This window comes from Lutjanus erythropterus, chromosome 4, assembly GCF_056507025.1.
Source record: "Lutjanus erythropterus isolate fLutEry1 chromosome 4, fLutEry1.hap2, whole genome shotgun sequence".
NCBI classification, from domain to species: Eukaryota; Metazoa; Chordata; class Actinopteri; order Lutjaniformes; family Lutjanidae; genus Lutjanus; species Lutjanus erythropterus.
Window position 1 is genome coordinate 25,677,308 of NC_139320.1, and position 116,455 is coordinate 25,793,762.

General features: G+C 38.2%; 2 protein-coding genes and 1 long non-coding RNA gene across 3 annotated transcripts; 2 read left to right on the forward strand and 1 right to left on the reverse strand.

The window, feature by feature from the left end:
• The first annotated feature begins 7,733 nt into the window (after positions 1 to 7,733).
• LOC146328419 (F-box only protein 40) lies at positions 7,734 to 16,339 on the forward strand. The gene is made up of 4 exons (XM_084717429.1): positions 7,734 to 7,763; positions 8,071 to 8,093; positions 9,292 to 11,175; positions 15,898 to 16,339. Exons 2-4 carry the CDS (start codon positions 8,091 to 8,093, stop codon positions 16,078 to 16,080), a joined length of 2,070 nt encoding a protein of 689 aa, XP_084573555.1. The 5' UTR covers positions 7,734 to 7,763; positions 8,071 to 8,090; the 3' UTR covers positions 16,081 to 16,339.
• Positions 16,340 to 17,479: 1,140 nt separating this feature from the next.
• Positions 17,480 to 21,775, reverse strand: ttc36 (tetratricopeptide repeat domain 36). The gene is made up of 3 exons (XM_084717431.1): positions 21,618 to 21,775; positions 21,196 to 21,384; positions 17,480 to 17,818 (listed from the first exon to the last, which is right to left on the reverse strand). Exons 1-3 carry the CDS (start codon positions 21,721 to 21,723, stop codon positions 17,553 to 17,555), a joined length of 561 nt encoding a protein of 186 aa, XP_084573557.1. The 5' UTR covers positions 21,724 to 21,775; the 3' UTR covers positions 17,480 to 17,552.
• Positions 21,776 to 22,886: 1,111 nt separating this feature from the next.
• Positions 22,887 to 93,838, forward strand: LOC146328421 (uncharacterized). The gene is made up of 3 exons (XR_014769942.1): positions 22,887 to 23,084; positions 25,223 to 25,330; positions 93,533 to 93,838. It is a non-coding gene; the product is annotated as an uncharacterized LOC146328421 (long non-coding RNA).
• The last annotated feature ends 22,617 nt before the right edge of the window (positions 93,839 to 116,455 follow it).

The window sequence follows — 116,455 nt, forward strand, 5'->3', positions numbered from 1 at the left end:
AGTGTCACATCTAATACATTCCCAAGCAGGCTTTGAGAAGGAATAAAATGTGGTTTTATTACACGTGAAACATTCTAGAAATTGTCATGAAATAAGTACATAGTTCAAAATGTGTTTCACATTTGCTTTTTGCCATGTGTGGAGCTCTTTTATCCAAAAAATAGGGTTCAGCTTTAATGTTTTTTTCTCTTGCCCTATCAAGCAATTGGATCAGAAATCTACTTGCCCAAATTTAACATTTACTTGCCCCTATAGACAGTTTTATTTGTCAGAGGTTATCAAATAACAACAAATATTGTCATGTTTCATCTAGGGCTGCAATGTCTGTAAAATATTGTAGTGGACTGTAGATAAGAATAACACAACAAAGTAGAATAGAGTAATAGAAATAAGAAGAAAGAATAATAATAGAGTATGATAAAACTCTTAGAAGCCAGCCATAGAAGGTCCAAGGTGTGTAAATTTTTAGGTGTAGTTTTGGACCCTAACCCTCACCGTTACCCAACTCAAATTTGATAAACACGTTAAAAAGATATGTAACACAATAAAGACGAATATGAACTTTTTTTTTAGAATGATGAGACTTCACATGCCCTTAAAGGTGGCTCAACTGTTTATGTGCACATTTTCACATAAATCTTCACGGTCAACTGCAAACCCTGTTATATCACTGTACAAACATGCTGAAAATAATGGATCAATAACAAATTAAATTGCACCAAAGGAAAAGGACCATCCACACTGTTACAACCGCAAAGTTTAAAACCCAGATGGTACAGAGATGTGTTAGTGCCCGTGGCATCATGGGTAACTGTCACATCCTGTGAAGGTCATATTCACGCTGAAAGATACATACAAGGATTTGGAGCAACATATGCCGCCATCCAGATGTCTTTTTCAGAAATATTGCTGCTTATTCCAGGAAGCCACTGTCAAGACTGCATGTGTTACAGAAGTGAGGCTTTGCAGTAAAGTTCAGGTACTAGACTTACCTGCCGGCAGTCCAGACCTGTCTCCCACTGAAAATGTGTGGTGTATTACGAAGCACAAAATACGACAACTGACACTCTGAACTGTTGAGCACCTGAAGTCATATATCAAACAAGAATGAGAAATAATTTCACTTTCAAAACTTCACCAATTAGCGTCCTCAGTTCTAAATCGCTTACTGAATAAAAAAGATGAAAAGGTGATGCAACACAGTGGTAAAAATTCTCCTGTTCAAACTTTTATGGAACGTGTTAAAGCATCAAATTCAGAATGAGAGTATTTTTACAAAAAAATAATAAAGCTTATCAGTTTGAATATTAAACATCTTGTCTGTGTATCTTATTCAGTTGAATATAGGTCCAAAAGGATTTGCAAGTCATTGTATTCCATTTATATGTACATTTTAACCAGCATCCAACTTTCTTGTACTCTGGGTTTTAGATCATGTATTCCTGATTCTGTGGTATCTGGTGGTGTCTGCTATCTTAAAATTTGTTGTAAAAGCAGGACATTACAGGATCAGTGTTATATGGGATGGCAAAACTGTGGATTACAAAATCTGGGTAATTCAGATCCAGATTAAAGGTTTTGAAATGCTGGTCCCCCCAGGGGTTATCAGCAAATGGCAACTACAGGTCAACACAGCACAAAACTAGTCAGTGGTGACGGAAGGAAGGAAGAAAGAAAGAAAGAAAGAAAGAAAGAAAGAAAGAAAGAAAGAAAGAAAGAAGCTGACTGGAGTAGACAAAGTGCTAAAAGATATTTTTAAAAGTATGTGTAGAATACTTGAGGTTGACAAGTTGGCAAACAATTGTGCTGAAGACAGTATAAAACAGTATGTGCAGTATGAAAAACAGTCAAAAAGAATCGAAAAAGACAAACAAGGTGTGCATATTGCTAAGGGTTCAGTTTCTTTATGTGGAGTAGGGGGTCTGTGCAAAATGACAAAATGGGTGTGCACAAATATTGTCCAGGAGTGTATCTACAGTCCATGTCTGTCCTCAGGTTGTAAGACTCCAAATTCATCCTCAGCACTCTACCACATTTTATTTTCATGATTTATTATTTTTATTTATTTACCCATTTTCGTTGTACATTTGTTTTTTGCTTTTGTGGGTAGGAAACTACAACAAACATCTCATTACGCAACCCTGTGTAGTAAAGTGATCCATAAATTGAACTGACCTTCAAATAAAATTAAAATAGGCTACACACAAAAGAAAACAGTTGGCTGGAACTAAGCTCCCGCCTCTCACAGGGCAGATAGCCAATCATACTTAACATACTGGCCAATCGGATTTCAGGAAATGCCCCTGCTTCGAATGTCTTCTTTTGCCTCACCAGCAGTTCCAAACTCAAAGATATCCAGTTGCTAGCAATATAAAACAGAGAACAGCAGCAAATTTCTTAAGGTAATTTTTTTTTTTGCTAAACTGACAATTATCAAAGTCACACGATTAACCGTCTAATTGTTGCTGTTCTAAGGTATTATTATATATATACAGTTATATAGTAATGCCCTCATATTAAGGACACACTAATAAATATTCTGATCTTTAAATGAACCTCAACTGATTGTCATAGGGGGCACTTGCAAAAAAAATAAAGTCTAATCATGTTTTAATTGAATTCATGTGTGTTTCATATGCGACAAAACATGTAGTCAGCTCTAATCGTGCAGTCTTTGCTTTCTCAGCCTAAAAGTTCAGACTCATGCAGAGTTTGAGCTCAGCATTCAGTTGGTACATTTTCATTATACATTTCCATAGCAGTCTGCAGCTTATTTATAGGCCCCTGCTGGGCCGAGGTCGGTAATAAACACAGTACCAACACACTTTCCCAGGTCTTTGGAAATTCAGCAGTGGCACATTTTTCTCTATGTCGTATCGTGCGGTTTGGCCTTATTAATATGTTTTGCCAGGTATTATAAACTAGATGGAAATCCCAAAATGGGGGCAATCTTTAAGAGGAATGGTAATAAGAGGGAATAAGAATTTACTGCAATTTATAGGAAGTTGTGCAGACCAAACAAGGATGCTCTGTAGTTGGCATGTCAATAGAAGCAGGACAAAACTTCACTGTGAAACTTGAAACCAGTGATGCTTTCATTAGTCCTGCTGTCTGCTGACAGCTTTTGAATGGCTTGAATATTAATCAAGTTTGACTTTTTTTTCCCTCTCTGCCATCTAAAGCTGTCCAGTCACATTTCAGAACATTAAATTAGAGTTAAATGACATGGTGCTTGCATGAATCATTAACCCATAGCCTCAGAATTGCTCAAATTCGTGCAGCAGAAAATGGACAAGCTGTAATTATCCTCTTTTTGAGCTGCCAGGTTGCATAAGAACTCAAGCTGAGCATCCAAAAAGAGTTTTATTACATGAGGCTTCTATGCTCTGTTAAACATCTTGTTACTTTGCAATCTGTTAGTAAAACTTGAAAAGGATTTTTTTTCCAGTGGAGAATTATCTTTGAAACTTTAAGAACCTGTCAGAATTTCACCTATGAAAAAATTAATATCAAAGTCTGCATACTGATGAATGTAATATCAATATTCTTCATTAATAACTGGTAAATTGACCATTAAACTTTAGCTAATAGTTAAAAATCATTACATAGAGGGATGGACCAGTTAGCCTTAGCTTAGCCAAAACTGGCACAGCTAGTCTGTCTAAATAGACCTACCAGTACTTCTAAAGGTCACTGACAGTTTTTATTTCATGTATTCAATTTGTAACAAAACCAAGGCGTAAAAATGACAGTCGTGTGCTGTGAGAGGTAAGTCTCCACCGGTTGCCAGGAAACTGTCTGTGCAGCACATGACCCCCATAAAACTGTGAAATGTTGTTTTCACTCTTTGGCTTTTGTTCCTAACAATCAAACAGGCATGAGATAATGTGTTAAGTAGTGAGGTGACAGATTGATAGGTAGATTTTGTTACCTTTGTACCTTGCCTTTTCCCTTCAATCTCCAGTCTTTATGTTAAGCTAAGTTAACTAGCTGCTGGCTGTAGCCTTATATAAAAGGGATGAGTTTTGCTGTGCTTCTTATCAAACTCTCAGAGAATATAGTTGCATATTTCCAAAAATGTCTAACTATTCTTTTAAAACTGGCATATTTTTTGTGTGGCTGCAACACTAGATTATGCCACTATACTAGCAATGTTTTGTTTTTTGTCTTTTTTTATGGCAGCCATATTGATATGAAAAGGTGTTAACAGTGATACTATATGGTCCCATTCCATTTAGTGTAGCAGAGCCCCTCCAGTGAGCCAGCTTGCACAACTAACCCTTCCTTTACGCTCTTGGTTCCAAAAACAGTTAGCTAGTTATCTAGCATTTTGGTCTGCAGCAAAATGCTTGCCTGTGATGTTGTTGCTGTTGTTGTCACTACTGCATTGCATTATGGGATATTTTTGCTGGTCTAGTGTCCAGTGCTTGCATGCTATAATATTTCCCTGGAATATGTGTGCACCTCACGCACTGCTGATTTCAGACACAGCCCCTGAATCTGTTTGAGCTGAATGGAATGGAACCTTAATTAGTACCATTAGTAACACCTGAGTTTATCCAACTATTTCATGACAAAATGGTTGCTGTGAAAAAGGTCTCTATTGAAACCTTCAAATCACAGTTTGTGACATTGTAGTCTGCTGAAGGCTAATCATTAACAGCAATGAAGTGAATCAGTGCAAAAGCCAAAAAGCCAAGCTTATTGTAAATGTGCCGTCACCATCAATGTGCATGAAAACAGTTGCAACTCTGGATCGAACCAGAGTTAATTGAAATTGAATATTGATAAATTTGGCAGCAATTATACAGCACTAATCCTTAATTCCTACACCTGCTTTAAAGCGCTTTTAACATTGTCTAAACTCAACAACAGAGCTCTCCAGTCTCAGCTGTGTTGTTGTTGTATAGCAACAAGACACTGAAATAGCAAGTATTTTTTCCCACACTAGTCTCTCTCTCTCTCTCTCTCTCTCTCTCTCTCTCTCTGTCTCTCTTCTGATGAAATGTATGCTGATTGCAGAGCCTATAGAGAGCGAACCAGCTGCCTCTGATAAACTGTTCATTGTAATCTGTGCCAGGTGAAAAAAAAAAAGTTGCAAGACGGCTCCCAGATGCAGATTGTGGGTCCAGCACATTTTACTCGGGGTGGAAAAATGAGTGTCAGGAGGTGTTTGCGGGGTGATGTGGGGGGAGTGAAGGGGATGATAGATCAGCCAGCTTTAATGTAAATGAGTGTAATTAGTTAAAGCTAGTTAGACTGGATCAATGCCCCATTATGTTGCTCCACACAACACAGTATTTCTGCAACAGAACGAAAGAGACAGTATGGATGACAAACAGCACAGAACGACAGGTTTATATAGAATTTGTGGTTTGAAATAGGGCTGCAACTAATGATTATTTTCATTCTTGATTAATCCGCCAAATGTTTTCCTGATTAATCATTTAGACTGGGTTGCACCAACAACAATTCATTTAATCTAAGATTTGCACCAATCAGAGTTTTGTACAACTAGGTTTAAAATGAGCTGATCTAGATTTGAAAGCAAGCAGAGCTCTGTTGCACAATTTAATGTTAATCCCTGTTTAGTAAAGTTTTAATCAATATGGAGATGCATGTTTACCTTTAACAAAACTGAGTGCTGTTTGAGTGCTGGGCCTAGTAAAGGGAAGCATTTTGGCTGCTTTATGTTCCTTACAAGCTTGAATTGCTTACTAGCTAGCTAAAAAGGAGCAGGGGAAAGAAGTGATATTGTTAGCTTGCTAGCTGAAAAGTTTAAAAACATTTGTTTGCTAGGGAAGAGTAAACAAAAGTTATATTGTTTGCTGGCTAGCTAAAAGGTTAAAAATATGCAATGTATTGTTTGCTAATTATCCAAAAAATAAAACTGTTATATTGTTTGCTAGCTAGCTAAAAGCTAAATATACATTAAATTGTTTGCTAGCTGTGTAAAATAAAAATTAATGAAACAAATTATATTGTTTGCTAGCTAGCTAAAAAGCTAACAAAACTAGGTAGTTAAACAGTTGGTCAGATAGTTCCCCTACTTAGGTAAGTAATGAAATATTGTTAATTAGTGAGCCAAAAGCTTAGCTAGTTTAAAAATATATATACAGGCCCTATTGTTTGCTAGCTAGCTAAAAGGTTAACAAAACATCACAGTGTCATAGCCAGCTGAACAGTCAGTTAGCCTAGTTATCCTACTCATGAAGGCTCAGCAGAGAATTGTCTTTCCAAAACCGTCTCAAAGTTTAAAGTTAACACTGGATCACATTTTAAGTCAAAGTGTAAGGTTTTGGTGGAACAGAATTAAATTTAATGTTTGTTTAGAGAAAACCAAAACTGAGGTTTAAAGAGAGGTTTAAATGTAATCTTTCTTCATTTAAAACTAGTTTAAAAGTTTGGTGCAGCATAATTTAAAGCATAACCACCATTAATCAGATCTTATTCTACCAAATGTCAAAAAAAAAAAAAAAAAAAAAGTGAAAAATGCTCATGACAATTTCCCAGAGCACAAAGTAACAGCTTGAAATTGCTTGTTTTGCTCAGCCAACAGTCCAAAACCTAAAGGCTCTCCACTTACCATCATAAATGATAATGAAAAGCAGAAAATCATCACATCCAAGAAGCTGGAGCCTGCAAATGTTTTACATTTTTTGCTTGAAAGAAATGATTGAAACAATTAATCATTGGCAATTCATTTCCTTTTGATTGACTAATCGCTGCAGCTCAAGTTTACGATCAAAACACTGCAGAAGTCGAGAAACTGAGCTTCTGTATTTGCACCATCAAACTCTTGTTGTTGTGGAGCAGCAGAAGTTTGCAAGCTATGTGTTCTGACACCAGTGAATGGTGATTTAATTCAAAGAGGCAGCTATTTGGTCCTGTTCCATAAATGATACAAGGTGTTGAGACAGAAATCAGCTTCTATATTGAATCAAACATCACTTGATGAAGATAAATTTCTCTCCAGCTAATTTCCTTCAAAAAATCACACATGGGTCCTAAAACTGCCTCAATTTTCAAGTTCAAACTGGGACAAAATCAACCGCACAGGCTTGAGATGAATTTAAATGAACCCATGTTAAAACCTTTTTTTCAAACATCATTAAAAGTACCTTTTTGATCTTACATTGTAACCCAAAAGAATTTAACTAATCCATGTCTGGAATTTTGTCTGACAGCAGGAACAGCTGCTGGAAAAATAGTTGCTGGAGTTTTTGAAAGTGTGTGACTGACATCTAGTGGAGGACATGGACGAGGTCAGACAAGCCTATATCCTGTATGTAACACCATACATTTTTTAAGAAATATTCACTTACAAGAGACAGTCACTCATAATTGATCAGTTCATATTTCTCCTCTAAAAACAGATTTGATAATCAGGGAAAAGATTCAAAAAGTGCTTTAAAATTTTCAAACGTTACCATAATTGTAAGGAAATATAATATAATCACTGTCAATAGAGTATAAAAGGTTGACATTATAGACATTGTATTGCACACATTTGTTATTGTTATTGTTTTTGAACATACGGTAGTTTAAACTGTTGAGAACTTGGATTATCACCCGCCTCTCACAGTGAAGCGGTGGAGGGGGCTGTAACTTGACCTTGCCTCTTAATGGCTGTGTGACAATGGTGCCCCGTCCCACTGGCCTGTCTGCCCCTCTGTTGTGTCCATTTATAATGTCCAGACACAGTGCAGAGGTTATTCAGAGGTGCTGGCAAACGCAAGGTGACAGGCTCAGAGGAACAAAGGGTGAGAAATGTTACTGTTATTGCTGCAGTTGTTCACTTTCACTACTGACTATTTGGTTTTTAGTCTTTTTGTTTAGCTGTTAATGTATTTATTTTCTTAATCTGCTGCATATTTTAATATTTGAAATAAAATTAACCTGTATAATTAAACACACCTTACCATTATCTTTATTTTTACATCCAAAATTAGTCAGACTCCTACATTAACAATAATTTTCTTGGAAGTAGCTTCTGTTTTCAGTATAAAAATGCAATCTTGAAATGTTTTATGTTCTCTAACAGTATTTCTGGCTCCAATCTCTTCTCAGATGATCATTCATCAGCCACAATGGTAAATGCATTTATTTTTGCATTTTGACAGCATTCAAGATTTGTAATAAAATATAATCCTCAATTTACTTGAAACTGAAAACTCCGCTGGGAAGCCGCGTAAAATGTAAATAAACACAGAATGCACTCGAAATTCAGAATGAGTGTATATTTACACTGTAAATATACACTGAAAAGCAAAATTTCATATCAACTTCTTCAACAGATTTGGGGTTTTTAGCCTAACTCTAAGTCTTAAGTTATAAATAAAAAGTTTTGCTAACTAAAGATGTGTTGTTGCGATAATTTACTTTTCTTATTCAACCTGAATCAAGTCAAATCCCCTAAAAAATTGTATTTGAAAAAACTGTTGAATAAACTGATTAAAGTGAAATTAAATGATGGTTAATAATTTAATGAGGAAAAAGTGATGAGTGCTGCACAGGGTCTTAAAGGTAGTTTTGGCAATGCAAAAGGTTAAAAAAAATCAGGTGTTTTTCAAGGAAATAAAAAAACAAATACTGACTGTCCAACTTCCTGATGATAAAAGTGTAAAGTAATGGATGGCAGCCTGGAATGACCCGAGGCACTCTGATAATAAATTAAAAATCCTTTAATGAATCACAGATACACCAACGCGTTCATCTCTGTTAAAGGATAATGGATTTTTAATGCATTAATAATTTAATATTTTAAATTGCAACCAAGTAATTTTCAAGCACCCAAATAATGACAAATCAGGTTCACAGCTCCCTGTGAACAATTTTTGAAATATTATTTGGGGGATTTCTAAAACTCAGAAATTATATCAAAGAAAACAAGTAAATTATCACAATAAAAAATATAGGTCAGCAAAACTTTGGCAAGTTTCTTTCAAAGCTTTAGAGTTTGAGCAAAACTCAAAAAGTCGAGAATGTGCAGGAGTCATTTTGCAACCTTCTGGTCTGCTCTCCTGTCTCCCACACTCCTGTCTCATCAAATGAATGTGCAAAGTGTTCTTTTGTTTTTATAGTGTACAAAAAAAACCCCAACATCTTGTCTCTCTTGTCTTTGTACCTTATTCACTTGAATATAGGTCTTAAGGCATTTTAAGTTACTGCATTCTGTTTTTATTTAATTTCTACACAGCGTCAGCTTTTTTGGAATCAGAATTGTATTGTAGCTTTTATGGATATTGAAATGTTGCCTACTCTTCTGTGTTATGTTGTTTCTCTTCTAAGGTGAAGAGCACAAAGATGCCTGTGGGCCAACATGAGCACTGTGACAAGTGCTACAACGTCCACTGTCATGTCCCGGTGCAGATTTCTGTCTCATGCATGGTCATTAAGTGTCGAAAAAACTGTGGTGCCGTCCTGCACATGTGCAAGCAAGAGGAGCACCAGCTCCTCTGTCCCAACGAGACAGTCCCCTGCCTCAATGTTGTCTACGGCTGTCCTCTTACCATGCTGCGCCACAGGCTGGCCAAACACCTGGAGGTCTGTCCTGCCAGCGTTGTCTGCTGCTCCCAGGAGTGGAACCGTTGGCCTGTTCCAGAAACTGATCTGACTTTCTACAAAAATGTCTCTGAAAACCTTAAGACTGAGGTAAACCTTGATGTTGCCGTGGCTTTCAGGGACCAAGAGCTGCTGTTTCGATCCATCAAGATGAAGAACATTTTTCCTGAGCTGATGAAGGAGGATCCTGGCCCTCAGGATATTTCTGCTGGGGTCCACAGTCCTGCAGAGGAAGCAACCTGTTCTTTAGTTTGCAGTGAATTTACAGAAAATGGCTGCACAAGGATAGAGGAAAAAGAACTGAGCCAGGAGGAGAGGGATGCCTTAGCAAAAAGCAGAGATGTAGATAGCATTCAAAGCTTCAGCTCCTGGGAAAAAATATTCAAGAAGGAGATGGATGGATGCAAGCAAACTGTCAAAAACCTGAATAAGAAGGAGGAAAACGGAACAGAAAAGAAAGAGCAAGAATCATCAAACTGTCAGAGGGAGACAAGAAACTCACATCTGAGCCAAGAGAATGCTGCTGCTCATGCTCCGAGCATGAATGGTGCAACTGGCCTCGCGCCATGGCAAGACGGGGTCCTCGAGAGGTTAGGGAAGGAAGTCAACATTGCTGAGTACAACATGTATCTGGTGCACAATGGGGCAATGTTGATTAACTTTGGCCAACTCGCTGCTTGCACCCCGAGAGAAAAGGATTTTGTTTATGGGAATCTGGAGCCCATTGAGGTTCAAACTGTCCGCACATTTAACGTTCCTACCAGCTATCGAGCAAAGCGCCATCACCTCAAGGACCCTGCGAACAAGGCCAAGACCATACACCAGAGTGTTGACACCGCAGATTTGAATGAGTCAGTTGAAGATCTTCCAGAGAGTGACGAGGTTAGCGCCACGCTCCTGTGCTCCCTGGAAAAGGAACTGAAAGGACATTTGATCTCAGAGAGCGCAGGGGTAGATGGTCTCTATGTGGATATAGGAACGCAAACGTACAACTTTGCCTCTGCTCCGTTCAAACCGGATGCATCGCTTGCTGATGTCATCGCAGACAAGCCTCATGGTCTCTATGTCCACATCGAAGCAGAGTCAGTCACCAGAAGACACAACAAGACAAGCTCAGCCTTCAGCTACATGTGTGGCCACTTCTTCCGCCGTGACGAATACCGCTCTCATTTCAGGAATGTGCACTCTGACATCCAGGCCTCTCTGAGCGGCTGGTTCCAACAACGCTGCCCCTTAGCATACCTCGGCTGCACTTTCACCCAGACGAGGTTTCACCCCGCAGGACACAGAGCCACACTCAAGTACTGCCAAGATGTCAGCGCCTTTGTCCTCCAGCCAGAAGTCCCTTCATCCCTCTGCGGAGGCATGAAAGCCCTCAGCCCTCAGAGAAACGGCCAACATAATCTGGATCCCCTGAGCAGCTTGCCCCTGGAGATCCTTCAGCACATTGCTGGTTACCTTGACAGTTTTACATTATCTCAGCTGTCCAAGGTCTCCAATCTGATGAGGGAGGTGTGCGCCACGTTGTTGCAGGAGAGGGGGATGGTTTCCCTCAAGTGGGAGAAAAAGACGTATTCCCACGGGGGAAGCTCTTGGAAATGTCGAAAGAAAGCAAGTACCCTTTCTTTCATTCATAAAATTATTATTTTAGTTCTCAAACACCCCAACATTTTTATTACTTTTTATCTTTTTTAATCAACCATTAAAACTTTTAAGAAGACCATCTGTAGCTATTTCTATATAGTTATTCTTAATGGCTGTCACTGGTAGGGATTCTTCATGAAATCAGATGAAAGCCAAATTTACAGTGAGCAGCATATTAAAAAAAACAGGTGGAGATTTTTATTGAGATAATTTTATTTTCAACATTATAGCATCAAAAAATATTAATTCAGCTTAGTTTCACTCAATATTTTCCCCCTGTTCTTGCACGCCCCAGCTGCAGTGGCTCTATGTCCCACTAGTGGGACCAGTGTTCTGTTGATTTATGCTGCCTTGTCAAAAAATGCTACCATAGCACAAATCAATAGCAGAGTAACCCTGATCCTAACCCTAAAGCCCTACCTAACCCAGAGAACCGACTAATTCTCTTCTTGCGCAGTGTAGTGTGATGTATATCTGCACTTCTGTTTACTTCCTGTCAACACTATGGTAACATTAGCTTTGCCAAGAATCATGGTGATTTTTCATCCCTGTGTTAGTTAAAGTTAAGTTGCATTTACCTCAACAGGCTACATACTATATTTACCGTTCCTTTTGTACACAGTGTTTTTGAGCATTTTGATGTCAGTGTCTTAGATAACCGTTAGCAATGTTAGCTAGCTAGCCAGCATCATCATATTCATTCAGAAGCAACAGAAACAAAGTAAAACTCACAAACAACACCTTGGCTTGTCTTTGCACTGATTCAACAATCACCAGTGATTTTGTTGAAATAAACCCTCAGTTGAGCCAGAATATTTTCATATTTTGTGCAGTTATTAAGGGGTTTATCTGAACCAAATCAGAGCTGGTGATTGTTGGAACTGTGGAAAGATGAGCCAAGACAGTTTTGGTGAGTTTTAATTTAAATTTGAATGAAGAAGAAGACTGCAGCCACCAAAACAGGCTGCAATGTAAAGTTGCAATGTCAGTGTCAAAGTTTGTGCACTAAAAGTGCTTTTTGTTTTGACACTGACAGACAGATTATTTTTCTAAGTGAAAGCACAAGATATGTTTTGGTTAATCAGACTTTATCATTGTAAAACACTCTTAATTCAAGCTCGACAAAAACAAAATAAAACTCACCAAAAACTTACCAACTTGTCTTCACACTGCTCCAACGATCACCAAATAAACCCTCATTTCACCACGTTAGATGTGGAAATATCTCAGGGAGAGGAGTGAGAGTAAGGGTTTATTTTGACCAAACCAGGGCTGGTGATTGCTGGAGCAGTGAAAAGCTGAACCAAAAAGTTTTTGGTGAGTTTTGCTTTGTTCTTTCAAGACAAAGATGAAGATGCTAACTGGCTTGCTAACGGTTACCTAAGACACTGAGGTCATCGTTAAAATGCTTTTAGTTTTCTCTGCTTTTTTTTTTTTTACAATGATAAAGCTACAATACAGAAACAAAACAGATGTGAAGATTTCACTGGCAGAGTGTGAGAGTGAGAGGGAGGTCGGAAATCAGGCAAATCAGATGGAAGAAGCTAGCTAATGTTGCTCATTGTTATCTAAGACACTGATTATCAAATTCTCAAAAACATTACATACAAAATGAACAGTAATATTAAAATTATTAGGTAACTAACTTAAGGATAAAAAATCAATTTGCTGCCAAAGATAATGTCATTACACAGAGTCTCTGCGGGTGGGAATGTGGATGATGAGGGAGAGTGACACAAAGTTGAAACAAAATGATTTATGTCGGGGGGAAAAAAGCAAGAGCTTGCTGATGCTATAATGCTGACCTTTATGGCACTAAAATTAAAATTGAATCATTTTTCATCAGTTGCTGCCCCAATTATTATTAACAACTGATTATAATTGAAGGGAGGCATGCCAGGGAAAGTTTTGGAGCCACGGCACTACAGTGTGTAAGCAGAGAATTGTTTGAGTAATCGCTCTATTTATTTGTGTTGACTGAACTGCGGAGGAAATTTTGTGTTATTTATTTATTTTACTGATTAAACGCTACCACTCTGTCTCATGTAGTCCCTTGATCTCAACCTTGTACACAGTTGAGGGAAAGTAAACACAAGGCCAGACCTCGATATCAGTTGCCCTTTAGTGTCTGACACCATTCTGTTTAGCTGTCATTAGAAAATGTCACTCATTCACGCAGCGTGACAGCTGCTGCATTGTAAACACTTTCCAGACTCTCCACTGTCCTCTCTGACAATATTACAAACTGAATCACAGCCGCGTTGGCAACAGTTTACTGAAGCAGCCACTGGAGATTTGCTAAATTTTTCCGTGTCCTTATCAAAAACCAGCTGCGTGATGGAGGTCAGGCACTGAGAGGAAGTTTTTGGGAAAAGGAAGTTGCTGTTGTATTTGCTGACTTTCCAACCAACGGTCTCGTGATGAGACAGTCAGGCTAAAAAATCATTTATACTTATAACATGCTTTGTTCTCCTGTATAAATTAAAAAAAAAATAAATCAACGTCAGCTCTATAGGAAGCCCAAATTTGCATCAAGATCCAGACCTGAAATAAAACACATACAGACAACCAGTGCTAACTGGGTGGTAGCTGCTTTGTTTTGTTTTCCTCAATAGTTGACAGTAGGGCATTTCGGAATAAATAAGAGTGACTGGGGTCACATGCAACAGCTGGATTCAAACCAGGGATGCTGTGTTTACTTTGGACCACTAAGCTAGACCTTAGACCCCATGGCTCAAACCACTAGGCCACAGGGACGCCCAGTGGTCTGCTGGTTTGAGCCTTGCGGAAGCCCCCAGCTGACTTGATTTTTGGAGATTATCTAAATCCTGTCTGGACTTATGAGTGCTGAAATTTCGAGTGATTCAGACTCATGACTGCTGAGCTATAGCCATTTAAATTCCCCCCATTGTTTCTGTAGCACAATATAAGCACAAAATAGCACCAATTGTAGAGGATTTCGTGAGGTTCATGATTGTGCATGACATCTACAATAATTCTGTTTGCAACTGCTGGATGTGTTTAAGAGTTAAAGCAGTTTATGTCAAATTAGCACATCTAGCAACCAGGCAGGCATAGGAAAAAAACAAATAAAAAGAAATTAAAATCTTTGATAGCTCATACAAATATTTTATGTACCAAATGTGGCAAAGATAGGATGAAATTAATATGAGAAAAAACAGTTGTGTAAAAACAGTAAAATGGCTGACTATCTGTTTAGGTTATAATGCATTCATGTGCTCCTTATTCCAACCTCGGTGTGTTCATGTGCTTTTACATGAAGCAAATTGGAAACAACATGGATACTAGGGTAGGGTAAGATAAAGTATTTTGCTAATGCTAAGTTTCTAACAATTCTAGGTCACTCTGTGTGGACAGCAACGGTTACAACCTAATACTGTATTGCAAATGATATGTGAGCAAAATCTGAATAGGCTATGCAGTACTTGAATGAACCAAAAAGTTATAGTATTTACTAGTATTTACTTTCATACGCCATGTTTCTGCATATACAACGTCAAAAGACATCAACTCAGCAAACAAATTTCAGGGTTGTTGTTCCAACTTGATATGCTATGTGCTAGGCTTGTCTGCATTTAGAAGACACAAAAGAAGGGAAATATGTGTAATGTCACACCTTAGCTAGCAACTAGCACAAGCTAACTGGCTAGCCAACAATTAATGTACATTAGCTAGTTAGCTATTTAGTTGCTCTGTAGCAAAACGCTCACAAATTAGCTAGCTAATGTTAGCTACTGTTAGTTAAATCTATCTATCTATCTATCTATCTATCTATCTATCTATCTATCTATCTATCTATCTAGTCCAAGTTAGCTTGCCAGTTAGATATCATTGCTAACATTTGCTAACTTAAGAAGCAATTATATAGCCTACTATATGTAACTTTCACAGGTCTACCAGCAACATCTTTTAATAATATTCAAAGTTTTGTTTTCTTTTCAACATAGATGAGCCTAGCATTTAGCATATCTGCTGGCTGCACACTACAGGACTTTTAGGGTGATGTTCCTCAGATTCAGCCCTCTGGAGAATTGGAGGGAAAATCTGGGTCGGACCTCAGTCGGTTTCAGATTATCTGGTAATGTGATGTGTTGAAAGATCCGACCCCCACTATGATATGATGCTAAACTAATCAGTTTCTCTTACACCAGTCATTTCTGTAGTAGTTGTTCAGATTTCCTGCAGACAAACAAATCAACCTACATATTAAAACCCAACCTATCTGTTGCAGGTAATAAAGGATAAATATAGTATAAATGCACATGAGTATTTTTACTTTGACTGTCTCTGTGCTGCAGAGATCATGGGACAAAGAGTGTGCCGATGAGATCAGTGATGTGGAATGGCCTGAGGCCTTTGCTGCCAGTAAACACAGTGCTACCATAACAAGCCAGCTATGTGATCATTCATGGAAACAAGTTGTTGATAAGGCTGTGTGGCTGACAGCTGGGTATTTGCTCCTCAATGAAGGGCATAATTTGTATAAATTTGTAATGGATAGACACAGAAATAACATCATGCCCTGACACGTGATAAAAATACTCCGTGATCCAGATTCCACAGACATTAAACATGGATCTATCCTCATGGCCATAGCTGCAGTACAGTTGATAGAAGCCGTGACAGCAGCCTCCTACACCTACTTCAGCTCCTGTCTGTGTTTTGCAGGTTTGGGAGTTCAGCTCTCTGTTTTCCTCGGTGGACAGATGGAGCTTCAGCAACACTCCTTCCATGTCAGATCACCTGAAAACCTGCTCCTTCTACCAGAGAGAGGAGCGCGCCGAGCCGGTGGCTTTAGCCTGCCTGGGAGAGGTCAGAGACAAATATGCAGAAGTAAAGCATAAAAGATAATGCTCACGGTCCCTGAGCTCAGTGGGCGGACCACAACACGAGCGATGCCATGTTTAGAATCACTCAGACGTGATATGTATGCACCCACTAAACTGTAAAGTGGATAAAGCCTCCGCATGTACAGCTACTGTACAGAAACAGGAGGGGAATTGTGTGCTGAAGCCCTGCAGACAGATACTGAACAATATGTGAAGAATTTACAGTTTATTTTACAGTGCATTCACAAGACATATTGAGCTGTACTTTGTGACAAAATATGTCAAAAAAAAAAAAAAAACTATGTTCTGTATTAGAGAGTATTCAACCCTTTATTAGACCATTATTAGGCTTTATTAGAGGATAATTAGGGCCACATTACAACAGAGCTGAACTGTATATTATTGCATGCTTTGTCCGCCACTATTAGACCCTTATTAGATTTTATTAGCAGGTAATTAGGGTCACATTACAAAACTGTAAACTAAAGCACTTTATTTTCTATTGTTAGTCCTGTTTGCCCCTTATTAGAGTTTATTAGAGGGTAATTACAAACACATTACCACAGAACTGTACTTATAACACTTTGTTAGTAGGTAATTGGGGATAAATTACACCATTACAACCTCTCAGTTAAAGTGAAATGTTTCGCTAAATTCTCTCTAATAAAGTCTAATAATGGTCTAATAAATGGCCTTATACTGCTTAAAAAATAACATATTATGTCTAGTTTTTGTCTAAATTAATACAAAGTACAGCTTTTTATATCTTATCATTACAACTACTATAACATAAAGTGTGACCAATTTACTTTGGCATAAATTGCAATTTCTGAAATTGTTGATGTAATTTAATTAGCCTCTATTTGTCTCCTCAAACCATTTTGCTCATAAGTAGGAAAAGTGCTTCAACATGGATCTATTTATGCAGTGTTTATTGACAGAAGATGATAAATAATCCCTCTGAGGACACAAATTTCACAAATTTATTGATATAGTGTTTGAGAGGGGTCTTTAGATTCTGTAATATCACTAATACTGAGCTGACTACTGCTGTTTGTTCCATCTTATTTCATCCTTGTTGTGAAAAACATTACTTCAACTCTGCTGTTGTTGACTCTTTTCAACATGACAAGAGTGCCATCTAGTGGAGAAGAGCTGCAGTGCCTCCTCTGTGTGCAACCAAAAAACAAGCTTGGTATTTGAATGCTGAACACGATGTCACATGTCGTATATGTCATATTTGATTAAACACAGCAGCGCATGCTTCATGATTCAACCTGACAACTTTGTTTCTAATTTAGACTGTCTTTGTGGGGGAAAATGAGAGGACTGTGATCTATGTGTGTCACTGGCATTATACTGTATAATAAATCTGACTTGCCTCATTTACAGCACCACAGTCAGTGAATAAAAAAAGGACATTAAAAGCTAAAAATAGTGTTTTATTAATCACATACACAAACAAAGAAAGGTGTGAAAGTAACTGTAAATTGTCTACTTCGTCTCAGGCACTGGGTTGCGCAATTTGTTGATCACCTCTGACAGCATTTTGTTGCACAGGGCTGCGTACGGATTAAGAGCCACAGCCTGTTGTCGAGCAAATTCACTTCCGAGTGCAGCTGCTTTCTCAAAATCTGCTCTGGCTTCATCATTCTGGCATGCTAATCTACGTAAAAGGCCTCTCTGCACCAGCCCCTGGCAGCCGGTCCGCCCGGTCCCTCCGCTCAGAGAGATGGCTCGGTCCAGGTCCTCCAGCGCTCCTGAGAAGAGACAAGAGCACTGTGAGACACACACGCTCTACAGGCAACTCAGTCTGGGCTTTAAGACAGTCTACTGCAGTGCTCAGTATTGTAGAGGAAGCAGTCAAATAAAAAGTGTATTTACAGTCATCTAAATGATATTATACAGATTATGAACTAGCAATCTGATGTTTTTTATGAACCCAAAAAGTAGAGCTGTCACAAATGCATCAGTAATCTCAATAAATGTCTCTTTTCCAGCAGTAAACAATGTCATTTTCAGATGAATACAGTACTGCAGCACTGATTCAGCCTCTGCTCAGTTCATTTCACATTTTCTGCATATTATTTTAAATAGATATGTAGGTGTTTTGTTGGGAATATCCAGAAGATCTTGTTAGTCAGCATGAACAACAACTGGCACCAGGTTACAGACAAATTGAAAAGCACCGCCTATAAATAGAAACTCCAATTTTAGGGGCAGACAATGCAAGTAAAGAGATGTTACAGTACTGAGTACATGCTGTTGTTGACAAAACGATCTCCTGCAGACTGTGAAATGCAATACTCACATATGCCAAAGAAATAAATGTATATAATAAACCTGTTACAGTAAACAGGGTTTGAAATACAGGGGAGCTCAGTTCCCCTAAAAGAAACATGAGCTCTAAAATATTGAAATTTTTGGTGCTATTTGTCTTTTGCTGTATGACTTTCTATTTTCCTATATTTGTATTTGTATTTGGGTTTGTGAAATAAATAATAGGCTAATTAGGGATAGACTAAACTGGGTCCATTGGCCATCAAGCCACTAATTTTGGTGGCCAAAGTAAAAAATGTAAATGTAGACTTATGTAAAAACAACAAAGAATAAGCAATTAAACACAGCCTTCCTTAACTGTGAGACTTGTGTTGTCCACTTTTCACTTGAATTGTGACGTGGTGTTTCCTGAAGGCATCGTTTCCAATGAAAAACCACAGTATATTAGGTCCTTAAATGTGCCTCTGGTCACTTTGACTCCTGCTTCCATTCACTCCTAAATTTTATTTGCTGTTTTGTTTTCTCATCATCCGTCTTGTTTCTTGTTCTTCAGTAAGGTGACCTGATGCACACACCATACATTGTCTTTCGAATGAACAGAGGTTGTTTTATTCTGGAAAAGTTATCTTGCAATATTTTTCGTTAAGACCAACATCTGAGGCTATGGGAAGCAACCTCCAGTAAGTCTGGTCCGTTTAATAAAACAAATCACTGCATGTCCACCATAGGTTGGTATTTTTACCAAGTTATTCGCCAGAGGTTGTTAAAAAAAACATTACAATAGTAAATAATTTTGCATCATGCATACCCTTCTACCCCCCACTGCTGCAAAGTAGGCCTCGGCTGAAATTCGAACACTGACAGTACAGGTGTCATTTTTGTTATGACATTGTTGCACTTTATCATACACTGAAGGTAAAGTAAAAATTAGTTTGAATGCATTAGATGAAATGATTTTGCAATTCTACTGCAGCTCTTCTTCTACTTTTTATTATTTATTCATTGTTGTTAATTAATATTTAAATAGACAGTCTTTCTCTTGTTCTTTTTTCAGTTTAGTTTTCATCTTTTTAATTAATGTTCTAATGAGTAATTTTTATGCAATAAGAAAAAAATCTTTTTCCGTCTGTCTTAATCGGTTGCATACATTTTACATTTTTACATACAGTTTATGTAGCCTTGATTTGGATGTTTACAGGGGCCATTTAGACTTATAAGAGTGGTAATTCTAGTTCTTCAAGTAGAACATCATAGTCAAATAAAACTTGTTTTCCTAACAACAAAATTGTGGCTTGTCAAAGTGCTCACTGGCAAGTAACTTTGGAAAACCACTAGCCACAGTGCCTCGTGAGCAAAAACTTTGTTGCCCTGCACTGAATGTGTAAAACACAAGGGACACTTGTTCATTTCATTAAAGCGCACAAGAAATTCTCCAACCTTTATATGCTTAAGATATGAATAAAACATCAACATCCCTGTATTTCTGTACATTCATTGTATACATGCATCTACGTTTGTGACAGACGGCAGGTAAGAACACCAAGAATCTGCAGGATTTCTTTAAGCATATACATGATTGCACATTATCTATGTTTGGTTGCAACTGTGCATGGTATTTGAGAGTGAAGGCAGTGGAGTTATCACATCTTGCAACTAGAAGAGAAACAAAACAAATAAAGAACAAAATAAAATCTTTTGTCAGTTCATAAATAATTAATGTACCAAATTTGGTGAAGATTAGATGAAATTAGTAGGAGCATTGTTGAAAAAACAGTAAAAAAAAAAAAACATCTTCACACAGCTCTATGATAGCATAAACTGCTTAAAATGACTTTGTCATCGAGTACTATATAGTATAAAATCAAATAAAAGATGTATTTACAGTTATTCTAATATTATCATACTCAGCATAAGCACAGGCTATAACTTGTTCCAGTACATCTGTCATTTTTGTAGTTTATAATATGCTGAATCTAGAAAATTTTATTGACACACAAGGGATTCTTAAAGGGCCAGTTCATCCCAAAACCAAAAATTCTTACTTTTGCCTGTAGTGCTGTTTATCCATCTAAGTTTTCCTTGGTGTGAGCTGCAGAGTTTTGACGATATCAGCTGCAGAGATGTCTGCCTTCTCTCCAACATAATGGGACTCAATAGTATTCTACCTGTGGTGCTCAGAGCACCAAAGAAAATACATGTGAAAAGCTCAGCAGCAATGTCTCTTTCCCAAAAACATAACCTGGTTACTCAAGATGACATATAATAATATAATAAGGAGTTTCCTGAAGGAACTACTTTCTTTCTAGTAGAAAATAAAGTAGTTCCAGCAGCTTCTTCTGCAGACAGAGAGAGTAGTTCCTATAGTAGTTCCTAAAGAAACTGGAAAGAGATTTTGAATTTTTTTTTAAAGTATGTTTTTTGGTGCTTTGAGCACAACAAGCCAAGCGCCATTTAGTCCCATTATATTGGAGCAAAGGCAGACATCTCTGCAGCTGATACCTGCAAACCTCTACAACTCACACCAAAAAATATAGATGGATAAATAGCACTACGGGCCAGGGGAATGTATTTTGGATTTTAGGGTGAACTGTCCCTTTAAAGATGTGACTAAAGCCCAACATCCCTGTGATTCAGTACATTCAGGGTATACAACCCGGCCACCCCTGTGACAGACAGCAGGTAAGAGTAGCAAACACCGGGCTAATTCAGAGCGTGTATTGTAACACTGCTGACAAAGTGCCTCACATAGACAAAGGTGTGATATGGTGTCACGCTGGCCTCAGACTCAACAGTCTGATGTGCAGACACACTGTGGTGTCTGCCTGGAAAGGGTTCTTATTGAATTTGTGGCATGTACCTGCTGTGTTCCCCTGCAGCCGCAGGGCCTGTGCCCGGTTGTTATAGGCTGAGGCTCGCCGAGGCAGGATCTGGATTGCCTGGCTGAACAGTTGAAGTGCAGCTTGCAAATCCCCAGCCTCTGCTGCCGAGACACCCCGCATCTCCAACTCTTTCACTTGCTTCAGCAACTCTGTGTCAAAGCCACTGTCTGGCAGGGGGAGATAAACAGGTTGAAAAAGCAGTCAAACTCAATTGACAGGTACCGTGGCAAGGAAAACACAGAAATGTCACCCAGAACTCAACTTGGATTAAAATGTCATGTTTTTTTTAGTCCAGGAATGGGGCGCGTTCAAATAAATTCAATATGCTGTGAAATGATAAACATAAAAAGCTGTGACATGTGATATGTAGAGACACATCAAGTCAGAAGCACACGCTCACCATCATCAATTAATTCCTCCTCTTGGTTCAGGCCAGGGATGTCTCCAAAGGGGGTGTTGGGGTTGAATATAGCTTGGAGTACAGCTCTGTCATGTGCCGAGGCCATCCTGCCAGTGTCTGTGAGGAAAGCGCGGAGAAATGGCAGAAAAAAGGGAAAATCATGACACCTAAATTACAGCTGGGTGGAGAATTCTTCCTCCCCAAACTTCTTCCATTTCCAGCAGCCAATCACATAAGGGGGCGGAAGCAGAGGTGGACTTTGTGCTGAGCACATCTGTATTTGGTTAACTCAAAAATGCAGGCCAGGCCTGTTGTTATAGAGGCGAAAGAAGACAGAGTGGAAATGTTCTGAGAGGTTTTCTGTCTGATGATTCCTGCTCAGTACAAATTAAAGAAAGTGTTCAGAGCAGGCTCTCCAGAACCCCATGGGATCTGTTGTTATAGAATTATAAATCTTTCCTTAGAATTAAGAGATGCCCAGATTTGGTACAGTAGACACATATTTACCAGAAAATGTTGACAAAAATGTTTAATTTGATCGTAAATATTGATTAAAAATAACCCTTTACAAGAAAACTTACCATACATTGCAGTAACCAGTGGAACACAGGCTAGGAAACATTTATTTATTTATTTATAATTCAATACAAAAGACTTCATCATTTAACAAATTATATTTTAATTTTAAAATCTAAAATAGTTAATGGATTAGGTTCAAATCATATCACGTCAAGTCCCAGGCTAGGCCTATTGTATATTTTAAATATTTTTATAAGGCCTATTTCATATTTTCTATTATTTATATTTTATTGTATATTATTTAAAATGAGTATTATTATTTGTTTTAAATATTTTAATTTGGCATTTTTCATATTTTCTATTATTTATTTTATTGTATAGTATTTAAAATCATCAGACTCTGCATTTATCTATTTGTTTAATCTATCTATCTATCTATCTATCTATCTATCTATCTATCTATCTATCTATCTTTTTTACAAATGACTTTGCAGTTCAGTCTATATTTTCCTTTTAAAAATCTAAAATAGTTAACTACTTTTATTGTATATTATTTAAAATAATCAGAATATGCAATTAATTTTATGTTTACATGGTGCAAATATTTTGAATTTGTCATATACATGACTTTGTTGTTGTTTTGTCACAGAACTAAATTGAAGTGTAAGCAAAGATTATTCCAAGGGACACATATGAAGGGGTCCTCGGTATATTTTCTATCCTGTAAGAGGCTCTTGGCTGAGAAAAAACCAAGAACCTCGAGACAAAACAACATTATTTTCCGATACAGTGTCTGCACTTAGCGCGGTGCTGTCGAGCCTCACTTTAATTAGTGAGGGAGACAGAAATTATCCACCATCTTGGATTTTAAACCGTTTTAATGGAATTTACCTGGACACACCGGTGGAAAACTGTGGAACCGTTGCTGACAAGTTCATGTTTGCTCTGGTAGGTTTGTCCGATAAAAAGCCTTTGTTAGCACCAAATGTCTGTTATGCTAATGTAGTTCTTTACTTAGAACTACTAGTCAGGTAGTATTATGGTTTTAAAGCAGGTGTAAGTGTAGTCACTTACGAAGCTAACATTAGTGTTAGCTTGACGGTGCTAGCTAACTGGAGCTAGCCAGTAGACATGTTTTATAGGCAGAGCAGTGGTGCTAACAGGTACTGTTGTACTGTACCCGTATTTGTGGGACTTAACGTGAATATTTCCGTGTCGTGATACTGTATCCTTGTACTTCACTACAATTAAGAGGAAAATACAGTACTTTAGCTGCATTTCAACGTACTGCAAGGAGCTTTGAACTAGCGACGAAACTGTCTCAGTTTAGCTGAATACAAAAGCCACCATAGATTAACTAGTTACATCAGTGATGTTCACAATAAGAGGTCCGTGTCATTTTGCTAGGGGGTTTGTGAAAAGTTTTAAGTTTAGTGCATTTAAATCATGTAATTAAAAAAATATTTATTTGTTTTTACAAAAGACTTAAAAGCTCAATGAATACTGTTTTGATTTATTACTCTAAAATATTTTTCATAGCTTGTGTTCTAATCTAACAAAATAAATAGCACACAAGGCTTTTCAGTTTTCTTCCAAGAACAAGAACTCTCAATCTCTTTCCCACCCTTGACCCAAAGACATTCTCAGTAGTGGACAACCTGATTGGCAGTACAGTTTACAATTGGGATAGTAGAAAACATATAAGAATGAAAAAAAAGAAAAAGAAAAGAATTGGAAAAGAAACAAGGGAAATGGGTTAAGGCTAATGGAGCACTGCAGTTTTTATTGTATTTTATTTTCTCTTATTTATATTATATATTTTTATTTTATATGATTTGCAATTATTATTTAAGATTTTGATCTTTATTTTGTGGTATGGTGGTGGAAACACCACTGCTTTTGTCCACAACACAATATGAAAGTTCCTTGTAGCCGCTTTCAAGTCTTACTTTGCAAAATTTATATTTTACATATTGTGCTCATCTATGTATTATGCATTATCATAGAGTAAAGCTACTCTATAGTGAAGAAGACTGTAAAGATTTGCCACATGTTGACCAACAACAACAACAAAATGCTACATTCTTTCCCAACTGATGATAATAAACTTATAATACAATTACTTTCACAGGGGTCATAATTTTGCATTGCATAATTTTGCTGTTGTCATTTCAAGTACATTTTGTATTCCACCACACTTTCAAGTCGCATTCATTGTACAGCTACTTGTAATGGAGTTTTTTACAGTGTGCTTTTGGTAATTTTTTCTTAAACTTTCTAATTGTGAGATTGTTAACATTAATAGCAGCAAACAACTGTATACTATGTAAATATATAGTGGAGTAATGGTTTCCTGAGCAGAGAATTAAGTCACACTCCCTCTGTGTGTGTTTTATTATTATTAAGTATTTCCCCTGTTCTTTGTTTTGGTAGCTGGGCCGGCTGTACATCTATGACTTTTCTTCTCTTTGATGAGTGAGTAGCTTGCTGGGTCCGTAATGATACATGTCTATTTTCATCAGTGATCAGCCTGAATAGGGATCATGGCTTACTAAAATTTGTTCTGCAAATGTTGCATCTGCTGGATGTTGCTGAATGTTGTATAGCATCTTCAAGGAAAAGATGAAAATACTTCTTCCACCACAGGGTCAAAGATAAAGTGAGAGAAAGCTTTTCTGGCCGTGACCCCAAGTCAGAGGAACGTGGCCAGCAGCAGTTTGCTGCAGATTGTTGTGGAGGGAAGCTTCAGTCAATGGAACATCTCCTCAGCCTGATTATCAGTGGCAGGATTTCAATATTGTTTCACATCCTAAACAATATGAACATATTGAGCAAGTCCAGGAAGCAGCTATTCATTGCAGCCTTTCAGGATAAGGCAAGCAGATCTGCGGGACACTGGTCTCAAAGGATAACTATGCTGTTTCACAACTGAGTTGTTGGGTTTCTGCCTCCAGAACAATCAAACTGTACCAAGAGAATTGCTCATGTAGTCACTATAACTAGGTCTGAGACACTGCTTTGCTTGTATATTGCTGGCAGCGGAATATAACATAACCTAACGATTTTATAACCTGGTTCTGCTATAGGAAACCTCCTGAGGAAATATCATGACTCAAATCCTGCCTTCTGCTGCCACTGCTGACCTGAAGGTTGATGTACTTTGATGACTTGATACAGAAGAAGCTCTTCTAAAGGTAAGTCTCGTTTCCCCTTAACTGTATGCTGTGTGATACAGTTTGATGACTGGATGTTTGTGAGAGGGTTTACTGTTTGGTCTTGTAGCACTGTTATATCAGTCCTGCTATACTGAAGTTACCTGCTGCACAGCTGTTGAAAACCCTTTACCACCAAGTGCATCATTGAAGATGAACTGCTGAATTGGTGCTAGAAGGGGGGCCGTCTGTGGGCTGGCGACTATTCTTAACAACGCCAAAGAAATGTAATTTAGGGAGCATTGCTACCTTCTCTTCCTGTTCTTTTCTCCGTTGCCTTTTCTTACTGCTGCTTTCATGTTTGAACAGCATGACTGCTCGCTCGGCTTGTAGATGCGCTCAGCTCAGATTTTGAGTCTAATCTAGCTACTGTACATCATGTTGTCTCATCATATGATCACCTAAAAGCTTGACATTGTTTATTTTGCTGCTGCAGTCATCACACAGTAATCATCATATCTGTGTATTACAAAGAAAATAATAAATTCAGTGTTTCCTCTACATTCATTTAGGAGTGGCGGCCCGCCACTCCTAAATCCTAGCCGCCACTCCTTCAAATTTCTTTTTTTTATTATTATTATTATTGTTGACGCAAATACACCACCGCCGCATCTCTCCACCTTCAAAACAGACTCCTGTCGGGTACTTGCGAGCACTAAGGTAAACTGCAGATAACTATCTTGCTCAGTATGGAAATATACTTGCGCGTGCTCATTTGCATGATGTTAGCGTTATTTGGGGGGCGCGGTCGTCAAGCACGTCAAGCACCTAGGCGACAGGGCAGAGTCAGAGGAGCGAATTCCCGAATTACAAATAAACAATAAAGCAGCGAATTACCGGCCGAAGAAGAGGTAGACGTAAGTTATTAGCTTGAGATAACTCGACATAGATTTTACAAGTTAAACAGTCGTTCACAACATGTTGATGACCAGCTAACGTTACGTAACTTATCGGTAGTTTAAGTTAATTTGGCCCGGTGCCAACTCAGTGTCGCTAACGTGAGTAAACTAATTGATAGTATTAGGCTAACGTTAATATCTACACGCCATTATGTAACAACTGACTGCATTTTTCAGATGAGTTTATTGAAATATTTCTCTAAGGAACGCCTGCCGCCGCTGCTGAAAAAAATCCTAGAGGAAACACTGAAATTAGTAATTTAATTGAACATTTTTTTGTAGTATATTTTGTAGTTTATGTAGAATAAGTATATAATTTTGTTTTAGAGCGATCCTATGTCATTAAAAGAAAAACGATAAACTTGATGGAGATGTGGCATAGTTTTTAATTTGTGAGTTCTTCTTTAATCACAGGCATATTTCTGAGGTGGGAATCTGAATAATATGCAAGGGCTGATTCTCCAACATGTTGTTAGAGCACCTCCCAGGCCCCAGTGCAACCGCACTGCATCGACAGTCAGTTTACACCTCTGTAATCAGCATTATTTTCTGGTGCTGTATAGTTGTCTACAGTATAGTGATTGGTCTTTGACTGTTTGTTGCCTGTGTTTAGATAAGCACAGTAGCACTGCTAGTAGCACTGCACCACTGTACCAGATGTTGAAGTGGTGGGCAGCTTATCTTCTCCTGCATGGGACGATTGTCACTGCAGGCCTTTCTGTAGTCATTTTGCGTGTAGGCCTATGGTGTGAATACATCATCACGGGTTCAGGGTAGGGCTGGGCGGTATGACCCAAAATTCATATCATGGTATAAATTGAATCCCTTCACGGTGACGGTATTTATCGCGGTATAAATGTTGCGGTGTAAAAATTATAATGGAAGTGTTTCTGAAAGGTTTTGTAGTCCCTTAGCAAAACTAAATTGATTTAAACAACAACAAAAAAAGCAAAGATATAATGTAATTTTTTGAGTATTGTGCAGAAGAACAACAGAAGTAAGGATAGTGCCTCAGAAGTACAAAAATTCTTGACTGATCAGAGGGTGAAAGGAGTAGTTGGTAAACAAGTTTCAGCTCTTGTTTTTCTTACCTGTGTCGCTGTACACAGAGCAATGCAACGGCTGTAAACTTTACAAGCTGAGAAAGGAGTGCGGGGCATGCAGCACAGGTGCTGCAGCCTAGGCAGAGAAGCTCCGCAGGTCTGCTGAGTTTTTATAACAGAACCAATAGGGCACAAACTTTTTCCTTCTCTGACTGTGAAAATCTGATGTTTTTCTCACCACAGATGATGAAGAAAGGCATTAAAACATGAGTCTCACTGGTCAAACATTCATGTAGGCTCATATAGGAATTTTTGTGTGCGGCACTGCACTGTTTAAAAAAAATATTCATATAGGACGGACAAATCCGATTTGACTTATGGAAATCTTAGTCACTGACAGCCCTTCAAGGTGTTCTCGATAGATATTGATAGAGATATTGCATTAATGATAATGGAACAGTCATGAGGTCACAGTGACCTTGAATTTTTGACCTTTACTCACCAAAATCTAATCAGTTCATCCTTGAATCCAAGTGTACTTTGTACCAATTTCCCTCACAGCATTCCTGATGTATCGTGTTCACAAGAATGGGCCTAGTGTATGTACAGATGTATGGAAAACTTACAAGCAATATCTCCATGTCACGGCTGTTGCTGACACGGAGGGATAAAAATTAAATTTAATAGTCTCACAGTCTGAGGAAAGAAGCTGTTCTGAAGTCTGGTGGCGGGGCAGCGGATACTTCTGTGTCTCTTACCAGATGGCAGCAGGGTTAACAGGTTGTAGCTGGGATGGGTATTGTCTTTAGTATCTTTTGGGTTGTGCACACACACTTCCCCTGAATGATATAATTTAGCATGTAATGGTGCTTCATGTTTCTATGTACAGTGGAATCAGAATGAAGCAGTTATATACATATTTATGAAACAAACATACTTAGCTGGTAAACACGGTACACTTTTGGGGGAAATTACTGTATTTTTAATGATTCACAGTAAATAGATTAGTATTTAGTAATATGGAAACACAATTTTCAGGGTTATACAAAGACATGTTTAATGATTACTGTGTACAGTACAACATTTTCCTCTGATCTTTGCTTCTTCTCCCTGAGAAATACTAGATAGCTTTATCTCTTCAGAATCAAAAGATTATTCAAATGAAACAGTCTGAGGAGGAAAAATCCCTCTTTGGTTAAACTGCTCACATCTCATACTGTGACGAGGGATCTCAAATAGACGCTGCTTTGATTGAAGAAAACAGTAGGGTACCACTGATGTGTAAACTGTGGTATTTTAGTCGTACACACAGCAAATCTCTGGTGGAAGCAACAGGATTTTGACAGTACACACAGTTAATCTATGCTGCAAACTACAGTGTTTCATTACAATGCACAGAAAATCTGTGCAGTACATGTCTAGACTCATGTAAACATTGTATGTGGTAATGTGGTGTATTTTTATTCTACAGGAGACACTTTTGTGTGCATCATTTTGTGTTATTTCAGGCCAGCTTTGGTGTAAAACCAGACATGGTATTTAGAAACAATTCACAATATAAAAAAAATTTACTATCATAATATGGAGACTGGTGTTTTTGTAAAGCTGGTCCTTGACTGTGACTATTCAAACTATTCAATAAAATTTAAAGATGGATGACAGATGGCAGGAAAAACATCACAGAATCAGGAGAAAAGGAGTGCATATAAGAGATAGTTAAACTACAGTGGTGCAATGAAGAGCGTCAACTCTTTAGGGATCTCCACAGCAACAGACGTTGGTACAGAGGCAGACAATAACTGTATCAAAAAGAGGTTTTGTTGCATGTAACAAATGGCAGATAACAGCGGTGGGGGAACAACAGATATTGCCTCAAGGGGAAACTGATAGCAGCCAAATATGAATACAGGTGAGATTGATCAAAATGGTACGATCGAACATGGAAACACTGTGGCTTGTCACAGTTCTCATGTAAGTAACTGCAAGTATCTCCAGCAAATGTGTGTAAGTGAGTCACATAGATGAAAATGGTTCCAGCTCAAAGCCTTTTTCAGTTGTTTCCAATTACTGTCAGCAGTGATCTGGAACAAGAGAGAGCTCATGGAGGTAGGGGCTTCTGGGACTTTTAAACGGATGAGACAGACCTGATGGTGAAGTGTAGTAGCTGAAGCAAGTGATAGTTGTTAAATATTTGAATTTTTGGTTAGTTTGTAGTTTTTTAAATTAAATTTTTTAGTGTGATTGGTTTTAGTTTTCCTGATGTTTTTGTTCAGTTCTCATTTAGTACAACCCCCAGGTTCAGTATTTTCATATAAATTCAGAAAATGCACGTTTTCTACATTCCAGGCCTGTAGGGCATAAGCTACAGTAAGACATACATGTTATTCACTGTGCATCCATTCTTTGTAATGCCGACATCAGTAGAGATATGACTGACTTATGGATGTGGGCTGGTGTGTGTTTTGTATACTGCCGCAGCTACACTTATAAGTCAGAGCTGTTGAGTTGAAATGTGAATTTTCTCACGTAGCATTCCCGTTTGGTCAGTTGCCTTGAAAATTCAAAGAACAAATAATGGAGTGAATAAGAAATAAATGCAGCGCCATATGTTGACAATGCGTATGTTTTGAAAGAGAGGATATTTATTCACAATAAGGCTCAAGGCAAGGGAAATGCTTTTGATATGGAGTGCAGTTCATTTTCTATAATTATAGTGTAGGTAAGACAGCAGTTGGTCTGAAGTGTAAGATCTTTTCCTCACAGAAGCCACGATACATACAGAGACATACTACAACTGGAAATTTCACAATACAGATAAACTGACTTTGCATAAATTATATATATTCTCAATGTCAACCAACTTTCTCACAGACTTGCTTAGTTTCAGCTATATGTCCTCACATAGAACAGTTAATGAGATGGCAATGAGTGGTGAGAAAATTATCATTCAGTCAGGATATCTGCAGAGAAGCAGACAGTGTTGTAGTCTAGACCACCTAAACTGAGACCAAGCCATGGTCAAGACCAGGCAGGGAGAGACAAGGCTGACCAGGTTCCAATAAATCAAATGCCCTATGGTTAATTCATCACACAATAGATGAGTAGTTTCCCAGTCTTTGTTGTAGCTGTATTTCCTTTTCTTTGTGGTCGTTCCCATCATATTCTGCCTAAATCTGCATAGCTTGTGACTTTTTGGTGACTTGCAATTTTCCCCATTGGGTGTTGATGAGCAAAGCCAGTGAAAGGTTACTGCATTTGTCCCACGTCTGCGCAGTTTGATTGACATCAAACACGGCCCCGCGATGACACCCTTCCCTGCTTTCTTCACAGCAATTGGATAAAAGCCAGATTTTAGAAAAGCGTCTGCCTCCAGTTTTCAAAGGTCAAACCAGTGCTGGACAATGAAAATGTGGGACATTGTCTCAGTATGTGGCATGGGACAAGCGATAAAAATCCTGTGCAGTCTAGAGCCCAGTTGATATATTGGTCCAATGTTGGCCTAGCACACCTATATCAATATTGGTATTGGCATATATGTTTTGTTAACAGAATATAATGTAGATTGTTTTTATTTGTGTGCTTTACGGGCAGCATTTTATGCATACTTAATCCTTTTTCTGAATTCAGGTTTATTATCTTTAGTTCTATTTGTGTTTTGATATTTGTAGTTATTTAAAATACTTTTTTACTGTTTCAGTGCCCTGATATCATTTTGGACATTAAAGTGTATAGTTACAGTGTAGAATATCCTGCCTCCATTACATATCTTTATATCAGAATATCAACAGATATATTTATGGGAATGTTTTTAACTTCCTTATTTCCATATTGATATTGCCATTAACTCAAGACCAAGTGCTATCACATCTGTAGCTCTTTCAGGAAATAAAGGGTGCAGTACTGTGTGCTGTGGTGCTTATGTTGGAGCCTACATTAGCTGAAAATATAACCTAACCATAGCTTTATGTAGCCGTTCTCATCATTGTTTATCTCAAGCAAAAACATAATTTGGCTAGCTATCTTTGTTAGCATTACTTACTTGTAGCTCACCTTTCTTTATGCTTCCTTTCTACGTGCTGGTAAGATTTTGGTGTGTTCCAGGTCCATCTGTAAACGTTGCATTGCAGAATTTAGACACTGCTGTGTGTTTCCTTTTGGACGCTGTTTTGCAGGTGAACTCTTTGCAGTTTAGGTAGCCACATTTTATTACAGAAGATTTGAGCTAAAATCTCTTCCCAGACCTCCCAGCCTCAGCTTCTTCTCCTGTCTCCTGTATTCACTTTGCTGGAGTGTGTGTGAACAGGGGCGGGGAGGTTTGACAGCTGGTAATGGTAACAAAAATTTCAAATTAGAAAGGAGTCATATTTTTGGTTGCATTTCAAGCAAGAAGTTTTACATGCAGTCACAGTAATTTAAACAAATAAATCAGACAATTCTCAGGCAAACTGGGCTTTACTGATATCCTTACAGTTGTGGTTGTGACCAGTCTTAAAAATCTTGAGTCCTCTCGCTGAGATGAGACGAGACTGAGAAAAATGTGATTGAATCTGAGAGGAGACCAAGACCTTCAGAAAATGGTCTCAGGATTAAGGTCTGGTACGAAGACCGACCTTGAGTACGGCAACACTAGATACAGAGATAACTTTTTTGTTGGGTTGCAACAAACATTTTTTTGCTTTGTTTTTTTGGATTGAATGGTTATTTATTTGCAAAAAAACAGAGAAATTTTAAAAATGGTTGACCAAGGTTTGCAGATCACTTTCTAAAACCCAAAGATATTCAATTTACAATCGTAAAAAAAAGAGAACTGCACTATATCTATGCAGCAGGATATGTGAATTTGACATTTTTTACTGTTATTGGTAGAAAATTATGAGATATAATGACACCTGCATGACTAATACTGCAGATTTTAAGTACCTAATTTAAACCTCTGTACTGCTGCAGTTCTATATTCTACGGCCATTTCAGCACTTAATTTAGCTGTGAGAAGAAAATCTGATTTGGACAAATTACTGCAAGGTTTTAAAAAGGCAATTAAAAACCTTACACAGTATAGTTATTTGCCTGGGTGATAAAAATCCAAGAGAATTATAAAAGAGCTTCTTGATTGCTGGGCAGAAAGAAGTTTTCTTTCTTTACCACTTGAGAGAGCTCTTGCTGCTTTTATTTCTGCCGGGCCTCCAGCTCCCCATTCACCAAGTCAGCACAGACAGTTTGATCCTGCAGGACTCCCATTTTCCACAGGGTAATAAGAGTTAAAGAGTGAGGGCTAGGCTATCATGTTCACGGTCACTCGGTAAGCAGCAGATTTTCTGCAGAAGCACAGTGTGCCCCCCCATGGCCTCCCCTATAGTGCAAAAGTGGAGAAGCAATTGTGTAAGGATTATCAGTCTCCTATTACTGCAAATGTCACTGCATCAGCACCACTCAACATGATTATGTCAATAGGAAAACACATTTGGCAGTGTTTACAGACTCCAGAACCAAGAGCTGAGAGGACAGAGCTGCTTCTGCCGTAGGCCAAGAGGGAAATTAAGAGATAATCAAAACATACTGACCCTCAATGGTAAGCTGCTGTAAAACTTAATACCAACATATAGCAACAAACACATCCTTTGTATTTCCTCTAAGCAATTACAACGACAGTAGGTACATTAAATCTGACTCCAGCAGCAGAGTATAAATAATGGAGCAACGTTTTCTGAAGTGCTAATTGTGAATGAGACAACATTATTACTCATTAGCTATTGAGCAGACACAATAGACATTTCTTTTAGGGCTAACATAAAATCTTCTCATGGGCTTTTATAAACACACCAAAGAGTGAATAAAATAAAATCAATGAAATAATAATAGGAAATAAAAGAAAGTTTGTCCTTCATATCCCTTTTCTTTTCTTCTTTCCTGGCTCTCTCAATACTTCATAACACCTGGTAAAGAAATGGACTTGGATATCATAATAACCCTGAGAGGCTTTAGCTTTGCTCCACTTCTGTCTCTGAATCTGACATCAAAGCTTGTGCTCCTAATCCCCCTGCCCTGTGGAGGTAAACAGGGGCCCGTGTGTCGATACCTGGCCTGTTATGATGACGAACGACTATTGCGTGCTGTGCGGGGGCACTCTGAGCTGGATTAAAACAAAGTAATCCGCTCTGTGGAGAGACGGGGAATAACTGCAGAGGTGCCAGAGGTTAGGCAAATAAACAATGTGTTCCTTTTATGGTGAATCTTAAGCAACAGCCTTTGTGCTGCAGCACAATAACTACATACTACTTCCTGTCTCTCCTGCCAGAGACATGCGGGAGTAATGTTATCCATTCATTCTGATGGCTTTATGTGCAGCTAACAATGGTTAGCTTCACAGTTCCAGGCTGTAACGTCATGTCATCTGCACAAAGCACAACATAGTAATATGAAAGTAATGGCTATGTAGGGGGAAATTATTAGTTGCTTTAGGCCAGGTCCACTCTCTCCAGTTTTGCCCCCAAACACAGGCTTCAGAATGCAACTGTTTGTTGTGTATTTTATGACATTTGTTGAATTTGTGTACACTAGTGCAGTGCCTGTTTGGGGGCATATGCCAGTATACACCAGAATGGGCCTATTGCTTGGCTTCCGGACAAGCTGCTTGCAGCGTTGTGAAGAACTGCTTATCTGATTGACATCACTGCAATCCCTTGTGTCCTCAGCAATACATTCCCTGAGTGTCAAGTCAATCTGCTGAACGTTTCTCGGGATATGCAATGGACAGTCGTACACACACACACACACACACACACACACACACACACACACACACACACACACACACACACACACACACACATTTACGCAGACAGATATTTCTTCTTTTATACGTAAGCCAGATAGTGCTGCTCTCATTAAGGATGCACAGATACCACTTTTTGGTATTACATTTGGGTCTTACATTTGCGAGCTTGTGCTACCGATATGAGTACTTATATATATGGATATATAGAAAAATCCATCAAAAATCCATACAATAACTTTTTCTGCCTTGGTCCAGAGATGTTCTGTACTCAATTGGTTGACAATAGCTCAAAATTTGCAGGGCGAAAGAAAGAAAGCATGGCTTATATCAATAGATTTGTCTGGACCAACAGAATTAGAGAAAATAACAATTTAGTTCCTGAGATTGCCAAAAATTACAGGCCAAAATGTAAATCTTGTTTTTATTGCACCACCATCTGGTCAAATTGCACCTCAGCAATACGCCCACCAAGTGTGGGGATGAACCATTCTTGACAGACAGACGGAGATTTCTTCTTTTATAGTTAGATGTTTTATAACACCCCCTGTGAAGGAATGTAGAAATGTTTGGCTTATGGTCCAGCCAAGACTGACAGGCACCACTGGTGTCTCCCACAATAGGATATTACATGTGGTGGGATCCATCAGCATAAATCTCTGTGTAGTTTACTGTTCGCCTGTATTGTTGTTCCAATTTGGTTTCCATATTGAAACAGATTAGTTCAGGCAGGGTTTGCTCCCCTGAAAAGTAAATCATTGGTGGGCAGTAGCCTCATGTTGCTCTCTACTGTCAGTGTGACACTGAGATTAGAGCACCATCACAAATATCTCAAAAATTTCTAACATTGTGAAAAGACGTTGACATTTACAGTATTTAAAAGGCCATTGTCAGTCATTGGCTCTCTGTCATATATTGATTGTGTGGTTTATAGTTGAGAATGGTGTGGTTCACTGATGCAGATGTTTGCTGAGTTTTGTATCAAATTGTATCAAAAAAGAAATATTTAATAGGTTTGTCAATTTTAACATATGAATTAGATAGCTATGGTTGTGCCAACATAATTTACAATATATGACATAATACTGTCACTACACTGCCCCCCTCAGGCTGAATTGCATAAAATTTAGCACACAAGCATGTCTTATACAAAGCATATGTTTGATTCTTATTTATCAACAGGAGTTCAGTCTACCAGCCTTTACATGCTTATATAGGCCACACTCACTTTTAAATCCAATTCTGTGTTCTGCCTAAAAAATGGTCATAGAGTATTTGTTCTGGAAATAAAGGACGTTGTAAGAGTGTGTAGAACAAGACATAAAACAACCATAAAACCAAAATGATTGGTGTCTCAGGAGCCACTCTGCCTCTGGGAAATCTGTGACAACAAAAATCTGAATTGGCTTCAGTGTGCACACGTTCACACACTCAATCACTCACTCACTCTTCCAACCAACCAACCAACCGCGATTAAAACCATGATTGCATCAACTGAGGCACTGAGGAGAAACAAAACAAATAAAACCGAATAGCAATTTTAGGATTTGGGATATCTGGACATGTAACTGTAATGTTTTCCCAAAGTAATGTGGTGGAGCGTAGCTGGAACTGTCATAACGAAGCATGGATGATTTATGGTTTACGTGGGTAAAAAACAGAGGGATTTAAGTGGAGCAGGCTGCTTTGTTAGAGGTGTTGTGCCACCGCTCACCTGCTGATAGGAAACAACACACTGAGACTTTAGAACAAAAGTAAAACTAGTGAGGTGAGCCAAACTTATAGATTTCCCCAGGCTAATGTACACTTCAGGCCTGCTGGGAATGCTTTGCAGATGTTCAGTGAAATTTGATTGTGGGTTCAGAGGGATAGTGGGTGTGCTGGGTGTGGGAGAATGAGATAGGGGGTGGTCTTATAACACTGCAGCTGTACTGCTACTTACAATCAGTCCTGAGTTCCCATACAATTTGACAGTGCAATCTATATTCCAAATGTGAAAGAGTCTCTCCACCACCAAAACATGCATGGAAGCTGATTGTCAATACCACTGTATTTGACGGACAAACACTCACAGCAGTGTCACACAGATGTATTCTGTTGATGTTTAAGTTTAGTATGAAATAATACTTCAGCCCCCGCAGGTCATAAATGCCGCCCCCTCCATTATCGCAGATAGGATACGGGCCAAACTGAAACATCAAAATACACGTGAAATGAATAACTAGCATGGTTATACGGGCACTTTAGCATTGTTAATTTTGAACATGTGAGCATTGCAGGGTCACCACCAGTGTTTTGACTTCATTTTTGTACAGTGGGAGGACGTAGACACATGTCGTCTATCTTTATGGATGATACATCTTCATATTTATATCAACATGCAGCCCTCTCTCCTAGAAATTACATACATACAGCGAATTTGCAACAACATATGTGTTTTGAAGGCAAAGTAAGAGTCTGAATGTATCAGTAAAACGTTTGTTGACAACAAATTTAATTTGTTTGCAAGGCAATCTTGCAAGACACTATCCAGCTGTAGTGACTACAACATTGTTCAAAAGTCAGCAAAAACTTGAGAGGTAAGATTTTTAACCATTTAACCGAAACCACAGTCCTTCCCCAACCCTAACTAACGTGCGTTTGATGCCTAAACCTTAACCTTAGCCAAAGTGCTTTTGTTGGAGGAGTGGATGTGAACCTTGTGTGTCACAGTCCAGCACTTTGTATAGCTGCCATCCACCCCAACCACTTCCTTGTGCTTCCAGTGTGTTATATAAATGAACTGTTTCATTCAGTCAAAGTCATGATATCTTTGAACATAATCCAGGCAGGAATTTTGTTGTCAGCAAAATAATTATGACAACCATTTAGTGATATATGAAATGTCAGGGTTGGATATGTACAGTATGGTTAAAACAAGAGTAAAAACAAGTTTTAGTATCTATAATGCTTACATTTTACACAAATCATCATAGAACAAAGTCTTGCAAATGATAGAGAACACTCATTTTCAGTTCCAGCGGGCAAACAAGACTAAACCAACAACTGTGTGTTAGGAAAAACAGCCTGGCTGAGTCATAGAGCCACTCCATGATCTAACCACACAACTCACTGCCAGCACTATTGTGTAAAATCCTACAGTTGGGGAAACTTTTGACTGCCTCTTTTTTGGTGCAATAATGCAGCACCTACATGCATTACAGTCTACTGCAGATCCTGCTGCATGAAAAGGGACTGTGCTGCTGAGGCGTGACAGACAGTTCAAACTAATACTGGCCCTTCCTGATGAAGCCAAAGGAGCTCAAAGCCAAGTGGAGAAAACCTTTCTAAATTCATCCACTGGGGACCAGAGATATGCCACCATTTGTTCCAAAAGTCGCTGCCCTGCTCAAATCGGTGAGGGAGGCAATACCCAGAGCGCTCGGCTTTAGCTTCTTCTGAGCAGCACAGAGGAGGAGTGTGTAGAGCTCAGTTGCTGCACTCTCTTTGGCAACACTTACCCTGTATAAGTTGTTAACATCGATCTCGGGCGGGTGCACCTGCATGTGGAACCTGCTGAGAATTATACAGTATATCATAGTTAGAGGCAGAGTCTCATAGAGGAATCTCATTATAATTCATCCATAAAAAAACAGGAAAAAATGATAGATGAACAAATAATGCACACATTTACTTTCACTCTCTAAATTTGGCCTCATGGATCTTTATTTATCTTTTGTACTGTAATATTCTCATCTATTTTTATGGTGGATCATCTCTTGTGTTTCATTTATGTTGTTTTGTATAGAGCACTAGGGTTAAAATAGCAGCTGCATTCTATCTGTAGACAAATTCAATTTTTGCTATTGAATGTCTGAATTCCTGTATAATGCAGTTATTATCCTTTTCCCACCGCATTGACAGTGTACACACACAGAGCTATTCAATCAATGTTATTCCTCTGCTCATCTGACAGCTCTGTCTGGGTTTATAAGCATGAGTAAGAGTCTCCCACTGTGCTGCAAGGACTAGCTGACGTTTTGGATAGTATTCAGGGTATCTTTGGTAAAAAAATGTAACATTTGCTGGTGCAGAACTTAAAGCACACTGAAATAAACAGTGTCAGTTTGAACAGCTACAGCGCAATTGAATGTTCTTTCAGTGTTTGCATGAATTCAGTAACAGCGCAGGTGCTCATAATTGTTCCTCTTCTGCATGACAGATCGACATCAAATAATATTCAGGTAAATAATCAAATGCAAACAATTTAGTGGCAAAATCTGTAATATGTTAAATGTAATGAATCATAAAATGATGGTGATATTTCGGAAACATGCTAAGTTGAAATACTTCACAACAACACTGCAGCCACACTGTATGCCTTTGAAATTTGTATTCTGGCCCATAATTTGTGTTTCTGTTTGCCTGTTTCACGTTAAGTAGAGTTCAAATTAATTCAGAATGTAGTGTCATTTACTCCTTTTAGGAGTAAATGTTTAAATGGCTAACATGAGCGAAAGGAGGGAAAGTCCTAAGTTATATCAGAGATCCCTCAAGTGCTCTTAGATTAATCTAGATAGTCTTTGATTAGAATTGTAAATATTGTCTTGTCACCTAGCATAAATTTTAACAGTGTGATTTTCTATAATCCTCCTTCTTGCAGTGTATTTTAATTTTAATGTTTTTTATCATGATTCAGATGAATTATTGAAACTGTTAAATTTGTGCAGAGAAGCTATATTACTTGGAGACTGTAACATTATCTGGCTAGACAAAGGTTGTAAGCAGAAACTTAAAATTATTATGTCAAAAAATACATTGTATCAAATGACAAAAGGCCCCAACAAAAGTCATACTAACAAATAAAAAGCTTTTAGTTCTAATATTCATGAATATACCTGAGCGAGTCACAATTATTTGACCCTGATTGTCAGAAAACTGACGAAGAAATGTTTGCTACAGACTAGAGTCTTGCTGCAGTGTTGTATCTCATGCTTTAAAAGCCTAACCAGAGACATTGACTGCAAATTAGCTATGTCCTAAGTCCTATATGTACATTGATTTGGTGTCTTGTGCTCCCGCAGTGTTCCTGCAGCCTGTCTGAGCTTCCTTGAGCCTAGAGAGGAGGGGTGGAAGATGAAAACTTGCCATAACCATTGATGGTATATTAAATAGAATTTCAACCTATTTAATATACTGTCTATGGCTTCAACTCACTTTTTGGGCTGCAGTGCTCATTTTTGGACATGCAATTGCTACATATTGCTCCTTTAACACCAACTGTTATCATCATGTATGACATCATGCCTGCACCAGCAGTAAAAGAAAATAAATATAAAATGCTGTCGTGCCACTTGCTTTTTTTCCTGGAAAGCACGCATCCACCTACCATCACATTTCTCATGCATTTTTTAGTCAACTGTTCTCATGCCAGGATGCACTTGAAAAAGCCTATCAGGTCCTTGTGAGAAGCCATCTGCATGTCTTTAAAGTCCTCTATTAGAAAGTTAAATGAGCACATGAATATCCCTGGAGATCGTTTACCTGCATAGGATAGAAAATACGATTTTTATGGTGGAGCAGACATTACAGTGCAGCCACAAAGTAAAATGGATAGCCCTGGTCCAAAGCTTATTTAACACTTGATGTCATGCGGCTACATCATTTGTGCAGGCGGGATAACTCATTTGGAAAATGAAAAGTCCCTTGGAGTGATGTGTGAGATCTAATCGGCTGCAATATTGTATGGTTTGTAGATTACGTCTTGTCAGCCAGTTCAGCGGGTGCAAAAATGGCTGGTTAATGTGTCAGCCTGGATTGTCTGAAAGACTAAGTATGGTTGTATAAGAGTGTGAAATTTGTTTTGCATAAAGAAACTTCTCATTATACATATTGTTCACCCCCAATCTATGAAAATGTCCAAAAAGCTTGCAAGAAATGCAAAATACAAGAAAGGGTGGCAACCGTGAAAGAGATGATATTCATTGCTGGCTACACAAACCCCCACAAACATATTTGTTGTTGCAGTTATGCATATTCACCAAAGGATGGTGCCCAAAGACAGAGCTTTCCAGGGCTGCCTCTGGTCACTTCAAGGGATTCAGTCTGTGAGGTTCATGCATGGAGACTGAATAAAACATGATGTTTCTCTTATGCCCTCAGCAATACAGCAACATCAAGACTTCATTTCATTGCTGTCTGGCCAAAGTCGCATTTTATTATTACATTTTTTTTTCCTTCTTTTAGCATTCAACTTTTTCAAGGGCTTATCACTGAGAGCAAGGTCTTAGATTTTGTTGTGAAAATGGAGAGCTCCAAGGCAGTTCCATTAATATAGGTCAACAAGGTATTAATAGAAACAACAAGGGAGAAACATTTATGGCAGATTTACTGGTCTGGTTCTTTACATGACTCATCACATTTATATCTCCAGGCAGCCGTGTTTCATCATCTGGTTCAGGTCTTTCTGGAGCTGTCCGCCCACTCAAAGCTCCCATGTAAATACGATTGTTTGTTATGAGCTACAGTTACAGCTGAAGGTTGGAGGCACTGACCTCAGTCCAACTCTAATTAATCAACAGAACGCTGCAGCGTCCCACACCATTAACCTTACAGGAGTGAGAGGTCCATAAATGGCATAGTCCAGACCTACGAGACTGAGTCCACTGATTTCATGAACTCAATGTCTGCTGGTGTTTTCAGCTCTGTTATGTCAGAGCTCTTCATACATATCACAGCAGAGAACCAGCAGTGTAGTCAGTTCTCAGCAGTTGATAAAATTGATCCTTATGTTGTGTTGATTGTCCTATTTAGAAACTGGTGTTGCCACCATATATATAAATATATATATATAAAATATTATCAAAATCGTAATATCGCCAAGTGCAATATCCAAATCTCTTTACCCTGCATTTTTCATATAAATGAAAAATGTATGACAAAATAGCCTTATAATGAAGTATGAAAATGAAAATTGTGATACAGAAATGATCATTTCCACTTCCCTCTAATTGTATTACATATCACAAAGTAATTGCAGTATAAGTTTTTTTTGTTTTTTGTTTTTTTACCAAATTGCGCAGCCCTAGAGCAAATGAGATGAGTGATGAGTAGATGACACCACTGTTAGACCTTTTCCATCAATATGCAGCCAGCTCCGTTCCAGTTTGTGCACCTCATTTTGAACTGGTTGGAGCATTTCCACCAAAAATAAATCATTTTGGAGCCTGAAAAGTTGGTTTTCAACTGGAACCAAAAAACAGCAGTGTTGATGACATTCTTGATTACAATGGTGTCACTCAAAACTGGTGGAAATGCCAGTTGATTCATTAGATATGACTAAGGTTCCAAAGACATCTTGCACAGAACCAGTTTGAGAACCATAGCTAATTTGGTGGAATAGGGTTGCTTACAGCTTGTAGCTTGTACCAGAATATTGATATTGTGGAGAATGACTATTGAAAACATTTCAAATATTCAGAATCAAGGTGTATCAGTATAACACTACTAGAAATGTGATTTTGTCTCCAGATAAATTAATATCGACAAATCTGCAAACTTCCAAATCAAACCTCCAAATAATGTTTTTAACATTCAGTATGTTCGTATGTAACAGTCAGTATGTTTTCTTACTTTCTCTTCTTTTTTTTTTTTTTAACTTTTTTCCCACTAGGTAATGTCCATGTATGTGCTAATGAAGCATCAATCTGTTCACTCTACAGTGACTCAAACCTCCATTTTGAACATCACTGACCTCAACTACAGCAGGCTAAACTTTCTTTACCAAGATGAAAGATTATGGCTGGTTTAAAAAATAGTTTTTTTTCTGATTTGAAATGATCTTCATTTGAATGATCTCATCCCTTTTCATGTGGATGTGTTAAGCTTTAACCGCATTATGTCTTGTGTTTGGCGCATAGGTTTGTTTTTTTTGACGAGCAGATTGACATTAGCTAGGCAGTTAAAAAGAAAAAGGAAAACACACCCGCGTTGGAAACTGATGTTCACCTCTAATTTTTCAGTGTATGAAGCTGGGATGTAGCTGATTTCCCCTGAGCTGCAGTGAGACCTCAGCCTCAGTTTGTTGCTCTTCTCCAGGAGTAGGAAGCTTTGTCCAGCCGTGAAGAGCAATGAGTTGGGCTCTGCGGATTGGAGGGTGTATGTTACTGAGGGTGCAATATTTGAATACTTGCTGAAGACTTGGATGCTGCTAGGTTGTTGGACTCCATATCTCTGAGCTAAAAACAGCACATAGGTGTACCGAATATAAGATAAAGGAAGTACACAAACAATGGGTATACATTAAGGCTGCACAATATGATAAAAACTCAAATTGTGACTTTTTCTTTTGACTGAAATTCTCATTGCAGTATGTGATATAAGTAGGGTTATTATATTTCATTTCCGCATTTCGATTTTCATTTTTACTGAAAGAGAAAACTATTAGAATCATATGATGTGATGTTTGTTGAGGTCTTCTTTCTTTTGGAGAACAAAATTTTTAGGCCAGGTCATCTATGCAGCACTACAGTACCTTATTATAATGCTGTTTCCAGCACATTTTTCCTTTTTCAAAAAAATTGGTTCTGGTTCTGCGATTTGGATATTGCACTTGGCCATATTAGTCCTAGAATACATGGTGATAAATAACCATGCAATATTACAGTAAACTGTGAGTAACACTAAACTTCTGACATATTATGCTAACTTACATGTATCACAGAGGTTTTGTGAGGTGAGTGAAAATCTGCTCTGCAGATGTACAGGTTCCCAGGCTCACCTGATTGACCACCAACTGATTCAGAGAGCAGTCAAGTAATCTATGTCTAATCTGTCGGAAAAGCTATGGTTTGATCTACTTGCTGACTATTCCCAATGTAGCTCTGATCAGTTAACATGTGAATGTTGCCAGTAAACTTGTGACTTCACAATGAGCTCCAAGCTCTTCTCTTGAAGTTGACACATGTTGACACATTTGTACATAAGCAAGTGTACGAAAGAGAAATTCTCAGGGATGTAATATGCTCTAAATAATGTCTAAATAGTCTTAAATGCTGGTGGTCTGGATTTCCCATAAGAGGAGAGGTTGTGGTGGATGGTTGGATGTTCTGTCTCCTACCAACACTCAATGGTGGTTTCAGTTAACCTTAACAATTTTTCCTTAACTATAACCAAATATGTTTGGTTGTTTCACCATAATTTCTTGGCCATAATCATCATCTTTTCCTTAACCAAGTAATTTGGTGTGCTTTTGTTCTACAGACTAGGGTTCCAGATCAGCTAAATGCTCATATGAATCATTTTGGAAAACCCTGAAAAACAATTTTGTCATTTAAGTGTGAGGAATTGGTTGTTCTATTGAATCACATCCATTATCAAGGCTGATTTGACTCTGGTATAATTAGGTGCGCATAAAGCTGCAATGATTAGTCGATCAACAGAATAATAATTAGCAAATATTTCAGTAATTAATCGTTTAAGTCATTTTTCAAGCAGAAAGAAAGAATTGTTGTTTGCAGCCCCACAAATATGGATATTTCCTGCTTTAATATGTTTTTATATTACAAATTGAATATGTTTGGATTTTTGACTGATAATCAGGGTAAATTAGACATTTCAGGATATGACTGAGAAACTCGAACATGGACACCTGGGCAGCACTTGTGGAAAAATGCGAGACAATTTCTTATTCACTCTCCAATCTGCTTCTGAATTCAAACCATAGTCCTTCCAGTCACAAGTCTACTTTTCAAAGGTCAGAGAATCGCTGGGAGAAATAACCATCTGTTTCACAGTTGTCTTGTGTACTCTGTGTGGGGATGTGGAGAAAGAGAAAATACAACTTGCCATGTGCACAGCAGAGAAAGGTACACTGTCAGGCTTAAAAATGGAGCTGGAAATCAGTGAAGCATCAGCTCGTGCTCTACTTCACTTTTTGATAATGAGAAAACCCAGTTTTCCGTCTTTGGCAATGCAGGCTTATCTGTAGGAACGCCACTGATTTGAATTTCCTTCATGGAAACACTGTTTATGTATCAAGCAATCATATGCTGTATATCAAAGTTTACACAAGGTTAGAAAATGTGGGAGCAGATGGTTATTTCTACTGGAGATTCTCAGAAATAAATCTGAAGACGAATGTTAGACATAATGATGTTAAGGGAATATAATAAAAAACAGGGATATTTTTACATTTCAAGCTGATGCTTTTTCTTCATTAACTTCTTGTCATTTTGGTTTTTATCTGTGAAGGAAGTCAATGCTTGTGCAGCAGACCTGATTTAAATTTGATTTCCAACATTGAAAATCCATCACCCAACTCTCACAGTGTTTTCTGATTGGGCAAAGGTGCTTGAATCTGCTTCAAGCACCATCACTCACCATCATTGGATACAGAGGAAATCAGGTGGCCCTACCTCCAAGACTCTTAGGAATAGTGTTTTTGCAAAAGTAAGGCAACTATTGCCATAATGTTATTTGTTAAGTTAATGGTGTGTAATTATGTTACAGTACAGGCACCAGCCCAAACAAACCAGCCGATCAAGGGCATGGCAACATAGCCTGGCACTACCTGATAAATGTGCTGAGCGCATGTGACCACATGCAGCATCAATGTTAAACCATTCGTATAGATGCATACGCAGTCAAACACATGCTTTAAAACAAAAATCCCACTGGATACAACAGTATACCAGCCTGGCACAGCAGCCAAATATCAACCTATAGTCACACACCTGCAGAGGCACATCCACTCCTACAAGGTCACAGAGACAGCAGCATAACATTAGCATATGCACAATACAACAATAAATCAGGAAACTCAGCAGGGACAAAGAATGTAAATGTGATGAGTGCATGTCAGCAATGAAATTATTTCACTACAGTCCAATTTAGTCAGTTCTGTTTGAGGGAAAGCATGAAGAAAGTGTCACCACTGATGATCTGATGTCAGGTTTTATCTGACTGACAGTTAAACAGAGTAATATTACTGTATAATTTGTTATGTTGGTTGACCAGGGCCTGTAGGACACCATTTATTTGGGAAATATGTCACTGAGGCTTAACTTTACATTGTATTGTCCATTGGGCTACTCAATCAAGTCAGCTGCTGGAGAAAAGTAGCGGCTGGCAGGTTGATTTTAGGCTGAATTAGCATCCACATTAGCCTTATCATCTGATGGGGGAAATAGCTTTGGTCATGGTGCAGCTTGGGTCATGGTGCAGTGTGTTTTCATTGCTGTTTAATCACCTGGCAATTGTTGTGTTTTTGTTAGTATAAGCGGTAAAATAACTGGAACTTTTAGTCCCAGCAACTACTATCAGGAAACAAAAAAGGTTGCTTCAACCCATTGTTGTCTGCATTTCTGTCGTCTAAAGACATGCAAGGATTAGTCCACTAACTCAACTAGGGCTGAGGACAAATATTCTGAATTTTGATTTATATTCAAATGATGAATAAAAAGAAAAATATGACTGTGTAAATTGAAATTTGATTGGGGAGGGCGAGGGCAGTACTACCGTGCAGCTTTCTATGGCTGTTTCAGCAATCAGCAACTCTGGTTAGGTCAAAATAAACTCTTAATTCTTGGGGCCAGATGTGAAAATATCAGGAGAGGAGTGAGCAGGATGTCGGACATCAGATGCGCGTGTGACTGCAGACACCGTTAAATTGCGTCTCTTTTTGGTGTCACATGTTAGTGACGATTCAATCTTCAAGTGCTTAAAAAAATTCATTTGGAGAAAAAAGTGGTGTAGCCTAACACAAATAATCATTTTTTTTGTCTGTTCCTCATCTGGATACACATAGGATGTGATCAGATCTAACAAAATAGAAAAGTTGAATGTTAATTTAACTTAGGATGAAGTCCCTCAGTGCTCCTTTCAGTACCCAGGATAACGCTGCCTGGCCAAATGAGCCAATTTGTCATTCTGGCAAGTCACTGTTTAATACAGCTCTGTGCGCAGCATTCAGCAAATTTTGGTATCGAACAAAAAATAATTACAGATTATTTTAAATAAGCTATTTTTATTTTAGATATATTAAATGGTCTCTTTGGTAATTTCACACTGGACATTTTGGCCTTTTATGTTTTCTTCTGAAGGACAACTAATTAGATATTCGAGTGGTTCAAATTTGTTTCTTGTCTTTTTAGAGGGAATATTTGAATGTAATTTTTGGCCAGTTTTGACAGACCTACTGGGCATTTTTCACAGCTACCATAGTTTCTCCTAAACACTTGAAAAGGGAGGATGAAGTGAGGAGTATTCAATTGGTTGCAGTCTACAACCTCACTGCCAGATGCCAATACAATCCTACACACTGATCCTTAAATTCAGATATTTAAGCAGGCTTCACTTAGGCAACTCACAAAACCATGCACGAAATCATACATATAGCAAATGCATATACAGACACATTTGTTAACACTTGATGGAAAAGACATGACTTTGAGGTATAAAAACAAACGTCTCCCAGTTTGCCACAGAGGAGACTGATACTCATGGCTCATCCCAGCATGTTGGCAACGTCGTTGTTGAGATGAGATTATCTCTGATGGTCTGATGGAGTGGCAGGTTTCATCTGTGGGGGATGTCACGTAATGTGACAGGGGGTAACACCCTGGAACTAATTTATTCTGCTCTTAAGGGAAATTGCATTTCTCATCTGCCTGTTGCACACTCAATAGTACATATCGTGTAGTTAACAAATTATAGAGACGTCTCATTGGCTGACCAGAGTGAGAAATGAAGTGTTGCTCTGTATGTATTGAGCCCGCCTTGGTGGTGTAGCAATTATTCCAGTGTAACGAAAAATCTCAAAGTGATACTTTGAAGTATGAGGCTGTAAGCTCATTCTCCCAGGAACGGTGAGCAGGGGCTGATGGCAAAACAGGTAAGCACGTGAATAAATGAATGTCAGTTTAATAAATGTATCAGACTGTGAAATCAATTATAATTGATCCCCCATTTATGAAACTTGGCAGGGACATTTATTAAGCCTCTGAGGGTTTGGGGTTTGATTAAATGGGCTGAGCGGCTGGGTCTGGTTGTTTTCATGTCAAAACAACACTTAGTTTTGTAAAGTGCTTTAATAGTGTGTCACAGTAACATTTATTTGCCCGTTGTGTCTTGTCATTTTGTCGACAGGTGTTGTCTCCACACAGGGTAGAAAGCAGTGTTGACACTCTTCACCATTTGAGATATGCTCCTGTGGTGTTAAAACACTGTTTCAGCTAATTATGAAAAGATACATAAATGCAAATGCATTGCTTATTAAATATATGTCACATAAGCTCTTACACATTGTACATGTGCAAATTTTGGAGTACAAATAGATGCACTCTCTTGCTCTTTGTTCTGACATCATAGCCTGAAGCTATTTTTTTGTCACTACTTCAGTGTTTTTGCAGTTATTCTACTGTGGCTTGTTCCTGCCGCATGGGTGGCATTTTTGATATGTGAGTCAACAGCCTTTGGTCAGCTCAGCCAATCAGAAGTAACATATTAACACAACAAACAAGCCAAGATGGTAGCAGCCAGTTATGGGCGAGTAGATTATTTTGTTTAAAGCACTATTTATTTGAGACAGTGTGGTAACACTTTATTTATTTAGACCCCAATGCTATCTAATGTACTAATGTAAATCTAATGCCACTAAAAAGCTAATTAATTCCATATCTTCACTGTATATTTTTCAAGTTAAAGTACAGAAAGTCCAGTCTGTGTCAGTTACACTTTATTTGAAGGGGTGTGCATAACCCCTAATTTACACCAGGCGTGACTGCGCCGCTTCACGGCTGCGCCATGGCACTCAGAAGGATACACTGCCATTCTAGTCAATGCTGTAATTTACACCAGAAGCGCCGCGGCGTGTCTCAGCAGCATCCCAGAAGCAGCTCGGCGCTCCACTCTGCAGAGAATATGCAGCAAGTGTATTTTTGACAGATGGCGCGTCAGTTCACACAGAGCAGGTTGAACGGGTAGGAAGTCAGGCACGGAAAAGGCAGGGAGAATCTGGTTGATTTTCAAAATAAAAGAGCCTATGCAGACTCGCAATCACAAAAACAGACAGACAACAATTTAACTATGTAGCCTGCTTATCCATGGTAGAAGCACAAAGAGCAAGGAAAGAGGACTTTATCAACAAAATCAGAGCAAGTAGACATAATCAGATGGGCAAAATGCTACGCTGCTGAAATGCTTCTGAAACACTGCTGGTGTAAATTGAAGTCGCGTGCATGACGGAGCAAAACCGTGGTGCAGCCGTGATGTGGCGCAGGCGCGCCTGGTGTAAATTACAGGTAAGACTGTCATAACACTGTCAAAAACATGCCATGATCATGAAGGAGTCTTAATGAATGTTTATGACTGTTGACATTAACCAAGACAGCATAACCTTTCAGTGCCTTTGTTTTGACAACTTGACATTATCAAACTTAAAGAAACTTTTCAGCTTTATGTTCTAACATTATATTAAGTTGTATTAAGTGCGTTATGAAAATTGTACATTTTAGATGTCAAGTTTTATTACACTGTCAGATGCTTTTGTAACTGTGTCATGAATAATTTCCTGGACCAGGGGCAGATTCAGTCATTTTTGGGCCTTAGGACAGTCTGAGGAAAGAAGCTGTTCTGAGGTTTGGTGGTATGGCAGTGGATACTAACATATTTCTTGCCAGAAGGCAGCAGGGTTCCTCAGCACTGCTGGGGTAGCTTTGCTGCATTTTTCAACTGCGTGTGCACAATGCTGAGTCTTTTGTTTACACTCATAAATTAACCATTCTGATTCAATTTTAGCATGTGGATTTAGCAAAAAGTAATTTTAAAAAAGTAGCAAAAAGTAAAAAAACAAACAAATAAAAATTCTAACCATAAGTTTATGAGGCATTTTTTCAGGTCCTTGGTAGCTTGGTGCCTAAGGCAATAGCCGACTTTTGCTTAACAGTAAGTCCCTCCCTAATTTGGTTGTGTCATTAAAATGAGATAAAAATGTTATCAGGCCAATTTGATGACACAGTACACTACCAAAGTGATTTAACTTACTGAGTTAGCTCCTGGACAGATAGTGATTTGCAAGTTTTCTTGTTGCTGAAGTAGGCTGACGTCGAGCTAGCAGCATAATTAACTGTCTCAGCACCAGGTTACCACGAGCCAAACCCAACAAGAAAACCACCTCAGTATTGTATTCTCTGTTGTCAAACCGGCCACCGTCAGGTTTGGAGACTGTGCTCTGTTCCAGTCTAGCTGGGATCTCTAGTTCGGCTCAGTAAGACGCATACAACACTAGCATTACGAGGAAAGTGCTATCAACAGAGATGAGAAGGAAGCAAAGTAAGCAAGATTGCTTAATCCTTAGTTAATTCTGTCATCATTTCCAAAATAGAAATAAGCATTTCATAATGTTATTAACACTTTTTTTAAATGGACTGCATCCAGAAGATGTCGAAACTTGTTTTTGTCAGTCCATCTGCTAATTCTGTAAGCTAACTTCATACTGTACTCTGTCATCAAACTGGCCTTATAGCATTTAATGACATCTTTATGATAAGTCCAAATGATCACACTTTACATGACATTCAAGAAATTATTGATGACACCGTTACAAAAGCATCTGACAGTGTAATAAAACTTAGACATCTTAATGACAGGTCTGATATTTAGGAAAACATAAATAGTTATAACAAAGACGTTATTAAGTTGTCACATCAAAGAGATCTCAAATAATGTTAACTTTGCATTAAAAAGTGACAGTTGACCAAATGACAATGACGTGACATGGTTATGACAGTGTAATGGCAGTGTTATGCACATCCCCCCAAGTAAAATGTTATTGACAATGTTGAACCTGAGACTGGACCTAATGTATTTTCTGCACTTAAATTTGAAAAAATTACAGTCAAGATAAGCACTGAATTAGCTTTTAGTGGCATTAGATTTGCATTAGTGCATTAGATTGCATTTGGGTCTCCCTCTCTTCCCCTTTCTCTCCCTCTCCCTCTCGCTCTCTCTCTCTGCCACACACACACACACACACACACACACACACACACACACACACACACACACACACACACACACTACCTACAATTCAATTTCGGTAATCAGATTTATTTTCACCATAGACAATGCTGTTTCCGCCAGAAGCCAATGCTGGAACCTTTCATCAACATCCTGACACAATCACAAGTCAGATGTCTAATTTACATTTGGCCACATGCCACTGAGCTAATTAAAGATTTAAATCCGTTTGGATGGTGAACACAAATCAATAGTTCTTCTCTTTAGACACTTTAGTGGAGTCATCAGTTGCAAAGTTTTGCACACAAGTTGGTTTAAGGGCCTGAAATTTACAGTAACTTTGACTTCATTTGAATATTACTTCTTCCCTTTTCCTTGTGATTTGCATGTTATACATTTGCTCTGCATGACGCAATCGAAATGATGAGAAGGGTAATTTATTTCCACTCTCTTTCACTTTAATCATCGGTGAATGTGCTGTAATGACAACATCTCTGTAATTATGGCATCACTGGCTGTGATATGAAAAATGTCAGATGCAGACTCTCACAAATTAAAGTAATGAATTTAAGTGGCAGTGCTCTTTCATTAATTCATTCATCACTCATTCATTCACTTTGCATATTTCTGCTTCAAATCCAGTTTAATTTCGTGACATTTTAATTGTTGACATCAAACAAATGTGGTGCAGATAAGGAAAGCTGTGAAGGTCCATCAAATTTTCAACACAATATTTTTGAGGTTGTAGAGTTTTAGAGCTTTAAAACTTGAAGACAAGCACCTCGAGAAATATACAGGTGATAAAATTCACTGATTGCACAGTGGAAAAATGTAGGAAGTAGGTGATTTTCATTTTAGTTTAAGGCCTGAAAGTCTTTCATGCTGCACTGCAGATCTTTGTTACCTTGTCATTCCGTGTCAAGTGTGTGTCCCACAGTTAGTATGAAAACTAATGGATTTCATATTGTGGTGCTCTCACGTGGGAATCGTCTCACTTCAGCTATGCTCTCAGATATAGCTTTAGTTTGAGCTGCTTGCCCTTTTAGACTCCCAGAGCAGGCCGGCCTTTTTATTTGATCCCTGCACTGCATTTTGAACAATGACAATGTGAGTGGGATCAGTGCGACCTCAGCACTAGCAGTTATTGCATTGATTTAGATCATGTTGTAGTTGGCCTTGTACAATATTGGAGTGTTGTAATACATTTATACTCCAGCACACCCAGCAGAAGATTGTTGCCAGTAATGCCTGACTACAACCTGAAATAGGAAAGGTAGAAAAAACTTGTGAAAGCAAAGTGAACTCTGTGCATAATATATCAAGATGCACTGCTGCCCAGTCATGAACATGCTAGTCTTGACACTGAGGTTTTGTTCAGACTGTAGGGAAATAGCATTTGCTTCTTAAATCAGATCTTTAAGACAGATTGCTGTCACTGTTATTTGCAAGTGATTGTATCAGGTTTGTGTCCAGACATCCCCAACCTATCTGCATGGGTTGCTATAGTAACATTATAGGTGGTGGACATAGGTAACTGTCATGATATTGCAATTCAATATTACAGTTCAGTGTTTCCCCTAGCTTTTTTGCTTTGGCTGTGGGGGGGCCTGTTAAAAGTTGTTGTAGCTCACCCATCATTCTGATCACTTCGTTTCTCTCTCTCCTTACAATCAATTTAAAGAGTAATCCAGCCAGATCAAATGAAAATGCATTAAAAGGAATAAAATGACAGTTTTCTTAATGGATTGATATACTGATCTACTTGAGATAATATCCTGTGCCATTTGAAATAAATATAAACTGCAGATTGAAACTGTTCAAAAGATTTTAAGTGTCATAATCAACTGGAAGTGCTAGTCGCCATCCACAGTATGATACCAGTGATTTTTGTTAAAGTGAGATTACCAGTTGGAAACAGTGTTAACTTTTGTAAGGCCCAACCGAAGTTACCGTGGCCCACCCAAAATTAAAATCCTGGCGCTCTCCCATCCATCCATCCATCCATCCATCCATCCATCCATCCATCCATCCATCTTCATTAATCAATTCACTCACCAAGTTCGCTCTTGTACAGCCATGCGGAGTAACTACAGTCTGACAGCCATGCTGGATCAAAGCCAGACTGACGGTGGTGACCCGTCTGCAGCTTTTTACTGCGTGCTTCGGTGAGAGGGCTGAACAGGTGTGTTTGGGTCTAGTCGTGGCGACGTTAACAGGGGCAGGAGATCGGCAAGCGCTGTGGTCGGGGCTGGGAGAGATGCTCTCATTTTGGATAACACTGGCCGCTACCTGTGCTTCCTGCTTCGCCACGTACGGTTCGTTTAAAAAACGCCGACATTTTTGCTCGAACGGTGCGTGAACGGTTGGGGAACCTTCGGTTGTCCATTTACAACTTTTGTCTGTTTGTTGTTGTTTTTTTACCGTAATGGTCGGAAACTCTCTCTCCTCCGCTCTCTGAGTGTGGGTGGGTGTGTCTGTACCGGTTCATGGGTGTGTGCTGTGAGAGAGGAGCGAGGGGGGAGACCCGCCCGTCACAGAGGAGAGGAGAAATGCATTGTAATGAAGGTAATGACATGATAGCAACGCATCCAACTCTGAAATTGCACAAATTAGAGTTAGCTTTTTTTATTTGATAAAAAGAACACCTGTTATAGGCCCTTTTAAAATATAAATTAAATAATGAAATTTAAAAAAATCTACAACTTGGATTTCTGTGTGGGGGTCCTGTTGGCAGGGCAGGGGCATCTGCTGGGAGGGCGGGACACCCTGCCAAATACACTATCGGGGAAACACTGCAGTTTATTGCAGTTTATTTATTTGCTTTATTAACGCTAGGCCATGTGAACAAATTGAATCATACTCTTCAAGAGACTATATATATTAATTCATGTTTCTAAATACAATGCACATCACATGTCAGACCATCTTTCTGACTTTTCTTTTTTACAACAGAATCATTGCTATAATGCATATAAAACTAGTGACTGAAGGAAATGACTCGACCAAGTGATGTATTTTGTAATCCAGTGGGAATTTTGAGTTTGAGTTTTGAACCTTTGAGGTTGTATAATTGACCCTTCACTAAGCCCCACCTCCAACAGCAACTGTCCAGTCATAGCTCAGCAACCATAACTTGAGCTGACAAGCTTTCTGTTTCTCTACATGTTGATGCGGTTTGCAGGAGCCTCTGAGAAGAGCAATACTCAGCTTTTCATGAGTCTGGACCGTGGTGTCTTTTCTGTAGTCTCTCAAAGATGTGAAACACAAGAGCACGTGTCATGAATGGATTATACTCTGTCTTCATCTGCTCTAACATAAGCTACAAATGTTAGCATGTCCAACTATCTAACACTAGCTAACTAGGTGAAGTAACTTTACCCCCAGACAAACTTGTTAATATCACTGCATCTGTATTTGTTCTGTGGGGGTTTGAGGAGGAGGACATGGATTGATGCAGAATCAAAGTGGGTCGAAGATGATGTATCTCACTCTTGGCTCGCTGTCTCAGGTCGAAGCCAGGTTAGCTTAGCTCTTATCCCAGCTATTTTCCACAATCGCGGTCTGGTTTGTCTGGCTGGGTGACATGTCTCAAAGTCCGCCGCACTAACCTAGTCCCTGCGCTTTCTCTTCCTATGTTTATGAGTGTATTTCTGTCATCTATCATACATACCGTATTTCACTGTACATATTGTATTTCAATGTTTGCTCAGATATAAGCAAGCTTTAGTCTCAGTCTTTTAGCATTAATGTTATACCATGTGCTTAGCTGTGAGGTAACTTTACATTTACACTTTCACAGTGTTCTTGTTTTGAAACGTGTCAGGTGTTAACATTGAAATGATCTTCAAGAAGTCGAGGAGTAAGCTGTAGCTTACATCAGCCAGCTACAGTTTGAATATCTGCTTATGAGTCATTACTGTAGCCGACAAAATCCACCATTGTCAGTTAGAAATGAGAAGCTGCTTTTGTTTATGTCTTAAGGATTCAAAGATCTCGTGTTTCAACAATTATCCCCCATTTAGATGTTATATCTGCCACTGTTGTCACTGTGAACTGCATAAATACAGTGCGAGAATGGAAAGTTTGCCAGGCGTAGCAACAGTAACTAAGGAGGGTGGGGCTTAGTGAAGGGTCAATTGGTCAGTATGAGCACACGTGTCATGTTACAATAAGCATGTGAAGTAAAAGGAATCTGTGTCCAGAAATATTACCACGATGCTAATTTTCATTAGTGTGATAATAAGAATTCCCATTATTTGTTAGCATCAAATAAATAAATACATAAATATAGATAAATAAGTGCTTATTTATCTATATTTATGTATTTATTTATTTGTATACATATAAGATTGGATCGGACTGGAATTAAAAAATCAATTTAGGAATCATCATATTTTTCTCCCACCATACTGGTGACCTGGCGTGCACATAAGCATGTGCAATGGAGAGCATCTCGCCTGCCGAATAATCATGTTATCAAGTGGTGGTGCAGAACTCCTCTGTCGCACCAGACAAACTCAGTTTTGGAGAAGGCCAGTATGCATTGCAATCCTCAGCAGCTCTGATGCACTCTTGTTACTCTGAATCTGACGTTGTTGTTTTGTGTTGCATTGCAAGTGATGCATCAGACACTTTGAAATCAGATTTGCGTGGCTAGTGCATCTGGACTGGGAAGCATCTGTAGAAATCAGATCAGAATGGCATTTCAGCTTTCAAATGTGGCTTGGATCCAATGAGCAAAAGTTGCTTTTTTTGCTGTCCAGACTCTCTAATATCGTTTTGGATACAATCTTGATTATAGCAGCAAAACAGTTCTTTTCATTACCAATTAATCTTCAGATCATTTTCACAATTCGTAGATTAGTAGATTAGATTAATAAATATAGTTTAATCTACAAAATGTAAAAATAGCATTTTATGGGGGTTTACCTGCTTTTTATCCCAGCGGATGACTTCAAAATATAAGTCAAGGCTACTCAATGTTAATTCATTCATCAGTGCCTGAAAGCTTGCAGACAAATGAGTTTTTAACTTTGGAGGACAAAAAAAAAACAACTCAGTTTTTACTTTATTATTTGTCACTTTGTAAGAACATAGGCTACATCTTGAGGACTAAATTATTCTTACAGCAGGAGCATCTACAAATCTCAAAAAAATGACAGCAAAGAGAAATAAAGTCTGTCTAGCTTTATGTTCATTATCTACATGATCTCATAATACAGTTTGGGGCGGCTTTGTTGTATGCCCTGATTTTGCAGTGTCTGATATGACATTGCAAGTTTCAGTGTTTTATTGTATCAAATAAATATTCCCATATTCCCAGAAACTGCCCAGGGTATTCTGCAGTCACTTTAAATTTAGTCTCTAATGAGCAACTCTGCTTTTTAAGCCTGATGGCATCACAGGTTTGAGTCACACAGCAGTTCTCCGGCTTCCTGCTTTGGGAGAGAGTTCTTCATGATTGCAATTAATCTCTGGACTGTTTTAGGCAAAGTGAATAAGAGGAAGATTCAGAAATCGACTTGAGTTTCCCCTCCTCTGGCTGCAGACTTTATTCAAATTAAGCTTTCTGTGTGACACATCTCGATGACGGCACTGTGTAAATAAAGTGAAGCAGATCTCTGACTGTTGAACCAGTGTGGATAAAAACAGCAACATATTTAAGTTGATTGTCAGGACTTTAACCTCTGCTTCATTTTATCAGCTTGAATCCGAAGAGATAAGAGCGCAGAGGGGAAAAATATATGAAATGTGTCACTGTTTAACTACTTTTTAAGTTGACATCAGTGGTTTTATGTCATTTGGACCTTCCCCTCTAAAAGTTTTAAAGAATACCACAAAATGTCAAAAGAGTAATTATGGAGTTCATGCCAACCACAGAACCATTACTTATGATAAATTACATTCATATCACTTGCAGGCTGTAGCTCGCCCTGGATAGCACATAATGTTTAAGGCTTCAGATAAAATAGCTTATTAAAATATCTCTTACTTTTTTGTCAAAGATGTCCAAGTAGAAACATTTTAGATCAGGAGCTCTGAATGTTTTTTTCACTGTTAGGTAGGAAAAAACAATCAGATTCAGATGGAGCACATTACTGAATGCACCTGAAGTTTTATCTCTTGTTTTCAGTTGTCTGGTCTCAGCAGGTGCACGGTGCCTTCAAATTATGCTTATTTGTCTCACAGCACCATATTCAGGTTGTGAATGAGGCAATCAAATGTGAACTCAAACTTGTCACTACAAGGCCAGCAGTGGGGGAAACATCATGGAAAAGTTGAGTCAGTATTAACTGAAGGTTTTTTCCTGTTCTTCTCACTCTGCTGACATTGCATGAATGCAGTATTATACAAACTCTGGGCTGCAACCAGTGATTATGGCCATGATAATTTGTCTATAGAGTAATTTTTTGGTTTCATTTATTAATAGTTTAGTTTATAAAATATCAGAAAATAGACTCGTTTTGCAAGAAACCAAGTTGTCTTCCATTTGGTAAGTCAGGACAGGAGGCTTATTTAGTGAGTTAGAATCCATCAGTCCAGTCAGGAAGTTGTGATGTTGCATTTGCAGCAATAACGCAAATTAATTTAAACCCCATGAATTCTGTACAACCCTGCAATTTTTGTCCAATCACCATAACTTTCCACAAATTTGACCAAACATCATACATGTATGTCTCAGTGCACTGACTCAATGTTTTATTATTTTGTTTTTGTTTGTATTTTTTATTTATTTTTTGTACATGTACTGAAAAGACCACACTGCTTGTCATTGCTGTTACATGTTTCTATTTTATGATTTTGTGCTGTCATGACTAAATTTGAGCTCCAAAAAGACTGCTTCTTTGTGAAATACCCCCCAGGCGCACCTCTTCATTTACAAAGAAAGCTTATTTTGTTAGATTTTTTTTAATCCTGAGCCTTTTTGGGAAGTTTACTTAGAACAGAACAGAGTGTAATTTCATTCCCCCTGGAACAAGTTGCCTTTGTCAGAACATGTCTGCTGTTAAAACGTGTATTATTACAATTAATTTTCTGTCAGTCGACTATTTGATCAATTGACTCTTCATGTCAGAACTCAACTCAACAACACACACAGAGGAAATACTGTGCACAATAAGAAAACAAACACAAGTGCAGAAAAATAGAGTTGAAACAATAATAATAATGATAACAGTAAAGAAGAAATAACAAAATGCAAAAGCAAGGATAATAGTAAAAGTAAAGGCAAATGGTCACAGAGACCCCATTTGTGACAGATCTACAAAAGTTTCAGGGGACATTCCTGAGTTGGATAAGTTAAGCACACTTAAAAGCTGAAGAATAAAAGTGTGTTTTTGAAAATCTCTGTAGTGGGGGAGAATTGAATGGAGGGTGGAAGAGTCCTGGATCTCAGGATGAACGGAAGTGTATCTCACTTCTCTCGCTGTATGATATGGGGACCGGGCTTCTGTAATATTAGAGGGGACAAGACCATTTAACGCTTTGTAAACAAACATTCTGAAATTAATCCTGTTGCTGACAGGCAGCCAGTGAAGGGAGAAAAGAATCTGAGTAATGTGGTCTCTCTTTTTTTGACCGTGTTTAGAATCTTGCTGCATTTTGGACCAGTTCAAGTACAAACCAGCACCCACCCTGAGGCTGGCTCTGCTCAAGATTTCTGCTTGTTGAAAGGAAGTTTTTCCTCACTGCTGTCGCCAAGTGCTTGCTCATGGTTTGGGGTTTTTGGCCTAGTGACGTCAAAATTTTGGCTTTGATACCAATAACAATTGTAGTATCACTATGCTCAAGCCAAAAAGGTTTGACTTGAGACTAGATCGATACTGGTTTGATACTTGATACCTAAAAGATAAGACACAGAACATCCACAAGAGACATTAACCCTGGACATAGACTGTGCTGTTTCAAAACCTTAAGACAACCAGTGTGAACAAAATACATTTACAATGACATCTTAAATATTTCACTTTAATTTCATACATAAGAAGGCAGAGTGCTAATCTGTGGACATATTTGTTGGGTCAAATGTTAACATATTAAGTATTATAGACTTGCCCTGCACAATGGCGATGTAATGACAGACCATGATTCTAACAAAAGGCCAGTTACTCTTCTTTTTCATTCAGGGGCATTATGTTCACTATAGGCACTGTTATGAGCCACTCCAGTTTAAAAGTGACATGTAGCTAGTGCAGGTAGCACTAAGCTATTAAATGTTTTAAACAGCACCAAAATGAGACTCTGAAATGACTGTAGCTTAATACAGTGTCCCTCAGCAACATTGTGTTAAGCAAAGCCAGAGCTTCTGGAGGAATAAACACCCCGAGTCGCATCTGCTTCTGCTCTGATCTTATGTACTTTACTTCATAAACGTACGTAGAGGAGGGGGGAAAAGGACTTGAGACTGGAGGGTAAAAACAGTAAGAACCAGAGTCTCTTGAGTGCAGAGTTCAGTCAGAGGCTGAACTGAACACAAATACACACCCTCGGTGTTGCGTGAGGCGAAAATTCACTTCACTCTCTGTGTCAACACACCAGTATTGACCTACAACACTGAGAAACTCTGCAACACTAGTTTGGCCTATTTAAATATATTATATGAATAATATATAGTACCACAGTGATACTCAATTTGTGGCCCATGGGCAAAATCAGGCCTCCTGGTTTTCCCTGATGTAATTTTTGATTTTATATTTATAAATAAAGAATATTATCCAATATATCATTATCAGATCCCATCAGTCCACACATATTCAATATCTGTTGACCTGTTATTCAACTCTTTTAAATGTAGCTTAAGCATTTCCAATTAAAATGCAGTTGCAGCTGTTAAAAGCTGATTTATCTGTCATTCATATAGGCCTATTGTGATTCCTTGTACCAAGTTAATTAATACAAAATCTAAAAACAAAACAAAAAATAATGATGTAGAAAGATGAGTTACTTGTCTTTTTCATTTTGTTGAATAAATATTATTTGTATGTGTTTGTTTATCAAGTGGCCCCTGGCCCCCTTGTCTTTTTGCAAAAGTGGCCTCCAACCAAAGCAAGTTGACTATCCCTGTAGTTCGGTCTCGGCCTGCTCTATGAAAAAGTGCCCTGAGGTAACTTCTGTTATGATTTGGCACTATATAAATAGATTTAACTTGACTAAAGTCAGGCCAAAGTAGTGTGGTCACAAAATTGTCTCTGAGTGCTTTACATTCAGTATAGCAAACTCTCCTGAGACCTTTGATTCGCAAAAAAGGGAAGTAAATTAAAATGTATTTTAATGCCGACTCTCAGGACAACCTCAGCGACCCCTGAGGTTTTTCTGAGCTGTATTTGGGAAACCACTGTTTTAAATGGCCCAAGGTCAGGTTGCCTCTGTGCATTGTTTCATCAAACACCAGACCCACTGAAATCCTGCCCTGGACTTTGTAAAAATGATGGTAATTATCCTCATGAGAATAAAAAGAAAACCTTCCAAACCATGTTGCATATTGAATGTCTGACTCTGCCTCAGTGAGGTGCTGGACCGTTTCCTTTATCCGGTGCTGCAAAACAACCCTTCCAATGACATTGTTTGCCTTTTCCTACCTCATTATTGCAATCGGAGCACTGAAATGCATTCATCTCATTTTCACAACATTTGCATCTCTAAAAAGGACACCGTAACCCGAGCGGCGATATTGTAGAATCCCGCAGAAGATAAGATCAGTTATTATCTGAGACCCCTTCAACACTCACAACCAAACATGGCTGTTTGCACTGGTCTGGGAAGAAAACAGACTTCAGATGGGCTTTTACAGTCTCTAAATATACCACTCTAGGTCAGAATATGCCCAAGCTTCCAGAGGCATTTACAAAAAGAATGTCCAATTTCTAAACATTCCCAGATGTTTCTCTTTTTTCTTCCTTGGCAGCATCGTATTGATTCAGCCTCTGAGGCACGTGGAGTCAAGTGTTACCTTGTAGTGCGGCATGAAACGATCAAATCCTTATAGAGGCAACACAAAAACATAGCTTTTATTTAATCACTTGGACTGTGCGAGGCTCTTCATGGCACACTTACTAAATGTAGCATTTTATTAGGGCTCACATGTGACATTCTCATCTGTGGCTTCCTGCAGGGTTATATAACTCAAACAGCCCTGCAGCCAGTGAGACAGAAAATGTCGTCTTCAGTTCACTGAGGCATACCAGCCCCTGACAACCATTACTGTGGCCCCGTGCTTCCTCTACATTGTGAGCATGAATACATTTCAATGACTCCCACATGCTCAATCTTTCATGACAGGGATGTGTGTGAAATCTTAAGCCAGCCTCCCCTACCTATAGTGTAGTGCCAGGTGCACAGCTAGCAGCGGTATCAGGATACTAAGCTGACTGGCAGAGGAAGAGGCATTTAATTTTTTATACGATGCCACGGCTTCCTTCACTTCCATCCTGCGAGACTGTTTAAAAGGAATAACACTTCTTTTATGAGGAATTGTCAAAAACAAGCACTAGATAAAACCCCGCAATGAGAAACGAAGAGTTGGGGATTTAGTTCAGTCGGCATTAATAAGTAGAGAAGATCCTTTTCCTGATAATTGAATTTTTGGGGGGGTTTTACTGGTCAGATAAGAGTGAAAATTTGCTGTAAAGAACAGTATCACACTCTAAGCACTAATCATTGTACTGTGCAGAATCAATTGTAATGCTGTCTACTGCCACATGGATGGTGCCAGCACTAAATATGCAAGAAAAAGCGGAGGCTAATGATGCTTGCCAATGGGGGCTTGAGTTGATATTATAACAGATTGCACTTCAGTCAGGGTCTAGCCAGTGGGAGAAAGGAGCAGCTTCTTTATTCATGTAGAAAATTGCAAGCACAAAGAGGAGAGGTAAACGTCATGGATGGGAGAGAGTTGTTTACACTCTAAGGGAAATTTTACACTTCAAAGGATTGACTGTGTCTCAGTTTTGACAGTGAAAGATAACGGTTATTTGAAATACATTTTTTTCCAATCCAAGAAGCCATTATTGGTCCTGTAGTATCTCAGTCATATATATTTTTTCAGAAAGCTTATCAGAGTGTTCTCTTGTGATGAATTTGCAAATTTGAACAATAGTGTGTCCTCATCTGTGAATGTTAACTTTCCCTTTCAGTCCTCACATCCTGTAAGCCCCACATACATAGACTGTGTGGTTGTCTGTCAAACCGATAATGTGGATGTCTGATTCTTATTAAAAAGAATGACAAATGTTGAGGGGAGATTAAGTTCTGGGATATACAGACGCTGGTGTGAAATATGGTGCAGCGACTGACAAGAACAAATGAAAGGATCCAGATTTACTATCAGGATGATCCAGACACGCTGAGAAATAAAGGTGCTAACTAGAACCAGAAAGGGTTCTAAAACATTTTTGGTTCCTGGTAGAAACCTTTATAACCGTTATACCTAGAACCATCTATGAATGGTTTCACCCAAACCCACCTATGAGAAGTTCTACAGAGAACCCCTCTGTGGTGTACTGTTTCACTCAGGCAGTTCTATCCAGAACTTTTTCACCTTTTATGGGTAATAACAAGAACCCACCCTAAGGGTCCAACCAAGAACCTTCTTATATTCCAAGGGTTTTATCTAAAACTCAAAAATGGGGTTCTACTATGAACCTTTTTATATTCTAAGGGTTTTGGGGGCTCTTCTCAGGGCCCTTTTATATTCCAAGAGTTTCATCTTGAACCCAGCCAGGGACTCTTCTGAGAACCTTTTTTATATTCCAAGAGTTTTATCTAGAACCCAACCAAAGGGTTCTACCGATGACCATGTTATTTTCCAAGGGTTTATCTAGAACACACCGAGGGGGGCTAAACAAAGACACCTTTTTATATTTCAACTATTTTTATCTAGAACCCACCCAGGAGGTTCTAGGGCTGGGTATATTGAAGGGTTTTGTCAAGAACCCACCCAGGGAGCTCTACTTAGAGCCTTTTTTTTTCCAAGAAATTCATCCAGAACCCACTCTGAGGTTCCTGTCGACTACATTTTTATAGGCAAGGGTTTTATCTTGAACCCACCAAGTAGAGCTTTGGAGAACATTTTTATATTCAGATGGCTTTATCTAGAACCCAAGCAAGGGGTTCTACTTCGAAACATTTTGTTTTTGTGTTATATGTATTTGTATATTATAGTACAGATAACCCCTTAAGAAAGAGTTCTTCAAGGGTTTCAACATTAATTTCTAGAAGAAAGAGTTGTTTGAATGAATAATGTTCTGAATCCAACCTGTAGTCTTACAAAGAACCCTTGACGACCATTTTCTTAAAAAAAAAAACTGAAGCAAATGGTTTCGGGGTGAACCTCTGACCTTCAGGAAGAAGCCTTTTGGAACCCTTATTTCTAAAAGCGTGCTTATCATACATTTCTGTAAGAAGCCAAATGTTTGAATAGACGCAGCACTTTCACCACATTTCCTCTGATGCAAGAGACTGTCACCTGTAACTTTGGCCTGAAATGTCTTCCCTCTGCCCATTTATTTCAAATGCAGGAGCGGAAATTCATCAAAATATTACACAAATCAAAAAAAGTTTAGGAGACTATGCTGTCACCTGTCACAAAGATGAATTTGCCTCAAACAGATGATATCTACCAGCGCTCAAGTCACTCAGCCCACAAACAGGATGTACTCACCGAATAATTATGACTTGAGTCTGAAAGTTGTATGCTTTGTATGCAAACCACTTTCTCTTAGAAACTCGGCGGACTTGCAAGCTGTTACCTGGATGATTCGTCAAATAATTTGTCGTTTCCCTTCTTTTGATGTGCAGTGTTTTGTCGTCTTTCTGTGCGAGAGCCCTTTTCAGATCTCGCTTTCAAAAAATTTCCATCTGAGCTAATAAGATGAAAAGTGGTTGGAGGCATAGCTAGCATAAACATCCTCTTTGCTGAGATTAAAGCAGTGTTTCTATGATGAAAGTGCATACTTAGATGTTTTGCTAATTTTCATCTATTTTATTCTCAGCACTGTCAGGTCCCATTGTCAGGATTGTGTTGGTGTGGCACATTTGAATGTCTGTACATGACAGAGAAAGTATGGAGAAAAATATGCAGCTGCTGGATCTGCACATACTCAAATACTTAAATCAAAAATTTAAAGAACGGTAACATTTCATGATTTATGAGCATGTATTGTGCTAATCGAGTTTTTATGACCAAGTGCTTCAGGTGTGTGTCGCTGACTGTTACTTTCATGTTCCAGAGGTGTTAATCTAGTGTTGCTCCCCATTTTCCTGATTAAAAGGATTCATGAGAAGCCAATTGCAAAAAGTGCTCTCCTTCCCCACAGGCATCTGTCAAGTTCAGACCTCTGTCTGTGTTTGACCACTCACAGTGATTTCCACAGTGTTTTGCTAAAATGTACATGTCTAACTTAATCTCTTCCCACTCAGTTTTTTTTGTCTTTTTTGTTTTAAATCATTGTGTGCTTGTACAACTATATTTGACATAAGCAAATTGAGGGACTGGGTAATGAGCATGTTAAAGCTCAGTGTTTCCAGAGTGTCTACAAGATCTCATTTTTTATCTGGCACTCTTTTTTTGTCCTTGAGCAATATCAGTGTGAGGCAATAAACCATCCAGGTACATCTGAGAGAAGTAAAAAGAAGAAAAGAAATTGCCTTGCGCTCAGTGGGCCATTGACAGGGAGGAGACAGAAGCACATCGGCTGCTGCCTCTTTGTACTAGTAATGTGTGTTTACATATACGTCTTCTCATCACTGGGGGTCAGTCCTCTCTCGAAAACACGTAGACAAAGTCTGCCAGCACATTCTCAGACATGCTGTTAAACACAAAGGCAACATCTCTATTACTTAAACTGTATGTTAAATAGATTTCTGGACCTTGCAAAACACACCTTGAGATTGTGTATCAGGTCTTCATTCCTGTAGATTCACAGTAAGTGAAAGTTTGCATTAGCTGGCCTCCATTGACTTTCAAGGCCTCATACTGTAGGTAGAAAGTTGCAGTTGTGTGTGTGTGTGTGTATGTCTTTCTATCTGTGTGTGTTACTTTCTACAAAGTTTTAAAAATCAAGGTGCCTCTTACCATTGCCACGTCCCTTTTTAGCTTGTTGACCCTTCTAAGTCTTTTCTTTTCAACATAGACGAGAAGAGCACAGAGCAAATCTAATGTTAAATACAATAAACAGGAAAGTAGAAATTTGACCAAAGGTCTGCCTGTTACCAAGCTTGCTTAACTGTTATTGGAGTACAGAGCAGACAGGGGCAATAGATGGCTCTATTAGCATGAACACAGAAACACACCATCACACTTGACCTCCATGCCACATTTTAGGCTTCTAGGGCAAAAACCATGACAGTCGAAGGCTGGGGAAATTTTTGTAGATCAACCAACTGACAGAGCAAGCAATGCCGCTGCTGGTCACAGCTAAAAATAACAGCTGATATAAACGGCTTTGTTTTTTGTTATCCGGGAATAACTCCAACTGTCTTCTTAATTAACAGATAAAACACATAAAGTTCTCGTGCTGTTACGTTGATATGGTGCCATTAGATTGTTGCTGACATAAGTTACTGCTGATTACTGGAGGTGCAATTAAATGAAAAATCTGTACAATCTGAGTAATATATTTTGACATCCAGATATGATTTGTTTTGAAGAATAAAGCACATTTTTTACATACTTATTATTTTATATGTGTATTATGCTATATTGTATCTGTTCCATGCTTATATATATTTCTGTTCTTTATAGGTTTATCTGTAACATGACCAGTTTCCCTCTGACGATCAATAAAGTATTTCTGATTCTGATTCTGAAGCGACTAGATATGATCTTAGATTTTGGATATTGTTATATCATGATATTCATGATGTTGTTATATTTGCCTTTACCGATGTAGTCATTATATCCACATTACTGTTAATTATTTTCACAAAAATCTAATTGTGATAATATTTTGTGAAAGCACTGGTAGTCATTCTGGGGTGTTGTTGTAACATTGAGGTGTTTGGCACAAAATAGCATGATTTGATTTTGTTCAAATCACACAGCCCTTCTGTTGGCTAGTTTAATCAATGCATCATATTCTATAACATCATATTTGAAAATTAACGGTGTGTAGTTTTAGAGAAAATGTGCATATTGAGATATGTATCTTAGATCACTACATAACCTAAAAATATTGGGATATTATTTGTAAGCCACATCACCCAGCCCTAATCTGTGATACTCCTATACTAACTAACTGATATGGTGCCTGTAATAATCAATTTACAGTATAGACCTTAAAATAATCTGATTTTGATATGATTACATGGTAAAACTGAAAATAATTACATCTACTAGTTGTCTAGCATTCCTTAAATTTTTAACACAAATCCTTTGATAGATTTTTAGATATTGATCTAACAGATAATCTTTTCTAAGTAACAATATTCCAGTTTGTTCTCAGACAGCCTGTGGTGCTAATGCCTCATGTATTTCATTATCATCACATCTAATCAGTGAGGAGTGCATGAAATGAGATTGTAATTTGGCCACTATTTTGTGTGACTTCTAAAATGTCAGTGATATCAGAGAAGGTGGTGCAGGCTGTTAAATGTGATGTGAAAAGAGAGTGAATACACTGACGTGTGCATCCCACAGAACACTCACACTCGCCTGTACTTGGGCAATTATATACAGTAAGCTAGCAGGAAGAGCTGGAGTGGAGCTGCCCACGCTTGGTAAACCAAAGAGGGGAAGAAAGAGCAAAAGAAAAAAAAACCCAACATGCATGCAGTATCTTTCAAAGTGACTTCAGTATGGAGTGACTGTGAGAAGAAACCGACTGCAGCCTCGAGTATTTTGCCAAAGAGCAAAAGCCCTGCAAGGAAAGAAAACTGGAAAGCACTCGGAGAGGTCATCACTTTGTCAAGGCTACCCTCTAGATTGTTTTTTTTTTCCTATATTGGAAAATGGTTTGAACCTGCACCTTGATCTGCATCCAATATAAATCGTGGTAGTCAATGTCGACTGTATGATTGTTGTCATTTGGATTTATTATGTTGCTGTAGCAACACCTGGAGATGAAATGAGATTAGATTTTGCAGAATTGCTCAGGTTATACGTGTGCTCATGTGATCAAAAATTTTGCCGCAAATGCACAGTATGCTTAACACTTATGGCACGGCAGTCGGTGTGAATCTGTGTTTACTGATTAGCTGAAATTTGTAGAAGTGAGGAAGAAAGTGCATACAATCTGTCAAGGCAGAAATGTTTGAGACCAACACTGAAAAACACATGTTGAACAAAGAAATCCAGGGAAGGAATTGGCTTCAAATAAATAAGGATGCAGCAATCCAATTTCTTTCCCCTGATACTGATTCAGATACACAAACTCCTACATGCTTCTACATCTCTTCATCACAACACTTCCACTTGGCTCCATCAGACCAAAACAACCTGCTAAACAACAAAGCTCCTCCAGTTTTAACTTCAGTTGCTGAACAATTATTGTTAGTCCTCATTAGGGCCATTTATTGAGCTTTGTTATGCCTCCGTGCCGGCAACGGCTGTGGCTAGAGGCATTACAATTTTGGTTTGTCTGTCCCTCCCATTCTTGTGAATGCAATATCTCTTTCTTCAAACTTGTACAAACATCCATGTGGAATCAAAGATGAACTGATAGGATTTTGAAGGTCACAGGTCAAGGTCACAGTGACCTTTCATCCATCACATTCTTTTGATAACAGTATCTCAGGAACACCAAGTTTCTTCAGATTTGGTACAAATGTCCACTTTCACTTAAGAATTTTCTTTTTCTTTTTTTTTTTTAAATAAGGCATTGACGTTTTATATCGAAAAGGTCAAAGGTCAACTTCACTGTAACATCATGATGTTCAGTTCTTTATCAGTCTTCTGTAAAAACTAGTGAAGTGAAGGCAACATTATTCTCACTAGGATTTATTTACTGGAGTAATACATGTCATTGTATTGGTAACGTCCATTTTGTCAATAAAATACACTTAAAGGAAGAATTCTGCACTTTTCATGTGGATGTCCAATCAGTGTTGATGGTAAATGTACTTAGTCAACTGATGCATTAAATTCCCCAGTGTGTGCTATATTGACCTCGAAAACTGGGTTTTCCTGGTTTTAAAGGCTGCATCATAGTAAAGTTATTTCCTGAACTTTCCAGTTTGTTAATTATATTTTGTGAACTGCAGTCATTCCTACAATACTATAGTAATTCCTACAACATTGCAGGATCTCACAATAGCTGTTGAACTCTCTTTGCGGGATTTTTGTCTCTCCACACACTCAGCAGGGTACTTCTGCTTAAGGTGGTGAAATTAGTTCATTGTATTGCCCCTTTTTAAGAACTTCTTAAATATTACCATGGTTTGTACTACATGTGATCTTTTGTAATAAACCTGCTTCCACATTTGGTAGTCTACTAGCATTTCTACTCTTACCACTCATCCCCTTCTTCTGTCTATTTAGCTCCCTCCAGATGTCGAGTCACTCACTCTCTGATAGTTAGACCTAAAAACCAAGCAACGACAATCTTATATTTTGCACACTGTTTCTATTGCCTCATGGTTCAGTGGGGCAACTGACCCACACACCTATAAATTGATTGGCTGTTTGTGCGTCTGTCATAGCTCCTACAAATATGAAAGGATTTTAATGAGTCAGGGCAGGAGCACAGTTTGGTTTTTGTCGGTTTGATGATGATTGGCTGACTACATTTTTGTAATTGCTTTAATGTGAGAGACCTCTTGTGGCAAAATTAGCGTATTGTGCATTTAATATTGAAACTGTGACTAATATTTAGTGGTGTTAGAAAAACTATGGGGTAAATGTCTACCATGCACATGCAGGAAGTTGCAAAGTAAGCAGACTGCTGTAAATGAGTGGAGTGGAACAGCATACTGTACTTAATGTGGATTGGTGTTGTTCTGACAAAACCTGATCAGCTTAAAGTTTGTACTGACACAGCTAGTCTATAATTCTGTCTTCTGTTAAGTCGTCTTTGAAATATCATGTTAACCAATAACCCCCACCCCCTCCCACCCCCGCCTCCGAGGTGTTACTAAAAAAAAATCTCATCTCTTTGGTGGAACCTGCTGTGATTTGTTCCTGAAAGGGACAAACGCTGGGACCAGACGCTTTGTTCATTACTGTACTGTTATTATGAGAGATGGCGGACACATTTATTTCACTTTTGGGATTCTTTCACATCAGCATACAGTAAATAGATTTTTAGGACAGAGGTGTTCATTTTAATATCCAAGGCCATTTGTAACCATGAAAGCGAGAGCTGCTCATCAGCATTTTGGAAATTATATAAGCTTCAAGGAGAATGTGAGGAGGAGCTGCCTACGTTCTGTATACCGCTTTCTAAAGCTTAAGACGTGGAAGGTGATGCTTTGATTCCTTGATCATTTTCAGTGCTTCTCTACCGAGCAGAGTTGACCTAGGGACATTTCAAAGTTAACTACCATGGATGTATAAACAAGTTCTCCAGCTTTCCTGTGAAGTTCTCCAAAGCTTCTTTAAATTGGCCAACAGATGTTTAGTTTGCTCTGCTTCACTATGCAAACAAAATGAACATCCAGACATACCACAGTAACCTTAATTTACATATTGTACGTAAGCTTTTGCAACCATGTGTGTAATTCCAGTAAAATTAGCAAATCTGTCTTTCAGTAGTGAAAGATGTTGTTCCTGCAAGCTTCTTCAGGATAACTATAATGTGAAGTGATGTAATTTCGTTGTTGACGTGTCCATAGATAACATCAACAACACAATAGTAAGTGTGCTTAACACAACCTATTTTTGATTGGCAGTTGTTTAAATGTGCAATATGTAAATTATGCCACTAGGGGTCTCTCTCACATGAAAACATGAATAAAAGATGTAGTTTGATGATGTTATGATGTAGTGTGGGATCATGGGAGTTGTTTTCCTCAGTTTTAAACAACCACAAGAGCTGATGAAAATCTAACAAACATGGCTCTGGCAGAAATCACGTTCATGGACGAAGTATTATGAAAGTTATATTCATGTTACATTTAGCCATGTTTGACTTCGCTCGTCAGTCTCTGGCGTATCCTGTGTTTTCCCAGATGTCATAGCAGCTAGCAACGGCTAACAGGAACATAGCTGTTGAAGAGCTCTGGAAATTAAAGCCATGGCTACTGGTTCAAAGCCTAGGCTGATTAAGGAATCAACTCTGGGTCAGGATTAGATTGAAAGAGAATCTGTTACATCACTGTCTTCTGTCAGCTACCTGGATTGCATCCTAGATGGGAATTAAGGGGAGATTCGATGACCATAAAGAATTTAGGCAAGAGAAATACCAGAACCAGGCTCTGGAGGACACAAGGGAGTTCATAAAACTGTTAGACTCATGCTTAGTCTGGTCTCACGTGGGCTCTGGGGCCTCAACAAAGGCTTGAAAAACCTCTAGTAGCCCAAAACAAACTGGTCTGTAGAGCACTGGGGTTAGGCCATAGGAGTCATGTGGGCATGTCTCAGTTCTTTCACCTCCAAACGCTTCAACGTGATGACAGAGCTCACCAGATTCAGCTTAATGTGGTCCACAGGATCCTAAATGTTAGAGCCCCTAAATTGACAGTTATTTTCAAAAGTTTGAAGTCTGTAATGACAATACCAGAGCTAGCTAACCTGTACTTTTATAAATATTGTAACATTTGTAAAACTATGCCGGGTAAGGTTCTTTAATTTATGAACCATCACACCTTTAAGAAAAGTTTAAGTGGGTCCAGATAAGGTATTCTTTTATTGGCATTCTTATTTTTAGACTTGGGCAGTAAAAAGGCATTATATTATACCAGGGTATTAAGAAATCTTGACAGTATGATTTTCAGTACCATCATAAACACAGCTGCTCCTCTTTCCATTAAACTGATACATAGATGTCGTAATGTAGTGCGCAGCTTAAGCCACCAGGGGTCAGTCTCCGCGTGACAGCGCTGCTAAGTAGACAAACACGGCGTCCGGGGGATAAAGTCTCAGGACTAACAAGTAAAGAAGAAAAATGCCTTTGCCGTGTTTGGGAGTGTTTTGTATTTAGTCCCGTGCAGGCTACTGATTGGTCAGAGTGGCACAACGTTGTGAGTGTGCAGGTTTAGTGAGTGTGACAGAGGGCGAGTGTCAGACTGATTACTGTCTCTGGTGGCAGAGAATGACTTTAAGACTGAAGTGGAGCTCCTGAGTGTGTGTGTGTGTGTGTGTTTGTGTGTGTGTGTGTTGTTCCCAGGTATGGAAATAGTGTCACTATGACATTCAGTTCTGCCTTGGTTCAGGGAGTACTGCAGTACAGTGGAGTTGAGCTGTTTTACACAAACACTATGTTTGAGTGAAAATTGTTGGCTCCAACTTTTGTGGTGAGGACAGTTTGATGGAACATCAGGGACCACAATGGAAATGGACTTTTTTCATGTTATCCCTGACAGAGGCATATATGCTAGTATTTACTAAATAAATAAATAATCACCTTGTATTTCCTTCACTATTGTATTTGAACTGAACTAAACTGAACTAAACCTTGAATAAATTACAAATTTCTCTGCATTTGAACATTGTAGGAAACATTTAGGATAATTTAAGTACACAGCTTTATAAAATATATAACACATTTAGTGTTTTTAGACATTTTTATGTGGAAGTGTTACATATTATAGTTTTAATACAGGATGCTGCAGTTATATAAAGACAACTTCCTGCCAAATTCTGGCTCCTGTCAGCTCCCACAGTGGTGCTGTCTTTGGATGTGAGGAGGAACAAGTGTAACGTTTGAATTAACAATGAAGACACTCATATAATCGGGAAATTTAATATGCATTCTGCTCAAATGTTAACATTTAGCTGAGTTTACTGAATTTAATCAGAACGCATTACGTGGAGGAATAATTTGTCTCTGCCTTCGCATTCTGTCGCCTTTGTTGAAGTTTTGCACTTCAGCACAACTGATTTAAGCCTCAGCTATGTGGAGCTTTTAAAGTTTATGCATTTGATGTACATTTCAAGTAGATTTAATTATTGAAATATAAAAGTGAAAGGAAAGCTTTGCATATGGAGAGCCTTGTTAATTAAAAACAACAACACAGGATATAGGACATTTAGACATGTTTTTGAATTTCAAGTGTTTGCACAGCAGGCTGCGGTCCCCTCATCCGGCTTTGCGGGCATGAATGTTGTTTTCCATTACTTCCATTGTGCAATGCTTATCCACAGGAGGCCACTCGTGGTCTGAATAGCATTGACCCGTGATACCAGAACCTGTCATCATGAAATTTCTTTATGAGTCCCTGGGATGAAAAGAGATTTCAATGTCACACCGTGCCGTTTGGTAGAGAGGAGAGCGTGGATACTGTCTGAAAGAATAGTTATTAGAACACTTTCACAATAGTATGTATTCTAAGGTCTACTTACCACAGAGACAAATTGGTTTTCCTTTGGCAAACTGTGAATATACTGTAACATGTCCATTTTCAGCACATAAAGACTGCTTTCTTCTTGCTGCTATTATTGTTATTATCCAGATAGTCCTCTGTGTGAGGATCCAAGGGTATTTTACTCTGTGGTGCTTCTGGCCGTCAGTTCTTTGTCTTTGTGTAGATTTATATTCTCTTAAGACACAAAGACAGTAGTTCACCAACTATTATACAATCGTAAAACAAGAGTGTTGATGCCAGTAAACCCCATAGGTTTTCTGATTTGATGACTACATTTCTATGCAAATAATCCATTATGGCTTATCAGACATCTTTACCTCAGTGACCTCCATGTACTCACTAACTGAATATTGAGTTGTGTAATATTTATTGTGTTTTTGGTGGCATTAATTATGAAACTTGACCATATTTTTTGTGGAATAACTCCTGAAATAAACTATTTATTTTATATATTCATGCAGGTGTTCCCAAACTTTTTCTGATAGGCATCCCACAATTATTATCAATCATTGATAACTGAGGAAGCAACTGATTACAAAGAGAATACTAGTTAAATTTTAGTAGCATCAGCAAACTTGTTTGTTCATTTCCCCTGCATAAATCATACTCATTTAACTCTGTTTCACGCTTTATTTCTCCCCTGGTCATCAATGCTTTCCCAGGGGGGCCCACTACCCAGTTTGGAAACCACTGTATGAATGAGATCTGTGAAGTGTCCAATGTATTGCAGTATCTTCTGTTTGCAGATGACACTGATATTTTTTGTTCTGTATTAAGGATAGTTACAGGCATAGTATGTGAAACGGTCAAACTTGTGGTTTGATAAAAATAAATTATCCTTGAATTTGAATGGTTATGTTCAGTAATCAGAAAAAGGATAATGATGATAATGGAAACAGACAGTTATTGCGTGAGTGATTGAAAATACATTTTTGTGAGTTATAATGGACCACAAACTTGCTTGGAGATGTCATTTGGAAGTGTCCTTTACTTAAAAAAAAAAGTAAAAGACACTTTAGATTTATCTGCACTTTATATTTTGTATTGTTCACTTATTTGACCATATTTTGGATACTGCGCAAGAGTGTGGGGTAACACATATATGACAAATATTAAACCTTTGAATGTGTGACAGAGAAGATCAGTAAAACCTATAAACAAGGTGAATGCAAGAGAACATACTAACAGGCTGTTTATTAAATCATATGTGTTAAAGTTAAAAGAGTGAGTTGATTTAAAAACATTTTTAATAGTGCATAAAGCTAGAAATAGATTATTACCTGTACAGAAGTTCTTTATATTAAGTTTAAAGGGTGTGGATCATAGAAGGAAATTTAAAGTCAAAAGTCTGTATGCATGGACAACATTCTCTGGATAATTATTTAAAATGTTCAAATATTTTTCAATTAAGAAAACCTATGTAGGAAAAAATAGGACATTATACAATTACTGATATTTATGTTAAGATGAATGTCACCGATGGTATTTGTTTATGACTGAATTTTTTGTGAATGGATTTGAATACATGTTGCTGATTTTTTTTATATGTGATCTGTGAAAATGAAAAGGGCATCTGTATTTATGTTATTAAGAAAGGTGCAGTTAATGTAAGATTTAACTTCCCCCTGCTCCTTTTTCGATCATGGAAGCTGTACGTGTTGTTTTTGTTAGTGCACCATCTGTTTTATGAAATTGGTATCGGAAAAAACACTGAAATGAATCAAATAAATGAAATTAAACTAAAACCAACTTAACTAAAAAGCTCCTCAAGGATTTGCCCGAGTTGAAATCACAAAGACGAAAGTGTCAACAGTCATTATATTTAACAAGCGCGGTCACACTTACCTGAAATTATCCTCAGCATGTAACTCCTCCTAACTGTTCGTGAAGGCAGGAGTGTTTACAGTAATGTGCATGTAACTGAGAAAACCCACTTCACACCGAGCCAGCTTGTGAAAATGCACAGAGGCATAATTGAAATAACACTTCATGGGCCTGTTCAAACCAGTTCAGTCAGTTTTATGCTGATGTGTTTTAGATATAATAAAATTGGCCGATGAATGTTTCTCCTTTGTGGGTATTTCTGCTGACTCACTGTAATACCTCTGAACACAGTGCACCTTCGTTTCAGTTTTGGTGTTGACAGCAGCACACAAAGAACTGAATCTGCAGTGTAAATGCCTCTGGCACATTAATTGGAAAACAGCATAATCAAATCTACAGTACATTAACGTGACATGATTTATGCTGCTCTGCATTTTGCTCAGTGCGAAATCATGGAAATAATATTCTTACATCAGGAATATGAAAATCTGCTGATTCATGCCGGCACTTTTGCCAAATGCAAAGTTACTGTAGAATAATAAAAAAGTACTAGAGGATATTATGGATGTAATTTATCTTTTAATGGTGCAGAACTTTCAGTCTCGTACTATTTTGTAATTTCTAATTCTTATTTCAAATTTGTTTATTTATTTACCAGGGACAGTGCATATTAATCAACATTGCAGTTTACACTAATGTCTAAATGTGTGAGTTAGCCAGGAAGCTAATTTACACCCCTAGTCCCTGGACAACCATAGAATGTAATGCAATACAATGCAGTATAAATCAACACACTGCATAAATACGTCCCAAAAATACAGAGATAATAACAATGAAAGTGTGTAAAGGCAGTACCAAAGATGAGTTAGTAAAATTACTCATGATTACACATTTGGTTTGGTTTAAGCCTTTTCTTAAGTTTATGTTTATAAGTTAGATAATTTGTGAACTGTTTACCCCCGTCTGTATTGTACAACACAGTCCTCTGTGGTAGCTGCCCTCATAACCCTGCTGCTATCCTTCTGCTTTATGAACTGACTCAGTGGGGCAAGGGCAAGTTTTATGTAAGGCCTTAAAGATGAGGCATCTGCAAATGTTTAAACCGATCCAAATTAAATAAACTGTGCTTTCGAATTATGCAACAGTGGTGATGGCTGTTGGCCTTTCGGTCAAGCATTTTAAGAGCCTGTTTGTAAAGGGACTCGGAGTTTCAGAGTTGTTGTGTTTGTTTGTGACCGTATGCTATGTGAGGAAAGATCACAACATGCATAACAAGGCTGGCTGCCTCTGTTGAGACTACCTTTTCCACATGTTCTTTTAGAAGACAGACTTGAATCCAGTATGTGTACAAGGTGTTTCAAGTCAGACATCACTGAGCCTCTTTCCTTTAACAAAAACAGCAGTTTGGAGAGTTTCAGTGTGTTTATGTAAGAGTTAACATTCACATGTGAACATGAATTACGGAACCATTCAGATATGTAGACCATGGCTGCAGTGAATTTGTTTGCAGCTTGTTGTTTGTTTTCATACAGGTCTTTAATATACAGGCTGAATAAAATAGGGCCCAGTATTGAATCTTGGAGAACACTGATATTGCAGTTAAGGTATTTCCAATACGTGCACTTTGCTTCTTGTTAATTAGATATGATCGCCTCCACTTCATAGCATTGTTTGTACTAGAGTTCATATTGCAACAAGTTCTCACTCCCCACTCATCAAATATGGCAGTTTGGTCAGTGGCCCTTCACTTTAAATTATAATGCTGCGGATACCCCTCTAGTGTCACTTTTGTATGTGCTCTGCAGTCAAGTTATCAATAATAAATATACAACGTCTGGGTAAACCTCCCAAATGAAGGCACAAAAACTTAAAGGTTAGGTACATTTTTGTAACTTTTCTTCAATGGAAAATTAAATTGTATGTTCCTAGTGAGAGACTGACAATTAAATAACTTTTGCATTTTCTCCAAAAGTTCTCCAGGTTACAGCCAGGCCTGATTACATTATTAAGATTAGTATCTGAGGGAGCATGATCTCTCATGATTTCATGGGGAAGCAGATGTAAACAAACCAGAGACTGATGTGGCGCAACAGCTTGCTGTAGTAGTGCTTTATAGTTAAACAAGTCTGGATGAGAAAATGTTTGGAGAGACATGATTACCCCGGGTTGTTTATTCTTCAGCGATGAGGAGATGAGATTTTAACAGACAATCTGTGAGCAATAGTGCGCTAGCTAACATTAGCCTGAAGAGCTAGTTTGGTGTCATTTGGCAAAACTGTCACTGCTCCCATCTTGTTGTAGACTGTAGTCTCTCTTCTGTTTATTCTGCACATTTGGATACATTTGGAGTGAGACCAGGCTGCCATTTTACAGTGAGGAAGGTGCAGAACTTGTTTTTTCATGATTAAAACACGGTCAACTAAATGTCAGGATGAATCACATTTTCCTAGTTGTGTAGGAACTAGAAATTGAATCTCTATTCCAATTATTCAGAAACCAATTACATGATTTAATTCATTACCTTGATGTTTTTATGACCTAGGTTATTTTCATAACCTAATGTGATATTGTGGACGTTATTAGCGTGCAGGCATGAGACCAGACAGTCCCAGGCATAATGAGGAGCTTTTAGACCTAATGGACTTAGAACAGGGTCAGACTTGTTGTACAGGTCTTTATTTACATATGTACAAGTGCTCTTTCTAACAGTGTACAGAGAATGTTGATCAAGTGTACGGCAGCACAGCATATACTTTACTTTACTTTACACATATTGCAGAGGCCATAATCAGAAAATAGAGCTATGCAGTAGATGTGGTTCAAACCCCTCTGCACAGACAGGGAAAAAACAGTCAAAACTAAAAAGGTGAAATCCAAACCTGTTGCCTGGAGCGATTACTCCAGACTCTGCATGTCAGCTCTTCTGCCTCTTGTGTCCGTTTGGTATCTTTTGGTATAAAGTGATCACAGACCAGCCAGGTTGGTAAACAGGAGCATGCTGTGTGCAGTTTACTGACAGGATTTTTTGGATATTCCAGTTCAACATATTCAAATATGTGGTGTGGAGGCTGAGAAGTTCCCTGGTGCAGCTTTATGTCAATGTCTAAATTGGGCCCTTAAGGAAAGAATGAAAGGGACTTTACTTAAATGAGCTATTAGACAAATGTGCACATGTGAAAATATAAAATAGCATTTTCAAATCCGTATGCCTCATTTTGAGTGGAGAATGCACTCTGCAAAGACCATTTGGCCTGCAGGCACAGGTGCCAGAACTTCCATTACACATTAATTTGTGTTTTTATTCATTTTTCCAGTTGTATAAAAACAGAGAGGCATAACAGAGCAAAACAAAGAGAGATGAGAAAAAGCTCCCTGTGCTGCCATTTGGTGATTGCATGTTGTACAAATGCAAGAAGCTACTCACATCAACACCTTTGCATAAACAGATGACAGTATGATGATTGGATATAAAAGAGACATCATTGGAAGGCTCAGTCATTCACAAGCATGGATGCGATGAGGTTCTCCACTTTGTGAAAAACTGCACAGGCAAATAGTCCAACAGTATAAGAATAATGTTTCTCAGTACACAGTCACAAGAAAGTTAAGGATTTCACAATCTACAGTCCATAAAATCAATAAAACATTCAGGATCCAGAGAAATCTCTGCATGTTTGAGGCAAGTCCAAAAGCCAACACTGAATGTCCGTGACCTTCAATCCTTCAGGCAGGACTGCATTAAAAACCAACCTGATTCTTTAAAAATATTACTTCATAGGCTCGGCGGCACTTTGGAAAACCATAATTGGCCTACACAGTTTGCTCGCTTTTTGCATTTTTTTTTTTTTTGCACAAGGCGGTTTTCTGGCAACGAGGGGCTGAAAGTACCCAGCATGCACCCCTGGGCTCAAAGCCTTCCACCTCCAACATAACAACCTGGTCCTGATCCTGGTTGGCCACTTCAAATCTGTGATAGATTTGATCTGTACATTTTTAGTTTTTTGACTCTATTTCTTTTTGTTTCTATCCCAGTTGTGTTATTTGTTTGACCATTGTTGTTGTTTGAATACTGAATGTTTACACCGGGTGTTTGACAGAAAAGACATTTCAATACCCTATATGTCCTGTACATGTGGCCGAATTGACAATAAAGTTGACTTTGACGTTGAAATCTATAATGTGGGAAATTAGCAGAGCTCATATTTTCAGTGAAGGTGGGTTAAGTTTAGACCCATATTGAGGTTACTAAATGCCTAAAATGTGATCGTATTCATTAGTATAAAATGTACTTTTTTATTTTCAAATTACAAATTACTTTACAAGTATTGGTAATTTGTAATAACATACTTTTTGATGCATTTGTAACTATACCTGGGCGCATTTAGTGTGCCTCTGACAATTCTGTGCTGAGGTCAGCATTAAGTTAAAAAATGTCTCGTTTTCTCCCATGACCGACTCTCTCGAGGTTGTAAAAAGCCCAACAATAGCTTAAATCACAGAACAAACTTGCCTGGCCAGTAATTGCAACATTTTATCTGATCAGTGGGATGCAGAAAATATTTTCTGTTGGTTCTGCCTCATCACACTCATCGTTTTTATTGTTGCGGCAGCGGAGTCGAGACAGAACCAGATTAGAGCGTTCTCTGATGAATGCTGAGGAGATACCACCTCACAGGTACCGCTTTACACAGAATTACAAATATGGCAAGGCAGCTTGTGACAGGGCAACAGTGTGGCTAGCGGTGTGCACCCAAGTGAGACAAAATACAGCGAGATAGTAAATCACTGGCTGTGGCTCTGGGGCTGAGAGCACCGGTGGCAGTCACACTGTTGAGCTGCATCAGGGATGAGGCACTGTATTGGCAGTGAGCTGAGGATGTGTTTGAAGTGATGAATAGTGGAACCCAAACACACAACATATCTGGGCACATCCTGTCTCGCTTAGTATACAGCCAGGGTTTGCTTTGCTGGATAAAACAGATTCATCTTCTCAGCCCAGAAGCAAAGCCCCTCTGTTTTCTTTGCGTCCCATGTTTCTGCTCCAATGTGAACACTGTCTGCACCTTTTCAGATTTGAAAATCTTGCGTGCTGTAAATTCTGTATAAAAATGCAGTTCTTCAGATGTCACATTTGGAATCATTCTTGAGTAATGCTTTGTACCCATTTTGCAGTTTGGAATACCTCCACAATTCTTGGCACAATCCATTTTTGTAATCTACCATTTACTAAAAACATGAAACAACCAAGAGGCAAAACAAGGAGCTACCTCGTCTGACTCTGCCAAACCATTCCCCCACACTTTTTTTCACTGTACCAGCGCACAACAATCATCTGCACAACTCACTGTTGTGATTGGATAATGCCAAAAACACTTAGGAAGCTCTTCATTTATCACCATTTTTGCACATGGGACCGTGGTGTCCTTCCAAAGCAGAGTCAGAGGAAAAATGTTGTTGTAGAAATAGCCCGCATGCCTGAAGTGACTTCAGGCTGATGGCTTACAACAGAGTGTTGTTCCGGCCTTCAAGAGTGCTCGATCAAATTCTTCCCTGCAGTTTTCCATCAAAAGCTTTCAAGCATTTTGCTGCTGTCTGGACAGCCCTGCTGTTGTCCTGTGATGCAGAGGGTCATTTAAAGGGATACTCTGGATTATTTGATGTGGGGTTGTATGAGGTTCTTATTGCTAGTCTGTGGATTACCAAAAGTAGATGGAGATTGGTTCCCAGTTTGGAAAAGCAAAAAGGAGAACCAGCACTGAAGTTAAGCAATGAACTGGAGTGGACTGGATCAGTAACAAAATGTATTGTAGCCACTTAAAATGAAGGTCTGCCTAAAAAAATCATCTGTATAATTTTAAGTGTACACTTAACTTAAGAATGGCACAGCCCAGTTTTAAATCTGAAAACGTTCTGCAGCTCACCCAAAACTTTAATCACAACTCTGATATCACAAGAAACTAATCAAACCAATGACAAGATGTAAGATTCTGATGTTAACGTGACAGGGTGCCAAATACAGTCTAACATCTGTTAAAATTAATGAAATATTTTATAAATCATTGCCACTATTATTATACATATATTACATATCATATTATATATATAAATATCAAGTTTAAACTTAAAGACTGAAACTTACAAATGCTTCTTATTTATTTTCATGACCTCTAAGGGCCACCTGCAAGGCCTTCATGGCCCTGCAGTGGGTTGCGACCCACACCTTTGGAGTCACTGATGTAAGAAATTTTTGCTGACAACAATTTCCAATTTACGTTACCATCAGACAGGATTTCTGACAGGAACCAGCCGTTGTACAAGCCAAATATCACTTATGTCCAAAACCAACCAGACTCCATGGGTGAAATCAGTCATTTTAAGTTGCATAACACGGGAGTTGTGGGTCTCGATCTGTTAATTTGTTTGTGCTCTTGTGTGACTTTGGTGAATCCGAACTGTACTTTTAACATATAGGAGTCGCACGATTAAACAAACAAACAAACAGATCAAGGCAGTGGTAGACTATCACCTCCTGTGTTCTGTGAGGTAAAATTACTCATTTTGCCAGTGGAGTTTGGTTAGTTTGGAGAGAGCGATGATTTCCACTGGAAAAGGCTGTCATGTATTTTCCATGCTGGTACTCCTCCCCAGAATTTTGTATTGTCAAAAATATTGAAATAATGAATCATGATCATGATCAGTATCATGACAACACTAAAATCTACTGTGGGTAGTACACTGACTATCAGTAAGAGCCACATACAACCCCACATCAAATATTAATCCAAAGTATCCCTTAAAAAAGTGTCACACAGCCAAAAGGGAAGGAGGCTGGAACAACAACTGTGACAGCTGATGGGGAAGATCTGACTAAAACTTTCCTGAAGCTGTAATTTCTAATGCCAGACCCCCAAAAGAAAAAAAAATCACAAACCTTGGATTTTGTTTTGAGTTTCACAGTCTGAGTGTTACAGTCTCTCTGCTGCACTACAGGAGAGGAATATTGTAGCTATAAATGAAAAAAGGCCCACATCTAATGTCAATACATGAGAGTGTGTGCTCCTTGCTCTGCCTGTGTGCCTCTTTGAAGAAATAAGAGGGAATGTAAAAAAGTACATTTTGCAGACCTTGTCACAAGGGATTAAAGAGTATTGGAACATGATACACAAATATGACAAATTCGTGATAACAGTGACAGAATGGAATTGGAAATGTTGTACCCAGTTTAGAAAATTCCTTTTATATCGCACCAATACCCACCCTGCTGTCAATGTGATATTTTCAGTTCTTGGCTCTGCTTGGGAATATTAGAAACGAGCCCTAATTCCTTTTGAGAAAGTGAAGTATTATTGAGAAAGTAGTAACTTCTGTGTCCTGGCATCCTGGTGTAGTACAGTTCACCTCATCAACCCACCAGATACAACAACAGGCAGCTGTTATCAGCTCAGTTCAGTAGAGCAGGAGCATGATCTGAATCTAAATCAACTACATCAATCGATAATAATCTGCATGTTTTTTTTTAAGGTCACATTAGAATCAGAAATACTTTATTCAGGAATACTTTATTGATCCCTGGTTAGAAATTGGGTTACATTACAGTTGTTCTCATTAAAGAAAATAAAATTTTAACAACGAAATTAGCAAATGTATGCAGGCAACTGACCCTTTTCCCATAGCCATTTGTTTCCCTTTCTGGTTTTTTTTTTTTTCAGATGAGAAAGAGGTTTTTAAAGTCAGTGTGTTCAGCTCTCAGTACTTTTGTAACATCTAACTGAATCTCTGTGGTATGAAGTTTAGTTTCTCTCCTGCGTGGCTGTTGGTACTAAAGTTAACTTTGACTGACAGCATTTTTCATTTATTTATTCATTTATTTTCAAATTTTCTATAGACAGCACATTAATATGATTATAATTCTTTTGACCACAATAATCATGTAATGAAAATCTCATATTGTGACAATCCTGATGACAAGTATGTAAAAATATGTTCATTATATTACAATGTATAACAGCAATGTAAAGAAAAATTAAATAGGTATACTACAGTATATACACAGTGTACAGAAACAATGAAGAAACAATAATGCTGAAAAATGTGATCCATAAATAAGTGTTAAAATGCAAGAGTATGCAATTGCAAACATAATTCTAATGTTTATTGTACTTTTTCCCAGTTGAATTATATATTAAATTAGCTGCTGACAAGGATCAAATAAGTACACGGGGCAGTCCGTTGACTCAGAGCATCTGACACGCTGAGGTAGGAGTTGAAAAGCTAAATCGCCGCAGGCAGGAACAACTTCCCATGACAGTCTGTGCTGTATCTACATACAAAAATGCCAAAAGAATACTGGCTGAATTCCCATATTCAGACCTTTTTCTTGCATAATATCTGGCTCAGTGTTTTCTCAACCATAATGTTTAGTATATTTTTAATGATGTTAAAAGCTTAACATCAACACAAGGAAAGAAAAAAACAGTGACCCAGTTACATACTGGACATACTGGGTTGATTAACATAATTTTAAAAACTTTGTTTAATAACATTGGCCCTGAATTCAGCTCACTTTTAATGAGATGATGAATTGTGTGCTGGGTTGTTATTTTACCAGCCATATGGCTGTCACTCAGGAATTAATTAATTTCATTTATATCTTTGGAAAGGTAAATTACGTAAATTGACATAAAAAATACAGCAACACTGAGCTTTTAGATTGCTCTGCCGTTCTCCTCCTGTACCACTCAGGCTTCTGTGTGTCTGTATAAACACATTTACATATATTTTTAAGGTTACACACACACACACACACACACACACACACACACACACACACACACACACACACACAATCACTATTCCAGCCTTGCTTATGGTGTGATACACGATTTCCTCTGCTGCACAATATCCCCCGGGGGTGAGGAAGAATACATGTTTTCTTATCCTTTTCATTCAAATTTGTGGTTTATGATTGGTGCAAGTTTCTAAATCTGAATAATTTTAACTCAATTTTGTGACCGTCAGCAATCGGTAACTACAAATAATGAATGCAGTTTCCTTTTCTATTGCTCACCAACTCGAAAAAAGAAAAAAAGTCAAACAGTCCCTGTGTGGGGCATGTGTGAAGGATGTACATTATCTTACAACTCTGCAGTCTGCTCTCTTGGCTGCCTCATCAAACAATGCCATTATCCCAGATCAGCATGTGCTACATGGGTAGATAAGAACTAGTAAATTATACAGCAGTCCTATACTGCGAGAGGCAGACAGTAAATTCTCCCCAGCAGCCACATTAAATCAGCTCCTCTCAACAGAAAGGCGTCTCCTCTGGTTTGAACTCATGTATAAGTCTTTGCAGCGTGGTGCCTCATCTCCCTTTTAAAACACCTCTTCACTTGTCCTCTGTGGAGGTTTCCGATGTCCTGCAGCACATATTACTAAACAGCGGAGTGCACGGATGGACTCCTTAGGAGATCCAAATTCTAATTATGTAAATGAACAAGACTTTATTTTAAAATTGAATGCTGATAGTGAACTTTCCATTTTTTGGTAAAAACTTGATTCTGCTCGCCTGGAAGGTCAGCCTCTTTTTTTTTTTTTTTCATTAAATGTCCGGCCTTGAGGTATTGCCGTATAATCACTATTCTGCATTAATATGCTGATCAAATGCTGGGTTCCAGGCATAGACGTGGCTTTTCATCCTCGCCATCCTGCCCCCACATTTCCCATCAAATATTTAACATCAAATATGCAGGAGCATCATCATTGCAGGTTTGGGCACACTGTACCTGCTACAGGGTTACTTTCTGACATCACACGAAGGACCGTGCTTCCTGGCTGCCTGTTTTAAGTATGAGGGGGATGGCTCTCATAGCTACGCCTGGCTGCAGACATCATCTACTACAATCTGTTTGGGTGGGGCTATTATGTATTCTAAATGCATTTTGCAGAGGGAAATTACCTCCTGCTGAAGACTGCTTAACACACACCCCCTCATTCATATTTCCCTGCATGCAAAAACATGAAAATTCCATATAATGTCCTTCTATTTCTGACAAAGAAGGCACAACACTCAGCAGCAGGGAGTACCACCAGTTGAGCGAATGGAGCTATAGTTTATGAGATAAATGCTGAGGTGTAATAGTAACCAGTTAAATATCCACCTTTCTATAAGTTTTCTTTTAGTGGCGTAAAAGTGCTTGGAGAAGTGTGTATTCTCTGAATTTATGCCCCCAATTTTATTCTAAAGTGGCCTGCAAAGAATAAACACCCTGTGTTATAAACACTGACATGTAAGACTAATATTGCTTATTTATTTCACCCCTAAATGGGCCAGTAGTTTTTTCATATTGTCGCTTAACTTCTGCTGCTTGAATACAGAATAGGGATCATTCTTAAAAATTAAAATAAGCCACAAATGTTATTACTTACTTGTTAATCCATCCACGCATGTAAATTTGATGACTCTTGTCTCACTTTGCAAGTAGCCTATGGGCCTGTAGTTTCTTTTGTAATCTATTTCTTTGAAAAACAGCAGGTTTACAGCAGGTAAAGAGGCCAGTATATCACCATTATAAAATTAAAGGAGCAATATGTAACGTCCTAGCATTAAGTTATGAGTAATGCAGTCCCAGTAGCGACTTAAAGGCATAGAATAGGGTGAAATAGTTGTTTCCCCCCACCCCCTCCTCCTCAGAGGCCTGCAGGCTGCAAGGACACTGAACCTATACAAGCGGAAGACAGGCGCATTTTTGAGTCCTACATTGTAAGCTTATCAGCTGTTATAACTGTCAGTTGTCTGTCAATGTAAAGCTAAGCCTGTTATCCTGAAAACAAAAGCCCCCAGTTCTAAAAATACACACTGGAGTTGGAGTTAAGTGACTGCCTGCAGGACTCCATTAAGTTTGCAAATACTCCTGGTCCTACACAGGCCTCATGCATGAATATAAGATGTAGTCAAAATGAGGCAAACACAGTGTTTCAGTCAAGTGATATGTTTTCCCAAGCATGGCGAAAAGAAAGGGGTCACTCACCCTACTCTGTTTCTGATTGGCTTACCCTGATATTCTTACCCTGTATGCCGTAACCAGTCATCATTCCTCTTGTGTAATGTTAACCAACGCAACCAGTGAAGGCAATGAGAACTAGCCATTCAGAGGCAGAGTGGGGCAGGTCATGACTTCGACCTCCATATAAAGAAATGTTGCTCGTAGCACAATGAATGATGCCCATTAGAAGGGATGTAGAAGTGGACATATGCAACACTGACTAAAAAGTAAGTGGGTGTGTACCTCTGTACTCCTGCATATACCCCGTACCACTGGTTTCTGTTGTCTCACTTCATTTTTCTGGAGGAAAACTGCATAAAAAACATTTCAGCCAGTAACCATGCATTGCTAAGCTTTGCTTGAAAAACAGTATCTTTGTGGACGTCCTGTAGTGATGCTGATGCAGTCAGAACAAGCACATCATACCTCGCAGCATCACTGTCATTCTCATAATCACAGTAAAGAATGTCCTTTCAGCTCAGCTATCAGTCCTCATAAGAACTGTGTAAGGAAAAGTTTACCAGCCACGCCAGAATGGTTTTACATATGATCTCCACTCCAACATAAAGAACAGTTACTGTTGTCTGCTTGAATATCTGAGGGGAAAAAAAAAAAAACATATCTGGTAACACTGTCTATGACAGCCATGCCTGTAATCCATTATAAAAATTCTTATGTGTTATAATTTGTTTATAGTGCTGTATAATAATAGTTATAAGGATACATGCATATTCGCAGTGCTTTATAACTACATTCATAACAAACTGTAAAGCATTTTATAATGATTTATAAGGTAGAGTATAATAATATCTCAGAATTGCTGATAGTTTCTTTGTATTGATCACAGTTTATTGTATCACTTAGCTTTGTTAAATACTCTAATTCTGATCTGGTCAATTGCAGCATTCTACTGCTGTGAATATCAGACTGTTGTCATGGATGCAGTTCTGGTCATAGACTCTGGAAGACTTGGCAGAAGCAATCAAATCATTTTAAAATCAATATTTTGTGTCAAATGATTGATTTCTTTTAGGAAGTAGCTGTGTAAAAAGCGATTACAGGGTAGTTCAGGTTTATTGAACCCCTGCTGGGGTTTATTTCTCTACAATGACCTGCTCGTTGTACATTCTCCCTGAAGGAAAAAAGGCATGTTAAATGTTAAATCGAATAGGCTATACACTTAGAAATGTCAACGACATATAATCAGTCAACATTACTTTTGTAAATGCTGTCAGGCCATTAATCCTTTCTTTCCATTTAACCAGTGTTGTCACTGGGTGAACAGCAATTATGAGATATAATGATACATGACACTATAAGTCATTATAAAATTTTGAATGTGTTATGATAGAAGCCAATTTTATTTATCATTCCTAAGTTTATAATGATTGTAAAGGTTGTATATTAAGATTGTTCTTTGAATATTAAATATATTTATGAATATTTATGAATACTTATAACTATAATTACAGTTATACAAGAAAATTATAAGCAAGGGATAATATTCAGCAAGTGGGTGAGTGATTATGGTGAAATAAATCCTGACATCAATCAATCAAACTTTATTTTCACACAAACAGAATGTAAGAGAAAGTGCATCACACAATAAAACCAATAAAACAATACCCCCCCCCCCCCCCCCATAAAAAGACGGGAACTGAGGAAACACTACCGTAAGTGGGGAAATAGCAGAGGCAGGATAAAAACTCAGTGATGATGCAGGACCTTTTGTTCCTGGTTTGTTGCTTTAATTGCACATTAGGTCACTTTCAACTGGAAGATTCTGGAGACTGGTCAGATTTGTAAGAAGTTTTGGTAGATTTTACTTTAGAAATAAGGTACATCCTATATGAAACTGCACACAACAAGGTTTGTGGATTATAACTTTTTTTTTTTTTTTTTTTTTTTTAAAGCAGAGTGGCATCTAGTTCCATTATATTGAAGAGCGGGCTGACATCTCTATGGCTGTTATCTCCAAAACTCTGAAACTCACACCAGAAAAATCTAGATGGATAAAAAGCACTACAGGCCAGAGGAGAAATATGCATTTTGGTTTTATACTATTTTTTATTTTATTTTATCTTATTTTCTCTATTTACTTGTTTATTGTTGTTCCCAGAGCAACTACCGTATGTTTTACCTCATATCTCTGTGCATCGGTGCATGTTTATAATGCATTATAGACGTCATAGAAAGTGCTAACACATTTCCATGCCAGCATAAAAATATAAGAAGGTCCTTATTAATACGTGGACGTTATAAAAACTTTGTATAGCAGAATAAAGAAATCCCTCACAAAGGCTTTGAAACGATAATGCCGGCGGTCATTTCCATAATTCAAATATTCAGTCAAAACATCAGGTTTCAGTCAAACAATGTCGAACACAGTTACAAGGTTCAGTAAACCCTGCAGTGTTCTAAGATTTGTACTTCACAAGCTCACAGCACACACAAATATCTGAGCCGTGATAACTGTCATCCTGAAGGTCAAGATTTTCAATAGCCTGTCTTCAGAATCCGAGATAGCCAAGGTATGAAGAGATGGAGATAGAATAAGAAAAAATGATTAGAGTGGAATCTGGCATTTTCTGGATGAATGCACTTTGGCACTCAGAGACTGATTGTGAGTGACACTCTATGACCAGTCCCAGCCTTTCTCAGCATCTGTGCTGTCAGAGACAGAGAGGGGAGGTGGGGGGTCTAGGTTGTGTTATCATGTGGCTGTTATTCTCAAGCTGAATAACTTACAGCTAGAAGATTATACCCGACAACAGTATACAGCAAGGATAAAGTAAGGCTGGCATTTCTTCCTTTTCCAGCAGAGGTCTGTCAGGTGATTTAACACACCCCCGGCAGCCATATTGGACGTCCGTACCTCTAAGCTTCAGTGGTTTTTAACAGCTGATTGTGTCTCCAAACAAAACGACGACTCTCTTGTCTCAACTGAATTTATTAGACAAGGGAAATTGATTTTGCCCTAATAAATTTGATTGATTTTGTGTTTGGATGACGGCAGCTTGTTTGCTTGTGAACCGTAGCGTTGTCTGCTAACATTACAGTCTTAAGACATCTGATTTTCACACCACATAATTAGGTCTGCCAACACTCAGGGACTGGCCAGGGAATGTAAATCAGTGTCCTGGGAAGGAAAAATAAATATTTTGAGATTTTCTCATTTATCAGTCTGTTTAAAAAATCAGTAAGTGGATTGTTTTGAGAAACAACTTGGGTGTGTCAGTGTGAAAGGGACACATTTCATGGTTGACATCTGGTCATGTGATGGATCAAGTCAAAGGTCAAGCTTTAGAGCAGCAATTGCCAAACCTAACACTGTCCAACCCAAAATAAAATCTGAAAATCTTCTGCAGCCCAACCAAAACGTTAATAATGACCCTGATCAACACGTGAGACTAAGACCCTATATTTCCCTATCTATTTCATAAACAGAACAATTCTGTTTAAACATGGAAATGCAGTGCAAATTGACAATCCAGCCACATATAAATAACAATTTGTAAATTTGCTTATCTTTCCATTTAAACTCATGTCCTACCAATGAGGTATTCTGTCAACTATGAATACCTGCCAATCATGAGATAGACAGAAGATATGTTCCAGAATTAATTTGAGGTGTTAAAGCACCTGTTAAAATTGATCAGATGAATGTAGAATAACAATAAATAGTAAATGAACAGATTTAATTTGAAATATTTTATGGCACTTTATTGCAACAGACAAGTTTATTGACCTGATCATTCTCTGTTTCTTTGTGACAAGGAGAGACATATAAAGAGAAGATATTTATTTTAGTGTAATGTTATTAGCACCCAGATGTCAGTTAACAATAATCTTATTTGCACCTGAATAGCTACATTTGCTATTTACACCTCTTGTGCGTGTAGCATTGTTTGTTACAGACATTTGGGTGTTTGTCTCTGTCATGCTAAGCTATACATATATGTATCTTGGTGTAAAAAGCCAATGTGATTATTCCACCATGGGTGGAAATAGCATTGGGACTATTTACACCTACATAGCAGAGGCAAACTATGATTTTTTCCTAAATCTAACCAGGTAGTTTTTGTTGCCTAAATCTAAGCAAACTGTGACTGAAAACTAAGATTAATAAGTCTATTAAGTCAACTCAAACTGTCCTGTGTCCTATCCAACTGAGCAAAGATATATCCAAAAGACGTCTTTTGAATATCTTGTCATATGTTGAAAAATCTTCTTCTGATGAGCCAGTATGAAAGTTTTTATTTTGTGTTTTTATGATGTCCTCTGAATGTCCAATGTTGACACCCACAGGAGGGTTAGCCCTAATTTAGCACATAAACCTCTCCTCTCAAATAGCAACAGTAAATGTTTTTGATACATTAGATTTATTAATTTGTTTAATCATAAATTTAAAAAAATAATTAATCTCATGTTAATTTCCTGCACCTGTCTTGCACGTCCACAGAAGTCCAAAAATCTCCATCTCGCCAGATGTTTAAATGTTGAACTGCATGTTAACATCCAATAGGGGTCGTAGTCAGATGTCAAGATATTGAACCTGATTTGCACAGAGTGCAGACCTACAGATATGGTCCTGGACGACCAACACAATATAGACATGATCTGCATATCTGGCAGACGTCTCATATTTGCTGGGGTGTCCTTTGTCCAGTGTTAAACCCATTTATCTATGACAACCTCCTCTCTACAAGGACTTTGTGACTCTTAATAACAAAGTCAATTGCAGTGTTTTCCTGCTATGAATAACAGACCGTTGCTACACATGCAGTTGTGATCATAGACTCTGGAAGAGGACCAGGTGTAAATAGCCAAATACCTGACTTCTGACCTGACCTCTTTCACTTGGGTGCAAAGCACTTAAGTACTGTAGCTTGTACAGGAGGCATTATGATAATAATGTTAGCATGCTGGTAGCACCATGTACTGTAACATTAAATAAAATAACACAATAACTCCAGTGGGTCCATTTTAACAGTGTGAGTGTAACAAGAGAAAGCACTATTAGCACTGTACCTTTTTAACTATAAAATTTTCTATTAGCACTGCAACTTACCTTCCTTGTAAATATAATTTAGTTTTCTTTTTTATTGGTTCTTTTAGTGCTACTGCAGCATCCTATTGTGCAGTTCTGTACTGTATAATGACAATAAAATTGAACCTTGAACCTTCTTGACCATGAATGTATAGGTATTTGAATATGGAGAGTCACAACAACACATGTGTAACACTTGTTTGGCAGACCTTTATATTTCACGGTCAACATAAACTCAAACACTGAGCTGTAAAGGACTATACAACATGCCTCACAGATTTTATATTTTGATTTTATACTTAAGGACTTAACTTGCATATACATATAAGGTGTTTTCGAACCCAAAGTGGCTTTCTGAAAAGCTGAAAAATAACACTAAGCTGCACATGCTGATTAAATTTGAACAACAAAGATGAAGTTTTCTCATTCAACTACAGCTCCCATGAGGCATGATGACACTGTGTTGTTTGCCTTCTCATAGCACAGGCTGCCTCTCATCTCTCAGCAGTTGATAGAAATAAATTCTACATGACAGCACTGTTTTTCAGGTATTTTTGTCTGATCTGGCTGTTTGGACGGATTTCCAGCGGACCTCCATGCTGTTGTCAGCTGTGGCTGTCTGGAGATTTATGATGCAATTGCAGAGCCTCCACAAAAATATGAACTCTGTAAACACTGAAGACATCATTTAGCTTAAATTTCTGCAACCTTTTGTTCCAATAAGAAAAAGTAATTGTGAAACGTCTGACTATATCACACATTTTGCTCATCAAAGAAATGTTGATGGCCTGTGCTGCTTCATTGTGGTCTGGGGAGATAACATATTTGAAATCATGATCTGATTTGAGTGCACATGAGCTGCGATTTTATCCTGCTGCATGAAACAAAGGTTTTGTGTGGCTGAGGAAGGCAGTTAGGCTGCTTTTGTTCTCTCTGCGAAGCTCCTGTTGGCTTGACCTAAGTCAGGATGACATGTTCACCTCCTATCCTCAGTACCTATTTCTGGATGACTGTAACTTACTCTGACATTGCTAGGGGCAGCACTTCCTCCGTATTACTCACAATATAAAATCTCACTAATGTATTTTGGCTGTTATTTATCTCAGGCAAAAAAAAAATAAAAGCCATTTGTGTGGAGTAAAAATGGATAAAATGTGTTATGCACCATCATTGCCGATATGAAACTGCGTATAAATGTTGTATCTGCATTTCTGAAAGCTTTATACAGGGAGCAGGTTAGAAATTAATCCATTTTGTTCACAGCCAGCAGCACTTGGACTGAATTAAAGGACATGAGCACAGCAACAAAGCAAGCCCTCCAAAATATGTAACAAATCAGTTGTATATTTCAGATCATTCATTGAGCCAAGATTTAATATCTGGGAAAACAAAATCCATCACAGGAGAGTAAATGTTGTTTCATAGGCACAGACGTACAATAAAAATAGATGAGATTCCGTCTCTAACCAACCGCAAGGAATACAACTCATGTCACAAATGAGCTGAGGGACGAACCAGGATTTGTTTACAATATACATACACGTCTTTGCACACACACAGGGTCTGTCTGCTCTGTGAAACAAGGCTTCAGATGCTCAGTGGTCTCTATCAAACATGGATTTGAGCAAGTGTTCTTAAACAATATGAATGCAACAGGTCCATTAGAGATAGGGAAAAATCAGTTCTCGCAAGGGGGGATGTTAATGATTAATCATTAATTGATTAAGTGCTGTTAAGTATTTAACTGTTTAAAAAAAAACTGATAGTCTAGAGACATTGTTTTGTATGGCAGAGTGATTTGTTGAATAACGAAACCTGGGTAAAAAAGAGGATTTTTTTTTTTTTTTTTTAAAAAGGTGTTTTATGTGTTATTAAATATTAACATATTATATATTAACTTGCACTTAGTGCATTAGCTTGATGCTAACACATAATGGGAATTCCCATTAACACACCAGCATTAGCATTGTGATTGCAGTAATGTTAGCTATTTTACTTGAAATGCTGAACATAAAACAACATGCTCATACTTACAGCGATATATGTCCTTCACTCTGCAGAAACAAATAAAGAACTGCAGGCTTCACATTGTTTCTTAGTTACTTAATTATGCTGCTATGTTACGGTATTTGCTGCTTTTCTCCTAGTCAGCTTTATTGCTGAAATGCATATCACCTGTGATGGAAATACACTCGTAGGCACTGGAGAAAGAAGTGTGGGATTTGGATTAAAGAGCAGAGGTCCTTGAGGCAAAAATGTGCATTTTTAAACATCCATTGAGAATAGCTGGAAGCACAGCCACAGACCACCCCAGTAGGTGTGGAAGAAAGCAGGGACAAGAACCACGCTGCCCCCGCTTGAACTTAAGGCTATTCGGAAATGAAATGGACAAAGTGAGATCCATGTTGCCCAAGCAACAGGAAATCGGGGATTGTTGTCCCCACATCCCACGGAGACCTGCTCCACCACAACACCAGTGAACCAGTTCTGAGCTGACAGGATGCAGCACGCAAAGACTCAAGCAAGCCGAGGGAGGGGGACTGTGTTTACACCCATGATGCTCTGTGCACACATGCAGTTAAAGCTGATGGACAGTGTTTCGCTGATGTCGGTCTTTTTACATATTATCACCATCTTGTTGCTGCTGTTTACATTCAACCTGTGGCAAATTCAAGAAATGCACTACAGAATTATATCCTGGATGTATATGTATATATGTAAATAACTGTATATTGCTTTTAACTGAGAAAGACTGACTGACAAATGATGTGTATTAACTTTTGTAAATATGACTCATGATATATCCCTCTAAATTATAATATCGATTTGCAATACTTGTTGAATCACAGAATATATTGAATTGGCATGCAAGTGTTGTGATACTGTTGAAATGGGACATAAGCATAAGCCCCAGCCCTAAGTTCTATTGTTTTCATATGATTACAAGCTTTTTTCCCTCTGTTTACTGAAGCATTTTTTTTTCTGTAATATGAAAACACTGTATGGCAGCCGGTCCCAGAGAAAGCTCTACTTCTGCATTATAAGTGGAATAAATTGCCAAAAATGATTACAAATTTCCTTTGACATTTCACAATATTAGTGTCAATTCCAGTTGAAATGAATCTGGAAATCAATAAACATCTTCAGGAATGTCTCAAAAGGCGCAGTGGAGGGTTTATACGATTGATCGAGTTGTACATACTTCAATCATTGTGCTGTTTAGTGAATAATCTGGAAATATAAAGTGTGTCTTTGCTACTCTCACAGGTCTGAGAAGGCCTTTGGGCCATTATGCGGTCAGGCAAAGAGAGGTTTGAAAGAAGGAAGCAGAGTCAACTCAAAACTCATTTTAATCAACCTTTTGTCACCACACATAATGGGCTACATTTTGATATCTAGTCCATCGGGATAATCACCTTTGGATTTTCATGGTGCAATCAGTTTGACTCTGTATCAAAATTTAAATCACAGGACGCAGCACAAAGACGTCTTTCAGAGTTCTGATAGAGAAAGACGGTCCTGGCAACACGAGCGTTTTTAATAAAATATGCCTGAAGATTAAAACCAGCTTTGGCCATAAAAGGGAAACAGGGAGGAATTTCAATAATCAAAGGTGCTCTTATGAATAGCAGTGTGGTTTGCTTTGGATTGGAGTCGAATCTTTCTTCATTTTTCTTTCTTTCTTTCTTTTTTTTTTCCAGCAGTGGAAGAAAATTAGAGAGATGCAGATAAGTTGCATCAAAGGCAGTCACTTATACTTAAGGCTGTGATGTTGTAGTGTTGCCTGCTCCTCTGCCAAAGGCAGCCAGGGTGATTTTATTTTTTAATTTTCTCCATCTAATGTTCGTGAGCAACACTTGAAAATATTGCCAATCAAGGTAAACTCTGAGGCAATAAATCTGCCTTTAACTGTGAGGAAAGCAAACATAATTCCAGGCTTATGAATCCCACAGCTTGTTGTCAGATATTGACTCAAATGTGAGTGTGTGGGGATAACAAGGAAATTGTCAAATCAAGTGTCATCTCCTTGTGATTGGGACTAAAAGTTAACAAAATCATCGTATTGTTTGGATGAAGCCACTGTGCGTTTCTGTGTTCACAGTGTTGCTGCATTTCAAACCTGTGGCGGCTGGAGGAGGAGATGCAGTCGGATCCTGAGCGCGGCTGAGAGCCCTGTTCTATTTATAATGCACGGTGCACTCGCCTGTCCTCATGAATAAACCTTACTGGGATGAATGCTTCCCACTGGGACTACAATATGGGAGCGAATGGGAGGGTAATGTCCGTATTTCCATCACACCGAGGCAGAATACATCAACAACTTCCAGCAAGGAGGAAATTAATAGATTCAACCACAAGTAGTGGATACTGTTGAGTTTTATACTATAATATATTCTCTGAATTCTAACGGTGGTTTTCTCTAAATAATTTGGTGAGTTATAACAAAGCAGAAAAATAAGGATACACATAATGTCATTGTGATTTTATAATGACAGTGCATTTTTTGCAGCAGCAACAACAACAAAAGAAACCAAAAATAAAAAATAGTATGGATAAACAAAAATGCTTCTGTGAATAGTTTAGGGATTCCCTTCTTTTACAGTGCTTCTAACCTGAAAAATTGCTAGTTAGTTATTATGGGATGTTATTGAAAATACATGCTTCATGGATTTAATGTGTGGTTGGATTTAAATATGTGACTGGATTAGTCTGTTAGTCCTTTAGTTGTCAACTATGAAAGTAATCACCAACTATTTTGATCATTCATTACATGGTGTGAGTCCTTTTTTCCAGCTTCCTAAATGTAAATAGTTTTGGATTTCTTTACTCCTCTATGGCAGTAAACTGAATATCTTTGGGTTGTAGAAAAAGCAATACATTTGAGGACGTCATCGTGGGCTTTGGGAAACACTTATCGACATTTATCACCATTTTCTGACCTTTCGTAGACCAAACAACCAATCAGTTAACCCAGAAAGTAATTGACAGAGCAGTCGACAGTGAAACCAATCCTTAGTTGCAGCCTTAAATCCAGTGGCTCTCTTCTCTCCGTTAGCACTTTGTCTTCCTTTTCAAACAAACCCCACACAAACCTTTTCACTATCCATTAAACAGAGTGTTCACCCCCAAATCAGAAATACATATTTTTCCTCTGGCCTGCAGTATTGTTTGTCCATTTAGATGCTGGTTTTGAATCGTCCAAATTTTTCTTTTCTTTTTTTTTTTTTTTTTTGTTTTGTTTTGTTGGTGCTTTGAACACCACAGGCTGAGGGCCATTTAGTCCCATTATACTGGAGAGAAGGCAGAAATCTCTACAGCTGATATTTTCCTAACTGTGCATCTCACACCCAAAAAAATCTAGATTGATAAATAGCACTACAGGCCAGGGGAAAAATATGTACTGTCCCTTTTTGTGGAGTTTTATTTTTTGGTGGCTTTTGTACTGTTATGGTAACAGATTCTCTCTCCACCTCCCTATACTCATATTTTGAGTGTAGTTTATTTGCCAACAAGCGACAAAACACACAATCGACAAAATTGTGAAAAGATAAATTGGCAAAAGATAAATTTGACTATAGCATTTATTTTTTTCGAAGTCTCTATAGTGAAAATCTGAATGACTGTAAGTTACTCTGACGTAAGTCGGAGTAAGTCGGCATATCATGACATTTATCTCTCCACGCTTCTGTATTGAAACATGGTGAAATGCTTTGCTGCCGTTTGACACAGGCATTTAGTTTCTACAGTGAGCGAATGTAAATACAAAGCTACTTATTACTATTTATAGTAAAAGTTAAGGTGACAATGGCAGGCACAAACTGTGGAAATGGATTGATTGTGTTGCTCTAATCAGGGCTGAATGATTTTGAAAAAATATCTAATTCTGATCATTTTAATTTGATAATTTTGTATAACAATTGTGATGTGATTTGCAATATTAGTTTTTTTGCATTATTATTCTCATTATGGAAAACCATATTAAAATGATTATAGTGTGAATATTGTGGGGATCTGTAACAAACCAGAGATGTTTTCTTAAATCTGTAAAATACGATATGCAGGTCAGGACATCTCTGCAGCAATATTTCATTGAAAATAGTATTTTAACTCACATTTTGCCTTTTAACAAATATTTCACCACCTGCAGTTTGAAAATTGCAGCAGGCCATATTCCAATTAAATTCTGATCAATTGTTCATCCCCGTCTCTCAGTGTGAGGTGCACTCATCATCATCATCACTGCAACATGGAGTGTAATCCAGTCATGACTCAGTCCACTCAAGGCGATCCATGACATGTTTTTAAATGAGTTAGCATGACTAGTATCAGCTTGCACCATCAACAGGCGGGACTAGGAAATGCATTTCATTTATTCCGTCTGACCAGAAGCAGGGATAACACGTATGTCCACCAGGGATAAAATATTAATGACCTCGGGGGAGGGGGGGGGGGGTTCAACCCTACATATTACATAGGTAGGGTAGAAAGTCTCTCCAGTTAGAGAACTTGCATTACACAGGAATCAAGAACAGAGGGGGGGAAATCCTTCCCAGGACCCTCAGCAATCTACACCCAGCAGGAGAGCTCAACTAATTAACTCAACTAAAAGACAGAAGTTGAAATGGTTGGTGAATGCAGTGGATAAATGGTTTCAGTACAAGTCCAAAGTAGACCAAAAAAGGTTAACAAGGACAGTTAAGTCATATGAACAATGTACATTTTACATCTTGTTTCTAATGACTCCTAAGACCATATTTTGAACATGACAATGATGCAGACAAAGGGATAGGGTTTAATCCCAGGAAATCTAATCAAGACCATTTCCCGTTTCCCAGCAAATGCAGTGACAGGAAACGAGAAAAAATGTTTTAAATGTGTTAAAATATAATCAGAAAAATGTAGGGTGACAATTTACTGACATAAAACATGCAGCAGAAAACACAACACAGCCTTTTAATTAACACAAAGCGCTGTGATTAAAACGCACGTGCATGCTCAGAGTCTTACCTCATGGGATTGCGCCACTATTGTAGGTATTAGGGTAACACCTTTTGGCCCATCAGTTTCATTCAGCAGGAAGCTCGCATTCGCAGCATCGGCTCGCGCCATCAGAGCAGCCGTCGAATACTTCGCTTAATAGAATGGCTTAGAAAACACCAAATGACTTGCTTTAGCAAAAATATCACTTTTATAAGGTTGTTATTCTCAGAAGACAAATCACAGACAATAAACTTGGCATTTCGTAATTGTGGCAGTCACAGCAGCAGATATAACGAAGTTGTAGCCGGATGCAAAGCTTTTATTAATTCTAATGCTGATGAACATACATTGTGTTCTTTTGCTTTAATAATGATCAAAAAAGGTCATGTTAGGAACACATATATGCATAATTCTTCTTGTTGCATTAAGTGTTGCTTGAAATGACCAGGGCTTAGCTGACGTTATACCTTTAAAAAAAAACATTATTTCCCAAGACTCCTGTGAAAATTGGCTTTATTTCCCAGGATAGAAAAAGTCTCATTTTCTGGAAAAATATTAATCCCTAGTTGGGAGGATATGTCTGATCCACAGTGATTTAAATGATTGATGATTTAATGTTGTGCACTTTGTGTTGAAACATTTTGTGTGTGTTTTCTTCTGTACAAATAAACTCTGCAGTGAACAGAGTGGAAGCAATAGTGCGACTGTTCTGTATTGTTTGTGATGATTAATAAGCTCAGTGACCTCTGTGTTGCATTGTAGCAGAAAAGTGATGACTCAAGCATGCAGGCTGCATGATTCAAGAGGATCCTGTGACTGAATATCCTGTTTTCGCTTTCTTAGTTGATGATACGTGTGTTTGTTTGTGACATCTTGTGAAAACTAGCAGCATAGCCACTATCCTGCATAAAGTGGCATCACATGTGTGAAAATAGTCTTCAGTAAATCACCACACAGTCTGCTTGAGAAAGTCTCCTTAATGTCTTTTAAAACAAGAGAAAAGTCCAACATAATTGATTGATACCAGCACAGTGCCACTTGTTCTTCAGGCCAAGAAAATGCCAGTTAGATTTTACAGACGCGTCACCTCCTCTTCATATTTAATACCAGAACAGCCGCCCCAATTTACTTTTTAATTCCCATCCAACAAAGAACAAAACAGGCAGCTGAATTTGTAAACAACTGTCTCTGTTTTTTCCAACTCAGTGCTTTGATGTGACCCTAAGGTGATGCCAATGGGATTGACAACACGCTCCTGCAGGGCTTTTGGATTTGGAATAAATCACTGAGATAGGCCCTACCCTCTCGGTGCTGTGCTCCCGGACACTAATATATCTCCCGTATAGCTCACTGCCCCAGTCACTCCGCTCAGATGAGAAAAACGACAAGGTGCCTTGAGGGAAATGAATTGCATGCATGCAATTTACTAATACACGGGAGAAATAACACCTCATAAATGTCGGTAGGTAAGGGGATGACTGTGTAGATTTGACAGCGATTAATTTATTCCCAACAACTTGCTGCTTTTAATACAAAATGAAGGTGTGAGAGCTTAAATCAAAGTATGTCATGTCAGAACAGTGTGAGAGACACAACAAAGAGAAGATGTCTGATGTCATAGTTTCACATCAAAAGACCATGAACTGTAAATGCAGATAACAAGGCCAATGATAGGTGAAACATACACAGGGTTTCTCATGTTGCTGAAAGAAAGATAAGCAGTAGGTATACTTTCATATGAAAGTCCTCAACCCTTTGATGCACAACATGGGTCAAAAATGACAATGCAACAAATCAATTCCATCAGTCAGTATTCTGAGTATTCTTTGTTTTGTTTTTGATTCTCAAAAATCATTTTCATTTTATTTTTTTTACTTCTTGAGTGTTTCTTTGCTTTGTTTGTGAAATAAATGTTTTTGCATATTCGTCAGTAGCCAACAGCGCTATGTGCTGCCAGGGTGGAGTAGCCAGTGTGGCTATTTACACCTGCATGGCTGACTGAATGGACTGAACCCGGTAGTTTTGTTAACTAAACCCTAAACCTAGGAGACGGTACTGGATAATCTTGGCCTAACTTTGGTACGGACTGAGGAGCAACACATATTCCCTTTTTGATTCTCAGGAGGCCTGAATCTGAGGAAAATCTGCCCAAAACTCCAGTAGTGTTGCCCCGGCATGAAATGCACAGTTCATTATAGCATAGACTGCAGATGCACTGAAATCAGTGTTATCTGGTATGAGTGATATGTATGTGTTTTGTGTTATAGCATGGAAAATAAGCACACTGTATTACTGTTTGTTGTAAATCACCGCTAAAATAATTATTTTAGCAAAATTTTTATTATAGCATATCATCATTTTTTAAAAGTCACATTTTCATACGTGGCTCATTCTTGACTTGTGTGCAAATGTGACTTTCTTGTAATACAAAAACATTCTTTGCTCATGAAGTAAGAAAGCAAGTAAATATTTAATGAGTACTTGGAATATTAAATGGTGAAAAAATGGATTTCAGAAGATGTAGCAAAGAGTCAAACAATCAGCAATGCATGAAATAATGTAGGAAATGAATACAGGTCATTTTTACCCATTTTATGCATTATGCATATGCATTTATGCAGGGGTTTGAAGAGCCTGTGCATCAGTTGTATAAGTTAACAGTGTTAATTTCAAACAGCATAGACATTTTCACATCATATTTAGAACCGTTTTTCAGTAACCGTTTCTCTGAAAGCTGTTGTCATTTTAGTTGTCATGCATAAATAAATGGACTAATTTTTTGGTGTTAAGTTTGATTAGGTTATTTTTCCAGAAACGGTCGCAGCAGGGTTCTGATATTGCATTACACCCAGATTAATGCAAAACCAGTTGGCAGATTATCCTATGGCTGCATCACATCTTATTTCACGGGTAAATAAAGGATCAAGAGCACATTAGAGACTACTCTGCTATTTAATCAAGTTACAGCTGAATATTATTTGCAGACATGACATAATAAAATGTTTCATTTCAAGTGGTTGTTAAGTATTTATGCCACAAATCACATGACCTCTCAAAATATCCCTGCCTTTTTCATATTTTATGCCTCCTGTCTAATTTAAAGGAAAGAATTAGAGCATAAAATTACTTAGCTCTCTGTGGGGGAGGAGCAGTGGACACACACATGACATTAAGTGCTATCCTCTCCCTCACCCCGAGCTCATGCCAACAAAAGAGATATTTCCTCTTTGCAGAATGTTTGTAAGAATGTTCAATTCAAAGCCTCGCTTACATCATGAAAGTCATTTTTTTCAGACAGATGTTCACTTTCATGTATTAAGCTATTCAGCAGCAACAGATGCAACTCAAACATGCAGAGTTTGGTGGTGGTGGTGGTGGTGGTGGTGGTGGGGGGGGGGTCGGGTGAAGGATTACATGTCGCAGAATTACAATAACCTGATTAATTCAGATGTAATCTGCTGCCAAAAATGGAGCTCACACTCACTGTAGAATATCAAATTCATCATTCAGGTCATGTTAAATGCAGAAATGGAATTTTTAATTACGTGACTTTGAGCACAAATAAGGCTGTTCACGCTGCACTTTGTAATAAATTGTAATAAGCTGTCCATCATATCTCAAATTAAACTTGTGAGTATAGTTGACCTGAAAGTGACAGAAATCAAATTATATGGCGACTTTGAGTTGTCCAGTGAATTATGTATATCAATTTAAAGAAGCTGCACTGCCTAAAACCAGATTAACTGCATCTGTGACTCATTTTTAATTTGGATTATGTTCAGTCTTGCACACGCAATTCACACAAAAACAGAAAAAAAATTAAAAACTGTTCTGCCTTTAACATTTAATGGCAATCATACTGCTGCAGCAATGCTTGTTTTGCACTGGAATACTGTGTATACATTACACTGCACTTAAATAGCATGTCGATGGTCAGAAAATGGTTCAAAGTTGAAACAAAGAGCAAGTGAAGACTCTGTGGAGATATTACAGTGTCTACTCACAGTGAGTATACACCAGGGACGAGTAGCTCGGGGGATGAGGAGCATTAGTTAAGGCAGCTCTGACATTGCTTGTATATAAAAAAAGTGTATGACACACAGCCCACATTTAGTGCGGATCTCTTGAAAACACGAAACTCCACTGTGCTGCATCATTTCATTCACAACAAATAGAAACAGTGATCACAACGGCAGCAACATGATGATGTTTTCTTTTTCGGTGGGGCTTCACAATGTGTTACAAATGCAAATGCAGATTATAAAGGTTACAATGAAAAATGTGTTTCCATCAGCCGAGCCGGTGACAGAACAGGCCATGTAATTAATTTCCTCAATAAAGGATCAAACTCTGTGGATTGTCAGCTCATTGCACATTTAATATTGTTGTGTTTTGTGACACTTATTTAACCAGACAAGTTAAATGAGGACACTTCTCTCTTCAGTTCAATAGCCTGCTGGGGCAGTTGTTGAAGAGAGGCACATTTGCACAGATGGACGCACTGTGTGATGTGTCATGACTCAACAAGCTAACACGCAGCATCCTCACAGTACCAGCTAAAGTGTGCATGTACATGTATTCATGTGCTTTGGCAAGCTAGCAAACATCACATCAACACACTACACCTCAGCTGAGAAAGATACCTGTATGAATGCACGCCAAATCATCTGTCAAACTGTAAGGTGTAGTATGTTGATATGCGTGTATATGAGGTCACATATGCAGATGTGGTGATGTTGCACAAAATCAGGTGTAGCGTACATCACACGCATGCACACGTCTTGTAAATTTGTGTGAACTGTGCAACACCTTTGGCACATACACTTGATAATATTTTGTGTTTCACTTATATTTGATGCTCTATTGTTGTTATTCCCATGTTACTGTAATTGTGGAGCACAACTGGCACGAAACTTTCCTTCAGGATTAATAAAGTTCTGTCTTATCTTATCATGTGTCTAACACCTGTGTCTCCATCATCACTGTATAAACTGTTGGCGTGGTATGAAGGTTTGGTTAGATTTTAGGCGTCTTTCATTAGTTGGCTGAATTGTTTGCTTCATCTTCACATTATTAGCACACACACCGGTCGGTAGAACTGTAGATTTAGTGATAATTATTATCAGTCAGCTTGCTTAGAAATTTTAAATGACAAACCAATATAAAACTCATATCTGTTTTTTGTTTTTTTTTTCTTTTTTCTGGGCATAAACCCCTGTTTGCTAGAGAAAGCAGTGCTGTTATCTGTCTTCCTTGTTCTGATTACATTAAAGTATTGCAGTTTATTGCATTGTATTGAATCGTAACCCCTGTGTTGTGATATGTTGATATGTATCATATAGCAAGATTCCTGCCAGTACACAACCTGAGCTGTAATATCAGTGTTTCCCATACCAATGATGCCCTCTGAAAGAAACATAATATTCTATTTGTGGTACCAAATTTACGTACATCTGTTTTGTTTCAGCTCAGTCTAAGAGTCTTTACTGCTTTTGGCTCTCATCTATGGTTGCACTAGTTTCTTTCCTCTCTTCTGCTGCTGATAAATCTGGTGTTGCCCCGGTGTGTTTTATATGGAGTGGGCACTGTGCAGGGCTGAACAAGTAATCAAAATTTTATCGGAATCTCACCATTGTTTACTGCAATTTTCAAATCGCAGGATGCGCAGTATTTGAATAAAGGTAAAATGTGTGTCAAAATACCATTTTAAATTAAATATTGTGGTTCTGCAGTGGTGTCCTAGCTAATACATCATTCTCAAGGCTTCAGAAAACATCTTTGTTTAGTTTAGTTATAACACATCATAACTGTTTTAATGTGTTTTTCAATGAAAATGAGAATAATGTAAAAATGATCCTTTCCTCCATCCCTTCCTTTTCCTCTTGCAAATTATATCATAAGTGCAGAATCAGTCAAAATAATTGGAGTTAGATGTTTCTTCAAAATCGTTCAGCCCTAGCACTGCACCAGACTCTGTTTCAAAATTAGCCTTTCAAATGGTACATTGCTTGTCAGCACCAGTAATATGGCAACTTAGGAGGCAATTTGGCCTTGAGTACTCTGACTAATTTGGCAAGCAGTTAACACACCAGTCATAATGTTGTTCTTCACAACTGTTTTGGAAGACAGAAACAGGAGAAGTTGCAGCTGAACCAGCTTTAAAAATTCACGTTTTCTTTTAAATAACTGCTGTGCGTCGAATCTTATTTATGTGAAATGTTGTGGATTTCAAAAAGTAACTAATAGTGAGTCCACGTTGGCATGCGAGTAAAGAAACTTTAAAGTGTTCAATCTGGGAACAGAATTTGGTGTAGTGGGTAGAATGAGAACTTTTAATGGGGGGAGATGTGAAGGAAACTTAAACTAATTATGTTAAAGTTAATTGGTGCAATTCTTTTAACAGGACTGGACCTTTTTACTGTAACTAGAACTGGAAAAGTAGACCTACTTAGAGCAAGACAAGGCAGGAAGGAAGATGGCTTTGATATAATAAATGTACATGACTTAAAAAATGGGAAGACTTGTAAAATATGACTCTTTTAACTGTTCAGGTGCAAATGTGTTTACACAAACTTTAGCTGCTGCAGTTACACAGTTTAACTACTATGCATTATTTGGCTGACTTGTTTGACACCTCATACGCATCTATATGAAACGACCACCAGCGGGACACCTATGTCACGCTTATGTGACGCTTGTGTCACCATTTGACTATATATAAATTGCTGGCGTGCATTGCAGAGGTTTGCTCAGAACTTAAACATCTTAAGTAGGCACTAGTAAGGCATTTGACATTACAATCGTTTGACATCTCGTACCACTAAGCCTTGCTTACATATTCAACCACACATACATGTGTGTATGCTATACACACTGTGACGGGTCCTGTACAGTGACAGCCGTGTATTTCCAATGACAAATGATACATTTGCTGCCTGATACGCTGAAGCGCTGTAATCTTAATCTCACTCTTTCAGGCTTCTTTCATGTCAAGGCACAAAACATGATGACGACTGGCACACGGCGCCAAGCGTACGTGAGGGAAGAAGCCTTTATCATGGGTATAGGAAGGAAAATATTACTTTATTCTACCTCCTTTTTTCCTGAAGTATTTCTGAGAGAAACTGTGAAGCTCCAGTGTTTAAAAACTTGGCTGTGTGAGTGGTGTGTATCCTTTTCTTCCTCTTGCTAAGTATTTCATGTAAAAGCTAGTGAAGCTACGAGTGCAGCCACTTATACGCACACAAGCACGTTATTGTGTACATGGTATCATTTATATGTTAAAAAGTGGAGCAAAGGCATTGACCTCTACGAGAGGAGTCACTCCTCATCCTCCAGAGGTTCTGCAGTCCATTCTCACAGCAGCATAACAGGATGTAAAACATGCATGAGTAGCTCGTAGCATCATGGGAAGTGTTAACTAAGCCAGCCTTGACATCTCTTATATAATGCTAATAGGGAATGCAACTCTGAGATCTAACTGGTCTCTCGCTGTCTCGTGGCAATTCCACCCCAGCTATTTCAACCAAAAAATGTTCCATTTCACCTCCTCTATAATTCTGCCTTGTCTGTAATTCTTTTATTATTCTTTTTTTTTTTTTTGCATAAATAAAATGAACGACCTGTGTGCCTCAAATGGACTTAAATGCACTGCTTTGCTCACACCAGATGCACATAGTGCTCATTGCTCAGTCAGTCATTTCAAATGTAGGAAATTCATTACACATGCATCATTGATTTTAAGCTGCATTTGCATTGTGTGGAGCCTTAGGTGTTGACAGAGTTAGAAAAAGAACTGTGTTTTTACTGGCAAACAAAACTCCAGCTAAAGCAGACACTAAGCACTTTGTTTTCTACCTGTCTTTGAGGGTTTCATTACAATATCTTTCATGAGTTAATAAAAGTAGGAGCAAATGAAAAATGACTTTTTACACTATAGAGGCTTTGATTTTTTTTTTTTTTCAGATCAGCGTACTGAGGATTATTTGGTGTAGTTCCAGAGTTAGAACATTACTGGCACAGTCGTTTATAATTTCTAAAACTTTTAAGAACGAGGGAAATTTTGGCAGCTTCCCAAATCAGGTCTTACACAAGGCCTTTCTTTTAAGCAGTGCAGATTGTGTTGGGTGCATGCACTGCTGGATCAACACAGTGTCAGGTTGTGGGATGTAATGCATTCATTTTGAAGTCAAATGTGGCACAGCCTACAGCTGCACTTCTCAACCTGTCTGGCTCGAATCCTCCAAAATCAAAGCGACAACCAGCACTTTGCTTTGAGATGGAATTAATTTTCTCCAACCAAGCTACTTAATTTGAAGAAAAACTGAAAAGAAATCTGAGGTTTTGGCTCATTTAATGAAAAAGAACTTTCATACAAAGAGGTGAGACACACAATCAGAAATGTGTAATCTGTGGTGACACAGTATAGGTGAGCTGTTATCACAGTCTGTTTTGCTTTGCCTCACCCCTCTGCATCTCATATTGATGTAGGGCAGAGCAATATATCAGTTAGGGCTGCATGATTAATCAAAACTTTATCGAAATGGCAATATGGCTTTCTGCAGTTTTCAAATCGCAGGAGGTACAATATTTGTTAAATGAAAAATGTGTTTCAAAGATCTTCTAAATTAATGAATGTCATCAGGCAGAGATGTTCTGTCTTACAAATCAGACTCTACTGTTTAAAAAACATCTTCATTTGGTCCTAATTCCTGCAAGAAAAACCTGCACCATAGTCATTTTTTTCCAATCAAAATATGAATAAGGATATAAAAATGATCATTACTTTTAATATTGCAAATCATATCACAATCATCAGAATAAATAATCATGATTAGATATTTTTTCAGAATTATTCAGCCCTAAAATCAATATTGTGTTGATAATGTGATATGAGACTAGAGAGAGTTCTTCCTGGTTTTAAAGGCTGCATCACAGTAAAGTGCTGTAATTTCCTGAACTTAACAGGCTGTTCCAGCCGTTGTATTATTTGCCTGTACCCAGTTAGTCATCATAACCACAGTAATAATGATTATTTATCAAAGATGATAATAAAAAAATAATATCTTTATATTTGGTTTTGTTCATATTTCCGAGCCCTATTTTATATTCCCTTTGGTACATTAATCTACAGCGATGCATCATATTCTATAAGATCATCACTATTTACAGTATATTATTTTACAGAATCAGGATATATATCTTATATCGCAGCATAGCCTAAAAAAATTGCAGTATTATTCATAAGCTATATCACTCAGCCCTACACTGATGTACAAGGTACTCTTTACCACAGGGGTCTCAAACTCAAATTGGTTTGGGCCCGTTGATGTCATTGTCATCTCAGTTGTCTCAGCACATTTGTTAGCCATACATCGGACACAAACTCAGCAGTGTCAGTTTGATTTGACAGTCAGTCGTTAATACCTTTGATGAAAATGGCATGCTGAGAGTTGTCGGTTCTGTACTTTCATCATGGAGATTGTTGTGAACTTGGTCACTGTGTTTGCAGAAAGAGAAATACTGTTGGACAAGCTGTTATTTTCTGGGCATGAAAAAAAAAGAGATTTGCAACATGCGGTTATTCAGAAATACATATGTACAATCATTTTAAAAAATAAGAATTGTCTGTTTATTTCAGTTGTAATTAATTTAAGGAAATTGGTATGACACAATTAGAAAAAATAATTATATAAAATAATTTCATGAGCTGGATTATATTATATTTTTCACATCAGGTCAGGGGAGAAGTGGAGGGGAAGGGGAGATCCCTGTTTTAGTAGCTATATGATGCTGTCAGAAAGCCTCTTTAACATCTGGTTAACATTGTGAAGTGGTTGCAGTTTGGTTGGGATTTGGCACCAAAACTACTTGATTAGGTTTAAGAAGAGATCATGTTTTGGGTTAAAATAAGTGTGTTACATTACATGAAGGAAGCTGCAAGACAGAAGTCACATGACACATGATGCACACAATGTTACGCACTTTAAGACTTTTAGGTTTCACATGGTAAAACAGTCCTGTTTTTGTTTGAGCCATCCATCCACGCCACTTCCTCCAAACACTGACTTTCTCACTCTTTATACATCAAAATCTCGGAGTGTCTCATATATAAAGGGTACCTTGTTTGTCTGTATGAGTCACAAATGGCCGTGACTAAACATTTGTATTTTACAACTTGGTTATCAGTCGTCCTCGGCTTTATGACTGTGTTCGTAACATTGCATTAATTGTGTCCCAACGCCTGGAAATTTGTTTAAAGTCAGTGACATTAAACTTTAAATCCCAAACTTGCTAAGAAGTCTACACTCTGATGAACTGCTGGAATCAATGTAAAACACAATCAGGGTTAAGTCTTAGTTAGAGTTAATATGTTACTGATTGACCCGCTGTTATAGTTTCCATTCTCACATCAGGATGAGTCTCATTTCCTGATTGCATCCACATGCACACACACACACACACACACTGATTTGCATTTTGTTTACAGCAGACTTTGACGATGTGACTCCAGTGACCATGACATTGCCTCTCAGCAGACTGTAGTTAAATTGGGAGACTATCCTCGAAACAGGTTTAAGCGCTTGTGACGGCCAGCATGCAAACTACCGAAGAGCCCTTGAGCAAAACACTGCAGCCGCTCCAGGCGTGATGTCGTGCAGCTGGAACTAAACTGTGACCTCTGTGGGGGAAAAACAATTTCCCATTCAGGAATCTGTAGCCTCTCACGCATTTAAAGAAAATTCAAACGGTGACAGCTTTCCTCTTTGGTTACAGAATAAAGTACAAAATATAGTGAGATGTTTGTGCCTGAGCTCAAGAATCTCTCTCAGATAAGAAAATGTTTAAGGAGAAATGTGGAAATTGCACTTGGCTGTTGCAATGATTAGTGTAAGTGCTAATCAATGTCAGCCATAATTACTGAATGTTGCAATGCCTGTTGCATTGTGGCTTGATAAACTGTTTTCCTTTCTCGCCCCACACCCATCACGTTTTATTTTCTGTTGCTTGGAAGGATGTAAAAAAAAACAAAAAAACAGGGCTGTTCCCCACCAGAGGGAGAGGACGGTCTCCAGGGAGAAGTTGCGACAGACGTGATTATCATCCATCTGTTCAATTAACTGTCAGCTTTCTGAGAAATGAATGAAAGGGGTGCAAAAATAAAGTACACTGATAAAGTCAGAAGGCAAATTGAAACAGTGGCCTCATGCATTTGAAAGTGTGAAATATGAAAATGGACACATAAAATGCAAACTGGGGGGGAAAAAAACAGAAGGATTTAGCTAATTTCCGACAAGAGCCTCACAAAATATGCATAATATCGATATCTTGCCTCTCTGACAAGTGATAAGGATAATGAGCTTTTCTTCCTCCTCTGCTGGATTCAAGGAAATCACATTCTCTGTGTTACAGATGTAAGTCTCATTATCTGACCTGAGTTTCTTCACTTCAATTCCCACAGTCTTTGCTCACTAAGCGCATCAGGCTGATTAAAGAACTTTTCTAGGAGACTAAGCCTGTTTTATGCGTGGGTCCCGTGTTATCGCACCACAAGCACAGCCCTGTGCTCTGGTGGCCAAACAGATAGCGGGGCCTACACAGCACAAACCTGGCTTTAACGCAGACAGCAGCTCATCACCTTCGATTGCACAGGTTCACTCTGCTTCAGTTGGCATCTCGCACACACACGCGCGCAAACATGTACCATGTGTAGCCATCGGAGCATGAACTGTACTGTACTTCACAAAGCTGCACCAAACGCAGTGTCTTATTTCCATGCACATATTTAAAAAAAAAATCATCAAACACAAATTACACCTTTTGAAACCTCAGTTAGGATTCTTCTTTCCTGTACTTTGATACAGTGTTGCCAGATTGGGCGGTTTTTCAGTTTCATTCTAACAGAAGCCTCTGCTTGCAACATTACAGCATCATTATTACACTTTAATTTGGCAGAGGCCAACTGCTCAGGCTTGTTGTGGTTTACTAAGTTAGAGAACACAATTATTTTTGTTATTTGAGCTGCCTTAAGTTTCTTTCTTTATTTTTAACTAGAGGGCAAAAACAAATAATAATGTATTTCACAATGAAGCCTCTATCTGCGTTCTAGTGCACTTAATTGTTTCATGATTATGTCATATTGACAAATTGTGATAAACCAGAATGCTGTTGCTATTGTTATTGTATTCATTTGTACTGTTTATTAAAGCTCATATTTGGGTGTGTTTTTTTTTATTAATTTGCACAGATTTTGAGCTGGAAATCATCACACCAATCTGGCAACCCTGCTTAGATGTGCTTTGTGTAAGGCTTGACTATGTTGAATTGAAAACCAGATTTTGAAGGTTAAAAGATATGACGTGGAAATTAACTGATGTGAGCAGAATGCTATTTATCTAGCTAGATAATATACATAATTCGTTAGCTAGCTAGTTAAAGCTTATAGCTAATGTTAGCAAAACAATAGCTAATTAGCCAGCTAATCTACAGTAATCGTTAGAAGAGCGAGGCAGGTTTATGTATATGGCACACATACATAAAACATAAAAGATGTCAAGACAGAATGTAAAAGGAACATAAAGACATTTCAATACAATTTAAAGAATTAAATAGAAAATAAAAATAAGATAAGATAGGAAAGTAAATGTTACAGTCCATTTTAAAATGGTAAAAGCTTCAGATGTGATTTAATTCAAAGCAGAGGCAAACACAAGAGTCTTCAGCTTTAATTTAAAAGAAATTTTGTAATTTTCTGGGACTTTCTTCCAGATATGTGGTGCGTAAAAACTGAAGTCTGCCTGTCCATTGTAGATCACTAGTTAACAAATGTTTTGCTAGCATTAGCTAGATTAAGATGTGAGTGTATGTGGAAACAGGAAACAGGAAAGGAGGAAGTTGACAGTCTCTCCTCACTCTAACATCATACTAAATTGATTGCTTTTGGTTAATTGATATTTGGTCAGACAAAATGTTAAAGCTTTACTTTGGGCATTGAAGAGAAATCCACAAATTAATTGAATGAAAATAATAATTAGTTGCATGAATTAAAAACCATATTTTCATGTATACTGGGCTGTACTTGCTGGTTGTTCTATAAAGTTGGTCCGTTTATAACTTCAAAAGCTTTTTGCCTCAGAGATCAATTTTTAGGTTGTCAATACTGATGCATTTTTAACATACATTCATCAACACATTTCTGCTCCAAGTCGCATGTTTCTCTGATGTGTTTTTCCATTTTATCGTTTATTTACACAGAAAAAAATCCAATGCCAATCTCTTGCAAGGCAATCATGTGTACAGGCATCTCAGATGTTGCATTTATATTCATGTTTGGTTTCCTCTGCCTGACACAAATGCATTTTCTGTTCTCTTATTTTGATTTTTTGTTCTGCTGAAGAATACATTTCGCTATTACATGAGCAGCAGAACCAGAATTAAAAAAAAGTCTGTAGATTACTTTTTAAGTTATGAATATTAAATAAATTATTCATTTTCATTGTTTTTATTGTTGAAAAATGTGTTTAACAGTGAGGCAGATATTTTTATAATTTACTGTAGTCCAAACAGACACGCAGTCATACATGTCCTCTGACAGTGGTCTCTGTGGTCGGAAAGGTCATGTTCAGATGTTCAAATGTGAGTCTGACGTCCAAACACAACACTGTCCCTGGCTGAAATGATGTTTGAGATCCTGTTTGATCAACTCACTGTGTGATGGCTTCTTCCTTCTTCCTTTTTCCATGGGGACAGTAAAAATATTGTCAGGTCTGCTTATCATCAAAAAGAGCCTCAGACCATCAGCGTCTGGCAGCCTTGTGGGACTGGCTATTTGGCATGTTTCCATGACAACATATATTTATATATATATATGTATATATATAATTTATATTTACTATATATAGTTTATATATCTTATAGTTAAGATGGCTTTCATTGTGGTTATTTGCATGCAGCATGGCCTGGCATGGCTGCAGACAGTAATTTTCAGACAACACATTGATTTAAAGTCCATTAGTTCAGCCAGTTTCAAAGGCTGTGAGTTTTCTGCACTGAAATTACAGCTCTAAAAGTGAAATTCACTTTTTGGAGATCACTTTTATTTGGTAAATCATGTCAGATCTGCCCCCATATTGTAATAGTACCGTAATTTAAGGATGACAAAATGCTGCTATTGTTCATATTTCCCCAAGGACAATATGTTCACCTTACTTCCATCAGGAGACACGGTTACGCAGAAAACAGGCACAATTTCCTTTTGTTATCCTGACTCCAGCCATTCAATGCACATTTATTTTTAACAAGTTGGAAAAACAGCATGATGCTTTGCACATTATTCCATCAATGATTGCTGCAGTGGTGGCAGGATGCCTGTATTGATCACACAGGCCCAGAAACCTTGTTTTGACTCACCAGTAGAGTGCACGCTGTCCTGCTTAAAAAGGGCTTTAGCCTCTCTCAGGGCTTCATAGGTTTTAGTCACCCATCACTGAAATCTGCATATACATACTCAGTTTATCAAGATAATCAACAGGCCTGTTATCTCTTGGCTGGGCGGGAGGAATCCTGGGAGCAGGCCACAAGTCGTGGGCGAATCGGTGAGACAGGTTGGACTTCAGCTGTCTGGCTGTGGAGGGGAGGTGTGGGCTGAAGTATTAAACTATCCTCAGACTCATCTCAAAGGAAGTAAGAGTGAAGTTCTGGTATTTTTCAGCCAAATGTGGCTGTTGTGACTCTCGCTGACTGACCTAATCACTTTTATATGAAAGGAATTGTTCAGAAATAAATAAATAAATGGTCAGTATATTACCAACAGTTGATCCCCCGGTTTGGAGAAGCAGAGAGGAGTACTGGCATGGAAGCTAAGCAATGTATTGCTGTGGACAGGGTCAGCAACACAAGGTATTTTAGCCACTTAAAAAAGGTCTACATAAAAACAACAGTATCTACATAAAACATCAGTATCGATTTAAGTGTACACTATATTTAAAAGTGTTTTCCATCAGACACCCTTTTCTGCTTGGATAAAAACAGTTATATGAGCCAAATATCGCTCTCCTCAAGCCAGCCAAAGTCCATTAGTAAAAGCAGTGATTTCACCTCACAGAACACAAAAGATGCCAGTCTACCACTTCTTTGAATGGTTTGTAATGTTGTGTTGTTGTGTTATGTGACTTTTATCTTTAGTAACACAACAACAAACTAAATAACCGATTGAGACAGCAGTAGACCAGCAACTCCTATGTTCTGCGAGGTAAAATGACTGATTTTTCCAGTTTGGTTGGTTTGGAGAGAGCAATGTTTGGCTTATGTAGTATCTCATTGGAAAAGGCTGTTTGTGTTATTGTTCGACTTTGGTGAATCTGAACTGCTTTTTTTACACATGGAAGTCCCACAATAAGACAGACTAACTAACATTGAGGCAGTGGTAGACCAGCAATTGAAAGTCCCGCTCCTTTTTGCTCTGTGCGTCTTAAGTTAGCGAATGTTAGCAAAACAGTAGCTAACTAGCAAGCTGATGTTAGCAAAACGCTAGCCGTCAAGCTAGCTAACTGGCTAGCTAATTACTGATGTAGATTAGGTTGCAAGTTAGTTAGCATTTTGCTAAATTAGCTAATTAAAAATGTGAATATGTGTCACTTTAATAAATCCCCCATCAATGTCTTTCAACTGTTTAAAAATTTAATTTTCCCTACACGAGTCTTGCAAATAGCAGAAGTAAGAAGGGTCAAGTTCTGTATTTTGCGAGGAAAAATCACTGGAGTTTGGTTGGTTTGGAGAGAGAGACATTTTTATCATGTCTTTTGTAACAGCGGTAAAGTAAAAGCAAAGTATAGCATACATTTGACCCTGTCCACAGCAGGTTTTTGCTTAGCTCATATGCTCGTGTCTCTCTCTGCTTCTACAAACTGGGGGCGTGCTGACAACCATCTACTGTCAGTAATGCACTGACTATCCTCGTACAATCCCATTTTAAATAATCCACACTATCTCTTTAATCCATGTGCGTTGGTTTGTTTACATGTGTGAGACTGACTTTCACTGCAGTTATGTCTTCTAAGAAACTCAAAAAGCTAAATGCAGTAGTGGATTATCCCATGGTCTGTTCAGAAATGTGTGTCTTAACCTGTGGAAGCTGCCAGCGGTATATTTGGATCGGCTGCCAGATCTCGTCAGCCTCGGGGGCTGAGGAGCATCAGCGTCTTGATCATCATCATCAGCTCATATTCGCTCCTCCTCAGGAGGTTAGAAGCCTGAGGGGAGATGTGCAGGGAGCAGCGGGAGAACACGCCTCACTACTCTTCTCCATACATGTCAGGCACACGGAGGGAGAGAAACACAGAGTGGGATCAGTCAGGGAAAACACCACCACACCACCAGACTCCAAACCTGGAGAGCCCTTCAGTGGGTTCCTTCTGTGATCACACAACTCGAACGGCAACGTTCAACATCATTTTTTCTGCAAAGATAAATATTTAGAGCGAATGCTGAAAAGCTTGCAGCGATAACTGAGTTTATCAACCGGCCCTCAGCTCCCATCACGTCCCCAAAGTGGCCCTTGAACCGAGCCATTTGACTATCACAGATACGGGATGTTGTAAGTCAAAATCCATTCCTTTCTTCTGCATTGTTTGGAAAAGATTTCGGTTGGATCAGCAAAAATCCACACACTGAGGAAAACAGGCTGCAATCAATTTTACCATCCTGAAGTCTTATCAGCTCGAGCAGATCCTCTTTTTTTTTTTTTTTTTTCCTTTTATTTATTTATTTCAGTTATCTCCGTATTCTCAAATGTTGCTACCTCGGCTGAAAAAAACGTTTTTTCACAACAACTTTATAAGACAGGTTGTTACCAGGAGGTGAAAGCTGATAACCCCCTGGCATGCTCAGAGGGTATTATTCAAACTCACGGAAGCAAAAAGTCATCTGAGATAGACCGGTGGACTGTTGGGGTTTCAAATAGGAACATGAGACCAACATGACAGGATCACTTTTTTCTGATTGAGGGTGTGTATTTATTAATCTGTGGCTTTTACTTTCTGTTAGACGACTTCTATTCCTGCAGCATGCTTGATCTCTTTGAATCAGATTGCACCTTATCAGAAGAAACAGACTGCGCAGAGCTATCTTAAGATACTGCAGCAGGCTGAGCTCTCGATCCACGTGTCGCTCGATAGGCACATTAGCCACATCATTATTGCAGGCCCAGTGACACCGCCGCTACTTTGAGGTAACCCCCCGTCGTCAGGCTTACTAAATATCTAATTGAAAACCAGATGTTTCTCTCACATAAGCATTAAAGAGGACTGATCCTGAGCTGATTCCGTGCCCCCACTGTGATAATACGAAAATAAACAAGATGCATCAGAGTACTCCAGATACAAACAGCTTTCTGTCGTTCTGCCAGACTGAATGTGTTTTTACTCATCTTTTACGAAACAAAAAATGTGTCACATCTTTAAATTTACTCATGAGAAATAATCTTCTTCAGAGGTGGCAAAAGGACACACAGCCTCTACCCGAGTAGAAGTACAGATATTTGTGTTTTTTAAAAAAAGACTTAAAGTACCGATTCAACTGCTTTACTGCAGGAAAGGAAATAGTACAGGCTCATCAGGCCTTTCCATCTGTTTCGACTTGTTACGTCTTTTAACATCTTTTTTGTCTTGTTATACAGTTTTCTGTTGTTATGTCTTTGTTGTCCTCTTGTGTCTTTTATGTCTTTTTTTTGTCCTGTGTCTTTTACATCTTGTTTGTCATATTATGTCTTTTTTGGATTTTTTTTTTGTCTTATTGCGTCCTTTATTCATTATTATGTCTTTTTTCTATTGTTACGTCTTTTTTGTCTTATGTCTTTTATGACATTTTGTCTGGTTACGTCCTTTAATTGTTTTTCTTCTTTTTACGTCTTTTTTGTCTATTTATGTCTTTTTTGTCTTATTTATTTTTGGGATTTTTATGTCTTTTATTCTTTTATGTCATTTTCCTTCTTATATCTGCTTTGTCTGATAGCGTTTACATTTTTTTGTGTTACACGTTTTTTGTCTTCATGTCTTTTTTGTCTTGTTATGTCTTTTTTCTGTTGTTACGTCTTTTTGTCTTATTTTGTTTTTTTTTTTCTCTTGTTACATCTTTGATGTCTTTTTTGTCCTGTGTCTTTTATGCCTCTTGTCTTTTCTTTCTTATTACTTCTTTTTTGTCTTATGTCTTTTATAACATTTTTGTCTGGTTACGTCCTTTACATATTTTTTGTCTTATTACTTCTTTTATGTCTTTATTGTCTTGTTACATCTGTTTTTTCTTCTAATGTCTTTTGTATCTTTTTTGAATTTTTATGTCTTTCCTGTTGTTTTCATCACTTTACATCTGTCTCTGCATTGACAAATACACCAAGGAATCATCTTTTCTATGTGTTATTGTCCCATTAGATTTACTTTTAGTAATGATGCTGTCTTAAGAATGTCATTAGCAGAGAGTACAGATATTTGTGTTAAATTGTAGGGAGTGAAAGGAAAAAGTTGCCAGAAATGTAGATGCTCTACTGAACACTCTACTTAAGTACAGTGACAGAATATTTGTACTAAGTTGCTTCTCACCTTTGATCATCTCATTTCACGACTTATTTCTCTGATGTTTCATCCGTAATATAACATTCGATGGAGCTGGCTGCTGCCCACAGCCAGAATTTATTCAGACAGACAGAGTAATTTTGTCTTGTGTGCACCTCCAGAATGGTCTGTGTGATGAGCCCTGTGTCACTGCCCACCCATTTGCTGATAGCCCACTGGTCACTCACCAACTCTCTCATTTTCTCTCTGCAGGCCTTTGAAGCCCAAGACTGAAATTAAAGATCTCCAGATATAATCCTTCCTTTCCTTGCAGCTCTTGGTTCTTCTTTCCGCATCTTGCTCAGCAGTTTAACTCCACAGACTTTGAGCTGCATACAGTAACTTATGTCTGTCTCTAACATGTATTTTACTATATTTTATACATGGGGATATGACATTTACTAATCTGTGAGGATCATCTGACTCACTAAATGCTAACTTGTTTTTGAAAAGTTTATTTACCTTTTCTTAAAATAAATAAACAGCCTCATGTTTCTTGGGGTTTCTACTTCAAATGATGCAGCAACACGTCCTCTTACCTAAACGACAAATAGGCAGGACAGTGACTCCCAAAACAACATAAATGACCAACTCATTCTCATTCCAGCTTGTCAAATACTGACATATTTGTCAACCCCCTTATGTGACTTATACTGATATACAAGGTGCCCTGGCTAACGTTGTGAAACGGTCACAGTTAGGTTAGGTTTAGACACCAAAACTACTTTGTTAGGTTTAGTGTGAGATCGTTGTTTAGCTTAAAATAAGCATGTTATGTTACATACATGTTGTAACACACGTTATCTTATGTACCTCAAAACTTTACGTTTAACAAGGGCTACAAACCACGGTTTCCTGGATGAAAGTCCAGTGTTTGTTTGACCCATCTGTCCACCTTACCTCCTCCCATACATGGATGTTACCTCTCTTTATATGTCACCTGACAGGGTTCAATGGTTTTTTTCACTTGCCCAGTGGGATGGTTGGATCAGAAATCTACCTGCCCATAACCATTTTTGACTTCCACCTGTTTTATTTATCAGTGCTTATCAAATAACAACAAAGACAAAGTTAATTTTCATGTTTAATCTAGGGCAGCAACATCCAAGGTTTTTAAATGTCTCATTTTGTCAGTCTAAAACCCAGAATATTCACTTTAATATGATAATAAACAAAGAAATTTGGGAAATCTCCATACTTCAAAGGGAGAAAAGGGCATTTTCTGCCATTTTGTATGAAAAATTACTTTGGTAGTTCAGTTTAGTTTCATAGTTTTTTCTTTTTTACCACTTGCCCAGCCAGATTTACTAGCCCAACATGGCATTTTACTTGCTCCAGACAAGCGGGCAATCCTTATTGTTGAACCCTGCACGATGTGGATGGGTTTACACTGAAGCACCATGGTACCCTGCTCCTTCTCATACGGCCACTAAACAGCA

What these genes read in the sequence shown, in the direction of transcription:
- LOC146328419 (XM_084717429.1), top strand. An exon ending in CTTGGAAATGTCGAAAGAAA is followed by an intron (nt 11,176 to 15,897) that starts GCAAGTACCCTT and finishes TGTGTTTTGCAG; the next exon opens with GTTTGGGAGTTCAGCTCTCT.
- ttc36 (XM_084717431.1), bottom strand. Translation starts at nt 21,723, where the DNA reads ATGGCCTCGGCACATGACAGAGCTGTACTCCAAGCTATATTCAACCCC. An exon ending in GGAGGAATTAATTGATGATG is followed by an intron (nt 21,385 to 21,617) that starts GTGAGCGTGTGC and finishes TCCCCCTGCCAG; the next exon opens with ACAGTGGCTTTGACACAGAG. An exon ending in GCTGCAGGGGAACACAGCAG is followed by an intron (nt 17,819 to 21,195) that starts GTACATGCCACA and finishes GTCTCTTCTCAG; the next exon opens with GAGCGCTGGAGGACCTGGAC.